The sequence below is a fragment of the Lissotriton helveticus genome, chromosome 8, assembly GCF_964261635.1.
Source record: "Lissotriton helveticus chromosome 8, aLisHel1.1, whole genome shotgun sequence".
Classification (NCBI taxonomy): domain Eukaryota; kingdom Metazoa; phylum Chordata; class Amphibia; order Caudata; family Salamandridae; genus Lissotriton; species Lissotriton helveticus.
Window position 1 is genome coordinate 1,036,038,431 of NC_136069.1, and position 144,179 is coordinate 1,036,182,609.

General features: G+C 45.4%; 1 protein-coding gene across 1 annotated transcript; it reads left to right on the forward strand.

The window, feature by feature from the left end:
* The first annotated feature begins 15,437 nt into the window (after positions 1 to 15,437).
* LOC144771860 (uncharacterized) lies at positions 15,438 to 100,492 on the forward strand. Its single transcript, XM_078656117.1, has 5 exons — positions 15,438 to 15,585; positions 52,983 to 53,063; positions 72,497 to 72,615; positions 83,431 to 83,623; positions 99,613 to 100,492. The coding sequence occupies exons 1-5, from the start codon at positions 15,493 to 15,495 to the stop codon at positions 100,105 to 100,107; spliced, it is 981 nt and encodes a 326-aa protein (XP_078512243.1). The 5' UTR covers positions 15,438 to 15,492; the 3' UTR covers positions 100,108 to 100,492.
* The last annotated feature ends 43,687 nt before the right edge of the window (positions 100,493 to 144,179 follow it).

Consider the following 144,179-nt stretch of genomic DNA (forward strand, 5'->3'; position numbering starts at 1 on the left):
TCTGTTAATTCCCAATGCAACCTCTCATTTCACCTGTGACAATCTGATTACCATATACCCAATCTCCTAATAACCTCCCCTGAATTACCCCTGACACTGGTTTATGTCACTACCCTGATGTCAAAATAATGTGTGCCACACGCCATTGATTGTAATCTTAACTCTGTTAACGCCAGCTACAAAACATTCTCAGGCACATGCATCAATGTAGGCTTTTGCGATTCCTTAATTGTGAATATTAAGGAATCACAATTAAGGAATTGCAAAAGCCTATGCATGTAGGAATCGCTATAAAATTAGCGATTCTCAAACATTCCTTAATTGCGATTTGCAATTAAGGAATGCCTTCCCATTCATTCCTCTTTAGTGCATTTTTCAAAGTTTTTGCTTATTACCATCAAGTACAAATTGATGGTAATTTGCACTCACTATTAGCAAAATCACAATTTGGGATTCCATCATGCATTGCATTTAAGAAATCACAGTTTACAATTCCTTAAATGCAATCGCAATTTCAGAAATCTCAATAATTTGTGATTTCTTAAATTGCGAGAAGCTGACCCGTTACTGCATTGCAGAAGACCTTTTTGCGGGCGCAAACGGACGATTTTTGCGAATCACACCGTTTGCGCTCGCAAAAATGGTTGATGCATGCGCCTGTCTGTACTTGAAAACTTATCACTACAGATGACCCAGCCTGCTAATACACCACTTTCCCCCGAACCTGTCTGCAAATATCATTGCCAAACTGCCACAGGACAATCATCTTTCAAGTGATAACTGCTCATCTTAACTTCTTTACCTTACCCTCTTTTATCCTTCTTAGAGTTCCTCAGCTTCACTACAACGTTGTTCCCATCAACACCTTTCTCGACATACCTTTGTAATACTCTAAATGCTATTAAGAACAGCCAAGACATCACCAATGAAAACAAAGCTCTCTCTTCCTCATCAAAACATAGAAATGGCAAAAGCCCTACTTACCTCGACAATAATATCACCATTTAAACCTTGCTACCTGCCATTATCTCTCTTGTCCATCCCTCCAATATGAGCCTACCATCTCCAGCAGTCGCCCCATAACCCATAGCTGTTTACCATAACCCCCCCCCCCGCAGCTTCCCACCTACGGTCACAGATGACAATCCCTTCCAAATCATGTTCTTAATAAAGTTTACCACATCACTCGTCCATTCAAACTCACAACCTTGTCATCATTTAATAATGTTAACGTAGATACTTGCAAAAAAAATATTTAACGACAATGATAAATTACCTTACGTATAAACCCGAAAACACATTTAAAATGACATGACATTTAAAAAAAATGCAGTACATATACATTCTTGTTAATATAGATCTTCAACATGCTTTAAACAGCTTGCTAAATAATGGTTTGAATAAAAAGTGCAATGATATGCACAAAATGCTTGAAAGGTTGACCTCAGCTTAACTTGTCTTTTAGAAGAAAGATTGCTTGAAACTCTAAACTGTTTCTGTGAACATAGAAAGGGGTGTTGTGTTTCATTTTGTAAAATAATGAAGATGCTTCACATAAATTACAGCATGTAACTCTGAACTTGACCTCTTCTTTTCACATTATCCTTTCTGATAACATGTAGAAATGTTTTCATTAGTGATATTTTGTTTCAATTAATCTCTGGTAAATGTTATCCTTCACACAGAAAACCATTCATAATTTGACCTCAGCTTTGGTTTACTTGCTGAAGAAAGGAGAAAAAAACACATGTATTACAAAATGCATTGCTCATATCATTAATTTTTTTTTACATTTTGTGTTTCAAACGAATGAATTTCCTGCTAAATAATTTATTTTCTGCATCAGATGTAATGGTTTCACAACAGAGTATTGTTTAGCTAAAATACATTTTGCTTTATTAGATGGTTAAGAAAAGTAGTGAAATCATTGAAAACAAAGACTCGAACTAGAAATGTGCCTTGTGAAGTTAGATTTATTAACAAAAGTTGCAATCATGAAGATAAAGCCTGTGTGGATAACTGAAGACGTGTGAGAACCAGAGAGAAATATGTGCTCTCAGGAGAATACTGAATTCTCCTTGGCTGAAGACGAAAGAACAAGGCAACAGCTCTTGCAACATGGATTTATACTGTCTCATGTGTGCTCCTAGTACGAGGAGAACCCTTTTGCCATTCTGTCAAACCCATACTCTATGCTTTACCTCTTGCTTATTTGCATTTACCAATGCTTATTTACCCTATGCTGATTTAAGATTCTCACGAATCTTTTGAAACTCTCTTTTTGGGAAGGTCTGCAATTATTGAATATTGAGTTTGAGCTTCATGCTCTAATTTCACTCTTGCCTCTCACTTTTGAACTCTTCGTGGGTTCTGAATGACACCATTTTCGTCTCATTCCTAGAATAGGGATTATTTTAAAATGATCTGCTCTAACCATGATTCTCATTATCAATTCTGTGATCTGATTGATATTCGACAAATCAATAAAGCAACTGAATCTACTAAACTTTTAATTAGAAATAAAACCCTTTTAAACTACATACAATTCTCATTAGTGACTAAAATTTGGAATTGCATTTGAGATTTGCTTGTGTTGGTGAAATAGCTCTTTTGATCACAATACGGTGACAAAGATCCATCAACTGAGAGGAGAAATCGATGTAGGAACAGATCCTGATCCTGTTAGTGATAGTAATAAAAGGTTGCACCATATTTATTGACAATTGGCCCAACTCCGCACTATCAATACTTAGCCCTGTGCCAGAAACTCATTCAGTCAGTACACCTTCCATGTCAAACCTACCAATGACCCATCAATCAATACCATCACCCTCAGTGACCTAACATCAACAGCTCCTTTGGCATTGCTGTCCAATGCTGGTTCACTTCTGCACAAGCCCACAATACCTCGACAACTGGCATAAAGACAATGCACCTGCAATGTCATTTTTCACACCAAAATGTAGCACAAACATCCCAAAATAAACATGGGCAGAGACAGTAGCACTCTCAAATCACAAACTGACTGCCTATTCACTATGTTTACACCTGGCATGTAGTCTACATTGAAATTCACCTTCTTGTTTTCAAAGTACCTTCCCCACTACACCAAAAACACCATTAGAGGGAAGAACTACAAAAAGGCAATTCTCCTGCCTGCAATCCTCCATTCCTCAGGCCACCATTCTGCACCGCATTTTCCCAACCAGAAAAGTCCAAAACCAACTCAAATTACTGCATCATAAATATCTGTATGCTCATTCAGCTTCATCACCCAAAGTTGTCATTTATGTTCGACTGAAATGCCTTAAAAAAAGCGAAATAATACTCAAGTTAGCTCTTACATCAGCTGATAGTCATATTTTTTAATGTGGAAGCCTATAACCCAATTTTGCCAAACCCAGAAAACCTGCAAATTGTTGTCCCTACTCACACAACTCTGTGGGCAGAAATCCACTGGCCCGCCAACACCTGTATCATTCTTACTTCCACCTTCTTCTTTGCCAAAACACACTCCACAAGCATTATCATGGTTTCCAACTTCTCTTTTGGGAACATGGCTTCGTAACAGGCTGCACAGTTTTTTCGGGGACTAACGGAACTCCGTCGGCCATCAACTCAGAAAAAATCTCCAGTGTACCTTGGCACTTAGCCTTATTCCCCACTCTCACAAAGGAAAAATCACCCAAGTAATGTGTAACTAAGGGACATATTTACAAACCTGTATCACCACCACCACGTCACTTTTCAGGATGTTGTGGTGGTGATAGAGGCTTCGCCTTATTGACAAGGCAGTGTTAAGCCACTTAACGTGGCTTAACACTGCCTTGTAAATAAGGCACCCGTTCACGCTATACTTAGCGTGAAAGGGAAGGGCAATGGGTGTTGCAGTGGGTATTCTGCTGCAACACCCATTGATTTTGATTCTGCCCATATTTACAAAGGTGTTATAAATATGGGGCAGCACCAAAACTAAGACCAGGGAAAACCTGGTCTTACCCTGGCGCAACAAGGAGAAATGTTTAATTTCTCCTTGTTTTTGCACTTTCCATATCTGCTGCATTGTGCAGCACACATGGAAACAGCAAAACGCCAATGATTGTTTATGTGCAGGAGTTGTACCTCCCTGCACATAGATAATCAATTTTTTAAAAATGAAGATTTGCAGCTTCTATGTGTGCTACATTGAGCAGCACACATAGAAGTTATAAAACGCCATTTAAAGATTGTTTATGTGCAGGAAGGAGCACCTTCTTGCACATAAACAATCTTCCCCTGCAATGCAGGCACCCTTGCACTATGGTGCAAGGGTGTTTGCATTGGCACTAGGCAGCTAAATGTAGCACCAGCTCAGCGCGAAACGCACAGCTGCACCATAATCTTGTAAATATGGTGCAGCCCTGCATTTCTAAAGTAACAGAGCTTCTCGTTAGCCTTCTTGACTTAATGACACGCTTTGCCAATTTACTAGTAAATTTTCCCACTAATTCCAATTCCTGTGTGAAAAGCCATTGCATAAAGGTGCTAAACTTCTCAAACAAAAAGCAAGCCCATAGGTAGTGCCTTGTCTATATTTACGATTTATATTTACTACCCACCAAATTGGATCTCTCAACATTTCAGAAATAACTGAATGGATCGGCAAAACACGGAACGCAGACTTAATGTCACACTTTACCTTGAAGGTACCTGTGCCCAATGTCCTCACCATCTCCAGTGAGTGCAACATCAACTGAAGCATAATGTACAGTCAATAAAATTGTTAACGGATGCCCATTCAGTCCAAGCCAAAAGTTGAATTAACAAAGCTGGGCCCTTTATAGTTTAGTTTTACACTGCAGCTGTCGCCAGACAATTATGTGGGCATTACTAGAGAGAGGCTTTGTCTTCGCACATATATTTGGAGCTAGAAGTATATGTTTTGATTGGGCAGAAGTTGTATGCTTCCACAAAAAAAATGTCTTCCAGCCAACACAGCTATGATCATTTTGGTTATTTATCCAGCTGCCTGAGCTTGAACTTTCAGGGGCACACACATGACATTGTAATGCGATTAAAGTGTGTTAGATGACTAGATAATTTAGGTTTTTATTTTCTGGCAGCATCACAGATGGGAGGAGGGCAGTCAATAATCTACATGGATTATTTGGTGTGGCTTGACAGTGCAACCTTTAAGCCTATAACAATATTATTTCGCAGTTCTTTGCTTCCACACAAATGCACACTCATTCCCATGCTGTTTACTTGCAATGCTTCACATTACCATACAATAATCTTCTGAAACTAGACCTATTGATGTTGTCAATGCTTGTTCATTCTTGGACATTATGCCTTTTAGGTGATACAATCAGAAGCTTCAAAGACCAATCTGCAAATGGCTCCTGTATTCTCCCACTCTTACCACAGTGTCCAGTTTGCTTTGTAGCACATCAGAGTGCTCCCTACTAAACACAAATTCTATGCCCAATGCCTAACCATGGGGCCCTCAGAACTTAGCTCAAATCCCTCCGGGAAACTACCCTCTCACTTTTTGCAAGTTCCACTAAAGGATTACTCCACAATCAAAATTGTAATCTGTCCACGTTAACTTGTGTAAGAGCCTTTCCTCATCTGTCCTGAACCTCCTCAAGCTGTACATCCAGGAACTTGCACAATCTCCCCTTTTGGCCCATGCTCCACACCTGAGTTTGAAAAAAAGTATACAAGAGAGTGCCTTGTTCCACATTTAGAGCATTAATGCTTAAACTTACAGACATCTGTTACAAAAACCCTTGTAAAAGGCTCAGTATGGGCCTCACTGCTCAATCTGTGTCCTTCCAGCCCCCCAACCCTCCTCTGGTGGGACAACCCTGCAAGGAGCAATAAATCAAAGGGATGCCATGCATATTGAAGGCTCAGGGCTCGTAGGCGCCATCCATTGTAACCACAAATCAGCATCTAGCATGCCCTACTTATCATCAACATCCTTGACCAGCCTGACCCTGAATTCATCATACCACACCTAAAGAAAGCCTCTAAAAGTCATCTAGCCTTCATCATCACATCCATGTATTTAAAAATTGCTATGCTGTGACCTGGGTATTTCTCCCAAAATGCACTATCGTATATGAGAAATGCTGCTGTCCAATTCTCAATGTTAGAGTTCTCCTTTCTCATTCTCCCAGTGTATCCATTGCCACCTTATTTTTACCTTCACTTTCCATGAGAACCTCATCTGTCACAATGTCTTCATCTACAAATATTTACCTTTCCCCAGCTTCCCATCCACTGTATCCTCACAACCCCAATCAAAGTGCCTGCATTCAATGTCAGGGCCCACAAACTTGGTACTGTCCTTTCCACCTCCTTTCTGAGGTACCATTTTCTTCTGCTCTTGTGCCTGTAAAATGATAAACTGTGTGCCTTTGTTACCCAATGTGGACCTGTCTCAACAAAACATATGCTCAGCCCACCACTGCCACACTATTTGCTTCATATTTCCTGTGGGTTCATTAATAATGTTTCCTTCTTCAATGTCCAACAATTCATCATAGTAATCCAGCTGTGTCTCATCAACCTTTTCTAATGCACTTCTCACAGCCGCCGCACTTTATGTACTAACATGTATCAAATAAAGGGAACCCAGTCGCTTTTTATTTCTACTGCTTCTTTTATTTGGGGCAGATACCACCCAACTTTTTTAAAATTCGTGGGTGTTGTGATTTATTTATTTATAACCACATTTACAAGTTACTTCACTTGGATCAACCAGTGTAATAGTCCGAGGTTTTTTTTTGTCAAACACCAGAGGCTAGTGTTTATGTACAATTTTTACAATAAACGTTCAAACAAACAATGAGACGACAAAACTATATATTACTATACATATTTACATATATTTACATATAATATACAACAAATTGTTATTGGACCCTACTAACAATTTTTACCACCAGGCCGTTACTATGTAACTTCAATGTAATTGGGGACTGGTTGCGCCAGGGCATGCCTTTTTCATGCACATTTATGTGTGAATTCACAACATTCAACTAGTGGCCCTTAGCGCATTAAATGTTCCAGAGCAAATCAGGTACAAACAAGCCAACGCGTTTCCAAGCCTGTGTCTTGCTTGCCAGGCTTTTCTTCACAAACAATGAGACGACAAAACTATATATTACTATACATGTTTACATATATTTACATATAATATACAACAAATTGTTATTGGACCCTACTAACAATATTTACCACCAGGCCGTTACTATGTAACTTCAATGTAATTGGGGACTGGTTGCGCCAGGGCATGCCTTTTTCATGCACATTTATGTGTGAATTCACAACATTCAACTAGTGGCCCTTAGCGCATTAAATGTTCCAGAGCAAATCAGGTACAAACAAGCCGATGCGTTTCCAAGCCTGTGTCTTGCTCGCCAGGCTTTTCTTCAGGGCTTTTGTTAGGTGGGTACCTAAACAAATCGGGGGAAATCTTATTTAAAATGGGACCTTACATTTGCATCAGTATTGTACTTTAAACCGTTTGCGTTGTGTATTACCTTTATGGGCTGTGGGTTGAATCTATCGTGGTGGCACTTTATGTACTAGACATCTCCCGGTCCCCAACTACCACATACGAAAAATAACAAACCAAAGTTGGAAGCCATGTGATCTTTGCAGAAGGGGCAGAAGGGGCGGCTCTGGGCCCATTATCTAGCCATTCAAACTAAACTTAAAAAGTCTGAGTTAGACCTGCGTGTGCTTCTCCTCATGCCTACTCCCTCTTTACTCTGTAACCCACCTGTTGCTATGACCTTGCACTCACACTCATCCTCCACTCATATCCACCTACGTACTCTCCCTTACACCCCTCCTGGATCTCACTTCCTACCTACCCTACACCTATACTCTCTCTTTCCCTTGTACCTTTAGCCTCTAAAACAGCTCTTCTTACTCTCCCATAAATCCCCTGGCATTTCCTCTATTGCCCCTTCTACACAAATGCTTGCCTTGGATGCATCATAACATCAATAACTGGGTGTGTTAGTAACCCTTACGCTAATTGTGTGCCTTGCTCAGTGCCTGCATCAGCCTTTGTCTGCATTCCCTAAACGTTAGCTTCATCTGACTCTGCACAAGAAGTTGCATGACAAAATATTGTTTACCAACAATTCTGGACTCAAGAATATTGTATATAAATAGTGATGTATAAAATGCTTGAATCTCAGCCAATGGTAATCACTCAGGCCGTATCCCTGTCGATTGTTATTTTGCACACCCATGGCATCTCAGTTTGGACCCAGCCATATGCAGATTATGTTTACCCCTGCTCCAAAGGGAACAGTCTAGTCTGACCTGCCAGGCCAGGTCATCCATGACTGGAACACACGCAACAAAGGAGCGGTTTTGCCATAGTTAGGGCTCATCAGCCAGGTATTGGTTGGTTCCTGTGACACAGTGTGCACAGGACCCATTTTTGGGTTTACCTGTCACACTTAGAGAGACACACTAAAGTATACAAGAAAGTGATAGATGGAATGCTTGAATAATCTCAGCAACTAGTAATCACTAGGGGCAACATCCCGGTCCATTGTTATTTTGCACTCCAAGCCACTTCAATATGGACCCAGCCAAATACAAATTAGTCTTGACCGTGCTTCAAAGGGAACAAAACATCCCGAACTGCCACGCCAGATCCTCCCTCATCCAGAGGATTAGAAACTAGAGCCAGTTTCGACCTAGTTAGGGCTCATCATGCATGAATAGCTTGGTTCCAATGACACAAGGCCTGATTCACAATGGTAACCTTATACATTTGTGTAAGTTTACGACCACAGAGACTACACTGTTGGAGCTGAGAACTCTGCACATTAAAAGATAGACATGTCCCATCTTTCTATGTGTGGAGTTTTTTTTGTTTTTTTTTTTAAACTAAGAAAAAATAAAAACAACCCAAAGTATAGAACACTTGCAAAAGTGTTGGATTTTGAAGAAGTCAGATTGACAAAAAAAAATGTGTTTGTTTTTTTAAGGCGTTTTATGTAGCACGAACTTGACCCGAAGGTATCGGGTATCAGAATGCCTTACATAGCACCAGTTGGGTTACATGAGGACACATTATTTTTTTTTTTGTTAGACACAAGGATATTTAGTGATTTGCCCAGAATCACAGGATGTTCAGCGTCATTGCCGAGACTCAAACCCGGTTCCCCAGATTCGAGGTCGACCACCCTAGCCATCCCAGCTGTTAGGCCAACTCCTCTTCAATTCTCCATTCACACTCCAATGTAAGCAAAAGCAGGGTAAGTGGTGGTCTTTGGATGGGGTAGGTTTTCCATCCCCATTTCAATCTCACCTACCATGGGAAACGTGTTGGACTTTGGAGGAGTAAGGGTTACTATTCCCACTCCATTCTACACAAAAGTAGATAAAGTGCTAGACTTTGGAAGAGAAACCTCTACTATTCACACTTCAATCCAAGCAACAGTTGGGAAACCATCGGACATTGGGGGGTTACATTTACTATTTTCACTCTAATCTAAGCAACAGTAGCCGAAGCTTTCCACTACAGGGGAGTTAGATATACTAGTCCAATTACTTTTTTATTTTTATTTCATTTACAAAATATAATACAAATATATAAAAAAATGTATTAAAAACTATATGCTTTATAGATATATAAAATTAAAGTTAATGTAAAAAAACAAATTTCATAATACAAAAAAACTACAATACATAGACCAAATTCAGAAAATCTAAAACAAAAGCATTTCCCTACCTCCTGCCAAAAAAACTACAAGCATACTAAAAAAATAATATAAATGATAAGTAAAATATTATTCTTCGTAACTTAGTTTAAAAATTACTATTTAATACTACTATTTAAAAATGTATTTAAACAACAAATAAGTAAATTAAGAATTGATCAATTCAATAATTGTCATAATTAATTATCGACCAACCTTGAATGAATATTATAAAATTCTAAATAAAAACAATAATACATATTTCAATAACTTCCCACCATAATCTCCTACAAACCCCAAATTCCACTACTTAACTACAAAATACTAATTAGACTGTACAAAATGTAAATAGAAAAATCAAAAATCACAAGCTGTTCTGAAAAAATAAAAATAACAATTAATTCAATAAATAAATAAGTAATTAACATAATGAGCATTTATTTATGTCCATCCATTTGAATATTTTTATTTGGCATAGTTAACCATAAATAATAGCACTTTTATAAACAATTAAAATATGATTTATCCCAGCGCTTTCACCATAAGACAATATAACACACAGTAAAAACTTCTAAAATATACAATAGGAGACACCTATAAGAACTCTTAGTTCTTCACCAAAGCAGCAAGGAGTTTCTTATACATTAGCTATACATTTGTACAGAATCTCACATTGTCCACAGATTATAGGTGAGATTGAATTTCTACCATGTATTCGTTTCAACCTATGCCATTTCCTTCAATGACTCCTGCATTGCAATTAAAAATCTTCCTATTGCACGTGCCACATTTAAAAATCTCATATTTGTAAATAAGCTAAGTGCTTGGTCCCTACTGAAACTTTTATAGACAATAAAAATCGGTTTTACTTTTTTTCTGTTCTTTTAAAAACCATACAACAAAATATGTTGACTACTACATTTTACGTGTAGGCCACAGGAGCACAGACCTTGGTCATTCGTCATAAGTGATTTTAACTTCCTATTGATGTTGCATGGGTTCAGGTCGACTCTGAATTTCAATATTGCATTTCTGAGCTTTGGGTTAGGCATAGCTTCTATATAGGGGAAGATATGATCATTGACCCATCCATTTATCAGAAACCGGGTCGAAGATTTGCTCTTCAAGTAATATAAATCTTCTTCTCGGGCCTTCCCATTAACAATGGCCCGTAACTCCCACTTAGGGATCTGCTGCCCTGATTTCCATTGGTCTCGCTCTAGGGTATGTTTAACACATAACTTATCTAGTTTATTCCTTGCTTGGACCGCCCAGATAAGTTCACTGGTCTCTAATTATGTAACACAACACAAAATTACTACAAATAAAAAACTATAATTTATTTTTAACATATCTTCCGAACCTAATCCCCTATAAACCCACCAACCCACTACTAATTACAAAGTATTACTGAATATTTGCCTCCCACTGGCTCGAGAGGTGTGCTGCACTCGGCCACATCTGAATGCTTCAACAACGGTGGGCATATCACTGCTACAGGCACCTCAGTCACAGACTCAATAGCAACAAGTGAAAGTGCCTCCCTCCATAAAGCCTTCCTCTAGTCTCCACTACAACAACAGTAGCGAATCCTTTGGTACCAAGTTGTTGCACTTTCTCGTGCGGAGGGAAACAAGCAAGTACCACTGCTGCCACTGTGTTATCTGATCTCCTCGCTGGTCAGGCCATGCGTGGGACCAATGCCTGATTGAGCACTCTGGGATTAATAAATCCTCTCATTCTGCATCACGGAACACCACAGATGCTTACAGCACTTGAAGCCATCTTTAACCAACCAAATGTATAAAATTACCCACCTACACTATCATTGACAGGCCTACAAAATTGACACCCCACCAACAGGTCTGGCTCCTAAAATATACCTACAGGAAGATAATCCAAATAACTCCACCCTGTCCCTAAATGTTGCATAAAGCCCCACCTCCCCCGAGGAAAAATCAATCATACCCCTGCATTTTTCAGGCATCCATCACCCTCCCGGAAATCCGGTGATGGGCCTTCTGAAGTAGTCTCCTTCCTTCAAACCCCCATTGTGTCCTGATGTGTGTTAGTGGTATTCTTCATGCAGATTTGTGAACCATAAAGTGCTATCGGATGGACTGATGCTCGCAGCTGAGCCTGATCAAAAATGTAATACATTTAATAAATGTGACACACAAGAAAGACAGAGAATGTTTACGACTCAAGCCATGGAGGTTTATTAAAGTTAATGATTTAGAGAAAGCAAAAATTCAGATTCGTATTGATTAATAACTAAAATATAAATGCCTCAAATAATATGTAGTTCAAATCTAAATCTATGTTTTATAGATGGAAGGATTAACCAGTATGGAGTTGCCTAAAAAGGAAAGGACAAGGGAAAGTCAGTTCTCTCACTAAGAGAGTACTCTAAATCATCTACTCTGATCGGCTCCAAGCTTCCTAGACACCAGGCCTGAACTTGAATGTATGTTGCACTAACATGCAGTTCTAACATTTCACTAACCTACAAACAGTTCTCATGAAACTGTGCAATCAAGTTAAAGAAGGATAATAAAATAATGTGCATGTTAGGTTCTCAGGACTCCTCACAATTTAGTCTTCTCTCTGTGTTCTTCAAACTTTCACTTTTTCTAAAAGGATAAGATACACATGCTAATCTGTACTCTGCAGGTGTCTTCTTGAATGTGCTATATATTAAAATATTCCATGTTTATCACAAAGAAAAGAAAACATTTTTTTCACATGGAAAGAAGAATAAAAGAACGTCGCGCTTGTTAATTCGAACTCCAGCTTCAATTAGAAATAAAATGTTCACGCATCACAAAGCGAGATGGTAACCAATGTTAGCTATTTTAAAAGGCAGGCCTACATTTGCTATATTAAATCTAAATGTGATTAAAATGCTTTCTATTTTTCAATTAGCAATTGTGTGCCAATGCATTAATGTCATGTTAATGTAAAACATGTAATTCAAAACAAAGTTCACCATTCGCAAAGTTCAATGCTCCCCTAAGATGGTTGCCCAGTGCTCCCGCTAAACTCAGCACTTGTGCCTGGATGACAGCAGCCTTTGTTTTGCTTACCACTGGTGTAAGTGCTTTTCTTTGTGGAAATTTGGACCCATGAAGTGCTATCTTATTAATCAAAATCCACAATCTGGGCTAATCATCAAATCAATACATTTTAATAACGTGAAGCACATTAGGCTCCAAAAGGAAGACTGAGAGTGTTTACGTTTTCAAATCGTAAGGGTTTATTAAAAGATTAAATTTACGGATTCAAAGTTATCGAATTAGTATCAATCAATAATCACTACATTAATGCATTTAGTAATTATGAAGTTCAAATTAACTAAAGTCATATAAGCAAGAGGACAGAGTAGTATAAAGTTGTCTCAAAGGAAATGGTTAAGTAAATCAGTTCTCCCGTAAATAGAGCACCTTACTCTGCTATGAGCTGTCTCATAGTCCACAAAAGCATCTCTAAAGTTCTGTTCTGCACTAGCTCAAATCACACAATTCTTACCTTTTCTACCCTTAAACATGGTTCCCATAAAACGTTCCAATGGGGGCCCCAGGGGGAGCGTAGCAGAAGCAGTCTCCCCCTGGGGTTTTCGCCCGTATGGAACGGGCCGCGAGGATAGAGCGCTCGTGCTAAGAACGTTCTGGAGCTGCGCATTAGGCGCGAGTACCGGGTGAGGAGGCAGTCAGGAGGGTGGGAGAGGTTGTTTTTTGGTGGCAAAATCCCACCCGCCCACCCCAAAAAAAAAAAAATTATAAATGTCATGCCACTATTAGACAGGCGACTCTGGGAGACGGGTTTGAAAGGCCAATTGGGGGGGGGAGGTAAGTCTGGAGCGGGCTTGTTATCCATCCTTTTGGACTGCTAAAGGAAAGGTAATAAAGCAAGGTTTTGGAAAAAGTTACAAATATATATATATATATATTGATGGTTTTGGTCAGAAAGTTCAACATTTAAGTAATGAATTGTAAGGTTTTGGCCCATTTTTACCAAATTTGTGTATACAGAATGAAAGAAAGAGTATTGCTAATTTTAGAGAGTTTACCTGATCTAAATAAAGTGGCCTTTTTTGCTATACTGATAATGTGTTGGTCTGTTCATTTTGGGCGATCAGGTTAAGGTGCACAGATACAATTTAGGCTAATTTGTTTCTTAGGATCCAACACAATGAAGCTTCTCTCGGCGTCCTTCGAACTTCTAGTTATCTGTAAACAATGAGATATATTGGACCAGCCTGTACTCTGAAGGTTTACTGTTGCAACCAGGCGTGGCCTGTGCAGGTAAAAGCGATGGAGCAGGGTGAAGGGGAGAGTCGACAGTCGACGACATAGGAAACTTCAATTTAAAAAAAAGTAAAACACCTACCTTGCGCTCGCCGCATAATCGACTATGTGATGAGGCGACTATGTGATGAGGCGAGCGCAAGGTAAATGGTTCTCTTTTTTTATTTAAGTTTCCCTTGTCGTCGACTGTCGACTCCCCCACCCCACTGCTCTTACCTGCACGGGCCACGCCTATTTACAACTCATCACAACATTTTGCGATTATAACGTTAAGGAAAACATTTCACATAAGAAAGTAAGCACAGTCACAACACACATCCCGTTTGTCAATTGTGAGTTCAGCTACTCCTAGAAATAAAAATGTGAAATCGCAAAATTTGGCTCCCAAACGTTTGCCTTGCTTAAATGCAGGCCTACATTAACTACTGTCAATATTGACAAGAATAATATATAATTTATAGCATGTGTGTGTATACACGTTAATGTCGATATAATGCAAAAACATTTAATATGGAAAATAGCCCCATCACTGCTAAGCACCTCTGCATCCTTATGCACATCGTCTATGTCCCTTGCAGCACTGAACTAAACATGTCTGTCAGTCTGTGTTTATTGATGCCTGTATGTTTCTGGACCAGTATGCATGTGTATCTCTCTGCGGAATGCCTCACTGTAGCCAGCACTGTACAAAAGTCAAACCTGTTGGCTTTGTAAATATTGATAAAGCATTTCATGTGTGCAGATCTATGAGCAGCAGCTATTACTATACTCAGCTCCACAATTCACATTTCATCTACCACAGTAGGATGAAGAGCAGCCCTTGCACTGTAAAATTGGACCCTGCCACTGGCAGGTTTCACAGAAGTGTCTACCACGTAAGCAGTATCCGCTGACTTATCCTGTCTCTTGTTGTACATAAAAAAGAGTCTAATGGGACAGAAAAGTGTGTTGGTCCCACCTTTTGCCACTTCTGCAACAGTCGCACCATTGACAACCCACTGAAAGCACAATGCAGTAAGTTACAGTTCTCGACAATATTCTTATGTCAGTTAAGCACTGGAGCCGGAGTGAAAAGGTGTATTTTAAACAGAAAATATTTTGCATTTCTTGTCATTTGTCTTGTATTTTTCAAGTGAAAAAATGGGTTTAACTGAAATATCATTATACTGCTATTTTTTCCTCATTCAAGAGTTTCTACAGTCAGAACTGAGGTGATTTTTTTCTGAAAATGTCGATGAGGCGAGGTCCCCTCTTGAAAAAGCACCGCTAACTCCTACTTACTGCCTGTCACACGGTGTAGCAAAGCCACGGTCTATTCTTCGGTCTCAACAGCAATGGCGCCATGACAACCGCCACATGACCAGCTCCAAACACAACCGAGTCTCCAAGGCGCCGCTTCCCGTGGCAGGCTCCCAGTCCGTGAGGAGAGCACAGATTGCCTGTGCTCGCGCCGTGCACCGCTCACCATGCACCGCGCCTTCCAACCCATCCTGCCGTGCGGCAACAAGTACCTGCAGCAGAAGTGGGACAAAACCTACTATGACGAGCACCAGAGGAAGGTGAGGGGGGTTTGCGGCCCTGCTGTGCTTCACACGATACGTCAATGACTAGTTGCATGTGTATGTGTTAATGGCGGCATGTGACGTCCAGGTGTGGCGCTAAACTAAATAAACACACAAATGAAGTAGTATATTGGTGTCTCAGCACATGTGCAGTATTCCAAAGCAAATGGCATTGTGAACATAACTACCATCCAATTGCAGCGTGGTAGTTTAGAGTTTTACGTTTACGTTGGTGCTGTATTACGCAGATTTTGCACGGTCCACACTAGCCAGTTACTTACCTTTACCGATTCTTGTAGGAGAGGGGTGCGGGTTTGCCCTTAGAGGGCCTTCAGTAGGGGGAGGCCGCAGAGTTGTGGTCCGAGTGAGGGAAGTGTGTTTATGCAATGAAGTCACTTAAGCAGCTACCCTAAGTTGTCACCACAAGAGGTCATGAGGGTATCAATTCACAAAAAATGACCTTAAAATACTTTGCTCCTAGGGGAGCAACCCAATGGCAAACTGATATTTTGCCTGAAAGTTTGAAAAACCCAAGCACCGGGAAAGTGATTTTATTTCCTTCAGATGGACCCTTTAGGGAGGAGGTTCTCGTGGCCTACCCCCCAAACTCATCTGGAAGTGAAGATGCAAGTTTTTTGATATCTGTGCTGGCAGTATTGCAAGGGGGAGGGTTTTCTACCTCCCTGATTAACCTAAGTCATATGAGTCTGACAACTGTTGTTTTACTGCAGCTTTTCTTCATCTTTCTGTTTTTGTGGCCCCCACTGAATCGCTACTGAAAACGGTACACCCGTCTAAGCAGTAACTATGATCTGAACCTCAGAACAATACGCACAAATAAAGAAACAAGAATGCATCAAAGTACACAAATTATGGCCTACCCAGGAGTTAATAAAAAAAGCAGCATTCAGGTACCGAACATCTATGCGATTTATAATGTCTGATAAATAATCACATTTCAAATGAGTTTTCAGATAAAATAGTTGAAAGAGAATTATGATGCATTATGAAAACACTGGCAATTCACTAGTCATGTCGGCATAAGTAGTAAGCCTGTTAAACATATAAACGACTTTCAGGGTGGAATATCAATTTTTTTGACCCGGAAAACCTGGTGAGATCTTGAAACAAATCAGTCTTTTGACTGATCTCAATAAAATGTGACAGTGGTAGGTGAGGTGATACCACAATCGCTACCCCCTCCACCCCCACAGTGACATCACACAAAGTGATATCAAGTGACATCATTAAATCAGAAGGTGTTTGTAATGTAGAAGGTAGTTTCTCGATTACCAGTGAATTAAAATCATGTTTGTTATTCATTGAATCCAAGTGTTCAATTTAACTGCTGTCAATTTTACATTTTTAAAAGGTTTTAAGAGGCACAGGGGAATATACATTGATTGGCAGGAAGGAATTGGCTGTTAGAAGGATGCGAGAGATAGCAGAAGAGGCTGGTACATCCGGCGAGCCACTAATTGACATCAATGTCTTATAATGAAGATGAAGCACAAACCATTGAGAACGAGGTTGAGACATGTTCTCATCAGAACCTGTTCTTATCCTCTGTGGTGTACTGCTGAGCTCAACCTGCCTTTCCTATTTAAGTAATATTGATTTTCAATCCTGATGGGCCTTCGCGTACACTTCTGCCCATCGATTCAATCTAATGCTGTTGACACATTTATATATGTGACTTAGCTTACAGGTGCCCAGGATGAGGATTGTACCACCAGAAAGAATTTGTCATAACTGGGGAGCAGGGTGGCTTCTTGAGGACTTAAGTTTAACAGAAGAAAATTAGATCTTATGTATTGGGTTGTGAATTCATTCTCTTGTGCGAAGACCTGACCCAGGTTCTTATTACTGTGAAGAACTTTTTTATGGCGGTGCATCCTAATGTTAAAATCTGTTAAATTTCTTTAAAAAAAAATCTGTGGGTTTGGTTACCCTAGTGACGTCAGTCTCAAGAGAAAATTAAGACTCATTTGTTGGTTGAGTTCACCTTTTTCTATATGGGCCAGCAACATCACCTTCTGTCTTTTGCCCATGTGGTTCACCAGAGACCCGTCTGCTTGTGCCATTGATGTAGTCTAATTTTAACAGTGACCAAGCCGTTCACCAGGACCTGCCTGCAGTTTAGGCCGGTGGACTTCAGAGTTCACAATGTGGCTTCCCATCTGGAAGTTGCTTTGAGGACCTATGACTCTATCCCAGCCCCTTTTAGTTTTGTCTACAGGTTTCTAGGACAAGCCAATGTTCATGTTTAATGCCCAGGTGGCCCCACAAGTGTGCTTCTTCTAATTTTTAAGGCTGCCTCGATTGGTGCTGTTCGTCAGATAGGTGCATCACTTGAACGCTCTCCTCCCATTACAGGTTGTGCAGCGCTATGAGCAGTGAGTTAGTTTAGGTAAAGATGTTAACAATGGCTGCTTTAGCAAAAAGCAGTGTTTATGTCCAATTTCTTAATATTACCAATTGCAGGGACTTCTTGACCCTGGCTAGCAGACTAGATGCCTGTGTGCTCCTCAGTAGCCAAACATTTGCTCATGTGGACAAGTCTTTCACAATTCATAGAGGTCCTTTATCATTTCTCTCACTTTCCTTTATACACAAAATAATAAGTAATAGAACATTTTTTGCTTTTTTTGCAAGTGCATCAAAGTTGTTGGAAAAGATCATTGCGTTAAGTGCTTGCTGCTAAGATCTCTTTGTGCCCTACAGATAATAAAGACGATCTCCGCGCTACTGACTCCGGTTTTCATCTTTTTAGTGACAACAAAATGTGTGCCATTCGGTTGGGCAATAGGTCCACCTGTTTTTTACAGCACTACGGAGAAGCAACAATCCGCAGTAAAGTGGTGCATAAAAACTGTTAGCTTCTGAAGAGCTTTTTGTGTGTAAGAAATGTTTTCTACTGCACTTTCTGTCACCGTGCATCAAAGTATGCTGTTCTCTACTCCTTTAAAGGCCCTCCCTCTGGTATTTCAGTCATTTTAACCTTGACTGTTCCCACTGCTGTGCCAAAGAGTGCCTTAAAAAGTCTTTTGGAGCACATGAATTGAAAGGTGTCAGTGCCACATGTAATACATTTTCATGGGCGGTAGCCCAGAAGCTAGTAAGGGAACTTGACTGTCTCTAGTCCATAATTCAACAAGCTCTACTCTCGGAAAGAGGCAGTCCCCATCCCATACAGTCCCTTCTGTCTGGCTAAAACACATTCGCAACGACAATGTCTCTTGCATAGGCGAGACCTATTGGCTTTACTAATGCTTGTTTTAATTAAACTTTATTGTCCGCTTGTATTAAGGCGAGAGCATCGGCCATTTTTACTTCACTTTCAATTGTGCCGTTTTAGAGGTGCATTATTGGAAGTGACTCTCTGGTCTTTGCCAGTTGGGATATTCCATCTATTCACGCCCTATTTTAGACTGGAAGCGGAGATAAGGGCGCTAAAGGCAAGCCTGGCTGCATCCCTCTATGCAACAGTTCAAACAAATATACAGATAAATCTCTGGTCAGCTACATCATTATTGTGGTCCTGGGGGATCTTCTGACTCTACAGAACACTCTGACGTCTCCGTGCCATGAAGCATTCCCTACCGTGGAGGTACTAGTCAATCCTGAGATTTATCAACCTTTATTGAAAGTGCAGAACAATTTTCTCAGTTGCGAAAAGTTGGGCAAACCAGCACCATCTTTGTCGCTGAAGGTGAAGGTGATATGCGTTCCTGTGATTCTTGGTTCCTCTAGAGTCATACATATGGATGTATGACATTACAACGCATGCTTTTACATCGCATGCTTTTACATCGCAGTTTTTACAACGCATACCATTACAACGCATAGCGCTTTGGGGTGCTGGATAGTGAATAGTTTAATTTACTATTCCAACTCCAGTCCCCGTGGATAGTGTTGGATAGTAAATTAAATCTATTCCCTATCCTAGAGCGCCCCCCAGCGCAATGCGTTGTAATGGTTTGCGTTGTAAAAGTTGCGCCGTAAAGGCACTGCGTGGTAAAAGTTGCGTTGTAAAGGATGTTTCCCCATACATATATCTGATGATTCCATTCAGGGACATGGCCTGATGGGATAGGAGTTGTGGGAAATAAGGAAGCCCCATGGTGTCCCTCTACACAAAAGGATTATCTCCAGGTTGGTTCCCTGAAACAGTAGCGGATCCATGCTTATGCGCTCATGGTTTTGGTATTTAATTTCCATTGTATAAAGACTGTCACCTTCCAGAATAATGAGCCCCCTTATGTTGATTATTGTTGATTATTGCTGTTTATGTAAAGCATTTTCTGACTCCATTAATATAATAGATGTAGTCAATGAAAAAGAGAACTAAAAACACAGCAGAGATGAAAAAGAACTTGGAGGAGTGAGACAAAGAGACAGGAAGAGGAGCATAGTGAAAGAAAGAGGCATAAAGTTGAAACAAAGCCAGTCAGCCTTGATACTTGGCAACCCCAGCATTTGTCAGTGTCTCAGCAAGGCCCTAAGGAAAACTTTGGGCACCAAATATATAGCTTCATGTACAACAACCTTTTGTGAACGTAAACTCTGTGATTCGCTTCTTCCTATTTTTGCTTCGGAAAGGAGTGTATCAATGGTTTACGACCTCAATCAATCATTAAGCAGGATTTGCATAGTGTGGCTCAGGGGCGGCCTTACGCATGTGCAAGCTGTGCACCTGTACAGGGCCACCAAATCCCAGGGGCCACCACGCCAATATATATCCTTAATATAATAATCCTCTGAGGATGGATACAGTGGCGGCCCCTGGCAGGGATTTGGTGGCCTCTGGCTCTGTTCCACTTCAAAACACCCTGACCCCCCCTCTTCACTGGCCTCCGCGCTCCGCACCGCCCGGACCCCCTCTTCCGGGGCCCCCTACCTATGCTCTCTGCCCAGGGCCACCATGAACCTAGAGCCGCCCCTGTGGCTGCTTTCCCCAAGAGAGTCTGGAGGCGCTGTTGGACTTGCAAATTATTAATAAATTAGTGTCCCACAAGTTGGTGCGGTAACTGCTTTGAAAAGGCGGAGGTACAAGGGTTGCTTAACAAAAAGTTTGCTGTTTTGGAATGCAGCCATAGGGATGGTGATTTGCTTTCCCTTGCAGATCACAATCTCGTTGATTGCAGCCAAGTCACGGGGGTCACAAATTGTAACTTGCCTAATGAATATTAATTACGCAGGTTGTTCTGTATTTGGTAACCAACCTATTAATACATAAGTCAGTTCGCAAAATACTATTTCAGTCGAAAAAAGCTGGTATGCAATTTGTGACCACTTTTTGCAAATGGAACAATAGAACACCAGGCCCTTACTCTACGATGACTGCAGTGGTTAATTTGTAAAAATATAAGTGCCAGGGCTCTCGTCAGGAGGCAGTTTGCACCAGCCCGTTTCTTCTGTAACACCATCTAAAACAGAGCCAACCACTAACCAGGAAGTGGGGAGAGGATGTAGCATAATTGCCAGAGCTGCCAACTTTGGAGCTGGGGAACCAGGTTCAAGCCTCGGCATCAGCTCAACATCCTGTGATTCAGGACAAATCACTTAATCGCCCACCAAAAATTAGTGTGTCCTTGAGTGGTGCTCATAAAACTATAGCACAGGTGTTGATTAAGTTCGATGCTGAGCACCAGAAACCACTGGCTCAAATTAAGCACTGACTGACTGAACTTCAAGGTTGTTATTGGCATACCTTTGTCACCAGCTCCTGCGATAAAGCTACAACATTTAGCGCTATACTGTTTGGGTGACTCTGAAGGAGGCTCTGCAACAAATTTAAAAGAGGCCCTTTATTCCACCACTAGTGTTTTGGAAGACTGCAAAAATAAAATGGACCCAGTATATTGTAGCTGCTAATCACGTTGCCAATAGAATAGTTTTGGTAGAGTTACTGCTGTTTACAATGTCCCCAAAAACACCCTGGGGTGACATTTGTTACTCCACTGTGGAAGGACTTCTTTTGTCTCCCAGAATTAGTCATCTTTCTAATTATAGCCTCTGTGTCCCGCAGAGTCTGCATTGTGCTTACATTGCCATTGGAATATAGTGCCCTAAATTACAGCTCTGTTAGAGAAAGGAATGGTCTTTAACAATCAATACAGAGCTATTTCCTAGGCATTATTGCAGAGGGGTCAGTCGAAAGAGAATCTGAAAGAGCAGCAGAGGAAACAGGGACTGGGACAGGGTCCGTCTTTCAAAACGAGTGTGGAAACACTGAACATTGTAGGTAATAATCATAAATTCAAAATGGGTCATGCAGAGAAATGTATATCTGCGAGTTAATTATATCCTGCTCATTCCTATCTCTCAAGTCAAGCAAGCTTTATTCGACTATTGTCATAAAAGCATATAGTACACATAAAATACGTCCATAAAAATGTAATAAATATTATTAAAATTTACAAATTCATAAAAGTCATTCGTACTATAGTCAGAAAGGGTAAGGTTAAACATGTTACATAGGCAAAAGCTTTTATCACCCCATAGTTAACATTAAACTGCCAACAGTCTGCTTCTAATTGTCCACGCCCAACCAAAAAATTTGGCCACAGCTGTGTATACAGGCGGGTTGGTACATGTACGAAGTAATCTTACAGCAACCAGCCCACTCCTAGTGCCCAATAATCTACACACTGGACGTAACCAGATCCGTCGGGTGTTGCATACACAGGACATTCAAACAATAGGTGGCTAATAGTTTCCATAGTAGCCGAACAGACTGGACAGGCAGCCTTGCCCCCACTAGTCCACTTATTGGTAAACGCCCTTACTGGTAAACTCCCAATTCTCAGTTGGAAGTAGAGCTTCCGGTCTAGGGGTTTCATGATGACGTCCCAGAAGGCTTCAAAACTTGACCCATCTTTGTAGTCCAACAACATGCCAGTCAAAGAAAGGGGAGCAATGTTCCTATACATTTTTGAAGCCACGGACTTCAAGTACAGGTCCTTGAGAACCTTCTTGGGGGGAAACCTAGCATTCCCTGCATCTTCCCACAATTCGCCAAGGCCTAAATCTCTTAATACACCCCGAATGTTTCCTAACCACTTGATTTTGTGGGAAGTGTCGCTTCTTATTATATCCAGCAGTCCCCTGGTATATATTTCCAGTTCGGGCGTAGTCCAGATCCGCCTCCAGTATAAAACTGGGCACAAGGACGAAATGAGAGCTATTGGGCACAGACCCAGATCGTAAAATAGGGGGCTCATAGAAGTGCTCTGGGGTAGTTTGATTAAATTCCTGAGGAAGCGGTTTTCAGAAGCTGTCATCCCCCTTAAATTTTCAACCCCCCATATTTCCACTCCATATAAAGCGGATCTCACAACTTTACCATTATATACCGATAATACAGGGGCTATCGGCTTAGTGAGGGACCTTGAGTGGTCTAAGCTCAGAGCTCCTGCAAGCTGGCGATCTTTTAGAGTGGCCAGCTCAACCTGCTGTTTCCACGATAAATCATGCTGAATACAGACTCCCAGATAGCTAAAAGCTTGAACCTTCTCAAGCGGTAATTTGTTCATGCATACAGTACCCTAAAAAGATTTTGACGCGTTAAAAGACATAAACTTAGATTTTAAAACATTCACATCCAAACCTCGAGCGGTGCAAAACTTTTCAAAAATCGACAATGCACTTTGCAACCCGCTCGGGGTTTTAGCTACTATCAGACAATTGTCATCAAACATTGAAATGGGGACTTTGGCTCCTGCAAGGGTAGGCGCATCAACATTGGAGTCAATCAATATTTTAGCCGCGTCGTTGATGTACATAGAAAAAAAAGTTGGAGCCAAAACGCAGCCTTGACGCACTCCGGTTTCTACAGGGAACTGGGCAGTAACATTACCAGGACTGCCCCACCTAATCTGAGCAAAATTTTGCTCATGAAGTATTTTGATTAATGAAAAGAGGGGCCCGGGCATGCCCAGGTCATTAAGAACATTCCAAAGGGTTAAACGAGGGACCAAGTCGAATGCCGCTCTAAGATCGATAAAGGCAGCATATAGGCTACCACGTCCAATGACCACAGTCTTCTGGTCGACTGTGCTGATGGACGTTCTGAAGCCTGCCTGCAAATGGGATAAGATGTTCTGATCCCGCTCCCACGCCAATACTTTATTGAGGATCAGCCTGCCAAAGATTTTTGGGACGATGTCAATCATGCTGATTGGGCGATAGTTACCGGGTAGGGATATATCCCCTTTTTTAAATACAGGTATGATTTCGGCCCCATTCCAAGGCTGTGGTATAGGAGCTCCCTTAGCAACCATATTAGCCAGAAGGAGTATATAAATACCCCAAGAATCTTTATCCTGCAGGAATAAATTCGCAGGTATGCCATCAATACCTGGCGCTCTTCCAGGGACGACTGAATCTAGGGCACAATGCACATCTCCTAGGGTGAACGGATCTTCCGAAAAAGGTATAAACGGTACCTCCATGGTTAGGTTTGTAACCTCACCCTTTGCATATTGCGGCTTAAAATAGGCTACCCATTCAACTTGTGGGACCCAGTTCTGGGGCTTATCCGGGTTACCCTCACTACCCCATTTAAAAACATTCCAAAACCTGCGGGAATCTTTTTGAGATCCTGCCTCTTTTAAATCTTGCCATCTCTGCTCATCCCAAGCACGTTTGGCTTCGGAGACAGCACTTTTATACGCGGCCCTAGCAAGACGAATATTCCTGCTTAATCCGCCTTTAATGGCTCTTCCCAGGTCCAGGCGGGCCTGTCTACAACCCCCTGAATACCAACGTGGTGGCTGGGAGATGCGGGATCCGCTTGATTTACAAGGCCTAACAAATAAGCTTCTAAGGTCTCCAAAAAAAGACTTGTGAATCCTTGTGCCCTTTTCTAATGCGGGAGCCATTAAACCCTCTTTGGATAAAACACCCAGTTCACTTGTTGCCTGAGCTAGCTTGCTTGATATAAAATGAATATTCTCTTGAATATTCGAAACCTTGGACCAACGGATGTGGTGCATATCATTCGAGATGGCAATGTCGGTGGGAGAGTTAATACCCAACTCCCCCCCCCATCATTGACTAGCTCTTCCCAGTAGGTGAGCATCATACATAGGGGGTTGTGATCACTCTCAACCCTTTCAACAATTGTCATATCCTTGAGGTGTCTCCATAGGCCCAGACTGACCAGGATATAGTCAATTCTACTCCGACATTGCCCACTCTTAAACGTGTAAGCCCCTGACTTCTCTCCAACAGTCCTGCCATTAGCCGATCTTAGGCCTTTATTTAGACATATTGAGTTAAGTTTCGTCACTATTTCTGTCCACCTTTTAACTGGCTCAAGGTCAAGTTTGGGGACACCCCATTCCCTATCTTCTTCATCCGCTATGTTCCAGCTATCACATGAAAGGGGTTCAAATGTTACATTAAAATCTCCCCTAGGATTATGTTAGAATGAAAAGAATAAGATTCTATCAGGTCTTCCAGGAGTGTTAATACTTCGGATTTCTTCCCCCCAGTACTTCGTGAATACAGATTATAGATATAGATAGGCTCTTTATTTGTAAACTCTAACCTTAGAATCTGTAGGTCCCTGTGGTTGGTGGGTAGGGGCTTGATTGTGACATCGAGGTACTGCCTAACCCATATAGTCAGGCCACCAGATGGGCGGCCTCTCCCTCCCTTGTCAGCTGGTATACTATAATTCAGATACCCTGGGAAATGCAATGCTTCCAATAGCCAAGTTTCCTGAAATAGACATATTTCGTACTGGTTGATAAATGTTGCCCATTCCAGAGAGTCTGCTTTGGATTTCAGGCCGGCTATGTTCCATGACAAGATGGATCCTGATTTGCCAAGATCAAGTGCAGCGGCATCGGTTTGGATAATATCTGGAGTACTCGGAGGCACAATAAAAGGAAAGATATTGCCCTGGAGAGTAGTTGTTCCCAGTGCAGGCTTTTCAACATTGCTTACTTCTCTACATACTACTTTTACATCTTCTACCAGTAGTCAATCATTACAATCTAGTGTAGAGCTTGCCCTATGATTACCCAGAACACACTTTTTATTTTTGGTCAACCACTTCTGGGGGGGGGGTTGGTCTCAGTTGAATCATAGAGTGATCCGGGGAACAAGTTCTAAATTCTAGGTTAATTAGATCTCCAGCCAACTTAGGATTTTTGAAAGTTAATTCAATGCAATCATATCTGTCCCCCTGGAAAGTAAGCCTCTCAGCTCTGAGGATATCCTCCCTGATAACAGACCTACAGCCTCTGACATACCTAATCCAATGGATCGCTTTATTAGTTAAAGAATCAGTGGATTCGTAGTCACCGCCGAGACTCAACTTGGGGGTATTAATCAGGTACACCACTGATGGTTTACTTAGGTGGAAATTACACTGGGAAGCACACTTACTCGATTGTACTAATCTATTTGCTTGTTGAGTACTTGTGGTTTTCTATTCAACAAGTCTTGCTATGACAGTAGAAACACCACCCATATTCCCTGCTGGTGTACGTGCTGAGGTTGCGGACACTGCACCATGTCCTTTACAATCATGATGGATAAGAGGTGCTCCCCTCCCTGTCCTAACCACCACACTAAACGGGATACTTGTGATTGAAGAAACACCCCTGGTGGTGGGGGGGGTCGAGACAGACTTAATGCAATCCTCTACCTGCGGTCTATTTGGGCAAATAGGTTTTGTCGCTACAGATCTATTTGGGCATTAGCCTACATCCACCCTCATGTTATTTACCACATCGGTCAATCGTTCTATTTTGGCATACAAACCTTCTACCAAGTCACACAAGTGCTTTACAACTTCGGACAGCGGATTGACATTTGACTCCATTTGTCGTAAAACCTTGACATTTCTAGGCACATGGGGTACGGCTTCACTTTGGGGAGGAACTGGCACAGATACTTCAGGACCGGTTTCAGAATGACAATTTCTATTTGGGCCAAAATGGAAAACCTATTACTACAAGGCAAAGCGACTATATCATTAGAGCTATGAGTGGTTTCTGGAGAGGGCTGTATTTGGTCTAAGCAAAGCCCCCCCCCCCTCAGGAATCACAGGTTTTGCCGCACTCCCTGCACTAGGTTTGCTCCAAAACATTTCTGGAATATTCGCTACGCCCCGCTTTTGTCCCTTTCCTTCGTTAATAAGCATATTACTCCCACCCTCTGGGTCCCCATCCTTAAGGTTGGGAGCAGTAGTAAATAGGTCTTCACAGTCTTGCACCAAACCGGCAATACGATCCAGGAGTCCGGGGATTGTAGTTTCCAGGTCCCCCTCCACACAGCGTCCGCTGGAGATTGAAGCTGCGGCGGCGGGAGGGAGACAAGCAGGCAGCGGCTATGGCGGTCAGTGAGGGCAGAGTACAATGGCCCACAAGGTATGCCCCCAGAAAAGAAATGTCGCCCGCTCCACCGGGGCTGGACTGCTTCTTATGCGCCTCCTGGCGCGAGAAATGCGGGTGGCGGCGGCTTCCACCGCGGAGGAGTCTGGGGATTGTAGTTTCCAGGTCCCCGTCCACACAGCGGCCGCTGGAGATTGAAGCTGCGGCGGCGGGAGGGAGACAAGCAGGCAGCGGCTATGGCGGTCAGGGAGGGCAGAGTACAGTGGCCCACAAGGTATGCCCCCAGAAAAGAAATGTCGCCCTATCTCTCTTTTTCCTTTCTCCATCACATTGCTAAGTGCAGAGACCCAAGATACTATAAGATCAGCCCTTCTGTCACTCACAAATGAAATAAACACGTCCCACATAGTGTCACAGCAAGTACAACCTACTTCCAATCAAGCACTCCCCCATGGTGTGCCAAGCTACCCGTCCAATAGTGCACTTCAGCACCCCATAATAGGGTAAGAGGCGCCATATAAATCCAAATTACAGTACAATAGGACACAATACGTAGAGCAGCAAAACATAGCCAGAATAAAAAAAATAATACCACATTTCACCTCCTTTATGTCAAAGCCCCTCTGTTCCTTCAAAGAGTTTATTTTTTGCACCCACTAGTGTTTGATCACTGAAGCTGTGTTACTGCAAAGCAATACTATTGTGCCATTTCCAGAGTGCACCAGGGGCTATGCACAGTGCACACTTTCCCTGTTTGCACACCTTTCAAAAGGTGTGCAGGGCCTAAACAGGAAAAGTGTGCCCTAGTACGCTGAATGTGGTGCCCTCCGCGCAGCAATGAACACGCGTTGCCTTCAGGGCAGCTGTGAACATGCGCTGCCCCCAAGTGAAATACAGAGTAGCTATTTCAAAGCTGCTCCATGTTTCACAGTGCTGGCAGCAATCCTCCTGCACTTTCAAGAAGGGAGAGAGATTACATTGCAGGCAGGTGCAGTGAGTGACTACACCTGCTTGCAAGGGGATGTCTCAGGGGCCATCAGACCCCTTCCCACCCAGAGGGCTGCCATCTGGGGATGCACAGAGTGTGCCACCTTTTTGTGGCACACTTTCAGGGTGCCTCCTGACAGCTTCTTTACCCTTTTGCCGGTACCCATAATACGGTGTGGCCGCACATGCAAAGAGATTGCCTCACTTGCATGGGGGGCTATATGTGCGCCAGCACTATCAGTACTACAGAAAGTGCCACATACACATCCGCGGCCCCTTTTGTGATACCAAGATGCATTGAGGGTGCACAAAGTGGGCACAAATGCCTGTTGCTCCCCCAGAATACTTTGTGTAATACGGCCTCAGATTGCTCTGTAAGCATAAAGTCTGACCTCATTGCAGGACTGGTGTGGCTCTACGTGATATGGGGAAACTCGCCAGGGTACTGAAGGACAATGAGTTGCCTTCTGGACTAGGTTGGCTGAGAGAACCTATAACCGTTCAGTTTAAAAGCAGTTCTAATGTTGTGCACACAGTTTTTAGCTATTTGTTATAATATCTAGTATGCTCACTAGCCTTGAATTGATTAGGATTTTTTATGTATGCTCAACATACAGACTTTATTCCTCATGTTGATTTTGTGAAAACATTTTAATCACAGTGATGCTTTCATTTATCTTTGCCATTCTTTCAGGTAGAAACAATTGTTACTATTCAACAGACAACAAAAAGACAATCATCTGTATTAGTCAAAAGACATAAATACAAAACATACATATATGATGTATTGATGTATATATGATATATATATAAGATGCTTAAGACATGGCTATTCTAAGTGACTCTGTTCCACCAGACCTCCTCCCGGGCGCCGAGAGATGCCCTTGGGGATGATTTGTGTGCCTTACAAATGAGTGTAAATAATAATAATAATAATAATAATAATAAATATATATTTATATATTGTATATATATATATATATATATATATATATATATATATATATATATATATATATATATATATATATATATATATATATATATATACAAATATAAATATATATATATATATATATATACATATATATATAAATAAACTAATGGCGGTTGCCAGTAGGTAGTTATAGTTAGGACCCAATTTCTATAGGAAAAGTATTTTTTGACATTGGTCTCGTTTGACCAATCTTCATGAAGTTTTCAAGTAAAAGTGTCAAAGAAGGTTCTGGTTGTTATGGAAAGTTTGGTGGTGATCCGTGCAGTGGGGACTGAGAAATAGGGGCACGAAAAAAGGGTGTGTTTGTATTGTTTATTCCCATAGGAACGCGTTGTCGAATCTACAGTCCGAACCGCAGGACGAAATTACACCAAATTTGGCAGAAAGGTAGATGTTGTTACGCATATTGTACTTTTTGTCATTTGGTGCAAATCCGTCCAGTAGTTTTTGAGAAATTTAGGCTGAAAATTATAGATATATCTCTGGCCGTTGATATTTCGCAACGGTTTAGCGATTAATCGTGGATTCACGCGCCAACAGGAATGCTCTGATTGGCTGGACGCAACATGAACAGAAAGTTGCAGCCACCATTTTATCGTCCGGGAACAGTTCCCAGGGCTGAAAATTTGTGTGAAAGCCCACATGAGGTGTCAGGGTGGAGATACTCTGACCCCATGTTTCAGAAATGGGCATGTTAGTGACACAAGTTATGTGTCCAAATGTCTTTTTTTTATTGCGCATGATATTAACGACAACGCCGTGATCGCCAGCGCAGCCTCCCATGTACTGTCGCAGGGACATCGCAAAAATCGCGATGCCATCGCAAATATTGGTGAAAATATATTACAAAAATGTATATATTTTGTTGACACTCACCAGTCACAGTCACGCACTAATGTATGCACTCACAAATTGACTCCGACACTTATTAACCCATTCAAATACCTACTCACGTATACATTCAGTCACATATCCACTCAGATACTCATGCACCTACTCACATACCCATTCAGGGATTAATGCACACACTTACAGACTCACTCGGAGAGTTATGCGCCTACTTAGAGACCCACTCGTAGACTCATGCATACAGTCTCATACCCACTTAAAGACCCTCACACCCACTCACCTACCCACCTGGGCCCTCATGCACCCACTCACAGACCCAATCAGATACTCATGCATCCACTTATTGACTCTCTCCCAGAGTCATGCACCCATGTACAGACCCACTTAGAGACTCATGCACCCACTAACGACCCACTCACACACTTACGTATGTCCTCACAGACCCACTGAGCCACTCATATACTGACTCACTCATACACCCAATCACACACCAATACAGTCACTCACACACTCAGGCACAGACCCTCAGATACTTATGGGCTCAGTCACTCACTCACTCAAATACAGAGAAACTCACACACCCAGTCCCAAACTCACTCAGATATACAAACATCCACTCACTCACCTAGTCAAGACTTATGCATCCACTCACAAAGCCACCCAGACACTCGCCCTCCCAGTCACAGATCCACTCTGATGCTCATGCAGGCACCCATTCACTCACCAATTCAGAGAGTTATGCTCTCACTCACAGACCCATTGAGACACCCATACCCTCACTCATAGACATAAAATTATTCTGTAAAACAACAGTGATGCCCGGCACCTGATGAACCAGTTACTTAGTTAGGAGAGCAGAGGATTCTGGGGCCGCTCCATTTCTTGAAGTGAATTCACACATTACATCATTGAGCTCTATGCAATTATTTAGTTCTAAATCGTATTATTTGCTACGAGTCCCAAGACTTGTTTGTTTAAGGCACACCCTATTAATTTAATTTAATTAATTCCCAAGGCAACATGCCATAGAAACATTAAATGTAAGCAAACAAATTTCATGTAAACATTAAAACATTGTTGAAACAAATAAAAACTATCATCGCAGTTTATTTTCTTTTTTTAAAACCTTTTATTGATGTTTTTGCAAATTTCATAGTTACACAGACTGGGAAGGTTGTAAGTAGGATTACAAAAATATGTACTAAGACACAATTACACATATCATCCTCTAAAAGACACCTCAGAAAAAAATATTTAGATAACCTAACACACTAAATTCATATGATATACAATTTAGTACCTAGACAAAGTGCAAGTGCAATAAGAAACAAGCTGATCTGTCTCCATCTAATTTTCCTCATTATTCCCCTCCAGTGTGCCATCATTGGTCGTGATTAAGGATCCCTCCCTATTAATATTCCAATGTTATTCATGAGAACAAAGCCATTCAGCGAGGCGGCACCAAATCCTACTGCCCTTCTGCTTAGCTTTTTTTCCCTTGTGTTTATACAACGCCCTTTTCAAGTTGAATATAGAGAAAAATCTCCCTTGCTATTGTTGAAAAGATGGTGCCTGCAGGTCTAACCATGCTGAGGCAACACAGATCCGAAACACGGCCATTGCAATAAACATCAGGGCCTCACCTTCCTTCAATTCCAAATCCGGATATACCCCCAGTATCATCACTCGAGGAGTCCAATCCATGCTAGTATTATATATATTTAATCAAAATGTGTAGATCTGCAATCTCAGAGTATCTAAAACTGGGCATGTGCTAACCATGTGAACTAAATCCGCCACATGAGACAGACACAGAAGACAATGTTGATTTGTGTATCATCTTTAAATATGATGATATTACTAATCCAACATCAATATATTTCATCCTAGACAAAACATTTGAGCAAATCCTACTGGTTTATAAAACAAGACGCAATATTACTTCACATTGTTCCAAAAATTACACAAAACCTAAAAGGAGATACCTCCAATGGGCAAATACAGTTCTCACCATTAAGCTTTCTCTTTCTATGAATGCTTGGGTTTTTCAAAGTGGGTTAATTCTTATCATAAGTTAAGATTTAAATATGCTTCATTCTGTCTGGGATATTATTAAAGCAGAGAAAGACATCATCACTATGCCCAAGCCATGGAAGGGAATTGGTTATTTATTTTTATAATTTAAATATTACCAATCTCTCTTTTCACTGATCTCACTAGATAACGCTTTCTTATTGCTTCTTTCCAAATCAGCCAATATGGGCCCATCATTTGAAAAAATATCTGCCCAGCTGCAACATGTTTTTACAAAATTTGTCAGTTGGGGAGTTAATAAACTTTTTCCTCCTACAAATGATTTCCTGCAAATTAAGGAGGTTTTATTATGATCTTTGCAAACGCTCAAAGAGTAGACAAACCTTAAACTCCGCTATTAGGCAACCAAGCTATCTGATCTAATTCTAGTCGTATTGCTTAGATCATAGCACCAAAAGGAAGTGGAATCAATTTCTTTAGACAGCAGCCTTCTGCATCTAACCATTTCACATTAGGATTCATTCCCAGCATTTCAGCACCGCACAATGCCTGTTATGATAACTTCCCTCAAAAAACTTTCTTTAGTGTTTCTACCAATAATCCACCATTCCAAGGTCCAAACAAAGTAAAGCATTTACTGTAGATAACAGTTTAGATTGTAGGAATGTAAAATAAACATCTCATTTTTACTTAACAAAGAAAAGAAGCCCTCCAAGATATGTATAACACATTACCTGCAAAGTATCATCAAACTGCTAAGCAGGCATACTGGGCTTTACGGGAAAAAATAATATACTTTGTTTTAGCTACATTAATTGTAAGGCTGTGATTAGTACAGTAATCTTTGTGTGCAAGTAATTTGCGTATGGGCTTAAAATCCATAACTACTAGGCCATTGACATACAGTAAACACGAAATGTGGACATAGCATCTTTTGTGTGAAAATAATGTGTTTCAGGTATTGTTTGGGGAAGATCTAAAATAAACCAAACACCTTTGGAGCTAAGACATATCCTTGTTTCAACATAAAACCCTGATGTTAATTTACCAGGTCCATCAGTCGACAACAACTGAAATATTTACATGCATGGACTGCAAGATTGCAGGGTGAGATCTTCCAACTCTGTATAATTTAGACAAAAGCATATTGCTACTGACCAAGTAGAATTCTGCTTGGAAGTCCACAAAGCAGCAGCCCTGGGTCAAATGTACGAAAGATTAAATGGCAAATTAATGATCCACTGTAGAAGAATTATCCCGAAGTCCTCCCTGTTCATAAGAGATGATCCCTTGATCATTTGCCCAATATTCTAAAGACTTGAGTACCACATTTGCAAATATTTTAGCATTAGTTTATAATAATGAGATCACTCAGTAGTTGGAGAGATTTTTATGATCACATTTCTTGTAAATGAGCTGAATAAAAGCCCCACTCCATGAGTCTGGAATTCCTCTCTTATGTAGCACCCAGCAAAAAAGGGGCCATAAGGTCACAGCCCACAACAGAGGATTGGCACCAGATATCACAGCTGGGAGATTATCTGGCCCTACAGCACAAGATAGTTTAATGTATGAGATTATCACTGCAATATTTTCAGCGGTGAACACCCTAAATATCGATTCAGAAATATCGACTGCCCAGAATATCGAATTAAAAATATAGAGCGGACAGAATATCGAATTACCAAAATATAGTTGGTTAGAATATCGAAATTAAGGTAAGAAATATCGATCTCTATAATATCGAATTTAAAATATCGGGGTTTTTTTTGGTCTCGGCTAGCGTAGGTTGCGCACATACGCAGTCTCGCTGGCGAGATTTAATGAAATAGAAGATGTTCACTGGTGAGGTTAAGCCCCGCCCCTCTTCTCCATTGGCTGGCCTCCTAAACGGTGGCCAGCCATTGGAGAAGAGGTCCTAGTGACGTTCTTCTTTCTCAGTAAGCTCCGTCCTTTTCAGACAGGGCTCCTTGACTTACTGCTGGTGTAAAAGGTTTCTTATCTTCTTTATGGGTCCAGATGGCCCCATAAAGAAGATAAGGAACCTTTTATGCCAGCAGGAAGTCAGGAGCTTGTTCCGAGCACTTGTTGTTCTCACACGCTAGAAACTCAACTCTGTCTGCTCCATGGCCTTCTGAGATCCCATACTTTGTACGCAAACATACAAATGCTCCTCGTAATGGTAATAGTTTTTTGGCAGTAACATAAAACCTATTCATGGTAGAATACAAATAAAAGTGTAGTCTTTCCGAGCCCTACCGAGGACTTCGCTTGGGAAAATCACTCAATGCGGTGGCACAATGTAACTGGGGCTTTCAGCTGTGTTTTTTGAGAAGTAGAACAGGACGAGGATAGGTGGCCTAACGGCCAAAGCTGCCGATTTTGGAACTCGGAATCCAAGTTCGAGTACCGGCATCAATCACCATACTGTGATTCAAATCACGAAATCTGCCTGTGCCTTTAAATATGAATCAGACCTTCTGTAATAGAATCTGGCGTTCATGTAAAACGCTATCATTACCGTGGTCCAAGTTTGTGCTTTATTAAAAACACACAAACTGTAAAAAAATAAAAATCTAGATTATAGAAATGGTCTCACTTCAAACTGAATTCAGATCTGAAAAATCTCTCACCTCTTTCTACAACAGCGTCCGGCTAAAAGTGTATCTGGTCCTCGGCAAAGCCGTTGCTGAGCCCCTGTCCCCCGTCCTTCTTGCTTTATTGGCCGTGGCAGGTGGCCCATGAGCCCAGCTGGACACCTCTGTTGACTTTGTCAAAGCAGAGCGGCCAGCGCGTTGATTGCATCACTGCACAATGTACAGAGAAGCTATCAGAAATTACAAAAAAGAGATAAAGAGTGCACAAGCTGTGTATTATACACAAAAAATCACGGAATCCAACTCCAATTCAAAGGAGATCTATCAGATTGTGAAAACCCTCACCAAACTCCTTCAATCCCTGTCAATTAGCAACAATTCACAAGCTCGCTTTGACGATCTAGCAGATTTCTTTTTTCATAAAATTGATCTCATTTATTCATCCTTCTCTTCGGCCAGTGATTTAAACGGCCCAATGAACACCCCGACGACTTCTGTACAGAGCACTATGTGTAGTCAATCACCTTCGCTAGATGAGTTTCCCCTATTACAATCAGAATCACTTGCTACTCTAATGACGCAAGTGAAATCGGGATCCCCTAGTGACCCTGCCCCCCCACGCATATTGGTCACCGTTACCCGGACCATCCTTCCCACCCTACTAGAAGTACTGAACGCCTCAATTGCCAATAGCACAGTACCACCTGCGTGGAAACAGGCTATGGTGCCGGCACTTGCAAAGAAAGCCAATATGGATATTAACAACTTAGGCAATTACCGCCCCATTTCCCTGCTCCCGTGGGCTAGCAAAATTGTCGAGAAGTATATAAATGGCCTCATAACAAACTTCCTTGAGAGTAATCGCCTGCTTGCCCCGTCGCAGACGGGCTTTCGCCCCAAACATGGAACAGAGACTGCCTTGTTGGAAGTCATGGAGGAAACCAGGAAAATGTTGGATCGAGGAGGATCGGTGGCAGTCATCCTCCTCGATCTAAGCGCTGCTTTTGACACTGTAAATCACAAAATCTTACTGCAGCGTCTATATGACACTGGAATATCAGGTAGGGCGCTGGAATCGCTCAAGTCATTTCTCAGTGGCAGAACCTTCCAGGTATATGAAGGAAATAGCATTTCCTCCAGTAAACCCCTTGGCTGTGGAGTGGTATTAAGATCGTTACCTATGCGGACGATACTCAGCTGATGGTCTCTCTGGCACAGGAAAATGACTATTCTGCCAAGGTGGACCTGGTAGGTTGTCTGGAGAAGGTAAAAAGCTGGATGACTCTGTCTTGTCTCAAACTCAATGGGGACAAGACAGAGCTCATACTACTGGGTAGTACAGCCCCAGCATCAATCAGTTCCATTTGGCCTTCCAATTTAGGCCCGCCACCTGTACCTAAAATCGCCATCAAGAGTCTGGGTATCTGGCTTGGCCCCTGACATTTGACTACCAGGCCACTAGACTAGCCTCGACCTGCTTCAGCTTACTCAGAACTCTCAAGAAAAATCTTCCCCTTCTACCTTTTATAGCCAGACAAATGGTGATACAAGGTTTGATCCAATCATGTTTGGATTTTGGAAATGCCCTCTACTTAGGAGCTCCGGACTTTACTCTGCGAAAATTGCAGATAATTCAAAATTGCGCTGCTCGCACGCTACTGCAAATTCCACGTAGGATGTCTGCCAAACCTGGCCTGAAGAAACTGCACTGGCTTCCCGTTAAGGACAGAATTAGTTTTAAGTCCCTATGCATTGCCCATCAGGCTTTCTGGGAGACGGGTCCAGCAATTAACATCCCTCTAATCACCCCATACCATCCCAGAAGACAATTACGTTCAGCCAATGCTTTCTTGGCTGTGGTGCCCAAGGTCAGAAGAACCAGAGCTGGGGGTCGTTCCTTCTCCTTCAATGTTGCTAAGTTATGGAACGCTCTCCCTCTTCATCTAAGGTCCAATCCGGAACTGACATCTTTTCGGAAACAACTAAAAACATTCCTATTTAATAAATAAAGTTTTCCCCATTTCTATGTCCCCCTAGTTAACACTCTCAGTCTTAGCGCTTGGACGCCTCAGGGCAACTATGTGTGCTCTATAAAAATCATTTTCATTTCATTTCAATGTCACTTGTGGAGTTTCGTCATTTCCTTGGGGGGCGGGTGGGCTGGTAGGACAAAACTCGAATGACGTGAACCTGGGATCAGAGTTAGGCATCAGAAGGGTCCCAAGTGGTCAGAGAGGTGTCAGCCACCACGCCTTTCTGCTTAGTCGGCTGCTGGACTCTGCAGCCACGTACCCTCCATGCCAGACCCTCCAACCCGTTTAATTTACTTCTTGCTGGGCTTTCAAGACGCTGACCACTCACACCACCACGGCCTGGTTCCTGTTGGTCTCTTGTTGGAAGCTCTAGTCACCAGAGCGAGGCATTCCAGAAGATTCCAGAGGCACAGGTAAACTTATTCAAATGTTTCTATGGATATAGATGCTTGCCCTATCATAACGCACATTTACTGCCTGTCTTTTAAAGTAGTCAATTTCGTAAACAGAAGGATGCTTGAGACCCAACCGTAAATAAAAATGAGATACAAAAAGTATGCAAAACATTAAACAGTAATTTAAGGGAGTTTATATATAAGACCCTTGCGCCACCAGTGCGTGTGGCTCTGTGTGTGTGGCTTGCAGTGTGTATGTGTGTGTGTGTGGCTCGCAGTGTGTGTGTGTGTGTGTGTGTGTGTGTATCTCGCAGTGTGTGTGGCTCTGTGTGTGTGTGGGTCTCTCTGTGTGTGTGGCTCTGTGTGTGTGTGTGGTTCGCAGTGTGTGTGGCTCTCTGTGTGTGTGGCTCTCTGTGTGTGTGGCTGTGTGGCTGTGTGTGTGTGTGTGTGGCTCTGTGTGTGTGTGGCTCTGTGTGTGTGTGGCTCTGTGTGTGTGGCTCTGTGTGTATGTGGCTCTCTGTGTGTGTGGCTCTGTGTGTGTGGCTCTGTGTGTGTGTGGCTCTGTGTGTGTGTGGCTCTGTGTGTGTGTGGCGCTCTGTGTGTGTGGTTCTGTGTGTGTGTGTGGCTCGCAGTGTGTGTGGCTCTCTCTGTATGTGGCTCTGTGTGTGTGTGGCTCGCAGTGTGTGTGTGGCTCTGTGTGTGTGTGTGGCTCTGTGTGTGTGTGTCACTCTGTGTGTGTGGCTCTGTGCGTGTGGGGCTCTGTGTGTGTGTGTGACTCTGTGTCTGTGTGTGTGTGGCTCTGTGCGTGTGGGGGGGCTCTGTGTGTGGAGGGTCTCTGTGTGTGTGGGGGGCCCTGTGTGTGTGTGGGGGTCTATGTGTGTGTGTGGGGCTCTGTGTGTGTGTGTGGGGGGGTCTGTGTATTTGTGTGTGGCATTTGCGAGAGATTAAGCTATTGGCATTGTAAATGACAATGCCATTTATTTATCTGTTTTCAAAACCAACACATAAATACAAATGTTGTCATTTACAATGCCAATAGCTCTAACTTTTGCAAAGGCGGAACCGTCGCATTGCAAATGATTGTTTAGTGTTATGAATGCTAGTATATGTGTTAAAAAGATATATTATATTTGTAATGTATGTTTAATTTTTTTTAAATAATGAATGTTCTGTTATTTAATTTTTGCGTAATTTAATTCCGTAGCGGGTTGTGGGTTTATAGGGGAATAGGGTCGGAAGTAATTTAATTATAGTAAATTAAATATTAGTTTTAATGAATTAATAATTATTTTAAATTTAATTTTACGTTTTAGTTCGGTAGCGGGTTGTGGGTTTATAGGGGAATAGGGTGGGAAGTAATTTAATTGTAATTAAGTAAATATGTATTTTTATTTGTATGTATTGATAATTAATTGTTACTTAATTATTAATTGGTAATTATCTTTTATTAATTGTTAATTAAGTTTTAATTAATTGATTAATTGATAATTATGTTAACTGTTTTAATTGATTATTTGGAGTGGGTTGTGGGTTATGGGGGAATAGGGTGGAAAGTAATTTAATTGTAATTAAGTAAATATGTATTTATACTTATATGTGTTGATAATTAATTAATTGGTAATTAATTATTAATTGGTAATTAATTTGTATTATTTGGTAATTGTTTAATTGATAATGATGTTAATTGTTTGAATTTATTATTTGGAGTGGGTTGTGGGTTATAGGGGAATAGGGTGAGATGTAATGTAATTGTAATTAAATATTTATTAAAAATATTGTTGTGTATTGAAAAATAATTTATTGTTAATTATTAATTGGTAAAAATGTTTTATCGTATTACATTTTTGGTATTGAAAATTAATTGGTTGTTAATTAATTATTAATAGGTAATTACTTTTTAATAAATAACATTTATTGGTATTTATAATTAATTAATTATTACATATTTTGTAATTGGTAATTATTTTAATTAATTTTAAATTGGTATTGATAATTAATGTATTCTTATTTAAATATTAAATCATTACTTTTCCTACTGTTGCACTCTCTGGAGTGGGAATAGTAATTTTTACCCTCCCGCTATCCAACGCTTTCCCTACTGTTGCACTCTCTGGAGTGGTAATAGTAATTTTTACCCTCCCACTAACCAACGCTTCCCCTACTGTTGCATTTTCTGGAGTGGGAATAGTAATTTTTGCCCTCCCGCTATCCAATGCTTCCCCTACTAGTGCACTCTCTGGAGTTGGAATAGTAATTTTTACCCCTACGCTATCCAACGCTTTCCCTACTGAAGCACTCACTGGAGTGGGAATAGTACTTTTTACCCTTCCGCTATCCAATGCTTTCCCTACTGTTGCACTCACTGGAGTGGGAACAGTAATTTTTACCCCTACGCTATCCAACGTAGATACTCACTGGAGTGGGAATAGTAATTTTTACCCCTTCGCTAGCCAATGCTTTCCTTACTGTTGCACTCAATATTAATTAACATAAAAATGATTACTTTAATTATTTTAATTATTATATATTATTAATTTTGATATTTAGATAGTATGTTTATTTATATATATATATGTCAATATATTTTTGATAATGTTCTAAATATTTTTATAATATTATTAAGTAAATATATATTTAAAAAGATTACATTACATTTATTATTTTTACATTTTAAGCTTTTTTACATTATTTTAACTATGTTTTATTTAATTGTGTTTATTATTTAATTACATTCATAGTATTTTTACATTTAAAAAATGCAATATTTTTGTTAACTATATTTTAACTTTCTATATTTTGGAATCAATATTTTAGTACTTACCTGTTTGTAGATAGGCATTCAATATTTTGTTCCTCGATATTTTGGAGTGGATATTTTGGGCAGTCGATATTCGGTCCCTCAATATTTAGTCACTGAACCATTTTCAGCATTTAACGTTTCCAGTATAAAAGGGTGGGAGGTATATTAAGCCAAACTATTTTAAAACCCATTTACAGCACTCCTCTTTCAGAGGATAGAAGTAGGGCTTACATATTTTTCCTCTGGGCCAGTATACTCCAAATTACTAGGAGCAAGTTTTAATTTCATTATGTACTATTTGCCAAAAGTGTTTAGAATTATATTGGTTAATTGCTATAAGCATCTCATCCCAAATTTTAATGGAAATCACTTTTCTCTCTGGATATTCAATCTGAGATAATCATTTTTGATTTTTTAAGCTCATTAAGGAGCTGTGAATTCTTTGCTATATTTTATGTCCCTTACAATTGACCAGCTTCCTTACCTCGTAACAATTAAACAAATCTATTGCATTTTAGGTTGGAAAAAATTGTCAATCAAACCCCTTAAAAAAAAATCTTAGGCAAGCCAACACTTTTGATGCCAAGTTGCTATAAAGAATTAAGGGATGGTTGGTCTTATTAGTTGGAAATTTCTATGCTGTATTTTCAAGGGATGTAATATTGTTTTCTTTAGAGATACACATTTATGTCTCTAGAGGATGAGAGGTACCAATAAGAAGAGTCTGATCCCTTATGACTCCTTGCATTGTGAAGTGGTTGTTTACTTTAAAATAGATAAAATGGATAATCTTAAAGTCCATACATGGCCAGAAATGTTCCTCTGATACAAATGTACAGTCATCATCATCAACTTTATTCAGCTGTAATACCAGCCATAAAAGTACACATCAATCACAATACATTAGTATACCAAAAGAAAACAATAAAAGAGAAAAAAGGTTAAAAGTGTCATATGCAAGAACGACAACTATTTCTTAATAATTAAAATAATATAACAAAATATCAGTGATTCATTGCTCCATGTCAATAATGCTTCCTTGTTAGCAGAGAACAGTTAATAAAGTTAATCACTACAATTTACTAAACATAGGCTTGGCTGGATGATCTTTAATAATGAGATTAATAAAATGATGCTGCGCCAAGAGGGTTTCCAGTTTTTTTAACCCTTTGACAGGATATCAAATAAACTACAATTGCATCTGGAATCTCAAGATCATCTGTCTGTTCATACAATTCTTTAACAAATCAACCTGGGGAAATTTTTCAATTAAAATCACTGGGCATGGATATTTCATCCTAAATATACTTAGATATTCGTCAAAGTCAAGAAGACATAATCAAATGGCACATCATTTGGCTGGGTGTAGATGCTTATAAGAAGATCCATTCTCACTACCCCCCCTAACCCCTCCATGATGCACCTTTCATGTGACAGGCTAAGATCCACTTGCACTTCGAAGTAAGAAATCCCACATCATGTTGCCAAACCCCCTAAGCGATGTCCACCCCCATGTAATCAACATTCTTGTATGAACAGTAAATCCACCAAGCAGGTTCTTAGAATCTAGGGAATCTGCCCACGTACGTGACCTGCTCCAAGGCTCAGGAGTGTCTCTAGAGGAGGGAGAATTAAAGGGTGCATATTGTCATCTCTGCTTCCCCTGCCATTTTTCGGAATTAGAACTCATGCTCAACTATAGCTTTATTGATTAACTAATAGTTCTGATGTCAAAATTAACCAAAGTAGTTTGTCTTATGAATGTTTGTTTTTATTTACAGTGCATTCTGGTGAGCAGAGGTGGACCAAACATATAGGGGAACTAGGTGGTTCCTTAAGCCACAAACTTAAGTCCCAAATTTAATGGAAGAAATCAAATGCAAACAAACTTAAAATGAAAAAGAAATGTGATGGCATCATATGCAAGGTTTGCATACAGTGCCAGTTACTGGCAGCTAGCCTAGGACCACCCTGAGAACGGTTTACACAAGAGGCTTTCGTTTAAGAGGATCAGAGGTTCACACCAGGTCATAGTCACAGATAAAGGGATGGCGGGCTCATATTTCCAAAGTTCTGAAGATTATTATTGCATTACTTACAAAGGACTTATGAGATCTAATTAAAGCAAGTTACAATACTCAAACCATTTGAAGAAAACAATCCTACATATATCTTCCATATTGGAAAAGGTTTGATATTATCATTTCGTTGCATGCATATATTCATGTGCTCTATTCTTTGAAATCTACTACCCAACAACTGCTTTTAGGAAATTTTGAAAACTCTGTTTTTTTCGATTAGATGTGTGGTGTCTTGTGTTGCTGTTGATCCTAATTGGCTTACAGACAGAATGCCCTTCTGGGCAACAGTTTGCGCCTTGCAAGTCTAATTACCATAACAAATATAATATAGCTTATAACACATAACATATAGAGGTCGATTCCGATTCGGGAAAAACTGCTCCGAATAGCCGTTCGGAGCGTTTTTCCCGTACGAATCGTACCCTGCAACGTCCCCCGTATGTACAACGAAGTACGATTCGTACCAGGAGCTGGACTCCGTGCGAATCGTACAGAGACAGTACCAATCAAATCCCCATACGAATCTCCCTCGGAACCCGCTGTACGCGACATCGGTATGGTTCGCGGCTGGTTTTTCCGAGCCAGTAAGTACGATTCGTGTCGGGTACGCACTGTACGACTCTTTTTCGATGGGAGCTGAAAACAGCCGTAAAAGCAGAGTTCGCCTCGAAACAGGTACGGAACGCCCCCCCCCGGTACGGTGCATACACCCCATGATCGCAGGGGTACGGTGCGTACCCCTGCGATCATGGGGTGTACGCACCCTACCCCGTGATCATGGGGTGTACGGACCATACCCCATGTTCGCTGGGTGTACGGTGCGTACACCCTGCGATCGCAGGGGTACGGTGCGGTGTATGCGATTGTGTGCTTTACTGTACGAATCGACCTTACCTGACGTGGACCGTACGAATCGCGTCCTCATACCCCGGTTCGGATCGTACTCGTCGGGTCGTACGGCATGTTTACGATTCGCAAGGGGGCTCCGGATACGAATCGTACGGACGTTTTTTTTCCAGGATCGGAATCGACCCCATACTGTTCTTGGGAGAAATTGCCTAATAAAAATATAGGTTACTAGCCAGAATAAAAACTAGGAGAAGATTTAAATATCCACACACTGGGGTGCACAAGAGGCATCTCATGCTGTATTTTTTGCCCACGAACAGTACACTAAAACTGATAGGAAAGATGAACTAAGCGCTAAATACTGGACACACTGATTTTCTAAATTGTAACACTTAAAAAATCTATTAGAATCTCGTGGGTGGCCTGCCGCCCCCACCTCTGCTGACCCCCTTGGTAGCTTGGCACAGGCAGTCAGGCTTATCTCAGAGCCAATGTGTAAAGCATTTGTACACACACACACATTAACACAGTGAAAACACTACAAAAACAGTCCACAGCATGTTTAGAAAAATAGCCAATATTTATCTAAATAATACAAGAGCAAAACGACAAAAATCCAACATACACAAGTCAAAATATCACTTAAAAATAATTAAGCAAGTTTAGTCCATAGAACTCAATGGATGCATTTGTTTTAGCACAAAGTACCTTAGATACGTCAAAAATCAAAGACGGTGCAAGGCACAGGGGAGGTGAGGCGCCGGAAAAGCAAAGCGATGCGTTGGTTCCTTACCCCTCAGGGGAGGTGATGCATAGAATTCGGGAACCTCTGCCTCGGTTCCTTACTGTGGCACAGTTTGGATGAAGAGTCAGCATTGAGGGACACTGCGTCAAAAATTGAGATACGCTGTGTCTGTGTAGCAGCCGTACACCAGGCTCTGCGTTGATTTCTCAGCATGAAGCAGGTGCTGCGTCGGAGTCAGAGCGGGTGATGACGGCATTTAATGCAACGGGACTTGGAAGCCATTAGGAACAATCTGGCAATGAAGCCGGTAGCCATTGAAAGGGCGCGGCGTAAGTTGAATAGGGCCATGAGACTTTTTTGTGCCGATAAAGGGATCAAAGTGATTGCTCACGCAGGCCTGCGTCTGGAGGATCCACTTCTTTTTCGGGACGACGGAGTGCACCTTTCATACATGGAAAACGCGTATTATTTGATAGAAATGCAGGATGTTATCAGTCTGTTGTGGAATTAGTCTATCTGGTGTCGGCGTGACAGAGAACGAAAGGTGCACTGGTTTGGGTGGGGCAGGTAACCGCTCTCCGGGGGTTCCCTGGGTGGCGGTACTTGGGAGGGGTGGGGAGTCCATGACGGGCAGAATCACCCTTCTGGGGAGGGGGATACAGGTGCAGGATGGGGGTGTGGCAGGCAGGAGTGCCATGACTGTATATATTGGAGGAGGTTGAATGAGAAGAGTGGAAGCGAATGATAAGTGAAGAGGTCGTGCGTGAATTGGGGGAGTTGAGTAAGTGGAGGATGAGTGTGGATGATGTGTGGAAGGTTTGAGTTGGGGGATTGTTAACTGTTTAATGGTGTTATTTTGAATTGGTTGTCAACCCTGTCCTAATAAATGACCTTTTACGCTAAAGCAACAGCGTGGAGTGGTTATTGCGCGAAATGAGGGAGACCGGGAGTTAAAGCTAAACACTGGACTATGCTTACAGGATAGCAGCAGGAAGAGCAGAGTGTGAAAGCCGACACTAGACTCAGTGCCGGCAAGATCGGAAAAGAATAGTGAACGACCACACAGGTCTAAAACCCCTCAACTTACCCTTTCCCACTCCTCAGCTTTAGTGTGTTCACATGAACTGTTGGAGGCCTTCGAGCTTCCAATTGCAAGTTACCGTAACAATTTCCTCTGCGTCATTTTGTGTGTCATGCCCATCTTCCATATCATCTTCCTCCAGGTTGTTCACATAAGGCTTCTGTGTTGTGTCAGCTCTCACTGGTTTGGCCATGTACCTTATTAAGAACATTTTGACCATAGATATTTGTTCAGCATCTTGCAGTGCTGTCAGCATGGTCTCCATATATGTTCCAGTGAATAGTGATGACTCAAATTTTAGTCTGAACTTTACATTTGGATGGTGATCACTTTCCAGTACACAGCCATTCACTCGACTGTACAAGGGGCAAGCGTTCTGATGTTGGGTTATCTTGTCATTTCTCTTCTACTAACAACATTCAGCATTGCTGGCAGAGGTGGGAGACAGAATGCAGAGGTGCCAGTCAGTAGTTTGGTGATGTATGAGGAATGTACAATACCCCTAGAATGACCAAAAGAGGGGCACGTGCTACTTTTTGTCAGACTCCAATTTGGATTGCATTTTTTATTGTTTTCATAAAATGCCATCCTTACCATTCATTTGTAACCACAAGGAAATGGTCCAACAATATCTAATGCTTAGCAATGATGTATTCTTGCATCTCCCTTCTGTGCAGTGTAAGACATATTTCAGTCTTTAGCTCTTTAAAAATTTCTCTAGTTTCAGATTCACTGTTGCAGCCGAAGTGGTGATGGTCACTTCAAGATGCAGAGAGAATATATCCAGTATGGCAAGTACCTGTTGGCCATCAGGAATACTCTAAAGCTCAGCACTGATATTTACAATGGGTTGCATTTGTCAGAGAGGATGGTCATCAGTCTTTTCTCTTACTGATGGCCTGGCACATGAGAAATTCATCTGCTCTTATATCGTTGTATCCATGCCCAGAAACCATTTTTACTTTGGCTTTGATAACCCACTGCCGTGCTAATGAGCTAGGTGGCTAACACACGTCACCGGGGCACAGGGCATAACTATCGATGACATGTAGATTCATTTTTCTAATATGGCAAGTTTGTGATAACTGAACACAAGGCACAAAACATTTCTTCCAGTTTGATCATTTTTGGTTCAGCCCTTAGAATTATTGGCTTTATATGCTCCACGAACCTCTCATCCTTCTACTCTGTAGAGGTACCTTGGATGCGTGACAGAAAATCCAACATAATCAAATCAGATTTCCTTCCTTGGGAATTGGGGGTATGTTGGTGTAGGACCTGGCTAGCATATGTCACAGGCATTAACTCATTGTATCAAAAAGTGCAGTGATTAACTGGTTGCAGTGGTAGAACCCATGTAATGCTCAAAACAGCCACCCATAGCTAACTCAGACAACCACCCCTTACCAAAGTGTTCCATGGTGATGTAAGCCAGGATGGCTTCTATGGCAGCATGAAATTCTTTTCAGTGTTGACGCCTCTAGGTTCACTTGTTACCAAGGCTCTGTGAAGGTTGCCTGGCTTGTGAGAAACCTCCCACAACAGGCCTGCATGTCTAGAGAGCCACCTCTCATGATGCATTCTTACATAGTTCATACTGCTCTTAAGCCATTTGTTCTGCTGTCTTTTGGTTAAATGCAAAAAGAACAATTGATGGACAGAATGCAGAACAATGTCATACATTCACCCCAGTACAGAGATCTGGGCCTAAATCCATTGTTTTTTTGCTCACCATGCCATTCCAGTTAGGACCCACCCATATGCAAACCAGTCTTGACCCTGTGCCTAATGGAAACAGTCCAGCCTGAACTGCCAGGCCAGGTCCTCCCTGGACTGGAAACAAGCATCCTAGGACTGGTTTTGGGCTTTCAGCCCTCATCAGCCAGGATAGCTAGACTCCAGTGGCATGGCGAGCACTGTACCCACATCTGAGCATACCCGTCCCGTCCCACTCGGGGTGACAAATGCAAAAAGAACAATTGATGGACAGAAAACAGAACAATGTCATCCATTCAGCACTGTAACAGAGATCTGGGCCTAAATCCATCGTTTTTTTGCTCACCATTTCCCTTGCTCACTTTGCCACTGGATTCAAGCTTGCCTGGCTGAGGACGGCTTATTAGCCAGAAACCGGTCGCAGGATGCTTATTTCCGGTCCAGGGAAGACATGGCTTGGCAGTTCGGGCTGGACTGTTCCCAAGAGGCACAGGGTCAGACTGATTTGCATATGGCCGTGACTTAACTGGGGTGGTGAAGGGAGCTAAAGCATGATGATGGATTAAAACCCAGATCAGTTGACTGGGGGTGAGTGCTTGCAATGTTCAGCACTCCGTCCATCATCCCCTTTGGTTTTGCTTTGTTCGCACTAAGTTGGCAGGGTGTGCCCAGACGTGGGTCGCTTGCTCACTTTGCGACTGGATTCAAGCTAGCCTGGCTGAGGACGGCTGATTAGCCAGAAACCGGTCCTTGGATGCTTGTTTCTGGTCCAGGAAAGACTTGGCTTGGCAGTTCGGGCTGGACTGTTCCCATGAGGCACAGGGTCAGACTGATTTGCATATGGCCGTGACTTAACTGGAGGGGTGGAGGGAGCTAAAGCATGATGATGGATTAAAACCCAGATCAGTTGACTGGGGGTGATTGCTTGCAATGTTCAACACTCCGTCCATCATCCCCTTTGGTTTTGCTTTGTTCGCACTAAGTTGGCAGGGTATGCCCAGACGTGGGTCCCTTGCTCACTTTGCGACTGGATTCAAGCTAGCCTGGCTGAGGACAGCTGATTAGCCAGAAACCGGTCCCAGGATGCTTGTTTCCGGTCCAGGGAAGACATGGCTTGGCAGTTCGGGCTGGACGGTTCCCATGAGGCATAGGGTCAGACTGATTTGCATATGGCCGTGACTGAACTGGGGTGGTGGAGTGAGCTAAAGAATGATGATGGATTAAAACCCAGATCAGTTGACTGGGGTGAGTGCTTGCAATGTTCAACACTCCGTCCATCATCCCCTTTGGTTTTGCTTTGTTTGCATTAAGTTGGCAGGGTATGCCCAGACGTGGGTCCCTTGCTCACTTTGTCACTGGATTCAAGTTAACCTGGCTAAGGACGGCTGATTAGCCAGAAACCGGCCCCAGGATGCCTTTTTCCAGTCCAGGGAAGACATGGCTTGGCAGTTCTGGCTGGACTGTTCCCATGAGGTACAGGGTCAGACTGATTTGCATATGGCCGTGACTGAACTGGGGTGGTGGAGTGAGCTAAAGAATGATGATGGATTAAAACCCAGATCAGTTAACTGGGGGTGAGTGCTTGCAATGATCAACACTCTGTCCATCATCCCCTTTGGTTTTTCTTTGTTCGCACTAAGTTGGCAGGGTAAGCCCAGACGTGGGTCCCTTGCTCACTTTGCAACTGGATTCAAGATAGCCTGGGTGAGGACGGCCGATTAGCGAGAAACCGGTCCCAGGATGCTTGTTTCAGGTCCAGGGAAGACATGGCTTGGCAGCTCCGGTTGGACTGTTCCCATGAGGCATATAGTCAGACTGATTTGCATATGGCTGTGATTGAACTGGGGTGGTGGAGTGAGCTAAAGAAGGATGATGGATTAAAACCCAGATCAGTTGACTGGGGGTGAGTGCTTGCAATGTTCAACACTCCGTCCATCATCCCCTTTGGTTTTGCTTTGTTCGCACTAAGATGGCAGGGTATGCCCAGACGTGGGTCCCTTGCTCACTTTGCAACTGGATTCAAGCTAGCCTGGCTGAGGATGGCTGATTAGCCAGAAACCGGTCCCAGGATGCTTGTTTCCGGTCCAGGGAAGACATGGCTTGGCAGTTCGGGCTGGACTGTTCCCATGAGGCACAGGGTTAGACTAATTTGCATATGTCTGTGACTTAACTGGGGTGGTGGAGTGAGCTAAAGCATGATGATGGATTAAAACCCAGATCAGTTGACTGAGGGTGAGTGCTTGCAATGTTCAACACTCCGTCCATCATCCCCTTTGGTTTTGCTTTGTTCGCATTAAGTTGGCAGGGTATGCCCAGACGTGGGTCCCTTGCTCACTTTGTCACTGGATTCAAGTTAATCTGGCTAAGGACGGCTGATTAGCCAGAAACTGGCCCCAGGATGCCTTTTTCCGGTCCAGGGAAGACATGGCTTGGCAGTTCGGGTTGGACTGTTCCCATGAGGCACAGGGTCAGACTGATTTGCATATGGCCGTGACTGAACTGGGGTGGTGGAGTGAGCTAAAGAATGATGATGGATTAAAACCCAGATCAGTTGACTGGGGGTGAGTGCTTGCAATGTTCAACACTCTGTCCATCATCCCCTTTGGTTTTTCTTTGTTCGCACTAAGTTGGCAGGGTAAGCCCAGACGTGGGTCCCTTGCTCACTTTGTCACTGGATTCAAGTTAACCTGGCTAAGGACGGCTGATTAGCCAGAAACCGGTCCCAGGATGCTTGTTTTCGGTCCAGGGAAGACATGGCTTGGCAGCTCCGGTTGGACTGTTCCCATGAGGCATATAGTCAGACTGATTTGCATATGGCCGTGACTGAACTGGGGTGGTGGAGTGAGCTAAAGAAGGATGATGGATTAAAACCCAGATCAATTGACTGGGGGTGAGTGCTTGCAATGTTCAACACTCCGTCCATCATCCCCTTTGGTTGTCTTTCAGTTAAAGGCAAACCAAAATGGGGATGGCTCCCTCTAAGACTAAGAGAAGTTGGATCCTATATTGCAAAAAAGGTACAAATACTAACCCCTAGCTGAACTTTAGGTAATAATCCAGATACTGATTAATGATTAGATTGTAACATTGTACAAATCACAAAGAAGACTTTAGCATACTTGCTTCAAAAACAACGTGTTGTACTTAGTAGTTAATAACCAATTAGTATATTTATATGTATATGCACTAAAAACTTGTCCTCAGACAATAAAAAATTCTGAGGCAGGGTCAGGTTAGTTTGTATATTTTGTGAATTGCAGTGATTTTACTCTTTTATGGGTGGGTGTTTGCATTGTATTGCCCCCGCCCCCTAACTCCTCCTCCATAATTGTCCCCTAACCCCATTTATTTTGGAGTTAATATTATTCCCCATTTTTCTAGTGCTCGTCATGGTTCTCAATCACTTATTACAAAATCATATACCAGTGTGTGTGGAGATCACAGTGTGTGTTGAGGCAGAAGTAGGCAAAGGTAGAAGAGTCAGAGGTGAAAATCTCCTCACATAGGTTTGTGAGTTGCATTTAGAGTACGAAATGTAGTATTGCTGGAGCACTACTTTATGTACTCCAAAATGCAGTGTCTGAATCAAGCCCGCTGTCTCTAGTCATTCCTGAATCCCTCTTCTTGCGGTGAGTACTCTGGAATATATATATATATAGTATGAGTAGTAAAGGGGAGGGTGGTCAATGCAACATAGAACTGGTTTTGATGGCTTCAGATCAATTAGTCTTGCATTATTCTATCTCCTGAGCTATGGCCAGGTTATTCTTATTAGCACTAGCTAATTTGTTTTTATTTATTTTCTGAGTTTTCTATAGCATTAACATGGCCTAGGGGCATTAAAAGTAATCACCAAAACTGATCTATTAATAGCAGTAAAAATAAGCAAATTCAAGGACCAAATAATACATGGTCTAAACCACCATACCCTATCAGTGGAATGGGGCAATGGAAATTAGAGTAATGAAAGGCAGAGAGTTCTCAGTCGCAACCAAAGAGCCTTTGAAATTGCAGGACTATAAGCTCCATTTTAGGTCGAGCCTGGGCGGCGCATGCGCTGCTCTGTGAGGCATGCTGGATTCAGGTATGCACTTGAAGCTCTGCCCATTTTTCCGCCCATCTTTTCAATTGTCTCCTGTTACTTTCCTTTCGAAATAGTTGCTTTTGATTCATGAATAGGCTTAGTAGTCCCTCATTAGTACCGCCTTGTCTGTGTTTGTAACTTCCCATGAGTACTGGATTTTTTACTTGTGTTGTTACACAGTCTGTTTTATCTACAGTCTATGAGCACTATGGGGCATATTATCAAGAACAGGCGATAAAATCATCGCCGCTTTATCGGCAGAAAACTGCCGCTAAAGCGGCGATAATGGGCTTGACAATAGGCCCTTGTGAATTCCCATAGCAGCCCAGGTTCTGGTGTTAACCTGGGCTGCTATGGGAATTCACAAGGACTTATTTTACACGCCTGGCTCCATAACTTTAAACTGCTGAGTTAGCTGTTAGCTGCGGCACCTCTCTCTTCCTAGTTTACCATATCTGCACTCCCCTGAAATGATTCACCGGCGCACAGATTACTGATGTAGCTTCTCCCTGTCTTCCAAGGGCCTTCCTTCACCCTACGATGTCCACGCAGGTCCACCTTCCGTAGCTTGGCAGCCTTGACCCCTTGGGGCTCCTTTCCCCCATGGCTCCTCTTTCGACGCCTTTTTGGTTGCACCCCTCTTCATGGCATGGCTCTCCTTATCCAGACAGTGCTTCAAAACTGTCCCCTCCCTTGTCTGCACCCCCTGCGACCGGGACACCACCTACTATGGTGTCTGTGACTCCTCAGCTGGCGCCTCTCTAGCCCGCTTTACAGTTGCAGTTTAATTGTTAGGAATTATATCAACTATATCCTTGCTTGTGCAGCCGGTAAGATGTGAACGCGTTCCAAACTGCCGGCAGCATGTCACTCTTCCCCATCAACGAACAAATAAAGTTTTTTTTTAAATGACCTATACAGTTCATTTTGTTATTTCTAACATTACAGATGTACTGTACAAAGCTGGGTTATGCCTTTCTTCCGTAGTTGTTTGGCTGTCTCGCTCTTCTATAGTAAATTTATAAAAATAAAATAATGACGCAGCAGCAATATATCTTACAGTAGTTTTCACCATATTTTCTATATTTGCACATGTATAAAATACTAAATGTTATTGAACACTTTTATTATACGGTGTTTTCTGTCATTGCAAGCATACGAAGTGCAGTTAGTCTTTCTGCACTTTATTTTCTGCAGTTAGTCTTTCTGCTCTTCCTACACCTGAAGTAATTTGTATAACCGCAAATGGCAGTAGAACTTTTCCAGGTTGTAAATAATGCTTATAATAGTATGTACAATTTTGTTTTCAGACCCATTGTCTATTTTCTTTGAGATTGTAAACCACTTTTTATTGTGTTTTGAGTTCTGAATTTACTGTTATTTTCTACTTTAAAACTCCTTTAAGTAGCATTTCCAATGCAATAGGTCTTGCATTTGCAAGAGTTTGAGCTAATGGCATTGTAAATGACAATGCCTTTTATTTATCTGTGTTAAAAACCAACACATAACAAACACATAAATGAAAGGCATTGTCATTTACAAAGCCAATTGCTCATAATCTCGCAAATGTGAGACCTATTGCATTGCAGATGCTTGTTTAAAAATTGCAAGGCAGAAAGTCATGCGTATAGCTGGTGGTAGTGAATTGCAGATTCTTGTTGCGCTGCCAGAGAATGCAAGAGGTTCAAGGAGGAAGGCTTCGCAGATCCCTGTAGATTACCAGGAATTTTCAGTTTTTCATCCAAATAGGAGGATGTGGAGGTGCATAGGTCTGTGTGAGTGATGTAAGCAAACTTAAATTGTGCTTTCTTCAAAGGTGAGCCACTATAGAGTGAAAAGGACCGGAATGATGTAGTCAACTTTCCTGTACCCAGTAAGAAAGCAAGCAGTTGCATGTTGCATAGCTCTAAGGGGAAGAAAGATGGACTTTTGGGATGCCTTGTAGAAGGTGATTCTCATAGTACAGTCTGCAGAGATTGAGTGCCTATACAACTGACATTAGATCTTGATCAGAAATGAAATGCTTGACACTCCTGAGCAGTCTGAGGTGGTAGCACGTGATCTTGGCCATGGCGGAGATTCTACTTTGTAGGTAAAGCTGGTGGTCAAGGATGACTCCCAAAAATGTAGCTTTATCCACAATAACCAGTTTACAATCCAGAGGAGAACGAGTTGCAGCACATTTGGACAGGTATATTTTTTTCAGGGAGATTGTCAGGAACTCTATTTTCATGCAGTAGAGTTTTGGGTGATAACCGGGCATTCATTTTTTAATTTTTCTTAGGCATTGGAGATCCGGGAGATGTCATTCAGGGAGAAAGTCTTAAGATAATTCTGGGTGTATACAGCTTGCTGATATCACTGGATCCACTTCCCTTCCCTAATATGTCATACACGAAGTAACACATATTATTTCTGTTGAGAGGTGTTACAAAGAGATTATGGGAAGGCTGGGGTATAAAAACATTTGAATGACTTTCAATAAAATTAGAGTTTAACATTCCCTAAAGTTTCTCATATGTAAAAGTATGCCTAGAATTCCAATACTCATCAGCCTCTCAAATAGTAGGCTTGTCGTTGTAGCGCATATTTACCAACATTTACTTCAATGACTACTAAAACATATAATTGATGTAAATCACTGCAGCTGTGAGGAATGTTAGACTTACCGTGCCAAACTACAAATGGATGACCGTTTTTAAGTAGTTGCTGAAAAAGTTGGTTATTGCCATAATATGACTTGCTACGTGCATTGTTCACAAAATGAGAAACATTTTATGTTCTGCTCGTTACAGGTCCAGACTGCTAAACCAATGGTGGATGCAAGTTCTCCACGAACCTATGGTCATCTGAATCTAAAGCTTAAGAAGTTGAAGGTATAAGCAGCGGGTTCATTTTATTGGAAATCCTATTAGTTTTAACAAACTTTATTTTTCTTCTTTCCTGATACTACCATGTACATGGTTATTAGATGATATAAATGTATTGCTTGCAGAATAAGATCGTTACAGTATAGTTAGTTCTAGAGGTTTACAAGCATTGGTCTTGCTGAGGTTGTGTATTTTAACCAGGGCTGTTGCAGTTTCTGGAAGCAGTGAAGCATGAGCCGAGGCGTCACACAAATCAATAGCCCTATGCAGATTGTGGTATTGGGCCTTTGAGATGCCCAAATATAGCAATTATTCACAGACCGTAGGCTGACTGGGGTTCCATGACTAGTTCCCAGGTGAACACTGGGCCAAAGGAGGGCTGCGCTGCACCCATCAGTCGCAGGGCGAGCCCCCCCCCCTTTAAAACAATTGGCATGTACTTTTGCATCCTTTACTCTATTTAAGGATCTATCCGAGTCTGCCTTTACCATCATTGTGATAATATAGGGAAACAAAAATCTTCTGTGATTCCACCTTTACCCACACAGGCAACTGTTCTGAATGGATTTTTGCAGTGGTGAGTGGGGGTGATTAGTAAAGAGATCAAGTTGGCAGAGTGACACTTGGCACTTTCCTTGTCTCTGACACATTGTTTTTGCCTGAGTTGCAGACTGTCGATGTGGGGTTGGTCCAGTGTATGTCAGAGGTAATACCAGGTACCTCAGGCATTGCCACTAGTAGACTTAGCGTACCCACTGGAGTGCCCGCTGGGCACCTGAAGAGGACAGAATTCCAAATTTGAAAGCACTCCAGTGGTATTAAAACAAGAGGCCTAGCAAGTAAGAAGAAGAGAGTTGGGGGGTGGGGCAGGTCAAAGAGACAGAGCCCTGGCCCATCAATTCAATTGCCAACCCAACTGGTATGCCCGGGCCTAAAATAAAGGGGGAGGGTTGGGATTAGGGCCTGAGTCAATGGAGGATCTGTGCAATCGAGGTATGATTTCTATGACAAACTAATTAAATCTTATTTTTGACCACCTTGAGAATATCGAGAAAGAGCTGGCAAAAAGGAGCCATGCCCCTGAGGTGCACCACCCCCACTCCCACACCCCTGACTGCCCCTCAAATGACTCCTCTATTGCCTTACTCTTTGCCAGTGTCTGAAAACTCCAGTATGTCAAGCAAATGTCTGCAAGATCAAGGAAGGGACTTCTGGGAGCAATGGTGTGAGGAAGGAAATCAGCCCTCAGGGAACACCAGAGGACAGAGAAGAACTTGAATCATCATCATCATCATCATCAAAAACTGTATTTCGACAAGAATGTCATAAAAGCGTACATCATTGAGATAGTTAAAAAGTAAACACTAGACTTCAGTTGCATTTAAGAAATAAGGTTATAACACATATCCTAGATGAATAATAGCACAAATACATAAAAATACGTTATATATGGTTTTCCCCCCAGGAGTTTAAAAATCCGGCATCAGTCCAGCCCTGCAAAGTAACTTAGTTGAACAAGTTCATACATTATTCACCAAGGACCTTCTGATGATCCACATTGCTGATAAAAATTTAGATACAGCAAAGACCATTACAGGTGAGAGGTCCGTTTTAAGTATTCTATATACTTGGAAGCAGTGCCTAATCCCCATATTTTTACATAGCGGAATAATCCACCTCCCTCTCGGTTTTGAGTATGCGGGACGAAAAAACAGAACATGCACTTCATTTTCCAGGTCAGAGGTGCAACCTGGACAGTTCTTAGGGGAAGAGGGATACCAATTGCACGTGAAAGTTCTGATGGGTAGTGAGCCATGCCGCCATTGTAGGTACAACTTCCTTGCAATGATGGGGCTAACATCATCTAAGACATGTTCAAATTGATAAAAATCCTTAGTCATTAAAAACATACCAGTAAGTGAGCCGGAATGGGAATTTGGCATAAGAGTGATCAGTTTGCTTTCACGATACATATTAACCAACTGGTTGCGCGAAATTCCACAACACGCATGCTCTGGATCGGACCACATTGATGCAAGACCTAGTTTCTCCAGTCTCTCTTTCACATACTTAAGCCAGGAAAATTTGCTCACATTCACAAGCCTCAATACATCGGCTAACTCTTGCCTATAATTCATGAGCTCCGGAGTGACCCAGAGTCTCCGCCAAAAAGTTAATGGCTTAAGGCCAAGCTCCTCATCGATGGGTCTAAGGCCCAAATCTAGCCTTAAGGGCATTAGAGTTGTACTCCGGGACAGCGCAACCAGATGTCTTAAAAACTTGTTCTCCGCAACAGAGATCGCTGAGCAGCCCTTATGTCCCCAAAGTTCACCACCATAAGTTACTGCCCCCCCGGGCCCGGAGTTTATATATCTCCAAGGGTGGGCCAAATGGTTTGATCGGGGATTTTGTCAGGAGTTTGAGTATGCCCCCCACTATCTGAGTCAGCTTTAGTTGCGATTTTAATTGATGTTGGCCTCAGGTAATGGATTCATTCAATGTAAGCCCCAGATAGAAAAAGGTATGAACCCTTTCCAAGCGGACTCCGGCTATTGAGGGGTTTGGGTGTGTTGCTACCGGGGGATTAAAGATCATAAATTTCGTTTTCGAGGTGTATATTTCCAACCCCCGATCCCCACAGAAGGATACAAACCCATCCAAAACTCGCTGGATGCCCATAGGTGTCTTTGAGAGCAATAAAGTATCGTCGGCAAACATAATCGCTGGAATCCGACGTCCTGCGAGTTTTGGAGCGTCACTATCTACTACCACATCCAGGTGTGAGATTACCCCACTGACATAGAGGCAAAACAGGGCGCCAGAACGCACCCCTGTCTTACCCCCCTGCCAACGGGGAATCTGCCTGACAAAGCACCATCTTTCCCACACCTCACCTGCGCGAAATTCTCGGTGTGGAGTCGGATTATCATATTTAATAGCAGGGGCGATATGCCCAGGTCCCTAAGCATAGTCCACAGTTTCCCGCGCGGCACAAGATCAAAGGCCGCGCGGATATCCACAAAAACTGTGTAAAGTGAGCCACCCTCTATCATTACTGTCTTCCAAAAGAGCAGGGTTAATCAAAAGATCTGGTCCGTGGTGGAGACATTCTCTCTAAACCCTGCCTGCAATGGACTTAAGATGGAATGCTCCTGTATACATAGCAACAAGCGATCTAGGATCAGCCTTGAAAAAAGCTTTTGGGGTACATCAATAAGGCTAATTGGCCTGTAGTTGGCTGGGAGTAAAGGTGAGCCCTTCTAGAAGATAGGGACTATCTCTGCTCCCAGCCAAGTACTAAGGACCGCCATGCCACCCCAAATGGCATTGTAGACAACCGTTAAATATGGGGCCCAGACCCTGGGCTCATGCTTCAGGAGATCACCCGGCAATTTATCTAAACCTGCTGCCTTGCCAGAAGGGAGGTTGAGAATAGCAGTACAGATCTCACCCTCAGTAAACTCGGGGTCTATAATTTCCGTGATGGAACTGGGGGCCGCTCCCTCCATATCCAGGTCACAGGAATGGGGTTCCCCCTGATACAAGGTAAGGAAGTGTTCTTCCCACACCTCTGCAGCAATATTGGGCACTATAGCCGAAACGGATTCAGCCGACCCGGTATTTACAATTTGCCAAAACTTCCGGGGATCTCTTATTTTGAGAGCAGGTGTTAAATTGGCCCAGTTCTCATTGCCCCACTCTATCTTAGCGTGATGGATTTGGTGCCTATATGCTGCCCTCCTTTCTTTTATTAGTGCCCTATTGTCTTTTTGTTTCAAAGCCTTAAGGAGGTCTGCTTTCGCCTTTCTACAAGCCGAGTTAAACCAGGTAAGTTTAGAACCCACTCTTCTCCTCATTAGCCCAGGAGGAATTAAAATTTCAGCTAGGCTATTAATTAGAACCTTATACAGAAGTCCAAGTTGTGTGTACACTACAGGGGAGGGGTGTTTTGTACTCATGGCGCCAGAAGCTTCCAGCACTGGTATCACAATCTAAGGGGCTTTTTTGAGCCTACAGGGCATAGACAAGCTAACTTTTTTCCTCAACTCCCGGCTAATTGCATGCCTTATGTTTTAGTGCTGAAAAACTTTCCGGTTGTAGCCCTGCATATGAGAGAAAGTTATTCTGCACTAAAAAATCAAAGTAACCTGTTGGTTAAGGGACAAATCCAGCTGGCCCATTGACTTTCGTTGGATTCGGCCTGGCAAGAAGGAAGTTTCTGGTTACTGCCTCATTATCAACTTTAAGGGGTTTATCTTGATGTTGGGCGGAACTGCTTCCTTCCGACACTGACTTCGTCCTGGGACCGACCGACCGACACCCGGTCAGCAGTCCCGACTGACTCATTTTGATACAACCAAACACTGTTGGGTCGCAAGCTCCCTTTCCTGAATGGGAGCTCGTGTTTCAGCCATAAACCGGCCATAACACAAGCTCTCATTGAGGAAAGGGCATCTGTACACCGGTGGCAGGCACCACAGGGTGCCTGCCACAAGGTGTGGGGATCAACAGGGAGGCCGTGCACCAAAGGGGACCTGCTGAGGGCCCCCAAACATGCTTTCTGACATGGTTTCCATGTTAGAAAGGCCAGCATGGAAACCAGGTTGGAAACCGTGCATCGGAATCCCAAGGGCGGAAAGGCCCGCCCTTGAGATTACTTGCCGGCCTCCAAATGGTGGACAGGCTCTCCGAGCCCTTCGGATGCCAGCTGGAATGACTAACTGGTTTTACTTACCCACCGCCTCCATCATAACGAGGATGTTTGAAAGAAAACCGAGCAGCCTATTACAATGTGTTCCTGTGGTCTGAGCCTTATAGGGGCCGCATCGTAATCAGCCCCTAAATCACTGAATCATTGTTAAAGTTTTTCTATTCTCAATGTTGGGGCCCAGGTTCCATTCAGGTTTTACCATTGGGCTATTTTTTCTGGTCAATGTTGCTTCCTTCCAGACCAGCGCAAGAAAGTTCTTGTCAGCCGGAGGATGTGAGTCAAGAGTATAATGTTGAAGTGCAGAACTTTTATGAACCACTTGGCCCCTTAGAAGAGCTGGACTGACTTCCTGACAGCCCGGTTGTATGATGTTACAACGCGATCTTTTAGATCGCGGTACATCACAATGCTTCTTTTACAACGCAAGTCGTTACCACGACTTGCGCTGTAGGGTGCTGGACTTAGGAATAGTAAGATTTACTATTCCAACTCCAGCCTACGTACAGTAGGGAAGGTGTTGGAATAGTAAATCTACTATTCCTTAGTCTAGAGCGCCCTCCAGCGGACTTGCGTTGTAAAAGACGCGTGGTAATGGCAGAGCGGTGTTTTGACCGCGTTGTCATGGATGTTCCCCTGACAGCCCAGAAGGGGCTATGCCGTCTGGATCTCAACTGAGTATGATGGGGCTGGGGGATCATGTGCCTGAGAGGCAGGAGGGGCCCTTGGAGAACAGTCTCTGTACGATCCCAGGGGCCGCTATGCCTAACCTTGGTAGCTCCAGATGTTCTGGGGCAGAAAGGCAGGGTTAAAGTTCCTGTGTTTGAAAATTTCTGGTCTCCATAATAAGCAAATAAATCCTGATTGGATCTCTGAAATAGGTCAAGCAGATATTGTATTACTGTTGAAACATGGTCGCTTGACGATTGTGGTGTAGATGGTTTCTATTCCTTCTGCAGCACAGCCCCCTCATCTAGCTCTTGGCAGGAAAAGGAGGGGGCTTGGTATATTAATTTCTGTTAGGCTTTTAGGCATCTCATCTAGAATTATCAGTCTTTTATGCCATTTTCAGATTATTTTATTACAGGTCCCATACTAATTTGATTTGATTCTGAATAATTTGTACAGCAATGTATTTGATTCAGGAGTGATGGATGTAATTGAGGGTGTGGAGACTGCCCTGGAAACCTTAATAGAGAACTACAATACGGAGATGCTTAAAGCATGGGTGGGCGATTTTAACATTAAGCTGTGTAGCAATATTGAACCTTCACCCTGTGGAGCTAAAGACAATCATTGGGGGGAGACTCCCCTCATTTCCGTCACTCGCCAATTGTGGAGTATTTGAATGTGATCATGGTCTCCAGGAACCTGTTTTTTTGCCAAAGAATTCAGCGCAGACGGATCTACTCGGCTCCCCACTTATATGGGAACCATTGAGGGAAGCAAGATGTACTTTTTTATTCTATCTCTGGATCAAATCGTTTTGGGTTATGAGCTCAGTGCTTTCTGTATGAGTGAACAAAACCTCCTGGCATTGGCCCCTGATTTGCACCTGGGGAGTAATGCAGGGAGTCAGGAGAACTTAAAGCTAACCAACTCATGTAATGAGGGCCTAAGAATAAAATGGGAGACGCTAAATAAGGGGTCCTTCGTACCTAACCTGGTAAAGCAGAATCTGCATTTTATTTCAGTATTGAAGCTGGCGTAGGAAACCCCGCCCCCCCCAGGTCTATTATGTATGCTTTTATTGCTCTTTGTGCTGAAGTTGATAAAGGTTTGAGGTGTAATAGAGTTGCTAAACCATTGCCCCCTTTATGTTGGTTTAACCATGCATGCACTTTGGCACATAAAAGTTGAAAACTCCACACTCCAGGAAAGAAATGAATGCACTGCAGTCCTATAAAGTCACTCTGGAGGCTAGGAGATCTGATCTGAGATTGTCTGCCTGGGAAGAATTGGGAAAGGCTGTCAGATTGAGGGACAGTGCTGCCTGCTGGAGGCTGGTTGCCAACCTTTCTTTAAGAGTTAGGAAAAACAGACTCTAGACACAGTTATATTAGCAGAAGCATGGGTTGAACATTTTAGTATCACCTTTGATCCTGTCAATGTAGCCATTGTCAGAGACATCAGTGAAGTTGTAGCCCATAACTCAGCAATCTATGATGCCCTGAGCAATTCTATTGAAATAAAGTATGTCATCGCTGCTATTACTCATAGCCCTACGGGAAAGGCTCTTGGTCCAGAAGGGATTTATTTAAAGAAAATGTATCGCTTTGGACCCCCATCTTAACCAATGTTTTCAAGCTGTCAATAAAAGGGGACCTTATTCCTTCTTCGAGTGAAGCCATAGTTGTGCCTATTTTGAAAAAGGGAAACCGGAACTCACTGGCCTGCTATCACCGGATTTCTCTGTTTAAAGATTTTAGAAAGGATCTTTACATCCAAATTGGAAGTCTGGCTGCAGGAAAACCAATGTCTATAAAGAGTTCAGAATGGTTTCCGCCAGGGGTTGACACCGTTGAGCAGTGCCTTAACCTAGAGTTGATCATTGGTAAATATGCTAAATATGCTAAGGCGAGCAGAGGTTTAATTAACCTTACGTTTATGGACCTCTCCTCTGTCTTCGATATGGTCAATAGGGTGAAGCTCTGGGATAGCATGGCCAAGATGGTAATTGACCAGGGCTTAATAGGGCTAATACAAAGGATCACGGGAATACTATTATACGGGTCAGGTATGGCAAAGATGGGGAACACTCCCAGAATATTCGGTCACAGTTATGAGTTAACAAAGGGTGGGTGATGGCTTCATTCTTCTTCCTCATATATATTAATGATTCAGAATCACGCCTGGCAAAGTAAGGAAAGATCTGCCCGAAAATCAAATCTAGAGTTCTTCCAGTTTTATTGTATTCAGATGATGCAGTTTTAATGATGAGGACTGCTAATGGATTGCAGTTTCTTTTAGATTAATTATATAGTTATATGGGGGATCTAGACCTTAAAACAAATGCACAAAAATCATTTGCAATGAGCATTGCCTCAAGAAAACTGGGTCATTTTATCTATAGGGTGACAGATATTTTAAAAGTAAAGATTTTACGTATTTGGGTCTCCCCTTCGACCAAAATATATCCTGGAAAAATGTGCATTATACCAGGGCTGCCTAAAGTCAAAGAGCTGGGGTGTCGGTCTTTTCTTTTGCCAGAAGGTTAAGCCAATAACCGATTAGAGAAATGATCATGATTTATAAGAGCAAATGTTTCTCTGTGGCGACTTTTGGAGCAGGAGTTTGAGGATCTAAAGGTACCGGGCCATGACAGCAGGTAGAAAATAAGTTTCTGTGCAGATTGCTGGCAGTTCTTAATCTACTCCTATTTGTATGCACCTTTCAGAGACTGGTTTGACTCCTTTGGCTGATAAGATTAAGTTGAGCCCCTATTATTATGGCTCAGGGTCTGGGGATACACAGAAGCGTAACTATTGAGAGATGTAATGGAAGGCTGTCTTGCCTTGGACAATGCCTATGCTATACCATGGCACAGTTATATAAGGAAGGAGTTTTCAGAGCTGGGCATGCCAGAACTTATGGGTAACCCGGCAAACATAGACCCAAAGGATATTACTAAAGTGAAGGAGGCTTTCCAGATAAAACTGAGTAGCTTCAACAAGGCGAAAATTGTTAAGCAATCTGCAAGTGCTAATTACAATCTAATCAAGTCATGATCCGGGTGCGAGTTTTATCTTTCCGGTTCCATAATGGAAACGCTAGGTTTTAGCTAACAAGGTTTTGATTTAATTCAGTGCACTTTTTAGTTGCTTTTCCCATGAATGTAGCTTGGAGTTCAATGCTGCAGAGGTGTCCTTGCAATAATGATGCCCAACAAAGCACAATGCAATTAATTGTATTTTGCGCCTATATTCTCAGGCAAGAAAACGTGTTTTGCATTCCATTTTTCACTCTTTAACATTAGAACTCATAAGCAGGTGTTTGCTCTTCTGCAAAAGTTGGAGAACTTGGAGATTTGTGTGGCTGTGGGAAATGTTGTGTGTCTTGCCTTGAGGATTAGAATTAGGTATGGCTTAGTGTAATGATTCCTCCCACTCTATGTATTGGGGCTTTTAGGTCTGCAGATTTTATTGTAGACTCCCTCTAGGGTCATAGGCTGTGTTTTAAGGTCTTTCATCCGTGTTTTAAACTTGCTGATGACTCACATGATGTATAAATATTTTTTTAATGATAGTTTCTTTATGCTGAGCTTTTTATGATGTGCAATTAGTTCATGATGATGCTCTTTTTATGAAACGTTTTTATCATTGTGCTTTCATGGCGTAATGATTGCCAAATAAAGCTTGATGATTGATTGATTGATTGATTGAAGCAAATCCTCTCATGATAAATAGTACTAACACTACCAAGGTGGTCAGTCAGAGAGAAGGTAGACAAGGAGAAAGTAAATACTTAGGGGGTCATTAGGATGGCGGGCGGACTTTGTCCGCCCGCCACCCTAACGGAGAACGGGACCGCCCGCCATAAGGGCGGGGGTTTCGTAGGGGGAATTAGGGTGTGCCCACCACAGTGGCGGGCACATCCTACATGTTTAGTATTGTGGGCCCGCCACAATGCTAAACATTACTGAACGCATTTGCATATGCAAATGTGGGGGGGGTACCATAGGTACCCCCCCTGTGATCCCCCACCTCTGCCATCACCTGGGGGCCCCGCAGGGGGCCCCCACAGCACACACCGCCTGCCTTTCCGTGGCGGCATTGCCGCCGCGGAAAGGCCCCCTACACCCACCATTGTAATATGGCTGGCGGTGTCCATTGGACACCGCCACCATATTCTTCCCTTTCCGCCGCGGTCGCAAGGTGACCGCGGCGGTAAAGCGGCGGACGGTCTTTCCGTCCGCCGCGCTCCCCCCGCCATCCTAATACGGCGGGGGAAATCCGGGCATAGGTGTCGGGCGGATTGCCTCCGCCAGGCCGGCAGTGGCTACCGCCAGCCTGGCGGAGGCAATCCGCTCGACATCATAATGGGCCCCTTAGATTTAAGATGGTTGTAGTGTGGCTGGATTAGACTGGTAGTCTAATGCATCTAGGGATTTTGATGAGAGGAGAGATCATCTCAGAAAGAGTTTTCTGCCAAAGGATGATTGCATGCTGAACCTGGTGGGTCACCTACCAGTACCAAAAGCCATCTCTGACAGAGTGTTCTGGCTAAGAGGTACCGATTTGGGGTGTTGAGGTCAAGATCAAAGACCTCCTTATTTCAAACAGGCATTCAAGACACTGGAAAAGTGCCTTAAATTGTGTGGCCCGTAAGGGCATTTGCTTGTTGGTGGTTGGCTGTGTTTTATTTGTTCAGTCTAGCTGGAGAGGTGTCAATGAGATAGGAAGGGGTGCAAGTAAGATATAAGACAGAACCCCCACTAGACTGAACACTGTTGATGCTGACTATCGGTAGGCTGACACGCAGGCAATGCAATGTCATAGATCACTATGTAAAATACAGAGTTTGGAAAAAAAAGGTGATGTGAGTAAGGACGTAAAGAAGTCCAGTTTATGAACACACTAGTGAATAGTGTGTGGGGCAAAGCGTAGCCGTGGCTCGGGCTTGTCTTGAGACATTGACTACCTTAATTGGGCAATCTACCTGGTTTCCTACCCTTGTGGATTGCTCAGCTACTCCTCACTGGAGACAGCCAAAGTAATCCTGCCTAGCATGGCCTGTTCTGAGGAGGCACTTTGTGGAGGGTTATTCTTCAAATGCCCTGGTGGTCCAGGGGAGCGGGTCCATAAGACTGCATGAGACACACCTGCATTTGAAGAATACCTTCTTAGAGAGTTCTTTTCCAATCTATGGTTAGTAACAAAGGTAACGTCTAGAAACTCGGGTTAGCATTCTCTGGATAGATGCCTCAGCCTACCTGGTGCATCTGTATGGATGAAGCAGCCGCAACAAAAGCACAGGTATGCAGAACTTTACAAGTTTGAGGTGGCTTTGTCCTAGCCTAAGAAAAACTCACTCCTATGTTCAGGGCATAACTCAGCAGCGTGTTAAGATGTAGCTCTCTCACATGCCCTAGTGGGTCTACAAATGATGTGTCCTGGGCATGGAAGTTGTGAAGTAGCCAACTGTATTGCAGTCTCAGGTAGCAAAGTGCCTCCACACATAGGAAAAGGAAAACGCTGTTCTGATGGGAAAACTGTGTATAAATGGATGGATTTCTGTGGGCAGCACCTATCCTCCTCCTGACATTCAGGGTCAACACACACAAAAAAGTATCCTTCCGCTACTGATAACCCCAATGGTAGTTGTACTAAAGTGAATGCAATTTTATTTTTCTGTGCACTCTTTGCAATCACAATCAAGCTAGCACTTCAATTCAATAAATGGCTAATTGACTCCATTTACAGTAAGCCTCTTCTCTGGGCGTAGCTATTGTAGCCCAAAAATATAAAAAATCAGTTTCCAGTAAGGACCCAGAGTAAGGAGTAAACTACGTAGTTGAGGATCTGTACTCCCTCACGAAATGCAGGGTGGGTAAATAAGGTATGGATCTCCCCCGTTCCAGGGGTCACCCTTGGGATGCATTATATTTGCAGTTTTTGGGTGCCTTAAGATTCGATGACAAAACCATAAAATGCAGTGTAACACAAGGTGTACACTGTGTTCCATGGTATTATAAATTGATTGATGGTATTATAAATTTGCCCGGGCAAAATTTCAATTATGCTGGTGTAATTCATGTAGTTTCAGGATTTTTTTGTTGCGCTTGTTATGTGAACTTCCCATAATTCCTCCATTCTGCCATATCTCGTAATTTTCCCAAGTTCGCAGTAAAATGATAGCAGTGGAGCGCAGGAACAATGCGAATGGCCTGACGCTAGTGGCTGTTATTTGTGCCACTTGTGTTTTTGATACTATTTTTTTACTGTGAAATGCACTCACAGGTCTAAAATAGACATGAGGACACATTTTGCCCTTAAGTATAGAGCTAAATGCCTGATTGCATTTTATATAATGACGCTTAATTTCATGTACATTTTGCATAATTATGCAAAAGCAAATTACACAGATTTCACACACCGCTAGAGGCCAACTTGTGTGTTTTTTCTCTCTACTGCAGGCACTGTGCCCAGCTCCAGCTTCATCTGTCTGCCCACTTACTCCAGTATCTTTCAACTCTCTTTTTTTTCAGTTCAAATAGTTTTATTGAAAGAAATGCATGGTAAGGGTACAGAATATGGACAAGTACTGTAGGGAAAATAAAAAATAAAAAGGGGTAAAAGGGGAAGAGGAATCATACGATGACAGATTAATAAAAAGATACAGGAGCAATACAATGGAAAATAAACAATGCATAGTATAAAAACGAATCATGGAGAAGCAGGAATACAAAATACAGTAAATATGCAATAGAAGAAAATGCAAATATAACAATGCAGTAAATGGATTAAGTGAACATGAAGAAATGGGAAGGGTATCAAGGGGGTTTAGGAACTTCCTGCTGGGCAGGTCGAGGACGAAAGGAACGGGTTGTACAATTGTCTAAATAAGAGGTAATAGGAAGCCATAACTCAGCACGTTTAGTAGCCATCTGTGGAGGGAAAACAAAAGCAGTATCTAATCTATGGTTATGACACACGTTATACCACCATGCCTTAAATGTAATACTTGACGTAGATTTCCAATTAACCGTGATCTGTTGAAATGCAACTGCTATTAATAAATCAACAATTCGAACACGAAGATCAGTATGGTCCCAACAAGGAGAGAGGCTACCTAGAAAAATATGAGTGTATGAAAATGGAATGGTGGTCGAAAATATCACATTGAGTTGAGCCCATACTTGTAACCAGAAGGCATGAACATTCTTGCAAAGGAACAACATGTGAAACAGGGTAGCATTCGGGGAAGCACATGACCAACACGTATCTGGTGTAGTGGGAAAACGTTTATGAAGGGTGGAGGGAGTATGGAGTAGACGGTTATAGATAAAAAAAAAGGGATTGCGTGAGGGAGGCAGCTCTGGAGGATTTGCGAAGCTTCAACCAAATCTTATCCCAAATGGAAATGGGCCAAGAGAAGGAGAGGTCAGTCTCCCACTGTTCCTCTACCTTGGTTTTGAGTCTAGGGAGAGTGCGTGTACGAAGATGTTTATATAGGAGTGCAGCTTTTGGAGAGGTAAGTAAAGTAGAATGAAGGTGGGTTAGAGGATCAGGAGAGGATGTAGGATGACGTGAAGGGGGAAGGGTATCGTATGTGGCCATGACTGATGCTTTAAGTAGAAGATATTGGGGAAGAGAAGAGAGAGGTAAGTGAAAAAGGTGACGGAGAGTATGAAAAGATAAGAAGACAGAGTTGGAAAACAATTGTGAGACCCAAAGCAGCCCCTTAGTTCGCCAAGATTTCCAAAGAATGGGCCTACCTCGAATCAAAAGGTACTTATTATGCCAGATAGTGGAGGAGAGGAAGTCGGCGAGACAGACAGGAGGCGGGGGTTTGGAGGCTAGGAGGAGTTTAAGGGTATACTTATGTATAGGAGTGAGAATGGAGGCAGGTTTACGTGAAAAAGAGATACATTCGGCAAAAGAGAAAGGCGAGAGGAACAGGCGCTCTACCTTGGTCCACAAAGGGCAGGGAGAGTCAGGATCCTGTAACCAGAAAGAGGATTGACGTAGCAGAAAAGCCTTGTGATAGGAAGAAAAATCCGGAAAGTTAACTCCTCCCTCAGAAACAGGACAAGTGAGTCGAGCCAAAGACATCCTGGGTTTACGCTTACTCCAAAGAAAGGAAGATAAAATGGAATTAACTTGTTTTAAGAATTTAGCTGGAATCGCAACAGGAATATTAGAAAGGGTATAAAGAATAACAGGGGAAAGCATCATTTTGATCGTATCTAGGCGACCCCACCAGGATAAGTAAAGAGGGTGCCACCTAGCAGTGAGATCAGAGAGCTTCTGGATACACTTGGTTAAACAAAGGGATCGAAGGGGTAATATGCAAACCTAAATATTTAATATGAGAAGGACTCCAGGTAAAGTTTGAGGTACTAAAGTCATTCTTAAACGTGAATTTTGTCAAAGGTAAAATCTCGCATTTATCATTATTAAGTTTATAACCAGAGATTGATGAGTAAAGTTGAACTTCCGCTAAAAAAGCGGGAATAGAAACAATAGGGTTAGAGATGAATAGTAAAATGTCGTCTGCATAAGCAGCCAATTTGATGGAAAGGTCAGTAGTGTGGAAGCCATGAATATTGGGGTTTTGGCGGAGTTTAGATTAAAAAGGTTCTAAGGCCAGGTTGAAAAGAAAGGGCGAAAGAGGACAGCCTTGACGAACACCTCTTCCAAGATCAAAATAAGGAGAGACTTGGCCGTTAGCGAAAACTGCAGCACGTGGATGAGAGTACAGTAGCGAAACCAGGGACAAAAATTTAGGGCCAAAACCAAACCAATTAAGGGTGTGAAAGAGGTAAGGCCATTCTACTCTATCGAACGCTTTTTCCGCGTCCAAGGCAATGGCCGCAAGAGGAGAGTGTAGGTGTGAGGATTTCGACAGAATGTTGAATAAAAGTCTGGTATTATCGGTTATATAACGGCCTTTAAAAAAACCCGATTGTTCATCACCGAGGAGATCAGGGAGCAGATGATCTAGTCTAAGAGCTAGTAGTTTTGCAAAAATTTTGTAGTCTATATTTACGAGGGAAATGGGTCTATAATTTTTACAGTATTGGACGTCCTTTCCTGGTTTGGGAATTAGGCAAATGTGGGCGTCGGAAAAGGTGCCAGAGGATGCACCTAAATCAGTAAAAGAATGGATCAGGGAGTGGAGTTTCGGAATAAGAAGCTTCGAAAAATGAAGATAAAACTCAACAGTGAACCCATCAGGGCCAGGCGCTTTGTTCAGTTTTAAATGATTAAGGGCATTAAGCAGTTCTTGTTGCGAGGCATCAGATTCCAAGGAGGAAAGGTCAAGAGGGAAAGAAGAAGGGGTTTGAATAGTAGAGAAAAAATGAGCGAGACTCTGAGGGGAAGAAGGTGTGTCTGAGGTGTATAAGGACTCATAAAAGTGTGAGAAAGTAGCAAGAATGTCAGCATCTCTGTGATGTAATTGAGCATCAGCATCATATATTGATTCAATGGTTATTTTGTTTTGTTTAACTTTCAAATAATTTGCAAGAATCTTTCCAGCTTTATTCCGACCACCATAAAATTTGGCACTAGATTTAAGCAAATATAAAGAAGCATCTTCAGTAGATTTCTCGTTAAACTTAAGTTTGGCAGCAACCAACGATGTCAGACTATCTGAAGAGTGCGAGGTGAAATAGGCGTGTTCCAATCTCTTAATTTCCTGAAGAAGGGTGTTGGTAAGGTGACGAGCAGATCTACGTTTTTTAGCAACATAGGTAATAATGAAATCACGGGCAGCTGCCTTAAAGGCATCCCAGAGAGTATGTTGCGAAATAGGTGGGACATCATTAAAAAGGAAAAATTCATCAAAGAAGGTACAAAAAGAAGTAGAAAAATGGGGATCTAGAAGGAGAGCGTTATTGAAACGCCATCTTTTGGGACCCTCAGTCTTGGGTAAAACATCAAGACGAACTAAGACAGGGGCATGATCCGAAAGTAAAATTGGGCCAATTTCTGCCGCCTGTAAAGTTTGAGAGAGGGCATGTGAGACAAAAATATAATCAAGCCGTGATTGAGAGAGATGGTGGGGGGAGTAAAATGTAAACTCTTGCAAAGTTGGGTTACATAAACGCCAAGAATCAACAAGTTTATGTTGCGAAATAGCATGGGTAAACAGTTTGTGAGGTCTGGTGGGAATGTAAGTAGCATCGGATTTCCTATCCAAAAAAGGGTCGAAAGGGTGATTACAGTCTCCCGCAAGGATGAAGTTATCATCCATGAATTGAGTGATACGGGGAGAAAGGTCAGCCCAAAAAAGTGGTTCACCCGTCGTGGGCCCATAAACATTAAGGAGAGAGATTGGAACACCTCTAAGTGATAGTCTGACATGAGTCCATCTACCATTAGTATCAGATTCTTGAGACACAACCAACAAAGGAAGTGATTTACGACATAAAATGGCAACACCATTACGTTTCCCATCACCCTGTGAAAAAAATACATCGCCCACCCACCCTCTCTTAAGTTTACTAGATTCTGTATCTGAAAGGTGAGTTTCTTGAAGAAACGCAATGTCAGTATTTAATTTGGCCAAGTGAGATAAAATACGTTGTCGCTTAACAGGTGAATTAATACCCTTAACATTCCATGAAACTAAATTCAAAGACATAGGTTACAAATAAAATGCATAAAGTAGGTGAGTAGTGCTTCTATGAAAGAATGAGAAGTATAAAAAGAAGAAGTTGTAGATAAAGGAAGGAGTGATCGAAAGGAGAAATAGATGAATATAAGTAAAAGGAGAAAGAAGGGAGAAATGTACAAGAAGAATGAAATCAGAAATAGGAGAGGTCCAGGAACGGGAGGAGTAGGAGATAAGAAAGGGGTGTTGACGAATGGAGAAATAAGGAAGGAATAGAAAAGAAAGACAGTAGTAAAAGAGTAAAGGTAACCGGAAGAGAAAAGAATATCATCGCAAGGTAGTACAGGAAGTACGCGGAGAAAGGAATGAGAAATGAAGAGGGACAGGAAACAAAAAAGGTACAAAAAACATGAAAAAAACATACCTACTAAGTGAAAATACGAGAAGAAGACGAGGGGGGAAGGAGCCAGGTAGGGAAGGCAACACAACTGAGGACAGCCGGGCAAGGAACCGGGGAGAAGTCATCACGGATCAATGGGTTCCTGTGGAAACAAATACAGGGTAGAGTTGAGAGAGCAATACAAAACAATACAAAACGCAGTGGCAAAAATGACGATGAGGAAACGAACTTAATAGGAAACGTCAGGATATGAAAAAGAAGGGTATAAACAAGCAAACATGAAACATCAAAAAAGGAGGAAGCTAGAACAATGGAGCACATGGATAGTGCACAAAGCAACTAATAACGGCAATTAATCAGCCGAAAACAGGAGGCCAACAACAACATAGCAATGAAGAGCGCGAGGTTCCAAACAAGCGTGCAGTGGGAACAGTCAGCCAGGAGCCGAAGATGAAGGACCAGAGGTATCCATAGTAGAAGTACGATGGGCATTGATGAAACTCTGCAAGCGTAGGGGATCCTCATAGGTGGTGGTCTTGTTGTTATAAGTGACCTTGAACAGACATGGATGGTACAAACCATATCGAGCGCCCATGGCGCGAAGATCCTCTCTCATGCTGAGGAAAGCTTTCCTACGGTTGGCAGTAGCTTTGGCATAATCCTGAGCGAAGAATAATGGAGAATCCAACCAAGTCAAGTTAGGAAGAGCTTTAGCCGCTGCTAGAACTTTCAAAAGATCAGTGTACTCCAGGAAATACAGGATAACGCCTCTGGGCCTTTGTGACATGGAGAGGGACGTTGGTAAACGACCCAGACGATGCGCACGCTGGATATTGAGAGATGTATCTTGTGGGAGATGGAGTAGTTTGGGAAGAAAGTTTTTAAAGAAGGCAATCGGGTCAGACCCTTCAAGATTTTCCGCAAGCCCGTAAATACGAAGATTATTGCGTCTGCCTCTATTTTCCAATTCCTCCACCTGCTTTTGAAGTGCTCCTACTTGTGAAGACAAGTGTGTAACTTTGGCTTGTGATTCTTGAAAAGACGCCACAGAGTGTTCCACTGAAGATACTCTCGTTTCAATTTGGGACCAATTGTCTGTGAGAACTTGAAGCTTGGCGTTGGTCTCCTCCATGAAAGGGCGAAGTGTTCCAATTTCCTCAAGAAAAGGGCGGGAAGAGCGTATTTCCTCCAAGAGCAGCTCCATGGAAACAGGAGATGGAGACTTAGGCGGAGAAAGAGGTGTTTTTTTTACCCGCTTGGCAGTGGTCTTCCCCACTGCGATAGGAGACGGTGATTCCATTAGTTCCTCTGAACCTGAGGGTGAAAGAGAGTCTTCTAATTGGGAGAGGGCAGAGAAGACTTTCGAATTTTTAATAAAAGTCACCTTTGTGGAAGCCTTGGAGGAAGAAGAGCGAGACATAAGTTGTTGTTTGCCCATATGGAGGGAGAAAGAATGAGTGACAGTTGGTAATGGCGAAGAAAAAGAAAAGGAAAAAAAAAAAAAAAAAAACTGCTGGAAACAACTCCAGTGAGGAGGAGCTACTCAAGAAGGGCAAAAGGCAAAATGGTGGGAACGTGCAGCCAAGTTCGTCACAGACAAGATCCTCAAAATGCGCTGATATTCCAAAGGTGAAGGTAAGTCATCAAGACCTCTTAGGAGGGGAAATCACCAATCATCGGTAAGTTGAAAGGAGAGATGTATAAGGCTTCTGCTACATTAAGGCAAATCCCATGTAATTATGTGCACTAAGGAGGATAGTACGTAATCTACCATCCCTGCAGGCAGCCACATAAGAAAACATGGATAGATGTCATTCCATATATTAACCATAAGAAATGGGATACATTGAAAGTCAAATTGGGCAGCAGGAGGAGGAACAGCCCCTCAGTTGAGCAAAAAGACAGCAGAGCCCACAAAATGGCGGCCGCGCTACGAGAGGAATTAGATTTACCTCATGTGCAATTCACCACAGATAGGAGGCAGCATATCTGGATACTGGAGAGTCGCGCAGTCAATCCGGAAGGGAGACAACCTTCATGCGAGGTCCGGGCAGAAAACGACCTCGGTCTCCTTTAAAAATGCGCTCCGTGTCAAAACGCGCAAAATGGCGCCTGCGCACTCCGGAGCAGCCGCGAAGGTAGAGCGACAATTATCCTCGCCACCGTTGCTCAGAAACGTCCGCAGAAGCACCACCGCGTAGCTGAGGTATTCCGAAAGCGGTGTGAGTCGTTAGAACAGGAACATGACGGGATGAGAGGTAAGGCTCCCGGCACCTCGGCGGAGCTTCACTCAGGCGCCGCCATCACCCACGGCGCCAAGCCACGCCCCCGTATCTTTCAACTCTCAATTGAGGCACATTTGCCCTCATCCACCCATGAGTCAGGTTGGAGACTCCTCCACAGACATCACTGGGAGTACATACGCAATACCACTTCAATTTGGCCTCATTGTACGCTGCCCAACTCACACTAGATCAGTCTTCCTCCCAGGGATGATGGCAAGAAACTCCTGCTCAATCGCTGGATTATCCAGGCAGCACACATTCTTAACAGGGGTGTGGCTTCAGGTGGTGTGTTTGGGGTGATACACCCCCCTAAAGAATGTATTCTGTAGTAACTAGTTGGGTGCAAGTGGTTTCAGTCGGGTATTGTGAGGTGTAAGTCGGATTTCACCTGGGATTTTTACATGCCCACTGATTAAAATGCCCACTCTCTCATCCGTCTTGAAGGCCTTCAAAAATGTTAATTAGCTTACAAAAGGTTGTTTTTTAAGTATCTCTAACAATCCACACTTCTTTTTTTTTTCCATTGCCTCTTACGCACTCCTTATGTCCTGCTTCTCATTTAATGTATTTTAACAAGATATGCCAGAGAGATTGTTGGGAAAGCTGAAGTTCACACCCCTCCAATTTCACTAACCAAGCTGATTCTTAATAGAAATATTTTTAGCTTTGCAAATGCCTTTCTTAATTGAGAAATAAACAGATATTCAATATATGTGAATGAAACCAGCAAAAAATGTAAAAGGTATGTGTTTTTATATACCAACAGTTGGAGGAGGAACGCCTATCAATCATTGAAAGAGACAATCGTTTGCTAATGGAGAAGATGTCCTGTATCATGAGAACAAAAGGAGGAGTTGATAACAGAAACAATTATGAATTGAAAAGGTAATGCATGCTCGGCTTAATCCCTTAAGAACATGAAACATCTAAATTAACTAGGCCTGGATGCATTCATTTTATGGTGCCATTCAGCAGAGTCAAAGGAGTAGCAGATATGCATGTGCATGCTCTTTGATCCCCACAAGCATGACAGGAAGTAAGTAGTATGACATGACCATCGACTCTAATGGTGTGTCATTGAATACTTATTCAGCATGTCACTTATGAGAAATCTGCATTTTCAGCATGGTCACTCTGGATTTTTTACCTTTTGCTGGAAATTGCTAAATCTGTGTTGTCTTTTATGAATTTTACCTCTACTAACCAGTAGTAACATGTCTGTTCTCCCTACGTTAAACATGTTCAAATAGGCATATTCCTAATGGGCATTTTTAACTTGGATATAAATCCCTTGTTTACGGTACAAAGTGCACCCAGGGCCTGGAAGTTAAATGTGAAAGTAGTCTACAGCACCTGTTGTACTATCCAGTACAGTGGCAGTACAGACATGGCTTCAAGCCTAACACTGTAGCTTGACTGTAACAGTACAAAACATGCACTACAACCTGTCAAATAAACACTTTTTGACAGGTAAATGCCTCCCTTTTGATTATGAATGTCACCCTATATAAATATTGTAGCCTAGAAGGCGGCATGCATTTTATCTACAAGTAGGGCATGTAGAAATGTAATGTTAGCATGTTCTTACAGTACCAAGCACCAGGGCCACTGCAAATATACAATTGTGAGGCAGCTGCGTTTTTCCCATAATTCTGAATTTGCCACATTTGCTACATGATCTATACTATGCATGAGCTGCAGATTAAAAAAAAAAGATTCTAGCTCAAATGGCTCAGAAGTTACTAATACAACACTACACATGTTGCAGTGCAGTAGAAGGCCCTTTGCAAAGGTTGATTGGTCCTCTTTCAGTTGCTTATTGCTCTATTTGTGTGCTAAACTGGTACTAATGAGGTAAAACCTATGTCCAGACATTGTTTACAAGTGTAAAAATCATAAAATAAGTAAGTAATACTATCATAAAATGTGCCACATTACGCCACATAATTTTCCTTTTCTTGATGCATAATTTTGATAACCCTGCTCCATAATTTGGACCACCCTTGCTGCATAATTCCAATGGCCCTCGCCAGGACCCCGAGCACTTTTCACTGTAGCAGGCCTACCTTCCCTATGTAGAAAACCACAGTACAGATTAAAATACTAATACCTTATTTTAGAAATGGGACCAAAACAACTATTTTTAATAGTTATAACTAATCCAATTCAATTGTGAAGTAAGATTTTTAACAGATATTAGGGGAACGTAACTTTTAGAAACTTACCTTTTCAGTGCCTGACATTCCTAGAGGCTGTTTGCATGAGATCTCTAGCTTCTCCCAACTAGTAATTAGTCTTGAATAGGTGTGAAATGCATCTCAGAAGCAAACAATAGGCTGGCCTGAATGTGCAGAGATGACTTCTTTGAAACCCTTTGAATTTGCATGGTGGGGGCTGTGGGTATCCTTTTTGACACTACAGTATCAAATTCTGCTTGACAGGTATACTGAGTTCATATATAACTCTTGAAGCACATTTGAAAGGGGAGAGAACAGTATGACAAGATGATTCATGTGGTTGCTTAAGGAATCTGCTTTTTTCCTACCAGATTTCTGGCCCTGGTTTTTTACATATACCCTTGGGCACCCTTGAAAAGGGAGAGAACAGGATACAAGATAGTTCTTCTGCATTCACTGTCTGGTTACTGAAGTACTCTACTTTTGCCCTACAGGCGAGGATTGTCATAGTACACTCCCCACACACCCCCAGCCCTCAGTGTCCAAGTTTAGTTTGGCTGAAGACTTTTGCTATCTTGAAAATGCCAAAAGTGGCTAGTGTTAGCCCTGCAAGGTTTTACCCTATTGGTTAGGGCATACAGAGGAGTCACTCCGAACCACAAGCTATCCCAAGGCATAAATACATGTGGCACCTCCAGACACCCACTCCAGAACACGTTCTAGGCCTGCAGAAGATCAGAAAAGGGCTGGACCCGCTGTCTGTGACAAGACGGGATCCCTGAATATGATATAATATGGCTGACCTCCTGTTAAAGCTTCAAGGATGGAAAACAAGCTACATGAAGCCTTTCCTTGGGTGTACCTGCTGACCCGTGGCAACAGAATCTAGACTAAACCCTGCTGTTGGCCTTTGCCTGACAACCGTGAGTCTCTTCAATACCTTTCCTAAGGTCCTGAGAAGTTTAGCCTTTTGGTGGATTGGGACTTGAACGACTAAGCGAAAAGGTAACACTATTGACCAGGATAAATTCAGTTGGTGTATCTGACCTGTGCTTCATTGATGTCCTCCTCAAAATATGCATAAGTCTCGGTCCAATGGGACCATAAACTAACATTGGTGCTCTGTAATTTTTGCCACTATATCTACTTAAAACTTTAAAAATACATATCGCTGGTTCCTCTTATTGGAATTTTGTCATTTTGGTGTCATTTTGGTAATTAAAATATACTCTATTTTTTCCAATTTTGTTTGGGATATTTTTTGTTTTGAATTTTTACTTTACTACTGTTTTGGGTGCTCCATACTTTACTCATTGTCTCTAAGTTAAGTCTTGCTCCTCTGTGCCATAACCACCAGTGGACTGAACTCAGGTTATATAGTGACTTTGAGGGTTCACCCTAACAAGAGTTGTGATTATTTCATGAGGTGTGTAGTCACCCACTCTAAATAATAGGCAAAAATCTACAGTGATTAATTACCGAAGCAACAAGTTTTATCTCCTTTGGGTCAAGTGACTGTGGGGCATATTATCAAGTCTGAGCGATAAAATTATCGCCGCTTTATCTGCAGGAAACTGCCGCTAAAGTGGCGATAAGGAGCTTGATAATATGCCTTAGAGAATTCCCATGGAAGCCCAGGTTAGATGTCTAAACTGGGTTTCTATGGGAATTCTATAGAGCATATTATCAAGCCCCTTATCGCCACTTTAGCGGCAGTTTCCTGCAGGTAAAGCGGCGTTAATTTTATCACCCAGTCTTGATAATATGCCCCTTTGTTCACCCAACACTGAACACTTTCACTGATTTTATTGAATATGCATGCTTCATATAAATACATAGGATCTGAGAATTTTTTTATATGAAAATGATTGTGTTTTTACACCTTCTTTGTTGACTTGTGGGCCTCATAATACACTTTTAGTATTGCATAAATCATAAATTATAATCTCAACTGATATATAACAGGACTACGTTGCATGCTGATGTTATATGCCCTTGTTCTCTTGGGTCTGCAGGTGGCACCTGTTGTTTATACAAATTATTTTACCAGAACACAAGGCAAAAAATGGCTCCCAGTTAGAAGAAGACAGGTTCTTATTTGGTAGAAACACATTATTTAGATACAGTTTCTATACATAAGGTTTCAGATAAGCAGCATCAGCATCAAATTATCTTACCCCATTCCACATGCTATGTGGGGGATTAGATTCATTTTCAGAAGAAAGTTCCTTAATGTGCAATCGGGAACTTGCATACCACTAAAGATGTGTTGTTTTCAAGCAAACATAAACAAGAAACTAAAGGGCTGATGCACTAAAGGTCCATTTGCAAAAAATCATTGCAAATTCTGCTCTGACATTTTGCAAATTTACTTTGGTCTTGCAAGCCAACCAATGTACCATTAGGTTGGTTCGCAAAATCACCATTTGCAAGGCGTCACAGAACCACCTGCCTAATGACTATCAATTAGGCCAGTCACAATTTCGACAAGGGTCAGTAGACCACCACATCTGTGTTTGCATTTCCAAACAGGGAACTTTTCTTTTTTTTTTTTAAACAACGAAAGATCCTTAATGGTCCTAAGGGGGCCCTCTTTCCTTTGCAAATCAATTGCCACCTCCTTGGAGGAGTTGGCAACTGGTCAGTGGTTTGCGACACGAATTGTGGTTGCAAACCATTGGCACATATCATACTGAATCACAAGGTGGAAGGAATGCTTTTTTCACATAATTTAAAAATTACGATTTGGTATGGGTCACAAAACCAGATTTATAAATCAGAAAAACATTTCCATCTCGTAAAATGGATTTTGCACATTACTGTTTTTACTGATCTGACCATCCAACCAATCCAGGTTAGGAGTTGGTTCGGATGTTCGGATCTGGGAGCGGTGTCAATTGTGAGAACCCATACAGAAGGCCACAGAGCAAGCAGGAGCTACTGCGCCCAACCATTGAGGTACAGTCTTTTACTGCCGATGGCCTGGGATCTGACCTACTATGAATCCTGTGCAGCTGGGCTAAGTGCCCTTTCAGCACTTGACTGTCAGTGGTAGCGCAGGTTGAGCAGTTAAAGACTTCTTGTGGGGAACCAACACAAGGAGGTGAACATAGGCTCACTACTCAAAATATGTTCAATAGCAACAATAAATGCTTGTCTAGTCAAATTCTTTCTTTTATGACAAAAGTAGTATTTGTATATGATCACAAAGTAAAACATGGCATACACAAACCATACACACAGCCCCTGAGGTCAGGGCTGTAGTGTGTAGTGGAAGTCCCCTGAATCCCACTTCCTTCGCACTAGTGATAGTGGTTATTCCCCAATCACTATAGGCAACATTGAGTTTAGGACCCATTAAGTCTGAGTCTCAGGAATCCCACTCCAACTCTGTTAGAAAAGTCAAAAGTATTACAGCACTGAAGCACTATTTGACAGACAAGGGCCCCTGGCCCTTCACTCAATCTCATCCGCACCAGCAGGGATTGTCCGACCATATTCTCTGAGAGCGTCTCTTTAGTGAGTACATGGGCTACCACAAGGTGAGCATTACACATGGCTCTGCAGGGGCTGTGGGCTGGTGACCTGGGGCTTCCCCACAGATGGGGGGATGGGGAGATTTCGAAGGCTTGTAACATCTATCCTCAGTCGGGCTTCTGGCCAGCACTGGGCACCATGGTGACCTCTCCTCGCGATGATGGCATCCACCAGGCTATGCTCCTTGGCTTCCTCCATTGGCCCCCTTTGACATATTTGGTCACCAAACCTGCTCCGCAGTCAGACGACGGCCTGATCGGCATAGCATAAGGTTCCTCTTCATGGTGGCCCTCTCTACCATATGGGGCTACCGACTTACACATTGAACACAGACGACACCCTGATCGACACAGGAAAATTAACAGCAGCCTCCTCTGGATTATGGGGTCGGCACATTATGTCCTGCACACAGGCAACAGCCTGATCGGCACAGCAAACGTCATGGATAACTTCAAGGCGGCCCTCTCTGGCATACATGGATGCTGACTTGAACCGGCACACAGGCACTGACCTAATCCGTGCAGCACCCATCTCCTCACACCTCGCTGCAGGGGTCCACTCATCAGGATCTCCTCCCCTCCCTAGACCTCACTTTCTCCAGTGCTTTCCTCTTCCTCACAATACATGCTGGCAAGCAGGCAGACAGTGGTGCTTCCAGCCCCACGGGCAGGTGGTCTTAGATTTCCCTAGATGATGTCCCCTCACCCAACTAAGAGACTGGCAGGCCTTAATACCCAGTCCTGGTCACAGGCAGAAGTCTTTCAGAGCTTCTCCCCACACAGCGTGTCTGGCTGCTTGATGGGTGTCAGTTTTGGGGGCCTCAAATTCCTCGTTTTATAGTACATTTCCAGACACCAAATGTTATTTAGGTTATGAGCCTTTGAGGTTTGTGCTGGTGGTATGCTTCCACTTAAAGTGCCCTCTCCTCTGCCCCGCCCTTCTTCAATTAAGCAGTCTGTCACAGCAGGAGAGACTACAGATCTGACTGCCCAACAACACAGGCAATGGGAGTGACTAGAGGTTCACACCTGGATGTTAGCCAAAGTGATATGTGCATCAAAAGTTTACCCCAGGGCCTCAGCGTTTCTCTTTATAATTCTCTTATCAGACCATCTCCTTCCTGAGATGTTCTGAGACCGCCTTTCAGTGACCTGTGTGTGAATCGAAGAGCATCCTTTGAAGTGTGCAGGAGAGCCTGGCTCTCTTTCCTCCAGTGTGTGTCCCACCAAGCTAAACGGAATGCAGCAATTCACAAATCTGCCTAGGTGGATTCCCCCACCTCCACATGCTCCTCCAATCAGCCTTGGGTCTCCCAAAATGGAATCCAGCATCTTCCATGTATTGTACCATACAAAGGCACACATACTACATGCATACTACATACATGCACTGCACATCGTTAAATACTACCTTGATTTAGGCCAAGGGAGAGTTAAATATACAGAAGCAGATATTCACATGAGTGAGTCTGTAAGCCTCAGTCCAAAAAACACTAATACAAGGCCTGTTCACTTCTACTGATCATTACACGGTATGCTGCCGCCACCACCGCATTAGTGATACTGAACTACTGGCGAAGGCAATAGACTTTCACCATTATGGGGGTAGTTTTTTCGCACCCCTTTTTGTTCAAAACCACCGTAATCCATGAGGCAGGCCTGTGTCATGATGCACATGCATGATCCATGTTCACCCATGACAACAAAAGTCAGCACCAGGGATACAGACATCATTGCAGCAGGGGTATTCAGGACAAGGGTATGTGTCCATACCAACAGGATGACATTGTTTTCGAAACCTGAAGAGGAAACTTAACAAATGTACAGTCTAAGTAGGAAAATCAAATTGAGGCTCCCTGAACAAATTTCAGTAAACTACCTGTGATTACATGCAATATTAGCTTATCTTAAATTACCTGGATACTGCATCTACTGGCATCAGACTCCTCTTGAGCACATCTGCTAAACAGCTGGGGTGTAATAACAAAGCACACTATCTGCATTCTGCAGCTGTGTGTTGATATCAGTTAGTGGTTCTTTAGTTCATCTACGTTTTAGTTAGGTATGTCATCTTTTTGCCCATTTAAACCATTTAGGGGCACCCTTACTATTATTTCACACAAATTGTACAACAAGGGAACTTGCTGCACCACTTTGCATGAAAGCAAGAGGAAGAAAGTCTTCGTATGTATAAAGATATAGAGCATTTCTGCCTAGCACCAACAAAGGCACCCTTGCACCATAGTGCAACAATGCTTGCATTTAGCAGCAGGATTCTTTTTGTTCAGGAAGGGACACCTTCCTAAACAACAACAATCCTTAGAGGCATATTGCTCTTAATAAACATATTTCTCTTTGTTACACGCTATGTCGGATAGGCACTCCATTTTGGCACAAACCTGGGTTTACAGGTCTTTGTAAATCTGGGTTTACGTCAAAATACATGGGTGGATGCATGGAAACACCCACGCTTCACCCATGTAACGCCTACCCAATCCAAAGTAGTGAAAGGCAGAGCTAAGCTCTGCGTTGCATTACTTCAAATGTACTAAAAGACGCAAAGTGACTTTGCGTGGCTTATTAAATGCAAACATTATTTTGTCTCTGGGTTGTGCCACAAAAGTGATGCAAAATCATAGTAGATTTGGCCTTAGTGTCATGTCTGGCAGGCATGTATTTCCTTTTTCAGGGCAAGTGTTATCAAACATTCTGTGGTTTTAGGTCGCGCATTCAAGACCTCTTGAATATACTTTAGTATATACTTATATGTGTATGTACTTTGTCGGCTCTGGAGATCAGCCCTAGGACTTGTCTGCTTCTGCTTAGGGACTTTTATTTTCTGTTCAACTGCCTCTATTTAACTGTTTTGATGGAAAACGACCAGCAGAGGTCAGTAAAATACCAGAATTGCTTTCTGCTAAGTGACTTTCTTTTTTTTCTTTTTTCTGGCAACTGCCTCTATTTAAGTTTCTTGATAGAAAATGACCAGCAGAGGTCAGTAAAATGCCAGAATCACTTTAGCACTCCCTAGATTCCAGTCCATAGAAATTGTCTTCCACGAGCACCCGTGGGCAAAAATATTTTTTTTAAATCTTGTATTTTCAGTGATATGACCACCGAAGGCCCTGATTTTATATTAAAAACAGAGCTTTGGAGTATACCATTTCCTGCTGAAAGGCAATATTTCTCTCCATGTGTTCCCATACCTGGCGTGTTACGCAGTTTGGTGCTTACTTTCCCTCTATGTTATAGAACAATAAATGTTTCAGCACCCAGGCTAATGTGCTGCATAGCTTAATACATATAAGGTCCCAAAGACGAGACCGATTGCATGGCAAATTCTTGTTCTTTCTGCCTTTTCATGGTGGCGTAGCATTACTTGTATTGCTTGCAGAGTCTGACACAAAATTATTTTTAGCTATTGAGAATGCAGTACTAGCTGCTGGAGTACTTTTTATTCTGACCTCGTTGTGACTTGTGTCCTGCATTCTGCAGATGGCAGGTAGCACTAATGCTTAATGCTTAATCGAAAATAGCCTCTGTTTGGCTTTCACATCTTCTTGCCATTCATTACAATGTATCTCTTTGCTCTAATTTAAATCCCTTCATCATTAGCATGTGAGTGTCTGATGGCACATACTCTGCTGTAAGCTGTGAGTATGCAAGTGAGTGTGTGTCCTGCACTTGATGTTTCTAGCTATTTCTATGCAGACCATCCAGGGGAATATCTGCCACCTTGTTGTCCTCTCCATGTTTAGTTTAGTTTAGTTTAATAGTTTATAGAGTGCTCACATCACCCTGGGGCATCGTGGCGCTATCCAGATAGACGTGCAACCTGAAAGAAGAAAGGTACAAAGTAGACTAGCCAGTAGTTAAAACAGATACGCTTTCAACTGCTTCCTAAAAACATGGTAGCTTGTAGTTTTCCGTAGTTCCAGCAGGAGTTGATTCCAGTACTTTGGTGCCAAGAACGAAAAGGCTCTGCCTCCCGTCCGGACCAGCCGAATACGAGGAATCTGAAGCAGATCATGAGCCCTAGATCTGAGGTTCCTGCTTGGAATGTATTTGCGTAATTTATTCCATAAATACAGAGGGCCAGTTTCCTTAACTGCCTTGTACATTAGGCGGTACAAAAGGGGGTGGTGATAGACGGAGCATCTGAACCAATCAAACACTCACACCCAGTCAAAAGATCTGGGTTTGATCCATCACCGTTCTTTAGCCCACTCTGCCACCCCAGTTCAGACATGGCTATATGCAACTCAGTCTGACCCTGTGCCTCATGGGAACAGTCCAGCCCGAACTGCCAAGCCATGCCTTCCCTGGACCGGAAACAAGCTTCAGAGGACCGGTTTCTGGCATTACAGCCGTGTTCAGCCCGGATTGCTTGAATCCAGTGGCAAAGTGAGCAAGGGACTCACGTCTGAGCATACCCTGCCACACTTATGGCGGTCAAAAGCGGTACAAAAGGGGGTGGTGATGGACGGAGCATCTGAACCAATCAAACACTCACACCCAGTCAAAAGATCTGGGTTTGATCCATCACCGTTCTTTAGCCCACTCTGCCACCCCAGTTCAGACATGGCTATATGCAAATCAGTCTGACCCTGTGCCTCAAGCTTGTTTCCGGCACAGGGAAGGCATGGCTTGGCAGTTCGGGCTGGACTGTTCCCATGAGGCACAGGGTCAGACTGATTTGCATATGGCCATGTCTGAACTGGGGTGGCAGAGTGGGCTAAAGAACGGTGATGGATTAAACCCAGATCTTTTGACTGGGTGTGAGTGTTTGATTGGTTCAGATGCTCCGTCCATCACCACCCCCTTGTGTACCGCTTTGTACGTTAGGCAGCAGATCTTAAAAAATGATCTTTTTTTTACTGTCAACCAATGCAGCTCCTTCAAAAGCGGAGCTGAGGATGAACCTGCCGGTTGGTTAACCTAGTTCTCTCCTCCCAGACTGACATCACTTAAAAGGTCAAAGTTCCATTCACAATACACGAGGATGATTTAAATATATTTGGTAAGCACCCAAAAAAAATGTTATGCATCGACACAAAAAAGTTCCCAATGTAGAGTTACCTTAAATAAAATATCCTTTCCACCAAGGACTCCCCACGGTGTTGTGTGCTACCCGTTGAATAATTAATTTTGGTGCTCCTCAATGGGCTTTGAAACGTTATGCAAATTCAATTATATTATGGTACAATATGTGCATATACGTATACACCTGTTAGACCAGGAAGAGCCCAGATGGTTGTAGTATGAGCTCAGTAAGTCGCTGGTTGTCGTGTGTCTGTCATCGACCATCAGGGCCGGACTGGGAACAGCAACCAGCCTTGGCAGATTGGTGCTCAACTGGCCAGGGGAGCAGGGGTGGGGTGGGGAGGTGGGAAGGGGGGCGCTAGCAAGAAGCACCACTTCAGCTTTTGTTACAGGGGGCCAATATTGCAGCACTGCTGCAAAACCAGCCCCCAGTGACTAAACCGGCACCCACAGAAACAAAAACAGCTCTATACACCTCCGGCCCACTGGGGAAATGCCTGGTGCCCGTTACGGCCAGTCCGGCCTGGTGACCATGTGACAGTAAGAGTATACTTTGTTGTTTTTTTCTTTGCGGTTCTTGGCACTTGCACTGCGGGAACTGCAGTAAGATTATGGATGCATTTCACCAAAATCATTTTAACTTATACTAAATGGTGGTATAGGTAATGAGTGTCTTTACTGACCGGGTTGGCCATAATCGGTCTGAAACTGGTGCTATAAGTGGGGGTGTGGTCTAGCATCCTGCTGCATCTTTGTGTAACCAGTGATTGCTTCATCATCAAGGACTGTATAATGTGTTCTCAATTATTCAGTCTATAATCAATCTTCATTCATCTTGACTCTAAAAATTCTGTTGTAGGAAGCTTTTCATAAAAATGCGTTTAAAAATAAATTTCTGACTTAAAATATTTGTGTTTTCAATGCTTATGTTTTCATACAAACAGTTTGAACAAAGAGAAGAGAGAGCAGGAACTGCTTAAAGTCTCCAGAGAGAACCAAAACATACTGGAAAGAATTGAAAAGTGCGAGCCTCAGTATCGAGTTCAGAAGTGGGCCGAAGACTATCAAAAGGCTGAACAGTATATGGACAGCATTGCCAAATATCCCCGCGGATGGTACAACGCACAGAACGACAAGGTAACACCATGATACCCTATTACAGCAGAAAGGATAGCAATGAGCAAGTGGAAACAGAAAAGAGGCAAATGTTGCTAGGACAACCAAAGAACATGTGATGCCCATTTAATTGTATGGGCCTGAACAAGTTCCTCTAGAGGTTTCACTTGTGCAAGCCTTAAATGCACCATTTGTACAGTCATCATAAAAAGGCCCAAGTGTTGAAGTGGAAAAGCAAGTAAGTTGCCAAATTACACAAAACAAAAATGGAAACCAGAGTACATCTGGTCCATACATACATACATACGAGGTCCACTTACTAAATTATACCCACAGTAAACCATGCTAAAGCAGAGGTATTCTAGAATAACAAAGTCAAAGTCAAAAAGTTTTATTTGCATAATTTGTTAAAATTGTTACAAAATTCACATAATAAATAACAGTACAATTTTATTATTAAAATGCTAAAATTATTGTCTCTCGGCCTCTATTTTGTTTGTGGCAGCGTTCGTGAAATCCGAGGGTTAGAATGACCCTTTTTGCCCGCCAACTGGGAGTCCTCCTATTCTGTTAGTTCTAAGAGTTTTCTTGCTTCTGCCAAGAATTTAACTCCACGGCATGCTAGAATTATGAAGGTACTTCCGAGCCAGCTTGTGACTGCGTGTCTGCAAGATCGAATGTTTAACACATTGAAGATGGATTTCAATAACAGTCGTCTCTGGCTTGTCAGGGCCGGACATATACAGAAAAGGTGGACATGGGTTTCGTTTTTATACCCGCAAAGGCGACATTGGGTCGTCTGGTGTAATGGTTTCCACGCCGGTAGTAAATCCTTTGTAACGTGCATTCCCATCCGATAAGCTATAAAAGCCTTTTTGAGATGACCACTAAAGTGGGATGTTAAATATGAGTTTATTTTTGGGGTTGTGAAGGAGTTCATGATGGTCCAGGCATGCCGACGTTTTGACAATAACTCTTTGTCTTCCAAAAAGGATTTCCATTTTGCTGCTGAGTTAACTAATTTTTTTAGACTTGCCTTATCGGTGTCAGATTTCCAGACGGCTTCCAGCTCTAACTTTTCCAGGCAGAGTATCAGATACTTTCCCCAATTGTTCGCAGATTCAGATTCCCCCCGTTTTTTAATTTCCTCCCAGCTTAGCCAGTCCAATGTATCTGGATCTGCAGATCTAAGTTTGCAACAGAATTTCACGAAACCGCTCATGCTCCGGAACTTCTGGTTTTGCAATCCAAATTCTAGCCTGACTTGGGAGGCTGAGGCGGATTTAGGCAGGTTGAAAACCGCTTTGAAAATTTTAATCTGTAGATCATTTAAAAGTTCCACCTCCTTGCCACACCACGTGTTATGTTGTTATGTTATGTTAATTTTGTTTTCTATAGCGCACGGCTACTCCATTGGAGTGTCCCGGCGCTTTTATTGGCAGCTCATAAGAAGAAAAACATAACACAGAAAAATAAAAACATCACAGACACAGGAGGGAACATACTAGAGGGTGAAAAGCCAGGTTTTAAGGCCCCTCCTAAAGGACATCAGATTAGAGGTGCAGCGTAAAGCCAATGGCAGGGCGTTCCAGAGCTGTGGTGCCCTCAGCCTAAAAGAGCACCCTCCAATGCGGGTCCTCTTTACTTGGGGAACCATCGCAAGAAACAGGGATTCCGATCGCAGAGATCGGGCCGGGCGATAAAACGCAAGCCTGCGTTGAAGATATTTAGCTCCCGAGCCAAAAAGTGCCTTATGAGCCAGAGTCAAGGCCTTAAAAACTATCCGCTTCCAGATAGGCAGCCAATGAAGCGACTGCAAAAGGCCGGACACTCTGGCTCACCTATGAAGGCCAAAAATGGCACGTGCAGCAGAATTCTGCACCACCTGCAGCCGCTGTACAAGATACTCCGGTAGGCCCATATAGAGGAGAGGAGGTTGGAGTAGTCCAATCTGGAGCCAATTAAGGCTTGCACCGTAATCCTCCTGTGCTCTTCTGAGAGCAGAGGAAGAAACTTCCGGAGCATCTTGAGGATGCCGAAACATGTGCCCGTAAGACCGAGGATATGAGATCTCAGCATCAGACCATTATCGATCTTAATTCCCAGATTTTTTGCCAGCTGGGACGCATGTGCTGGGGGGAACATATTAGTCGGCCACCATTTCTGTCAATCAGGGTCTGAGGTACAGCCAAAAAACAGTACCTCAGACTTATCTGAGTTACATTTAAGGCTGTTCAGGTGAAACCATTCGAAAACAGCCCCAAGACACTCCCGAATACTCTCTCCGTCGAAATCCTCTTCCTTCCCACTCGTAAAGAGGAGCTGGGTATCATCGGCATATGAGACGATCTGGGCCCCGAAAGACTCCACCAGTGCCGCCAAGGGAGTCATAAAGATGTTAAAAAGAGTCGGGCTCAACACAGAACCCTGCGGGACTCCGACTCCCAAAGGCGTCATCTCGGCAGAGCTAAGAGAGGCCCAGACCGTTTGTCGACGGCCAGCCAAAAATGATCTAAACCAGCTGAACACCGTCGCCCTCAGACCGATGTCGTGAAGTCTGGCGAGGAGCCCTTGTGGGGGACGGTGTCAAAGGCCGCCGACAGATCAAGCATGACAAGCATAGCTTTGCCTCCTGAATCCAGAGCCTCCTTAATGGCTTCAGACACCTCCAAGAGCGCCGTCTCGGTGCTCAGATTGGGGCGGAAGCCAGATTGAGTGGAGTGCAACAGGTCATTGGTTTCCAGAAAAGTGGAGAGCATGATATGAACATGCTTCTCCACGATTTTGGCCAGCGCCGGAAGGAGAGAGATAGGCCTATAATTGGCCAACGCCTCGAGGTCTAGGCCAGGCTTTTTGAGGAGGGGGATCACCATCGCATGCTTCCAAGCAGGCCGTAAAATAAAGTAGGCATGATCTGCGCTGCAATCGCTTTTAAAAGATGGTTATGGTTGGGGCAATCCATGTTTTCCTTTAGGGAGCGATACGCAAAGATTAAAGATTGTGCTTTTGCTTTTAGTGCTGTTTTGTGGTCCTTGTAGTTTGCTCCTCTTGTTATTGTGATTCCCAAGTACTTATAGTACTCTTGTTCTTTCACTGGTGCCCCTTGGGCCTTCCATTTGTACTTTAGATTTTGCCGGTCAACTAGACGGACCACTTTGGTTTTCTCTTTGTTAAGTTCTAGGCTTTCCCGTTCTAAATACAAGGTTAATTTATTAATGGCTCTTTGTAAGCCGAACGGAGTCTTGCTCAATAATACAATATCATCCGCATATTGTAGGTAATGTATTGGATTATTTGCCAATGATGGTGGATGGCTGTCTGCAGATTCGATCGCATTTGTTAGGTCGGAGAGAAAAAGGTTAAAAAGGGTGGGGGGCTAATACGCAGCCTTGCTTTAGGCCTTGGTGTGTTTGGATGCTGCTGGTTGTACTGCCACCATTTCCCAACTTCACTCTTACCCAAGTACAGTGGTGTAGGGCTTTGACGGCTCTTAAAAGTTGGTATGGCATCCCCCAGCTGTCTAATTTGCTCCACAAGCGCTCTCTGTTCACCCGATCGAAAGCGGACTTGATGCCTATGAAACATGCATACAAACGGGTGCCCTTTGCTATTGCTTGGTCCGTTAGGATAGACAGGCAGGTTAGGTTGGTTGTTGTTCCCATTCCTTGCCTGAATCCTGTTTGGAATTTTGGCATAATCTTTATTTCTGATATCCAGGCTTGTAATTTGGATAGGATGCAGGAGCCGTAGAGTTTAGCCTCTACGTCTATTAGTGATATCAGTCTAAAATTTGAGGGGTTACGGTGGTCACCATGCTTAAAAATTGGGTGTATAATGCTTCCTTTCCAGGAGGCTGGTAATTCGGCTCGGTTATATATTTGGTTGAACAGGGGCATTAGGGTCTCTGCCCACAGGTCCGGGTCGTGCTTGAAGATCGCGTTTGGCAGCCCGTTTGGTCCTGCTGCACCCTCAGACTTTAATCTTGAAATTATTGATCTCAATTCGTTTTTGGTGGTTAGGTCAACTAGGTCTGTAGGCCCCTTCGGAGGAAGTTCCTGCTCGGGTTCCCTAAATTCCCTGTTCATCACTCCTTTTAGTTCCTCCATGTTAACCTTCGCTGCCCCTGAATCTTTAACATGACCTATATATTTGTTGCTGTATAGATTTTGCACATGTCTGATCCAGGTTTCTGCTCCAACCCCAGCTTCTTGTTGGAGTTTTGCCCCTTGGTTAAGCTTGTTTATGATACCCCAAAAGACCCGGCTGTTAGGATGTTTTCCCGCAATTAACAGTTTGTTCCATATTGTTTCTTTCTATGAGTACTTTGCGGCCCTGAGTGCCTTCTTGTAGATGTTCCTGGCTCAAAAACAAATGTGCAGAGGGTCAAAAAGGGGAATATTTTTACGACCTGTCAGCTCATGCCCCTTACAACAACTTGAAAAACACAGAAAGAGACGACCAGGTCAAAGGTGGTGTCCTGTCCTGAATAGTGTGTGGCAATCACACGGGCACATGTGTGAAAGAGAGCAAAGAGTCTTACTGGGCCATAGAAATCCCATCAGACCACCCAGATGTTCCTGGCTCTCCTCAGATTAGATTTGTTTTCCACATACACGACTTTTTTGGCTTGCGAGGGCTCGGACCTCTTTGGACACCTTTCTTTTATTCGCTCTTAAGTCCAAGTTGAACCAAGGCTCCTTCTTGTTGTTGGGGTTGCTGTAGTTCCCCAACCTTGCTGGGAACTTTTGCTGCAGGACCTGAATTATTTGCTCCCAGTTGGGTACTAGGTCCTCCTTCTTTTGAATTCCTAGGTTGGCCATATGGGCTTTAACTGAGTCAGTAATGTTGCCCAACCCCTCTCCATGCCATTTTAATTTTCTCAGATTAAACTTTGATGCATGGTGCAGAAGGGGGGTCGTTGTTGGCGCCATAATTGGTGCAATATTCAAAGTTAGTATTTGTGGGAAGTGATCACTTTCTGCTCGATGTTCTATGCCAAATGATTTGATGCTGGAGATTAACTCGTTGATTACTATGGAGTAGTCAATTATTGAGTGGACCCTGCCGCTCAGGTATGTAACAGCTGCTGGCATATCCCCCTTTGTGTTGCCGTTCAGGATTGTCAGTCCATGTTCGATGAATCTGGATGCAAATTTTTTTCCACTACTATTTCCCGTCATCTTCACCTTTGCCTTGTTTTGGTCAATGAGGGCGTTGTTAAAGTCCCCGGAGAGGACCAGAGGGTATTGCGGGTAGGTCCTTTGCATGGCCTTGATAAGTGACAACAACGTTGCGTGTTTTTCTATTTGTGCCGTTTTATCAGGATGGATATAAACGTTAAATATTAACATTTTCCATGGTTCGATCCTCGATGGCGAGGCTTCGGTGATTCTGGTCACTTGGGCCCACTTCAGGCCCACTTCTATCTCCTCTGATACCCAGTTGTATTTGTGGGTTACGTAAGTTTCAACCCGCCACGGGGATGGCCGTGCATGGAGGGGCTTTCTGCATATATTTGATGTTCTTTGAAACCTTGGACAGGGGTTGATTTCAATTTCCAAGACTCCTGGATCAAAATGATGTCTTGTTGTTGGAAGAAGGCACCGGTTTCGTAATCGTGGGCCATTTCTCGAAAGCCATGCACGTTCCACGAGCAAATTGAAACTATTGATTTAGTTATTTGATTCTGGGGGAGCGTTTCATTCCGCTGGGTTATGGAAAAGATTGGATCTGGGTTAGGTAGTTTTATTACACAAGACGTTTGGTATCCAAGACCAATCTGTTCTGTCAGCTTGATGGAAATCGTTTATTTGTACTTTTTGACTTTCAATTGACGGCTCTGGCCCTTGTGTCTGGTCCTAAACTGAGCAATGACTCTAAGAGATGGAGGACATCCGACTTGTATGTACGTGAAATATTTATTAAGCGCACAAATACATCAGAAAGAGGTGTCCTGGCACTATAGGTAACCAAACAACCGAAAGGACCCTCAAAATATAGCAGAACGGGCAGATATTACACCATATTTGGGCTGTCAATCGGACAAGAGCAACAGATTAGGAAAAGGAGTTCAGTGCCCAGAAGAATGTTCACATCAGCAGACCATCTGTAGCATAGTTAGGGAAATAACTAGTTAAACGTATCTCTACCTCTCTTAGACTATCGAATTTTCTTTTTGGTGTCTAGGCCCTACGGGGGAACCTGTAAACAATTATTGTATTCCCTTACACCCATTAAGCAGTGCTCACCTGAATGTAATCACAAATAAACACACAAGTAACTAACTTAAAAGTAAACCAATTGTATAGTATAATTACGTTTAAATGCCTTTTGGTTTTAACATATGCTTTTCAAAATCAGTATGTTATGTGTTATAATATTCCATTCTAAACTATCAGGTCTATAACCTTTATCATTGGCTTTTCACCATAACGAACTCAGACCTACTGTTTTGGTTAATAAGCCTTCATTAGGTAAACCGTAATAAAGTTACAATTATGTACAAAAATACAATTGCAAAAACAATTTAAACACCCTACTAATCGAGTCTAACACGGACTAACATAGTGCATATTGTCTGTCCCAATGGTTTGTTCACAACCACCAAAAACCCTTGCCTACTATGGTAATCTACGATATTTCATGTAACAAATAACAGTTAACAGGATTTAGCACAGTGTAATAACAATACATCCTTAAATGCCTATTGTCTTTAACAAGTAGGTCAGACCTACTGACTGTTCATAATGTACAGATGTCTCCTATGAAATCTGGCATGACTTTTCACAATGAACCGATAAAACCTTCACCCTTTAACATTGGCTTTGGACTTTACCCAACACCCACAAAAGGTCAGGCGAAAGTTGCACTGTCAAGCCAAACTCACAATTCCATGTAGATTAGTGCAGAACTGTGCTCTCAAACACAAAACTGTGCTCTGAAGTATGAAGTTAATGACGGTCCTTCTCACTTCTGTGCTGCTGCCAGTGAAAAACAAACACTGTAAATTATGGAATCATCTAAGACACTTTAATAGCATTAGAATGTCATTAACATGTTGTGTGTGCCCCAGAATGTTCAAGCTCAGACAACTGGATAAATAAACAAGATGACATGCATTGCCATAGTCAATAGGTCTCGCCTAGGCGAAAGCTATAGGCTTTGTCAATGTCTTTTAGCAATGTTGTACAACAGTGTGGCTTTTGTGCAATATGGCTGAAAGGTAAGAGAAAAAGTTCTATGACGCATCTGGCACAGGCCACGTCATAGTGCTTTTTTTCCTCACAGGAGGGGTGGGGAAAGTAACACAATGTGGGAAGGGGGCGGGAGAGATGGGACAAGCAACACAATGCAGGACGGGTATGGGTCAGGCAGCACAACCGAGGAGTGGGCTGGGAGGACAAGGAAAGTAATGAAACGGGAGGAGGTGGGAGGTACGAGGCAAACACCTATGATGGAGCAACAGCATGGGAAGAAGGATGGAGGAGAGAAAACATGCAAACACTTGTACTCTTATGGAGCACAGCCTGTAAAAGAAAAAAGTGCAAGCAGTGGAAGGACACTGGGCAAGGAAGAGTTATTTGGGCCATGTGGTAGGGAGGGACAAACACAACAAGAGGAAATGAAGCCGGTACGGGTAGAGCAAACAGAAGCAAGGGAATGAGAGGGATGTTCAAGTCAGCCCATGGTAAGCCTACTCTTAGTAAACGAAAAGTCTTGCAAACGACAGTGCATGTGTTTCCAGGCAAGATCTAAAAATAACTTGCGAAAGCAAAGCCTTTATGTTTCTTGCTCCACGCATCAGGCTTAAACTTCCATCTGAACGAAAAAAGATTTCCTCATCTGTTCTTCAGAAAAAATGTAAAAATCGAATTTATCATTTGATTTCTGACAGTCTAGTTGGCATTAGGTCCAAGAGACATTTTGTTTGTTACACTTTAGAGAACTGTTGTTTGTTGCCGTTCTACAACCATTTTTTAACATTACATTGAGCATGGCATTTTACAGAAGCAATATCATATTGCTTTTAGTATCTTTTTTTTTTTTTATCTTTGATAACTTTATTGCGGTCATAGACCATAAAAGCACAAATAAAATATATACATACACGGAATAAAATACATAAGTAATTATAAATTACATGGTTAAAAAGTTATTAAACAGAAAGTTATCACGGTAATGGTATCAAAAACGTCCCAGTTGATCACAAATTGTTGCAATTCATTAAAGTGAGCCTTCTGCGCCACATACCATATAAAAAACGGGATACCACAAACACAATAGAGGGGGAGGTATCATATCGTAAAATTCTAACAGCTTGAGCACATTGTCTTAAATCAAGGTTTCTACATAGCGGTGCCAACCAGCATCTCCTTATTGTACTGTAGGCTGGGCAGAAGAATAAGACGTGGACAGTATCCTCTTTGATGTTGTTACAAACTGGGCAAATTCCCTCTTCTCGTCCATTCCATTTGCAAGTAAATGCCCCAATAGGTAGACAACCATGTCTTAATTGTGTGTAAAGTTTTCTTGCAAGGGGAGGCTGTATTAAGTCCAAAAACTCCTCCCTCTTAGACACAAGTTTTACCTGCAAAAACTCTGCAGACAGACTGCCCAGCGTTGTCGAGCTATGCAGAAGGCTTAGGTTATAATGTCTCAGGGAGGCCAATAGCTCCAATCTCTTCACTCTCGAGCAGCTCACCTCCGGGATCTCCCATAATTGGGGCATACCAATTTGATGTACTAGGGCCTTGATGTGGGCTAGCCAGGGGATATTCTTGGTCTTTAGGTGCCCCCAGACTGCAGCAAACTCTATAATCCTCAAGCTCAGGCACTGTCCAAAGCCTTCTCCAATACAGAAGAGGACGGGTGGCTAGCAGTTCTGAAATGGACTCTAGGCCTACGTCGAGTTTCAGGGGTGTGAGCGGGGTGCTCTGGGGAAGGCCTATCAGGTTCTGCGTAAAGGCCTGTTCCACCTTAAGGAGGCTTGGTGTGCTCTTATGGCCCCAGAGTTCTGCACCATACATCACAGCTGGTCTAGCTTGCGCCCCATAGATCTCAAGGGCAGGGGCAACTGGCTTAAACAGGGTTGCTCTGTAGAACTTGCCAATGCCCCCTCCGATCTGCGCCAACCTCAAAGCAGATTTGGATATCTGTGGGCCCCAACCGAAATCTTCAGTCAGGGTAACCCCCAAGTATATAAAGGTTCTCACCCTTTCGAGCGGGACGCCATTTAATACCCGGTTAGGGCGAGTTCGCTTTGGGGGATGGAAGATCATAAACTTCGTCTTTGCTGAGTTTATCTCCAATCCCCTCAGAGCGCAGAAGGATACAAACCCATCCAGGACCCTCTGGATACCTGATGATGTTCGAGACAACAACAGGGTGTCGTCTGCGAACATCAGAGCAGGTACCCGGCCAGTGGCCAACCAAGGAGCATCACTGTCTCTGGCCTTATCCAGTTCACCCACCAGGCCGTTTATATAAAGACTAAAGAGCGTGGGGGCCAGGGCACAGCCCTGGCGTACGCCTCTAGTCACGGGGAAGCAGGCTGATAATTCCCCATTCTTCCCGCATCTCACCTTGGCATAATTCCCTGCGTGGAAGCGCATCAGGACGTCTAGCAGATAGGGCGGGAGGTCTAGTTCTTTCAGTACCCTCCACAGGCTTTCCCTGGGGACAAGGTCGAAAGCAGCCCGCAGGTCGACGAAAACAAGGTAGAGGCTGCCACCCTCTACACTTGCTGTCTTCCAATAAAGGACCTGCAACCTAAAAATTTGGTCCAGGGTCGAAGTTTCAGCTCTAAAGCCGGCCTGTAGGGTAGTCAATATTTTTTGCTCCTCCATCCACCCCAACAATCTGTCCAGAAGGACTCGGCCCATTAGCTTCTGTGAAGTATCCAGGAGACTAATCGGCCGATAATTTGATGGCACAAAGGGGCAGCCCTTCTTGAAGATTGGCACAATCTCCGCTCCTGCCCAGGTGTCCGGTATCTTGGCTCCCCAAAGGACAGCATTGAATAGAACAGCCAAGTACGGGGCCCAGATTTTTGTCTGGGAGCGGAAAAGGTCTCCTGGTAGTCTGTCGAGGCCTGGGGCTTTGTTGGGTAGTTGCCTGGTGATCACCAATTCCACCTCTTTAACTGAGATGCTCTCGGTGTCTCCAGGGCCCTCCCTTTTCCTGGTGTCCCGCTGACCTAACGGATAACCCAAGTCCGAGGCCCCCCGCAGTCGATACTCGTGCGGGGGGTCTGGGGCTCGGGGCATCTGGAGGGCATCATCTGTCACCGATATCTCTGCCCCATTTAGGTGTTCACTAGTATCAGTCTTAAGGCTGGTGTAAAGCGCAGCAAAGTGTGCCTCCCAGACTGACGGAGCAATATTTGGTTGAAGAGGCCCCCCTCCCTCTTTTAGACTAGAGTTTACTATTGCCCAGAATAATTTGGTGTCTTTTGCTAGTAAGGCCCCTCTTAGATCTTCCCACCTGGTTTCTTCCCACTCCCTCTTGCTCCCAGCGAGCTCCTTTTTATATAGCAGTCTGGTTGCCCTAATATTCACTCTGTTATTAGATTTGATTGCCGCAAGTAGCTTATTTTTTAGTTTTTTGCATGCATCATCAAACCAAGGGTGAGATTTCGGGGCTCGCTTTTAGTTCCTTTTACAGGGTAGAACAAGTCCCCCAATACCGTAACTAGCTGGCTGTGTGTCTCCACTGCCTGATGCTTACCGGATAGATCACCCATCTGGGTGATAAGTGGGGTTGCAAGTCGGTACATTTTTGCTAGCCTGGATGGTGAATTTACTAGGTGGGGCCATTTAACCCTTCTTCTATTATTAGCCAACATAAGGGGAGGCATAGACGCCGCAGGTTCGGATACAGGATTAGTTAAACCAAAGGACCCCGTCTTAAAAGTTAGAACCATGGCATTATGGTCGCTATCATGTCTTTGTACGACCCTAAATTCTTTTAGCTTATCCCAATTTTTGGCGTCTACCATGAGGTAGTCAATGATGGATGTTTGCCCTACTCGGTTAAACGTAAATATAGCTGGGGAATCAGGGTCCAATCTCCCATTACATGCCCGCAAAGATGTTTCAAGGGAGAAGGATTTTATTTGGAGAGCTAAAGGGGTCCATGCCCTAACCGGGGTAATATTGAGCTCAGGAATATGCCAAAGTGCGTCAACCTCATCTTGCTCACCTAGCTCCAGACTTCCCAGTGGTTCGAATTGACAGTTAAAGTCTCCCCCAAGAATTATTGAAATAGAGGGGTCTAGCCTCTGGATAAAAGAATTCAGGGCTTTTATTGTTTCCGACTCTTGTCCATTACTGGATGGTCTGGAGTAGATATTTATTAATGCTACTTTGGGTTTGCTTGCGGGTTTTAATAAGACACACTGTATGTCCAGTGAGTTTGTTTGTATTTGGGTCGCCTGGATACCCAGGTGGGTACCTAACCAAATTGACAACCCACCCGATGGGCGGCCTCTGCCTGTGGACACGACCAGGATGTCAAATGTTGCGAAAGACGAGCTACTGCTCTCTTCCAGTGCCCAGGTCTCTTGCATAAGGCATATATCATATGTTGCCATGAAGGCCGCCCACTCTGGGGTTAGTAGCTTATTTTCTAACTCGGCTATATTCCATGAGATCAACTTTAAACATCCTTCTTGTGGAATTTTGGAGCCCTCTCCTTCCCTTACTACATTTTTCTCCCCCAAAAGCTGGTGTAACATGGGGTACGGAGTAATTTCTTCTTCTTCTGAAACCACCTGGGCTGCACCTTCTGAACTAGCAGTATGGGATTGTCCCCCTATACCCCACCTAGACTGTAAACTTCAGTCGCAATCATCCGTCATCCAGGGGTGTGAAGGGCCTCAGATGGTCCATACTTCTGTTAAAATTTGTGTTGGCTCTGGGGGGTACAGTATTCCAGCCGTAGGGATCAGCAGCAGGCATTTGGTATTGTGCATGTAAGAAATGCCCGCTGTTAAATGGGGCTGGAAAATATGTATGGGTATGTGATTGTCCACTTGTATATTTTGGGGCGAACACTAAGGATCTGGGATAGAAGTAGGTCAGAGGGCGGGGGATGATGCTGTTATTACCATTCCCTGCAGGCCAGTTTAATATATAATTGACCGCACACGAATCTCTAAAGTTGACTACGACTACATCTCCCTCAATGTCCTTTCTTCTACTACCCAGCCAAGGAAGTCGGCGAACGTATACTATTTCGCCATTGATGTTACTTGCAATTGGTCTGTATACTCTAAACCAATGCATAATTTTATTCTTCAGCTGGGCAAACCCTTCCCTCTTGTTATCAGCCAATACAGGAACCCCTGTTAAGACAACCACATAAGGCACAGCTTCCGGGGAAAGTTCTACTAATGGACCCCTGTTCGTTAGATCCCCTGTGTGTCTGGTGCCTCTCCTCTCCTCACGAAATTTCCCTGCAGGTACCTTTTCCTGATCCCTCATGATGTTACTCGCGGGAATTACGACTGATTTTTTTGCCTGCTTAGGGGGAGATAGCTTTTGTTGGATGGGACCTGCCACTTTGGGGGGTTTTGATGTGACTATAGTGGGTTGAGATGAGACTTTAGGGGCAGTGGACATAGCTGGTATAACCGGGATCAAGATCGAGGGGGGGACAGCCTCCCTCACCAGGACCTCAGGTAAGTTATCCTTCCTCCCAACACCCAACTCCATAACCTCAAGACGTTTCTCCACATTTTTTAACCTTTCAATGATGGGTAGAATGAGGGATCTAATTAAGTGTTCCATGCTATCTAATGAAACACTAGTATATGCTGATTTCAATGGGGGTATCGGCGGGTAGACTAATGCCGTTGTCCATTCCAATGTGCGGGGATGTTGAATCGACTGTCGGATTTAACAATTTGTCTTCTGCAGATGCTAAAGTCTGAACAGCTGAGGTGCCGGGCTTGAGAGACTTGCCAAAATCAGAGTGGCAAGTCTTCGGTTTTTGCATTGCCCCCCCCTTGCGTCTTCTTTTGCAGGGTGGTGGGCCGTGAACCGTAGGCAAAATTGGCCTTTTATTCTTACTATGTTTAAATTTGTCAGAAGTGCGATTCATACTGACTGAATCCTTTGTTAAACTAGTAGGGCTAGAGGGTGGGGTAGGACTCAAGGTCTGTCCAATAGAGGCACACAGTGTAGGGGTACAGTCTCGTAGCAAAAGTGGAACACTCTCTTGCAGAGTTAGATCTTCAGTTCCGCTGAGATTCCCCCCATTAGAAAAAGGGGCCTTCAGCGTAGGATCTATTATAGTTTTGTTTTTCAAACTTTCTACCGAGCGACGGCGCTCCGCCCTTCGCTCTGCTAGCGTGGTCTCCTTTTCTAAGTCAATGAGGACCTTGGTGAAATAATTTTCAAGAGTACCTTTTAATGGCAGCCCCCCGGCTTATCCACAATAGTTAAATCGGGGCTCATACCTGAAACAGACATTCCGACGGTAGCAATGTTGGAGGATGAATGCAAGAGAATAGGCCCGGCCCGGCCTCAATCGGCCTCCGACGGCCACAGACGGCCCGCCCTTTGCCCGGGCTTAGCCCGGCGCACTCCCGCGCGCTCCAGCGCAGCGTGGATTGTTCTACTAAATAAGCCACGTGGTGGCCGGTGGGCGGGGCCGAGCAGTAGGCGGAGACCAGGTGTGTTCGGTCTCGCAGGGACTCCTGGTTGACTGAGTCCCTGCGGCGTCCAGCCAGCCCACTCCTTCTCCGTAAACACAGGCAGTCACCAACCAAATCCTCACTGGGTCCTCAGACGCAAAGCGGGTGCGGCGAGATGCGACATCTGTCAAGAAGGTACGGGTGAGTTCTGCGGCGTACTCCACAGATACAAGCTCCCCTGGTGCAGGTGTAAAGGAACAGTCAATCCCAGTTCAAACTGTTTGGAGGCAGCTTTTCTGTGCGTGGTGGCCGGTGGGCGGGGCCGAGCAGTAGGCGCAGACCAGGTGTGTTCGGTCTCGCAGGGAGTCCTGGTTGACTGAGTCCCTGCGGCGTCCAGCCAGCCCACTCCTGCTCCGTAAACACAGGCAGTCACCAACCAAATCCTCACTGGGTCCTCAGACGTGAAGCGGCACCCGCAAAGCGGGTGCGGCGAGATGCGACGTCTGTCAAGAAGGTACGGGTGAGTTCTGCGGCGTACTCCACAGATACAAGCTCCCCTGGTGCAGGTGTAAAGGAACAGTCAATCCCAGTTCAAACTGTTTGGAGGCAGCTTCTCTGTGCGTGGTGGCCGGTGGGCGGGCCGAGCAGTAGGCGCAGACCAGGTGTGTTCGGTCCCGCAGGGACTCCTGGTTGACTGAGTCCCTGTGGCGTCCAGCCAGTCCACTCCTTCTCCGTAAACACAGGCAGTTGAAAACCAAATCCTCACTGGGTCCTCAGACGCGAAGCGGCACCCGCGAAGCGGGTGCGGCGAGATGCGACGTCTGTCAAGAAGGTACGGGTGAGTTCTGTGGCGTACTCCACAGATACAAGCTCCCCTGGTGCAGGTGTAAGGAACAGTCTCGATTTCTGTTCATATTGGGTACAGCTCCGGTATTATTAGACCCTGCCAGTCTCTTAGGTCCTTAGCCTGTTGGTTAGCTGTATATGCTATTTTTTAAAGCAATAAACCAGTTACATCCTTATTCCTAATATGGTGACTTTTTGACATCAAGCTAATAGCTAGACCTATTGCTAATAGCAAAGAAAATTATGCTGAACCTTTCCTTATTGTATTTCTGGTCTTTTAAGATGTCATACCTACTAGGCACGCTTTTTCTGGTGATATTCGCATTGACAGGTTTGTACCAAACTGCTGAGCAAATAATGATTTGTCCGCTGCCAGAACGCCATGTTTGTAAATGGCTTCAGAAACACGTTTGCAGCTGACGACGTTGATGGACAGCTGTACCTCTTCACCATCCGTCCTGAATATGATTAATAGCTTTTCTTTAGTCGTGACCACTGGGTGGCACTAGCCGCCTACTTAAAACTAAATGTTGGAAAATCGAGCTGAGTCACAAAGCTGTTGAAACGTCACTAAAAGATTCTGACTCCTCCTCGTTCAATTATGTGATTTGTCCGTCAACGCCTTACTGCCTCTGCTTTTTAGAAAAACAAATCACATTTGGAGGAAGGCTTAGTGATATGCGTATTTATTGTTGCTTAGATAGTACAACAAGCACTCTTTGAGGTGAAGCACATAACTTTCTGCCCAATCAAATCCTGTAAACAGAACCCCAAACACCTAGGCGGAGCCAGAGTCCCTCTTCTGGTGATTCTCGTATCATTGACTGGGTAGCGGCTGCACTGTCAACCCAGACCATAAAAACATACACGAAAAAGCCAGGAATCTGAGAAGCTCCAGAAGTCGTGCTATAGGAAGTGAAACAGAACAATCCCTCTCTCAGCATTTTGCACATTATTGCACTGAGTGCAAACCAACATCTGGTGTGAGGAGAAAAATCCCATGATTGGGAATGAAATGGTGGAAGAGCATTACAGAAAACTCCATCAGTGAGAAAAAAAGTTATACATTTAGAAATCCGCCCCCCAGCCCCCAAAAAATCCCTGAACTGTTTTTGTTTTTTTTTTTTGTTTTTTTTAAGAATCACTAAAAATAACACCGAGGTCCTGGAATTACCAGGATGTTTCCTGCATGTTTCCCCCAAATTCTGGGCTCATTTACCTTCACATTTTTTCACAGGTGAGAAATGTGAGCGGATGTGGGGGGTAATATTACCAGGTTTTATTCCTCACTCTGTTAAAAGTGTATAATTACCAATCCACACAACTCCTAATGACAATGGCTACATAACTGTTATATTAATAGCTAGTAATACTTTATCTAGTAACTCTTAAAGCCTCGTTTACGTATACGTCTGTTAAAGATTGAAATACTGATTAGGCTTGAACAATATGCAAAAGCAAAAACAGCAATGCATTAAAAATATGAAATTGCAAATCTGCTATTTTATTAAGGTTTTTTATTTTTCAGCAAAGGCCAAAGGGAAGCAAGAAAACAGAAGGGGAGCCAGTTAAGGATAGCAAGAAGAAGGACGAAAGCCCAAGAAACGACACAGAGGCGGCAAAGCCAGAGGCAAAAGCTTCCAAAAATGTCAAGCAGCTGTCGAAACCAGAAGGCGCAGAAGGAAAGAGAGAGGAAGTCAAGAAGCAGGTTTTGAAAAAGGACACCCACCCCAAGGCAGAAAAAGTGCAAAGTAAGACGATGAAAAACGAGACGCCAAAGTCCAAAAATGAGAAGCTAACAAAAGAGAGAAATGAAAAAGACACGGATGAAGACCAAGAAGTAGAGTCTGTGAGAAGCCAGTCAGCGAAAGGTGAAAGCGAAACAGAAGAAGGAAATAAGACAGAAGACGAGCTACCAAAAGAAGAGAGTGAGGCTGAAAGAGCAGAAGAAATGCCTCAGACAGACCGTCAGTCACCTGCTGATGAAGCAGAAAGCAACATGGAGGGAGCTGAGCAGGAGTAGACCAGAAGTGGTTGGTCTTCTGAATGCGACCAATTGCTGCTTTTTTTTCTGTCCGAGTATCCATAACTGGCTAGCAGTGAGGGTGAACAACTAACCAACCTTTCTTGACTTGGACAACCCAAAATCATTATGACTTGGATAAATAGTCTACAGACAGCGGATTTCATTCTCCCTTTGGATTAAAAACTGAAAGAAGTTCTGAGATTAGCAAATAGTGTAAACAGGGCAAAGCTCCCTCCGCACCATAGGTTCATGAAACCCTAGGTCCCAAACTGTGTATTCACAATTTTACACTTCAGAACATCATTTTTGTTTTTGATCTATCGTTGACATTTTCTAACATGAGAGGATAGTAGTAGACAAATAAACATAATTGTGAAGAAAGGTCTGCACGTCCTTTTTGTTATTTAGAAAAAAAGAAAACGGACGGTAATATTAGATTTTCCTAGTCTGCTGGTGAAGGAGAGTCCTGATTTTATTAAAGATAAGGGAGGCGAATATTATGTAGGAAAAGAGACTGCACAGTAGAACATACTATTTTGCCTAACCCTCTGTCAATAAAGAGACTTCTGACATCAATAACTTGGTCGGGCGGAAATATTACCCATTACAAGGTTTTTGGGGATTGGCCTGCAGGAATAAGTGTTGCTGCAGCACGCTATCCCCTTGCTTTGAGCAGGTGAAGTGTCAGTATTAAAACTCCATATCCGGTGAATTACCCTGTGTCTTGTAATGCCACTAGGGCTAACAGCTTTTTAGTATATTTAACAATCTGTGACACCTGCAGGGCCTGAGATTTTTAAAGGGGAGCTTCTGATATTAAAGGATGGTACTGAGGAGAATCCATATGAGACGGTGGCTCTTCACCCGCCCCCCTTCCAAGAAACAAAAATCAAATATTTGATTAAATATGAGGCTTTTGAAGCTACTGCATCTTGGGTCTAAAGTCAGAAAGTGCCGTTGACGAAGTGCACATTACCTCCTCGTCCTGTCTTCTTCTGCACTACTGCTGTGTTCCCTGCTGGTCAGGTGAGTGGGGCTGGGGTCCTGCTTGAGCGGTCCCCTTCTGTCCTTTGGTATCGAGTTGGGGGAAGTAGTTTTTGTGTATGTGTTTACTTCATGTTTTACATGGTTTTTGTTTTGTGGGATTTGTAATTTGTTTTTTCCCCCTTCTTCTGCCTCCACGCCTCTTGTCCTGCTTTAGCGGACTTTCGTGGGGTTTCTTTTCGGCTGGGGTCGTTTGATACCTCGTTATACAGGACGCCTGGAGTCCTGCTCTGCCGGTTGGATTCTGATGCTTACCGTCCGCGCGTCCTGCTGTGCGGACATAGCGCGGCCGGGTACGCTTGCTCTGGGGGCCTGAGGCTCCCGGTCGCTTTTCCTTCCCTGGTACCCAGGCCGGGTCCACTTGCTGTGGGGGCCGGAGGCTCCTGGTCGCTTTCTTACCTGCTACCGATTCTGGGCATTCTATTGATGCGGTTGGAGCGCCTTCGGGTCTCCGTTCCTCCTACCACCCACAACGGTCTATGGCTGTCTTTGCGCGTGCGCGCGGCTCTCCACGTGGCATTTATGTTCTTTGGAGTCGGAAGTGGGTTGATTTACATGGTTACCTGGCAACCTCGGGACCTTTTTATGCCGGGCATGTTGTCCTGTTCATTGCCTGTGTTTTTATGCTCGTTCACTCAATGGCTGTGTTGAAACGTGGTTCTCCGGTGATTCCTGCTCCTGATGACTTGGAGGTGGCTTCTGGTTCAGGGGTGGCGATTTCTTCTATGGAGTTTTTACAGCAGATGTTTGATTCTGCTGTGGCTACAGCTTTGCAGGGTCAGGTGCCCGTTCATCATGATAATAAGGCGAGGGTTGATGACGCTGCTGATGCTGGTTCTGTCACTGTTAAGGGCGTTGATGTCCGGGGTCGCTTTGTGCAAGGTGCCGACCTGAGGGAGGTGCTGGGTCACATTCGCAATTACTTGGTGTTTCCTTCTGTTGTACCTCTGGTGGATGATCTGTTTTCACAGTATCGGTGTCCTGAGCCTGATTCTTTGACTATCCATTTTTCTGTTTTATGGAAATTGGATATTGAATGGGATGATTTGTACAAGGGCTCTTTTTCCGCATTTTTGGTGTGTACGCTGTCCTCTGTTGACCTTTGCTGTGGAATTCCCGTCCTCGGTTGGGGTTGATTCCTTGATGGCCAGTTTGTCCTCTCAGGGGACTGTTGTTTCTGGGGATTCCTCTCCTACGGATCCTGTGGTTCGTCGGGTGGATGGTGCGGTTAGGCGCACTTTTCGGCTGCTTCTTTTTCTATCATGGATGCTGCCTATTCCTCTTACGCATTCCACTCCTTGCTTAAGTTTTTTTTTTCAGTCTTTGGCTGGGTTGTTGGCCCGAGGGGTGGATGTATTTGCTGCTTTGTCGAGGATGGAGCAGCGGGTTCATCTGCTTTCTGATGTCTCTTTTGATTCATTGGGGGCGGCGGCCTCTGCGGCTGGGTCTTCGATTGCTGCGAGACGTCTATGGTGGCTCCGCTCCTGGAAGACTGATGTGGCTCTGAAGGGTCTCCTGATGGTGATCCCATTTTTCTGGGGTCTAGTTGTTTGGGTCCCCTTTGGGGGACATGGTGATGATGACGGCGGAAGACCGTAAGCTCCTTGCTCCTGCACGTGCTGGTCGCTTCCGAGCCTTTGGTAACCAGTTTTTTTTTTGTCATTCTCGTGGGGGACGTGCTGGTCAGCCCTTTCGTGGGAGGGGGCGTGGCCGGGGTGGTCCTTCCTTTGTCTAATCCCGGTTCTCCGGTGTTTCTGCCTCCTCCGCTCCCGCTTCGAACTCCTGTCTGTTTCGCTCCTGGAGTGGTTCCGGTTGGGGGTCGCCTCGCTTGCTTCATGGTCTCTTGGCACGAGACTGTGTCAGTTCTGTGGGTGCTACTGGTGGTGTCTGGAGGTGTGCGTCTTGGATTTACCCTGACTCCCCCAGTCTGTTTCTGATCCACTCCTTGACCCAGGGACGCTCTGGGGCGGGTGGCTCTTTTGGAGGGTGTCATGTCCCTTGTTCTGTGGACTGCCTTGATTCCCGTACCCGTGGATCTGTTGGGGTTGGGGGTTTATTCCTTCCTCTTCCTGGTGGTACGACGCACTGAGGTTCTCAGTTCTCCTGGGGCTTTTCTGGCCTCCATGGGCTTGAATGGTGCTTTCTGCATATGCCTGTTCACCCGGATTCTCTGAGGTTTTCTCCGTTTCTGCATCCTGGGTCGTCAATGTCTGTTCCAGGTTTTGCCTTTTGGCCTCTGCTTTTCGCCCAGAATTTTTACTGCGGTTCTGGCTCCTCTTATTGGACATTTACATGGGGAGGGCGTTGGTGTTTTTCCTTTTCTGGACTTTTTTTGCTTTTCTGCTTCTTCTCTTCGGGGCAGAGTTGCTTGTCCGAAGGGTGTGCCTTGTCCTGTCGCATCACGGCTTCTTGGTGAATGTTCCGTAGTCCTCCCTGGTTCCTGCGCGGGACTTGTCTTTCATTGGGGCTCTGGTCATGACTCCGTTGGGTATGGTGTTCCTGCCCCCTGCTCGGATTCTGTCACTGTTGTCTGCTGTGCAGTACATGTTTTCGGGGCCTTCTCATCCTGTGTGCGTGTGGTTACGGGTTCAGGGGCTGCTGCCTGCATCCTTGTTGGCCGTACCATGGGCTCGCCTTCACATGTATCCGGTGATGTCCCTCTATTTGTTGCTTGGGACCCCTGTTCCCTGGATATGTGTGTTTTGATTCCTGTGTCCGCGGATGTTCAAGTGGTCCTGGATGGTTGGTCGGACGAGGGTCTTCTGGTCACGGGCCGCCCGTTTCTGGTTGTTCCCACCCGGGTTCTCGCTACCGTTGCCGGCCAGCTGGGGTGGGGGCTACTCTGGGGGATTCCCCGACTCAAGGGGTTTGGCCTCGGTCTGTTTTGTCTTGTTCTTCCGACTATAAGGGGCTACTGGCCGTCCTTTTGGGTCTGTTGGCCTTCTCTGTTCTTCTTCTGGTTCGCCGTGTGCGAGTCCGGACGGACACTAAGGTGGTGTTGTCCTATGTCGACCATCGAAGGGGGTGCAGGGTTCGTTCCCTCAGTTGCCTCAGCAGTCGGTTTTGTTGTTGAGCGGGGTTGATCCTGGCATCCCTATCTACGATTTCCCTGCCGGGTCCGGTGCACTCTGTGGCGGATTGTATGGGCGGGTGTTTCCTTCCATGGGGTCTTTGTCCCTCACTCGATTGGTGTTCGGGAGGTTACGGAGGATGTTTGGTTCTCCGATTGTGGACCTGTTTGCTTCCCAGTACAATGCCCAGTTCCGCTGCTTTTGCACGGTTATGCTTTGCCGGGATGCCTGGTGGTTGGACGTTCTGTCGTTCCTTTGGCCAGAGGGTCTGTTGTATGCTTTTCCCCCTGTTCCCCTGATTCCGACGTCTTACAGATGATCAGGAGGGAGGGGTCGTTTGTCCTTCTGATTGCTCCAGGTTGGTCTCCTGGCTGGACGTTACCGTTCGTGCCTTATCATCTGTTTGGTCATCTTCTACCTCTGCCTGTGTTCCGGTCCCTGGGTCTGCGGGCCTGGCTCTTGGGAGGGGATCACTGATGCTTGCAGGTTGTTCTTTGCGGTTACTGGCGTCATTCCGCAATCTCGAAGGCCTTCTACTCTTATGTCCTTCACTTCGCATTAGGATGACTTTGCCTCATGGTGTGTGTGTCACAAGCTGTCGTTGGATTCTTTGGTCCCTGCTCGTTTTTCTGGTATTTTTACATGATGGTTTCCTTTTGGGCTTGGCCGTTTCCGCTCTCAGGGATCAATGGGCCGCCGTTCGGGCATTTCATGTCCTGCCTTTGGTTTGGATTCTCCTTGGTGGCTCGTCTTTTTGAGTCGCTTTTCTTTGCAACGTCCCCGTCCTCTCTTATGTTCTCCTTGGGACCTTCCTCTGGTGTTGCGTTCCTTGCAGTCGGCTCCTTTAGAGCCTTTGGGGTCGGTGGGCCTGCAGTTCTTGACACTGTAAGTGGTGTTTCTTGTGGCTATTCCATCTGCCAGGCGTATTGGTGTGCTGGGTGCCTTCCTGCGGTCTGCTCCAATGTGGTCATTGTCTGATCGTGTGGTTTTTCGCCCTCATCCTACGTTTATTCCTGAGGTGGTTTCTTCTTTTCACCGTTCTGCTGATGTGGTTCTTCCGATTCTTTGTCCTGCTCCTTCCTCGGCTGAGGATTGCCATCTCCACCTGTTGGATGTGCATCGTGCGTTTCTGGTTTGTTTATCACACACTTCTTCCTTTTGTAAGGTTGACATTTATTTGTCATTTTTGGTTTGTCTCGTCAGGGCCTGGAGCCCTCCCTGTCCACTGTCAGTCGTTGGATTTAGGAGACCATGCTGTTGGCTTATGGTTCTGTTTCTGACCTTCCCACTCTTCCTGTTCAGGGTCGGTCCACCTGATCTGTTTCTGTATCGTGGGCCGCTTTTTAGGGGGTGTCCGTTGTGGTTGTTTGCCGGGCTGCCACTTGGTCGTCCCCGCATACGTTCATGTCCCATTCTCGCCTTCAGATTGGGGATGGGGGCTCTGTTTCCTTTGCCTCTTCTGTACTGTCGGCTGGGTTCCTTGAGGTGTATGTTTCTGTGGAATTTTTGTGCCTCTTGTGATTGAAATATGTTTCTCTGCATGATTTCTGTGGAGTGTTTTCCTTGCATGAAGCTGATTGCTTTGGTATCGGCTCATTGGTAATTACTGTGGCGAGGAAGACAGGACGAGGAGGTAATGCCCCGGTTACTTACCGGTAATCTTCATTACTCCGAGTCCATATCTTCCTCGCCACAGTATAGTTTCCCTTCCCTCCCGGCCCTGGTGGTGGCTTCATGTCTGCGGCTTGGTTTCTCAGGTCGTGCGGTGTGTTCTGTGTCCCTTTATGGGATTGGCTGAAGCCACTGGGGGCCATCTTGGTGGAGGGAGAGGGAGACTGGAGCGCTTTTTTAGACTTGGAGTTCTACGTGGAGCCGGATGCTCATGGGTAATTACTGTGGCGAGGAAGAAATGGACTCGGAGTAATGAAGATTACCGATAAGTAACCGGGGCATTCCTTCACATAACTGAAAAAAGCAGTGCACATTTACCGATATTAAGAGTCGAAAGAAAGAGTGCACATTTTTTTCAATTACTGGGCCAAATCAGTGCATTTCCCTTTCCATTTCTCAAACATTATTTGAACATTATTTTGCCCATTTTGGTGGCAAAATAATGAACATACTGTCCTATCACCAAAAAACATAGCCCTCATTCTTCCATTAGTGAAATCACACGTTGAATTCTCTCCATACCGCATGACAAAAAAAATAATTCTATTTTATTTGCGGAGCAAAACTTTGAATTTGTATGCATTTGGAAGGAGCGTGTTCAATTGTAAGACCCTAATGTTCCCCCGAGGGCAAATAATGGAACGTTAGCTCGGCTGAATCACCCAGAGAACAAGCATTTGCAATACAATAGTTCTCGCATTTATGAGTGTTTGAGCTATTGGCATTGTGAATGACAATGCCTTTTAGATATGTTTTTTTTTAAATAGATAAATAAAAGGCATTGTCATTTACAATGCCAATAGCTTAGACTCTCGCAAATGTGAGACTTATTGCATTGCAAATGCGTTCGCCACCTGTGCGATAAAGATACAAAAAAATGTTAAAGCGTTATGAGAGAGCATGTCCTGAGCGGGCACCACAAAGCTATTTAAGAAAATAGTGCATGGAGGCTGAAATTAAAGCCTACAGAGTAACAACACGCGTAAAATGGGGTGTCGCCATGGGACGTCACAAAATGAGATAAGTCGGTTCTAAGGAGGGTCTACTAAGACTACTGACCAATGAACAGCCAAAGTTTACAGTGGACAATGACACAAGCCAATGAAAAATATGGGCGGAGAGTGGGCAGAGCTGCAAGTCCCTACCTGAATGCAGCATGCCTCACGGAGCAGCGCATGGGCTGCCTAGGCTCGACCTAAAAAGAATGAGAGAATTTATAGTGTCGCTATTAAAAAGAGCAAAGTGGACTATGCAGAGAATTTTATTCACAAGCTCTCTGTCACCGGTGGCCAATGAAGAGTTAGAATGCAAAAGTGCATGGCTTAAAGTGAGAGGGTAAACGGGGGCTCTAGAAGGGGCGCGGATGTAATGTAATGGAGTGCGTGGCCTAAACATATAAACTTATATTTCTGTTATTCCCATAGTGTGCCACCCAACTGTTATTTTTTTCAACTCTAGGCTTTCTGTTACTGCTTCCAGATTAACACGACTGACCTACACCTAAACCTAGCAAGGACTATTTGCTTTATCAATGGTCATTAGCTGTGTTACAAAAATAAGAAACAACAATTAATTTCTTTATTTTTGATTACTGGAATTAATATTGAAAATGTTTCAATTCTGAAATCGTGAGACTGTGAATTAAATATTACTGAGACCAGTAGACGGGGTAGTGGTCTTCAGGATGTCTCAATCACTCCAGTTATGTTCTGTCTTAGCCATGCACACCCTCTTTCTTTCCACATCTCGACTCTCTGCATATTTCAAACCTCATCTCTTTCCTCTTTAGCACCATCTTTTCATTTTCTCCTACAAGCACTTCATCACACGTTCCACTTCACTAACCCCCAAACACACAAACCACCCACTCACCTGTAATCACTGCATTTTCTCTTAATTTCGCCTTGTCAGTATTTTGAGAAATGTGTACCTCTTGCACACCCATTTCCACAAAATCACAATTGGAACTGGTATACAGGGCCATTGCTCTGTGCCCTCTGCAGAGAGACCAAAGATTGGATGGCCATGTATTCTAAACACCTTACTAACCCACTGACGGGCACTGGTAGAAACGTACACTGCCTTTAGCCTCAACCCCAGCGCTGTCAGTCATGGCTTGTTATAAACACCTCTAGACGAATCATTTCAAAGTACGCACTATATAACGGTAAAGCCAGGCAGAAACCACCACTCTAGTCAGGTTAAGGGAGTTACACTCCTAAAATAACCCCTGCTCACCCCGTTGGTAGCTTGGCACGAGCAGTCAGGCTTATCTTAGAGACAGTGTGTAAAGCAGTCCAATAGAAATACAGTATAAGCACTACAAAAGGACACCACACCAGTTTAGAAAAATATCCAATATTTTTATATACTTAAGATGACCAAAAACGATAAAAATCCACAACACAGTACTTAGAAATCTTCAATTATCTTAATAACCTTCAAAAACAGTTTCTTGAAGTCGATAGCTCCATTCAGAGCTGTCACGGTGTCGTGAACAAACAAGTCCAAACAGTTCTGGCTGACCGCGGCGTCACGGGCCAGCTACGGTGTCAGAAAGACTCGCAAACAGTACCTTTTAGAAATGCAGGGCGTCGACGACCTCTTGTTGAGTTTCTGAAAACACGCCGTTCGCAGGCTTCGATTCCAGAGGTCGCTGCAGGAGTCATCGGGCCCTTGAAGTCACACACGTTGTAGGTCGAACTCCTCTCTGTTGAAGTCAGGAGCGCTGGTGTCGGCAGGCGTCGGGTGCTGCAGGGCAAAGTGCAGCGGTGCGGCGTGCAGTGCCCTCAGATCACGGTGCGAGCAGCAGCATGGTGGCAGCGTCAGATGGGGTCATCGGTGAGACCAGGGTCGCGGTGCGAAGTGAATGCAGTTCTCGTTGTGGAGCTGGCAGGTCACGGTGCAAGCAGCGGCGTCATCGTTGCTGGAGCGCTGTCATCTGGGGTCAATGGCGCCGGTGTCGGTTGGCTAAGGCTGCAGTGCGGGATGAGGGCAGTGCGTTGTGTAACTTTACGAGCAGCACCCTTGAACCACGGTGCAAGCAGCAGCGTCGATTTCGGTGTGGAGCAGCGGCGGCGTCGTGAAGCGAGGCGGTGAGGAGTGCGGTGCCCACAAGTCGCGGTGCGAGCAGCGTCTCGGTGGCTGCGTCAGCAGGCGTCATCGGTGCGACCAAGGTTCGCGGTGCGGCGTTGCGGTGGGCCCTCTGCGTGACCTTCAGGACACAAAGTCGGCAGCGGCGTCGTAGACGGCGTTGGGTTGCTTTTTCCTCTGTTGCAGCACACAAACACACAGTCTCCAGTGCTGAGGGCAGAAGAGCTTGAAGTCCTTGCTGTTCCTGAGACTTCTTGAACAGGGGGAAAGCTCTACCTCAAGTCCTTGGAGAAACTCACAAAAGTAGATTGCAGAAAGTTCAGTCCAGTCCTTTCACTGCCCAAGACAGAAGCAGCCACTGCAGGCCAACACAGCAAAGTGGTAGTTCCTCCTCACAGCTTCTCCAGCTCTTCTTCTTGGCAGTCTTCTTGATCCAAAAGAGTTCTAAGTTCAGGGGTCTGGTCTCCAATATTTATATCCCAAAATACTTTGATCTCTTAGGCAGAGAGTGTCTGTGCCCAGCCAGAACCAGTTCTGCCTTCTCTGGCATGACTTCCTGGCAGGAGGTGGGGACGGCATTGTCAGAGGCAGACCAGGCCCTTTGAGGTGCAAGAAAATCTTCTCCCCCTTCCCTAATTGCAGCCCAGGCCTTTTCAGCCCTTTCCTTACCCACCTAGACTATCTGGAGCCACTCCTGCACCCCAGCCTGCTGTCATCCAAAACCCAGACAGGCCATCCACATTCCAGCAGAGGCACACAGGATGACTGAGCAAGAAAATACCTACTTTCTAAAAGTGGTATTTTCAAACACAGAATGTAAAAATCACCTTCAATAAAAGATGCATCTTTAGATTCTGATTTCAGGCATACTAAACTATATTTTCCTACCTAATTCCCCGAGCCAGTTATGTTTACAAGATGTTATAAACAAACTCCCTATTCTGTCCTCTGGGGAACAGGTAGCCTTGCAATAGCGAAAAACTAAATTAGCCGTAATCCGCTATCAGGACATGTTACACACACCAGGGCATGCCCTACCTTTCACATACACTGCACCCGGTCCACAGGGGTACCTTGGACCTATCTTAGGGGTGGCTGACATTTAAGAAAAGGGAAGGTGGGGGGCTGGCAAGTGGGTGCACTGGCCAAGTCGACATGGCTGTTACAAACTGTGTGCAGACTCTGAAATGGCGGGTCTGAGTTGCCTTTTCAGGGCTACTCATGAGGGTGGCACAATCAGGGCTGCAGGCCCACCAGTAGCATTTGATTCACAGGCCCTAGCACACTCAGTGCGCCTTACTAGGGACTAACAAGTAAATCAAATATCCAATCATGGATACACTGATCCATAACACAATTTACCACAGGAGCACTTGCACTTTACCACTGATCAGCAGTGAGATAAGTGTGCAGAAACACTATGCCAGTAAAACAGAGTCAAAACGGGCAGGTCAGAAAGCAAAAACTCAGGGGAAACACGCCAAAAGATGCCAAGTCTAACAACTACCCAAAAATAAAACCAGAAACATAGCATCCTGGAAATAGCTAACCCTCTTGGGAATGCAAGATTATGTAAAACGTGAAATATAAATCAGAATTAAATCCCTGACATGGATTACCTTAACGCTACCTTAACATTTTTTACATTCATTTTTCAGAATTCGATCAATGTTTTGCCAGTTAATTTATTTATTTGAAAAGTTTTATAAAGCGTGAACATGACCCTGCAGGGTATCGGACCGCTGTACAATGTGGCCTGCTTGTTTGAACTTCTTAGTGCCTGATTCCCACTCGCTGGTTCAAGTTTATTTCCCAGGTAAGTGGGCGTGTTCTGGTGAAGTGATTTGTGTGTCAAGCAGGCTAAGTGTGTTAAGTTGAGGACATGTATAGAAAGCCAAATAAGGGCTGTTTCACTGTCTGTTTTTATTTACTATTGGGTCTGAGACCCAGAGGGACCTAACACACTTAAAGCCAACCCCTCTCTCATTTAAATATACTTTTGCACCTATTTTTGGAATTCACAAAGAATACCAGTAGCATGCCTAAAAGCTGTACCAGGTGCAGGATTGCAGGTGAACCACTGGGAATGTCATGTGACATTTTTTCTGTTCCCCCTTTTTCCCAAATTATATTGGTAATTATGTACATTTATGTAGTAGGAAAATACAGCGTGATACACAGTTTTTCCCATGAAATACTGCTTTCCCTACATCCCGTCCACATTTGAAGGGAATGCAGTCTCCTTCCCACCCCAGATATAAAGTCGTTGAGGGCCTTTACTGGAGTATAACTCCATCCATTTACAGGGTGGAAAAGGGACTGTGAGGACGTTTTTGTGTGGTCCAAGAGCATCCAGGGGTTACTGTGCCTCAGTTGTGTCAGCTGAGGTTGTTTACCTCTATTGTTCCAGGGCCCTGTACTATAGTTACCCCAAATAGTAAACAAAGTGCACCCCATCATCATTTGACTCTCAAGGAAGAGATGGCAGAGCAGTCCAAAGCTCTCTCATGGAGTTGATGTAGGTTGGAAACTTTGAATTCTGTAACACACATAATAACACTCAATAAACCATTGATCAGTCACTGCTTTAATCTCTATTAAGACAAAGTACTTTAGCATACACACAGATGAAGACTAGACATAGAAATACAAGTATATATATGTATATATCTATAAACCAAAGGTTAAAGTAACGTTATACTTTATATATAAATTTCAGTGACAATGTAATGTTTTAAATGTCTAAAACCACTACTGCCAACTCCTCGCCGCAAATTGCCAAAGGCTGTGCTCAGCTTGAGGTTGGCTACTTGCAGTGGGTCTATGCTGGGTCTGGCCGCAAGGGGATTGGCTTTACGTACGGTAACAAAACCCTAGAAATGTAATGAAAAAACAAAGATAAAAGTAACGTTAAATGTCATAGCTAGTTATGAATTTCAGTAACAATGTAACTTTTAAATGTAAAAACAGTGAAATTCACCAGTTAGAGCTAGCTTTGGTAACTATTACTCATGCCCCAAGGTAACTATAACTCCCTCCACCACCCTGCACAGTTTTCTTATCAAAATTTCATTGCAAATGCTGCAGTGATAGTATAAATGATGCAAACACAAGGAGATGATGGACGGAGTGCTGAAACTTTTCAGACACTCACACTCACCCCCAGTTACAGATCTGGGTTGAATCCATCATCATTCTTTAGCTCACAGTCTTGACCCTGTGCCTCATGGGAACAGTCCAGCCCGAACTGCCAAGCCATGTCTTCCCTGGAACGGAAACAAGCATTCTAGGACCAGTTTCGAGCTAACAGCCCTCATTAGCCAGGCTAGCTTGAATCCAGTGGCAAAGTGAGCAAGGGACCCACGTCTGGGCATACCCTGCCAACTTAGGGCAAACAAAACAAACACAAGGAGATGATGGACGGAGCGCTGAAACTTTTCAGACACTCACACACACCCCCAGTCACAGATCTGGGTTGAATCCATCATCGTTCTTTAGCTCACTTCGCCACCCCAGCTATATGCAAATCAATCAATCAATCAATCAAGCATTTATATAGCGCACTACTCACCCGGAGGGTCTCAAGGCGCTAGGGAGAGGGGGTCCGCTACTGCTCGAACAGCCAGGTCTTGAGCTGCTTCCTGAAGGCGAGGTGGTCTTGGGTCAGGCGGAGGTGGGTTGGGAGGGAGTTCCAAGTCTTGGCGGCCAGGTAGGAGAAGGACCTTCCTCCTGTTGTGGCTCTTCGGATGCAGGGGACGGAGGCGAGGGCGTGGCTGGTCGATCGAAGCTGGCGGGTGGGAGTGTAGAATTTGAGGCGGCTGTTGAGGTATCTTGGTCCATGGTTGTGTAGGGCTTTGTGAGCGTGGGTGAGGAGACGGAAGGTGATTCTCTTGTTGACCGGGAGCCAGTGCAGGTCTCTCAGGTGTCCGGAGATGTGGCTGTGCCTGGGGATGTCAAGGATGAGTCTTGCTGAGGCGTTCTGGATCCGCTGGAGCCTCCTCTGGAGCTTGGCGGTGGTTCCGGCGTAGAGGGCGTTGCCGTAGTCCAGACGGCTGGTGACGAGGGCCTGGGTGACCGTCTTCCTGGTCTCGGTGGGGATCCACCGGAAGATCATGCGTAGCATGCGCAGGATATTGAAGCAAGACGAGGAGACCGCGTTGACTTGTCTGGTCATGGAGAGGGAGGAGTCCAAGATGAAGCCCAGGTTGCGTGCGTGGTCTGTCGGTTTGGGTGCGCTGCCCATGGGGGGGGGCCACCAGGAGTCGTCCCAGGCGGAGGGAGAGGAGCCCAGGATGAGAACTTCCGTCTAGTCTGTGTTCAGTTTCAGGCGGCTGGTCGTCATCCACTCGGCTACGTCTTTCATCCCTTCGTGTAGGTTGGCTCTGGCGATGGCGGGGTCGCTGGTGAGGGAGAGGATCAGCTGAGTGTCGTCGGCGTAGGAGATGATGTTGAGGTTGTGTTGGCGTGCGATGGCCACAAGGGGGCTCATGTAGATATTGAAGAGGGTGGGGCTGAGCGAGGAGCCCTGAGGGACGCCGCAGATGACTTCGGTGGCTTCTGATCTGAACGGGGGAAGGTGGACTCTCTGTGTCCTTCCGGCGAGGAAGGAGATGATCCACTCCAGTGCCTTCTCCTGGATTCCGACGATGCTGAGGCGCTGCACTAGGGTGCAGTGGCAGACGGTGTTGAATGCCGCGGAGAGGTCCAAGAGGATGAGGGCCGCTGTTTCTCCGTTGTCGAGCAGGGCTCGGATGTCATCGGTGGCAGCGATGAGGGCGGTCTCGGTGCTGTGGTTGGCCCGGAAGCCAGACTGCGAGAGGTCGAGGGATCCATTCGTCTGGAGGAAGGCGGCCAGCTGCTTGTTGACGTTCTTCTCGATGACTTTGGCCGGAAACGGGAGGAGCGAGATGGGGCGGTAGTTTTTGAGTTCGGTGGGGTCCGCTGACGGTTTCTTAAGTAGAGCGCTGAGTTCGGCGTGCTTCCAGCTCTCAGGGAAGGTAGCGGTGTCGAAGGAGGTGTTGATGATGTCCCGCAGGTGGGGTGCGATGACAGCGTCGGCCTTGTTGAAGACGTGGTGGGGGCAGGGGTCGGTTGGAGATCCAGAGTGGATGGTGTTCATTGTGTGGATGGTGTCTTCGGTGCTGATCGGGGTCCAGGCGCGTAGGGTGGTGGTGGGGAGCGTAGGTGCGGTCGTGGGGAGCGTTGGTTGAGTGCTGAAGCTGTTGTGAATGTCGGCGATCTTGTTGTGGAAGTAGGAGGCGAGGGAGTTGCAGAGGGCTTGAGATGGGGTGATGTCGTTGTTTCCGGCGTTGGGGTTGGAGAGCTCTTTCACAATGTTGAAGAGTTCCTTGCTGTTGTGTGCGTTGTTGTCCAGTCGTTCCTTGAATGCAGTTTTCTTGGTGGCGTGGATCAGTTGGTGGTGTTTGCGGGTGGCGAGCTTGAGGGTGGTCATGTTGTCTGGTGTAGGGTCTTTGCGCCAGGTTCTCTCGAGGGCTCCGCAGTGCTTCTTGGAGCTCTTGAGTTCGTCGGTGAACCAGGGTGCTTTCTTGCTGCTGGGTCTGCTAGGTGGGGTCCTCAGTGGGGCGAGGTCGTCTGCGCAGCTGTTGATCCACTTCGTGAGGTTGTCGGCGGTCTGGCTAGGGTTCACTGAGCTGGTGGGGGGTGCTGGCTCAGGGATGCGGCGAGCTGGTCGGCTGTGATCTTGTTCCAGCTTCGGCGTGCACCCTGTTGCTGGTGGTGGTGGACCGTTGTTCTTTTGAAGCTGAAGTGGATGCAGCTGTGGTCCGTCCAGTGGAGTCCGGTGGCGTGGCTGAAGACGATGTCCTTGCTGGATGAGAAGACGGGGTTGAGTGTGTGTCCGGCGTAGTGGGTGGGGGTGGTCACCAGCTGCTTGAGACCGAGGTTGGCGAGGTTGTCCAGCAGGGTGGTGGTGTTGCGGTCGTTGTTGTTCTCCGGGTGGAAGTTGAGGTCCCCGAGGAGGCTGTAGTCAGCGGAGGGGAGGGCGTGCGGGGTGATGAAGTCGGTGATGTCTTCGCTGAATTGTGTGCGGGGTCCCGGGGGTCTGTAGATGAGGGTGCCTCTGAGGGTGGTCTTCGGGTTGGTGTGGATCTGGAAGTGCAGGTGTTCGGCGGTTGTTAGGGTGTCGTTGGTGTTGGTCTTGATGCGGATGGTGTTCCTGTGGACGATGGCGATGCCTCCTCCAGTTTGGTTGCCGCGGTCCCTCCGGGTGATCTTGTATCCGTCCGGGATGGCGATGGCGATGTCGGGTGCTGAGGAGGCGTTCATCCAGGTTTCCGTGAGGAATGCGATGTCTGGGGATGTGGTGTTTAGGAGGTTCCAGAGTTCGACGGCGTGCCTGTGGACGGAGCGGGTGTTGAGCAGGATGCACTTCAGGTGGTTGCTGCTGGTGCAGGTCCGGATGCAGGTGAACTTGCAGGAGTGGCAGCTGAAGGGTCCGTGGGTTCGTCTCGGGGTGGCTCGGTAGCATCCCGGGATTCGGCCGGTGTTGAGTGCGTTGAGTTCAGTGGTGTTGTAAGTCCGGTGGGGGGGCTGGTGTCTGTGGGGCCCAGGGGTTCGGGCGCTGGGCGCGGTCCAGGCGCGGACGGGCGCAGACGGGCTTACCTTTGGCGCGCCCGCTGCGCGTCAACGCTGCGCGTTTGCCACTCTGGCATATGAGGAGAGTGGGGGGGCGGAGCGAGGGAGGAGCAGCTGGGAGGCGGGAGCGGGGCGGCGAATGGTAAGGGTCCTAGGTGGAAGGGGGCAGGGGAGCAGCGGCGGGGAGGTGGCGGGAAACGCGGCGGGGGCTCAGCAAGGGAAAACAGCAGGCAACAAATAAGAGGACACATAAGAGGACAAAGGCTGGGCACAGAAAGGGCAACAGAGGATACAGCAACAATCAGAGGGGAAACAAACCGCAAATCACAGGAGACAGGTCACGAAACGGGCACCAGGGGGGAAAACAAATAGTCAGCAGGAGAAAGCGGCGCTGCGCTACGGAGGCTGAGACCACACCAGTGGTCAGGAGCACAGCTGCGGGCAGCGGCGGGATCGGGGCAGCCTGGGCACACCCACGGGGAGTGTGCGCGGTGCGTGGTGGTGTGACCGGCCCAGAGGGTCAGAGGTCACCCTGTGCCTCATGGGAACAGTCCAGCCCGAACTGCCAAGCCATGTCTTCCCTGGACCGGAAACAAGCATCCTGGGACTGGTTTCGTTCAGCGCTCCATCCCTCGTTGAAATAAAAATATGTATGAAAACTAGAACTAGGTAGCAGTGCTTTCATCTGTACTTTTTTGCTTCAATGGGCGACATACAAAAGTAATATATTCTTATGTTCTGATAGTCTCTTTTGGTCAAAGGGACATATAGTGTTGGTTGTCCAAAAAATATGATGCCAAGAGCCAATACCTAAGCTGCAGCTTATAATGTTTTTTATTGTATACCTACCATGCATCAATTCATATGATAAAATATAATGAATGAAAAATGTGCATGCTGGAAACCTAAGCAGTTTTAAATGTGCCCAGGATACTGAGTTTAGGAACAGTGTTATTTGTTCATTTAGGGTTACCCATACTATCATGTAATTCAGAGGACATTTTGCAACATGATTTTTTGCATTCTGGCTAACATTTGAAACCAATAATGGACAGATTTCCATTGAGAATAACAAATGTTCTACTGTTCTGTGTTCCCACAGAACAATAATCTGCAACAGGAAATGTCCCAAAATGCAACATGGAGACCTCAAAATTTTGCCTTGCAAATGTAGCCAACTAGCAATGTGGGTAACCGCTTGGGTGCTATCCAGTGAAATTTGCTAAACCCAGACATTTCTGAAAATTTGACAACCTAGGGAGTACAGGGTAGTGTGATTTGCCAGGTTCCCACTATGCTTTCATATTAAGAATGTCATGCAAACAAGAAAACTAGGCTAAAATCATGTATTTTCCTCACATTTCTATGAGGAAATTGTACATTATCAGCAGGATTCAATAAAAGTCTTACCTACCTGCCTTCCCAGACTTCTCCCACAAAATGCTATCTGACTTATGTGGGTGGGCCTCTTACCCACAACAGCAACTAGTCAAAACCTGAACCCTGTGAAGTCAAGGTGGTATCATTGAAATCTTCATATGGTTACAGTTTTGGTCCATTCCTATCATGTTGGTCGGGCCACCCACAGACGAGTGGAAATGATTCAGTCAGGAGAGATGTAGGAATGTATGGAGGTAGGAACTGTGCCATTCAGTGGAATTGCCAGTGTTTTCTATTACATAAATATGAGAAAAATATACTTTTACGAACCATACTGTAATGCTTGATGGGCATTTTCGGTAGGAAAAAGTGTTGGGATTCCCACAACACAGACCCCCTGGGTCTATAGGTTTGAGAAATCACTGGGGTTGCTATAGTTCCCTGGTTGCTGACTGACCTAGAGCCTAAATAGTGGAGCCATTTAGCATGGCAAGTGTGAGGAAAATTGGATTTACCCCTTCTCTGTCCATCCATATTGTAGCATCCTTCCCAGCCCGGAGGCATGCAAATAAATACACCAGACACTGGGCTCTTGAGTGTACATCTTATTACATTCACATACAATCATACTCTGTTCATCAATTACGTCATAATGTTAATACCCACACCTTAAAACCTCCCGGCAAACTACATACTTCTTCTTTTGAATCTCCCAACACTACATCCCCCACTTTGTTATATAAAACGTACAAACAGTTACATTATATCTCTTCGATAAGTCCTCATGGTGCTCGCACTAGTCGGACAGATCGAGTGCCATTAAGTGGTTGAGATGCACTCTGTTCATACACCAATGTTTCTGATGTTTGATCTGGACTGTAAGGCAGGATGGCCTCTGGTGTAAGTGCAGGAGCTGACCATCGCAGAGGTAGGTGCTCAAAGTGTGATGAGTTCCATATGATGGAGTATACAGAATGATGGACTGTCACCATGTGTCGACCATATTAAACAAAACAACAAGAGCAACCCTTATGTCAGTGTGAACAGGGGTATCAAGTGATCCTTGAAACATGCGTTCACATGGAACACATTCTGATGAAAATTATGAATATCACTGATATTTCTGTGTGGACTCAATCCAAAAATACTAATGTAAAATTAATAACGTTTGGAAGGAGCAATAACTCAGCAAGTATGTACACGGTTCAGCCAAACCGAGGCATTGGAATGAACTTAGCTTCCAACACTTCCTTAATTTTATGGTATGATCCTGCATCAGCTTGTATTATTTTTTCCAGCACTTCTTTTACTCCATCACGGCAAGGTTTTTCAAATATTTAATGATTTACTTAGCATCTACTTCTTCTAGGGCATCTATGAAATCATTGAACGCCTCAATCCAGGCAGTCCACCTGGCGTCAATATTCTGCTTCTTCGCCATTTCGATTGGTGGTGGTGGTTTTAGAAACACAGCGGCATTGTACTTCACACTTTTTTCTACTGCTGTTGAGAGTATATGCTCTTTGGATGATGGCAGCTGTTCTTCTGGTCCGATGCCTTCTGTAAGCACAGTCCGTGTGCTTGTACTTGGGTCGTCACAACCGATTGGAGGTTGTAAATCACTATCTTCTTTTTTTACGGTAACTGCCTGTTTCATCTTTTGTAATTGTTTCCACTGCTTTTAGCTTTTTTAGTTTCACTTTATATCGATGATGGCTTTGTCTTATCCGGTTTCTGGTGGGCTTTTCGAATGCGCCTCTCTGCCGGGTCTTCAACTTCGTTGAGGGCAGCTTATGGGCTCGAACTGGGTTTCGATTCCACAAACACCACCTTCAAACTGCTTCTCATCGAATTGGGTGCACATGGCACACGCAAAGAGTTTGCCGTAACGTTGCAAACTGCCAGGGAGAATAATCTTGTTTCTTCAGGGCACAGATCCTGCACTTTTTGTCAATTGTAGCATCCTACCCAGCCCAGGAGAATGTAAATGAATATGCCACATATGGAGCTCTTGATTACACGTCTTTATTCATCCACATACAATCACACTCTGTTCTCTGATTATGTCATAACTGTTAAGAACCACAACTTAACACCTCCCAACAAACTAGGCACTTCCTCTTTTGAATCCGTATAAAAGGTCAAGGGTCCTTTAGCTTTCCAGGGGTATGGGGATGCGGGGGGCAAAAATACTTTAGGGGCGTAAGTAGTGGGGCTGCAACCTGATGTTAGGATGGACCGGTGCAACCCAATTATTAGGTCTCGCCTAGTCAGCGCATGCGCTGTCTCGTCGAGAGATGCTGTATACAGTATAGCGGGGGAAGCTCTGCCCACTTTCCTCCTAGCTTTACCGATCTTTTTCATTGGCCGAAATCTTAAATGTTGCATTGTGATTGGTTTTCGGGAACTTAGTCCCGCCTCCTGGCGACCATGTCGTCATTTTTCTCCTTCCATAGCTATAAGCCCCTTTACTTTAATGCAATAGGTCTGCGTAAATACAAGTCCTATTGCATTTGTAAATGCTTGTTTTCTCCTGGGATTGGCTGATTGCATTCGCACTCTGTTTTGCCTGACTGTCCTGAACACTCACATGCACAATACAGACTTTACCTGGAAGCAGAAACGCGGCTGTGAGAAGGCAGAAGGGTCAATATCAGCAGCAGAAGGGTGGCTCTAATGCTAATGAGCGTCCTGCGGTGCGCTGTACGCAGGGCAGGCAGGAGCCTCAGCTTGAAGCCACGGAGGACGAGGGAAGATAGGTGCAGCTTTACCGAGGGCAGGCAGGAGCCTGAGCTTCCAGACACAGGGGACGGGGAAGGTATTGCAGCCTGTGCAGGGCACCGTAGCGCTCCATGCACCCCTGCCTTTTTAAGCGCTGTATAATGATTACCACACTTGTTTCTTATTTCAACTCTTATTTTCCCGTATTGCACATTTTATTTAAATGTGAGAAGTCCCGAGATGGTAGCGTACAGGCTGTGTTTTTTTTGGGGGGGGGTTCTTCCCACTCTTGTGCAGTATGTAATAATAAAGCCACACACAATAATACCCACAGAGGGCAGGCAGGAGCCTGAGCTTCCAGACACAGGGGACGGGGGAGGTACGTGCAGCCAGTGTAGGGCACCGTAGCGCTCCATGCACCCTTGCCTTTTTAAGCGCTGTATAATTATTAGCACATTTGTGATTTATTTCTACTCTTTTTTTCCCGTATTGCACATTTTATTTAAATGCGTGAAGTCCCGAGATGGTAGCATAGAGGCTGTGGTTTTTTGGGGGGTTCTTCCCACTCTTGTGCAGTATGTAATAATAAGGCCACACACAGTGATACACTTTCCACAGAAAGCAGGCCGACGCTAGCAATACCTCCGCTCCGGCATTTTTTTCCGGTCAGCAGCTTGCTTTGTTGGCTGCACTCAGAGCAGAACGGCCTGGCACACGACCCAGACCCCCCCCCCACCTTGGACCTCCCAACCTATGCCTCAATGGTCCTTTTTAATTGCCCCTTAAGCAGGATATAGTTGATTTGGCCTTTTCTGCCAGGGCTTGTTTTGATTTTGAGTCCGACTAGGGTTAATCCGGCTTCCTCACTTTAAGATTGATTGGGATGTAAGGTAGAATACAGTCAAATCATCGGTGTCTAGCTTAATTAATTACGTTTTACCACAGTCCTTATTTTATAGTAGGAACCGCGCATTCTAAACCAAATCACAGAATACGATTTCTGCGGGGATCGAAACATGACATTCAAGTCATGTTCCAATCAGCTCTGCTAAGTTACTTTTGCAAAGCAACTTTCAAGTGTTCTGTGCGGATATGAATGAATAGGCCGGTTTTAGGAGTGAAAACATCATTTGTTTCTCTGGCACTTAAATGTTCCATAGAACTGTGCATAACGTCGCATAATTCAATAAATATATTTAGGTCCCAACCATAATAGATTACCGACCTCAAGGGGTTGAAAGGCTGAGTGTGCGGGTCGTGTCTCAACAGGCATGTGATTCTCTGGTTGCTTCCATATCTGCGGCTGCCCGAGGCCACCACCGGTGGCCACTCAGGAGGGCGGCCCTCTAGTAACAGAGGGCATCCCCCCACCCTTCTCCTTCCCCGGGAGACAGGAGGAGTCACATCTGGTGCGCCAGGCAGGGCGAGGGGTACTTAAGTCCCCCTCGCCAATTTGCCTGCCTCTTTGTTGCACCGGACGAGCCGTGGTGGCCTCGCTGGGGACAGGCAATCTTTGGCAGGCCAAGGAGCTGAATCTGCTCACGGTGAGTTTGGATTCTACAGCCCCCCCCCCCCTAGGCTCGCTCCCTCCCCTCTGTAGGTCGACGCTGGGCCGGGTGGCCTGCTTAGGTGCGGGCCGCTGGTGGGTGAGTGTTCCACGGTGCCCCAGTGTTGCCTACGGCCTCCCAAACTGGGGCAGACAAATCTCACAACTCCCCCCTCTGCTCGCTGGGCTGGGTGGCCTGCTTAGGTGTGGGCCGCTGTGGGTGGGGGCAAGTTTGCTACTGTACGTAGAGGTCCCCTGGGCTACCCACGACACCCCGGCTTTGGGCAGCGTTGTTTTCCACCGACCTGAGGCCGTTAGCATACGGGGTCCGGTTTAACAACATGGCGGACGATTCAAGTGGAGGGAGGACCTCCTTTGGGGCCTTTTCGCTGCTGCCGAGCACCCGGGCGCAGGGTCAGTCAAATATGCCGGACTGGAACATCCCAGGACTGTCCTGAGGGCCAGATTTCCCCTCCCATCACCCCCATAAGAGCTGCTGAGTGGCATGGCAAGTGCATCGATGCACGCACCCCCGCCCGGCCTGTGAGCGCGGTGGGCAGCGAGGGGGCAGTGGTCCCCGTTCCCCGGCCCAGCGAGCGTGCAGGGCCTCGAAGGGGCAGCGGTCCCCCCCCGTCCGAGTCAGGGCCGGGGGGGTCGCGGAGAGGCTCGTGCGGGGATGGACTAGCGGGCATGTTCTTTTCGATTGTTGTCTGTGGCAAGCTCTTTCCTAAGGGTGGGACGCGCCCCCATGCCGCCCCCGTAGATGAAGTGAGCTTCGGGTAGCTGGACGGACGTAGCATCGCCAGGAGGGAGCGCGCAGGTGGTGGGAACATGGTGTTGATTGGGGCAATGGAGTGACCAGACGGCTAGAGCGTTTGACCTCGCTGCTTGGCAACGGGTTAGAATCGTGGCAGGGATGCTTGACACCATGCGTCCCAGAGCAAATCCCTGCTCCCTCAGGGTGGGAGAGAGTAGCGCTCCTCGTTAACTTGCAACCAGTTAAGCGGACAGTGAGGGTTCAATCGCGCAAGAAATCATTGTCCACATCTCTCTTTTAGGAGCAAAAAAGGCCACTTTATTTTAGGACAGGTGCATCATAATTTTCACGAAACACATTTCATTATTTATTTATTTACAACATCCAACTCTACAATGATCTTACAAAACCTGAATCCCAAAACCCAGAACGAAACTCCTACCTACTACCCCTAACCTACCCACGCTACCCTTCAGGATGGCCAACCCGCTCCAGGCTGCCCACCCCCACTACCAAAAACCCGCCTATAAGTAAAACAAAGGCACCCATCCTAACCGTGGCAAACCAAGAAAAAGGAGCAGCACCTAGGGTACCACGGAGGAAAAAACACCCCCCACCCAAATGGAAAAGAAAAAAGAGGGAGGGTGGGTGGGGCAAAACAAACCTCCCTACTAGCCTCCCGCTACGCAGTTACCCCACTGCCAGCCTGACCCCTTTATAACTGTTCCCTAATTAGTCCACCTGCTTCCTGCTTCTCGCGCGAACCTACCCAGGGAGAGACCGGCTCGCGCCTGGCTCTCCCTGGGTCCCCCCTCGCGCAAGAAATCATTGTCCACATCTCTCTTTTAGGAGCAAAAAAGGCCACTTTATTTTAGGACAGGTGCATCATAATTTTCACGAAACACATTTCATTATTTATTTATTTACAACATCCAACTCTACAATGATCTTACAAAACCTGAATCCCAAAACCCAGAACGAAACTCCTACCTACTACCCCTAACCTACCCACGCTACCCTTCAGGATGGCCAACCCGCTCCAGGCTGCCCACCCCCACTACCAAAAACCCGCCACCCAGGAAAACCTTTAGTGTTTTCCTGCCCCACCAAAAGGACAGGAAGGAGCACACCATAACTGTACCTGAAGAACCTTACTAATCAAATCCCTGAGTTCTAAAAGGTAAAAAGAAATACCCAAAGCCGAGAGATGCACACCGTCCTCACAAAATAAATGATGTTCAGAGACCTGTAAATGATAATGATTCAAACAATATATACCCAAATTATGACAAAAAGGTCGCATTGTCCTGTTCACTTTTCTCCTGGCCTTTTCAAGGGCGGAATGGTTCCTCGCTCCACGCCATTGCAGACGAGGCACAAACTCAGTCCATATCAGCATGGTGCTCACCCATGTGGTTTTGATAATTTCCAGATCTTGCTTCATGAGTTTCAACAAAGTTAACCCAGAGAGAGAAACCAAGTCATTCTCGCCCAGATGGAGCACCAGTAGATCCGGAGGGCCCCCCAAACACTGGGAAACCAAGGCAGCTAAGGCGGGAAAAAGCCCACCCCACCGCATGCCCCCTGTTCCATGCCAGGAGACTTCGTGTTCCGCGCTGTTGAGACCAAGTGATCTCCCACAGAGCTGAGTGGCAGCGGCGAAAGCTGCACGTTTAATAAAAGAGTGCCCCAGTATCCACACCCTCCGTTTGCCTCCGGGGGCCGACGGCCAAGGACCTAGGAGAGAAAGAAATGTTAGACAATCCAAAAATGCACTATTTCCTCACATAATTCTCACAGCACTTGGAACGCCAACGACCAATGCGTCGGATCTGGGACCAGTCCCACCCCAAACGAGCGGCCTCCGTCGCCGCACCAATTCTGAAAGAATGTGTACCAAACAGAACCGGATCCTTCCCCAAGCGCAACAAAACTTTGCGCAAGACAGCCAGCAATTGGGAAGCCACAATGGGACTACCATCCACATGACAAAATATAGACCCCTGGAGAAAATGTGGAGATGATACAAAAACTTCCCATTCCCCAACCGGGCAACATGCAGAAACACCACTCCTGCCAAGGAACACCCACTTACCCCTCCCCAACTGGTCGGTTTTGGATGCCCTCAGCCACAGCCGCACCCTGTCACTCTCCAACACTACCTCACTGCTAGTCATGCCTACCCTACCCCGTAACCCCAACAATTCCGAAGCCCGAAATGCCCCAAAGAACAACCAAATGAAACACAAACGAAATTTGGCACACTCAAAAGCATCATGACAACACAACTCCAACTCTGGTAACAACAACTGAAGCAACTCAAAAGTCACTGGCTGCCGTAGCTGCGGACCACCAGCCCGAAGCCGAGCCAAACCTTTCAACATTTTACGAACCAACACCCCCCCAACCGGATCCCTCCCCCACCAAAGTAGCCCATAAAAAGAAATCCCAGCCAACTTGCCCGAAATGGTAGTGGGCGACAGACCTTTGTCTGCCAAATGCAACACAAACTGTAAGATGCCACGTTCATCAGACCAACCAGCCCCAGCCGGGCCCACCAAATCCTTACCGAACTGCAGAAACTCACTCCAAGCCTTCACATACCCCCGCCTCGTGGAGGCAGCCACCGAATGTTCGACTAATTGGTGAACCCTCAATCCCCCAGGTCCCATACGTACTGTGGGATCGCTGTTGGTTCCAGGTCCGCCCCAGGAGCTAACTTGCGGAACTCGGCCCACTGAAATCGAGACAAAGAGTCAGCGATGCAGTTAGAAGTACCAGGAACATGCCGTGCTTTAAAGACAATATTTAATTGCAGACACCGCAGCATGAATGCGCGCAGGAGTCGCAACACCCGCAAATCACGAGCCTTCTGGTGATTGACAAGATGTACAACTGCCAAATTGTCCACATGAAACAAAACTGATCGATTCCGAAACTCATCCCCCCACAGATACAACGCAACCAGCAGTGGGAAGAGCTCCAGAAATGCTATGCTACGACCTTGGTCCTGCCAGAGCGCCGGCCAGCCGGCCGCGCACCACCGACCGTCCCAAAAAATTCCGAAGCCATGAGCCCCAGAAGCATCAGTGAACAACTGTACTTGCCACACCATGTCCTCATCCGCAAAAAACAAGGACACGCCGTTGAAATCCTGCAGAAAACTAAGCCAGACTGTCAGATCAGCACGGACAGCGGTGGTAATGCGTACCCGATGATGGGGAAGGCTCGCACCGGACATGGACAGACCCAGACGTCTGCAGAACGTCCTGCCCGCCCGAACAACCCGACAAGCAAAATTGAGGTACCCCAACAGCTTCTGGACAATTTTCAAAACTACTTTCCGCTCCCTCAAAACCAGTTGGATGAAGTCAGACATTTCCGTCACTTTAGCTGCAGGCAATCGCGCCATCATAGACAGCGTGTCAATTTCAATCCCCAAGAAAGTCAGGGACGTACATGGGCCCTCAGTCTTGTCCTGCGCTAAAGGAACACCCAATTCCTCCGCCAGGGCCTGAAAGCTGTTCAAGGCCGACTGACACTGCCCGGAGCGACCTTCCCCAATGAAAAGAAAATCATCAAGGTAATGACATACCAGGACGTGACCAGTAACAAAAGTGAATCTCCACTGCAGGAAGGTACTGAAAGTTTCAAACAGGGAGCAGGACACTGAACAGCCCATGGGCAACACACGATCCACATAGAAACAACCATCAAACTGCATTCCCAAAAGACTGAAATCCCAAGGATGGATGGGCAAAAGCCGGAAAGCCGACTGAATGTCGCTCTTCGCCAGCAATGCCCCAACACCTGCCATGCGCACGAGCCGTAAGGCATCGTCCACCGAGGCATAAGTAACACTCGAGTCGGCCGGATCGATGAAGTCATTAATGGAGGAACCCTCGGGCCAGGACAGGTGATGTATAAGACGAAACTCTCCTGCCGCCTTCTTGGGCACCACGCCCAGGGGTGAAACAATCAAGTCAGGCAGAGGACAAGATACAAAAGGACCAGCAATCCTACCAGCCGCCAGCTCGGCATCCAGTTTTTTCCGCACCACATGGGGACTCTCCCTCACAGACTTCAAATTGTCCGACCACCTGCCCACCCTGGGTCCCTGATACCCAATCCGAAAACCAATTTTGAAACCCCAAGACAAAATCTTAGCGGCGTCAAAATCTGGATAATCTACCAGCCAGAGATCGAGAACCGTCTGCCTAATAGGAGTAGGAGCCCTTGTAAACAGACTGTTGTTGCTGTCCCCTACCCCCGGAACCTCGTCCCTGATCGCCCCAACGTTGTCCAGGAAAACAGAGGGTGAGGGGGTGCTTTCCCCCACACTGGGAACACTCATGCTTGTACCTACAGGCTGGCCTGTTACAGGAACCCCGGTTAAAGTGCCAGCAAGTGCCAGTGGCGGCTGCTTGACCTCTGCCCCAAACCCCCGCCCCAGACTGAGCGGGGCGAGCTGAAAAGGGCCGATAATGCACCGGCTGACCGCTAGCCGTGTGGGTCGTAGCAGGCGGATTTGCCGATGCCATCCACTGTAACCATAATTCGGAATCAACCTCACCCCACGAACGCTCGGGGAAAGCGCTCATGCGGGCCCTAAATTCGTCATCATAGGACAACCATGCAAAGCCACCAAAATAACTGTGAGCCTTGCGGACGATATCTGCATATTTAAACATAGCAATTGCCTTCTCAGGATGACGTTGACAATAAACACTGGCATAAATCAGAAAGGCTGAAGTCCAATTCTCTATAGACTTCGGAACACGAGGCCTCCGAGCCAGTTCTAATTCCTCCTCCTTCGACCCCTCTTTTGCCTGAACATCTCTATGGAGAAGTCGAAAAACATCCACAAATGCCCCAGACCATATCAGATTCTTTGTTTTTTCGGACAAATGAGACCCCAAAGGCATCCCCACCCCAGAATAAGGCAACTTTTTCGGTAGGATACTATCCTCCGCCACCTGTGGGGCAACCATTCCACCACTCCCAGCAGTAGAAACCTCTTTGGCAACTTGCCCCGTAGAAACATTCGAAAATACCGGCCGCTCAAGCCTCGGTGCCAGAGCGACTCGCTCAACCACAACGCCATCCCCCGTAGAAACATTCGAAAGTACAGGCCGCTCAAGCCTTGGTGCCAGAGCGACTCGCTCAACCACAACCCCATCTCCCGTACCAATAGATCTCGTACTCTTCACAGGGAGACTCTCCCTAGGTTGCCACACAGACCACCACCCATACTTACCTCTGGGCAACTGCTCCGACTGCAGTGTGACAGCCCCACGCTCCTTCTGCGAAGGTCCAGACCTCACTGCCCCTCGTACACCTGCATGGTCCGCTCGAGACTCCTGCGAAACACGAGAGACAGGGGGTTGCCCCAACCCACCCCCCCCCGGCCCGTGCTGCCAAAAGCCCAACATTAGTGTCTCTCAATTCCCCTTCCTCCAAATCCTCCTCACTAAAATTACCACAGAAAGCTTCATCAGAAAAGAAAACTTGGTCACTGCCACTGGGCATAGCCCCATCACCAATACCCCCATCATAAAACTGCCAATCAATAGGCTGAAAACTGTGCACATTGAAAGCTGTAGAAGAGCTATCCGCTCCAGACAGCCCCCCGTGAAGCCCACCACTGGAAACAGCCGTGTGGACAGTTCCCGGGCCCGTAGAGGCAACCGACAGCCGCCCAGCCGAAGGCGCCGCATGAAAACTGCGGCCGCTCGAGCCAGATGAGGAAGAGGACCCCAGAACAGGCTCCCTGAAAACAAAAACGCCATCACCCCCCGAGGAACTAGTCACCGACGCCAAACCATGGCCACCCACCGCCCCAGGCTCAGGGCCCCCAAAACGGCCACCCGGCCGACCCCTGGGGACCGGGAACAGGGAAGGACCAGGGCCTGCGGGCGCCCCCCTATGCAACAAACCCCTCCCACCCGGAGCCAAAGGAGGGGGGGTGGCAGTTCCCAGGCCAGGTACACCAGCGTCCGTAGACTGTGCAGGCGGGGGTGGCAGCCCACTGTGAGCAGCACCCGCAGGAGGAGTAACAGCAGCAGGGGGCGGGGCTGCAGGGGGGGGGCAGGCCGGCAACGCGTCCGGCAAGGGCCGTACATCAGCCCCACCCTGGGGTGGGGGGCCAAAAGAGAGGTGAGGAGCAGCACCAGGCCCCGGCACAGCGGGGGAGAGCAGGAAACACTGCCCGTGCAACCAGAGGTAAGGCGAGGCCCCGTCCGGCAATGGAGGAACCACGGAGGGGGGGGCAGGGGGCACCGCTGCAGGGGGGGGGGCTCCACACGCCCAGGCACCTCCAGGCTCCGCCCACGCTTGGGTTTTGGGCCCGACGGAGGCTTACCCGACTTCCCCCGCACCAGCCCGCTGGGGCTCGGGGCCTGCCGGCCCACCGAGCGACCCCTCCTCCCCCCGGGCGCCCCACGCATGCCAGCAATAAACAATGGCAAAGCACATACCTGCTGAGGGGCGCCCGGGGCATCCAGTGGGGGCTCCACATCGACGGCGGGCGAAACCAGCCCAGGCCCGTCTGCCGGCATAGCCGCTTCTCCGTCCTCCTCCTCCTCCTCCAGGCCCTGAGATAAACAGGCCTCAACCGCCCTGGAGACGCCCTCAGACGCCCTGCGAGGGGGGCGGGACAACCCGACCCACGCCTCCGCCGGAACACCCGGCCGTAGCAGGTCTTCACGCCCCGCCTCACAAAGGATCCGAACAGCCCTCCGGACCTCCGCCGCTTCCTCCATGACCCCAGGACACAAGGTAAACACGAGCGTCGCAAAACAAACCTCCCTACTAGCCTCCCGCTACGCAGTTACCCCACTGCCAGCCTGACCCCTTTATAACTGTTCCCTAATTAGTCCACCTGCTTCCTGCTTCTCGCGCGAACCTACCCAGGGAGAGACCGGCTCGCGCCTGGCTCTCCCTGGGTCCCCCCTTCCTGGCCGGAGCTCGTAACCTCAAATAACATCCATTAATCAAACACAACTTTATTTCCCGCATCATGAAAGGGGGGGACTCGAAGCGCGGGGGTGATAGAACATTCCATGGCATCGCTGCACCGTGCGCAGTGCACCTGCCGTTGGGTCGGTACGGAAATGGCGGCCTCTGGAAGGGCTCGGCCTCTTCCCCCCCACCCCGTGTCTGTGTGTCCACGAGTGACAAAAGGGCGAACCCCCGCTCCCCCCCGGTAGTGCCGGCAATTGAGTGGGCGCTAGCGCGGGCATCGCTAGACCTGCACCTGGTCTATGGTGGAAGGTTACAGGGACGAGTAAATTAAATGCATTCGAGTCATAAAAATGCATGCTACAACCCCATGTTACTTACAAGGGGAGTCTGCTTTTAATTCCTTGGTACGCTGTAGAAGTGCTTGTTTAATTGGTTAACATTACTCCGTTTACCACATCCTCGACAGGCGATTTCAATAATGTGTTTTATGGTCGACCGTTACGCTTTTCACAGTGTGCGCAATGGCACCGTCTCCTGTGTGATTTGATATTTCTGTTCAATTTTGTCAAACAATTCTCCATTACGAGAGACTTATAGGAAACGTTGCCTATTTGGTGAAACTGCACAAGGGTGTATTAGGAGGATGGGGGCAACCATGGGGGGCGTGTATGTGTGCACTCACCTCTGTCATCTTCTGTGCAGATCCAAGGACGGTGGAAATTCTCGTGTGAACAAAGAGCAACATTGGCGCACATGGTCCAGGTAATTAAGGGAGAATGAAGTACATGGGGAACTGCACGTTACAGTGGTTGCGATCACAACAGGCACAGGAGGTAAAGGGTTGAGCGAAGTGAATGTAAGAAAGGGGTAGAGGACAAGGTCCTAGCTAGTGGGCAATTTGGCGGGTTCATGAAGGAATCCCCTCTGCCTCAGGCCAAAGTTGCCATACTCATGTGCTATTTTTCTTTTCAGCCTCGCCCCGTGCTTGAATATTTGTCGCAGTCTAGCGCACCAACCATCCACTCCCAGGAAGCCGTTCGCGGAGGTAATACACAGGTTGTGAGGGGATAGGCTGTGCAACGAAACATGGGGGGGTTACCAGCAATGTCCTCCGACGAGGGTAAAGGGGTAGAAGGGCCAGCTAGGACAAGTGGGGGTCCCAGAAGGCGGACCTCCACCACTTGCGAGGTCTTTGGCTTACAGTTCCATTTCTTTTCAGGAGAACAGACCCCGAAGCGTCAGCATGAATAGCCAGGGATCCCCCCCGCTTTTTTCGCAGATGTCCCAGGTGGAGGATTTCCTGCCAGGAACCTCCCAAGATGCACAGATGGCGGCCGTTATGGAAATGATCAGGGTTAAAGGCGTGGCATGGGCCAGCGAGTTACTGAGAGCGAATAGTCCAGGGGACTCTGGAATTGTCGTTTCTGCCCCCTGATGGGACAGGAACCCGCGGAAGAGGCAGGGCCCACCAGGTCCAAGAGGGCTCGCAGGCCCACAGTCAGAGACTTCAAGGCAGAACCGGTGCCAGCCAAGGGTCGGAACATTGAACTTAGAAGAGCAGTAGTCGTGCCTGCGGCTGCCTCACCACTCCCATCTGCCGGGCCAGGGATACCCCCAGCCATTGCATCCCGCCATCAAACTTTGCTACACATGAGGACCTTGGTAAGCTCACAGACATGTTAGCGGATTTTTAGGTGGAAGTTAGAACGGGCCTCAGGGCTACCAGCTACCCTGCTGGGGTGGCCGCAGTGATTACTGATGTTGGGGTTGTGGCTTCAGCACCTCCAGTTCATGCTCCAGCAGGGGTTCCCATCACACAGGTGTGGGGCGGAGGGGGCCCAGGGAGGACCAGGTACACACAGCAACCCCGATAGGGTGGAAGCGTTGGGGGGGGGTACAAGGGACACAGGCTGCCAACAGAGGGCAGATACTGCCGCTCCGCCCACGGTAGTGCCGCCCATACCACTTCCGAGTGCTCCGCCTCCCGCAGCGACCAGCACCTCCTTATGTGCAGCGACCCAGGCGGTGCCAGCGGTGCCCGTGCCACTAGTGACCTTGGCCACCCTGTTGTCAGGTCGGTGCTCCCTAGCCTGGGAAGTGCCACTAGCAGCCAAGGAAGGGATATGGCGCAGGGAGTTCATTGATATTTTCTCACTACTAATGCATGGGGCGGAGGGGCTGGACACCAGAATGGGGGGCAAGGAGGAAGACAAGAAAGTGCGCTTTCAGGCATGGCCAGAGAAATCGATTAAGACTTGGGAGTAGGCCTTCGCTATCCTGGCAGCAGTAATAATGGAGCGATTCCCAGAACACAGACCGGGCCTGTTCCAATACGCCAGCACCATAACCAATGAGGCAGAGACCAATGGGGGCATGGGCTGGTACAGGTACGATTGCGAATTTAGAAAAAAGATGGCCATGTGGCCTGAGCTGGGGTGGGACCAGATGGAAGTGCGTCTGTGGATGCAGCACATGGGCATGGGAAGGGTAGAGCCTGCCGATAAGGCAACCACCAACTATAAGAAGGGGAAGACGAGCAAGGGTCAGAACCAAGACAAGAAGGGTCAGTTTAGGCAGTCCTTTCGGGGGGCCGCGGAGGGGGGCAGAGTCAAGGTACGACAAGAAGATTCACTGATACGTGCAGGCTCTATAATGGGGGGACTCGCACCTGGGGTAAGGCCTGTAGATTCTCCCACACCTGCAGCAAGTGTGGTGGTCCCCATCCTGCCACCTCGTGTGACAAGCGGGAGTCAGCCACAGGACCCGCTAGACAGGACAAGTAATAGCTTTGACTGTCCGACGAGGGTTTGGTCCTCCCTCCCCCCCAATCACCTTGGGCCCCCTTTGCTCGCCTCCCTATCCCTACCAAACAAATGCTAGTAATTCCGCCCCCCTCGTGCTCCCTAGACCCACCCTGACCAAAGGTCCGTCTGCCATTGACATCACAAACTTGCTGCCGCTACTGCGGGAATACCCTCATGCTAAAGACAGGGCTGTGTTAGCCGAAGGCTTCCTGGAAGGATTCAGAATTCCATATCAGGGCCCCAGGGTTAGCAGGGACTCGGAGAACCTCAGGTCAACTAGGGACCACCACGAGGTGGTAGGAGCTAAGGTGGGGAAAGAAGTGGCCTTGGGTAGGGTGGCGGGCCCTTTCCAGCATCCCCCTCCCTGATTTTGTTGTCTCGCCCTTGGGCGTAGTCCCCAAGAAGGAACCAGGGACTTTCAGGTTGATCCAGTATCTATCCTACCCGGAGGGCGACTCTGTGAATTCATGGCTGGAAGAGGGCTCTTGCTCTGTCTCGTACTGTTCCCTCGACATGGCCATCGACATCGTTAGGAGGGCAGGGAGGGGAGCTTGGTTAGCCAAAGCCGATATCGAGTCAGCATTCAGACTTCTGCCTGTCCATCCGGAGAGCCAACAACTCTTGGGCTTCAAGTGGCGAGGGGAATTCTTTTTTGACAAATGCATGCCCATGAGCTGTGCGGTATCGTGTGCCTTTTTTGAGGCCTTCAGCTCATTCCTGCGGTGGGTACTCTCGGTGAGGTATAACGTCAAGGCGGTGACCCACTATCTGGATGATTTCCTGTTCATCTGGGGAATTGGTACGCAGGAATGCAGCGAGGGGCTCCAATGCTTCGAGGATTTGGCCCGACACCTGGGTGTGCCGTTAGCACCCGGCAAGACTGAAGGCCCTGCGCAGGTTCTCACGTTTCTGGGCATTGAGTTAGACACGGTTATGGGCGTGTCGAGACTCTCTGCGGAGAAGGTGCAGGACCTGCAACGGGACATCCGGTATCTGCTGGGGAGAGACAAGGCGCCTCTAAGTGTCATCCAGAGCCTGCTGGGCAAGCTTAATTTTGCAGCCAGAGTCATCCCGGTGGGGAAGGTCTTTGCCAGGAGATTGGCTAGAGCCACCGCGAAGGTTGTCAAGCGACACCACCTTGTCAGGTTGTCCCTAGGTCTGAAAAAGGATTTGGCCATGTGGGGGGAGTTCCTGTCTGGCTTCAATGGGACTGTGATCTGGAGGGCCCCCTGGGTGGACAGTCCTGAGATTAGCATGTTCACGGATGCTTCAGGGAGGGAGGGCCTTTGGGCAATCCTGGGCGAACAGTGGTGTGCGCAAGAGTAGTCCAACGCCTGGCGTAAGCGCGGCATTACGTCCAATATCACGGTGCTGGGGCTCTTTCCCATCGTCATCGCTCTCCACCTCTGGCCAGAGTCCCTGTCAGACAGCAAGGTCCTATTCTGGTCTGACAACATGGCGGTGGTACAGGCAGTAAACGGGCAAACAGCCAAATGCCCGTTGGTGCTATGCTTACTGAGGGAGCTCGTCCGAGGGAGCCTGTGCTGCAATATAGAATTTAGGGCCAGGCACATTGAGGGGGTCAAAAATGTGGCAGCTGACGCTCTCTCTCGTTTCCAGTGGGATCGTTTCCGGGCAGCTTTGCCGCAGGCGAGAGCAGAGATTACCCCCTTCCCAACAACCCTCTGGCGAATCTTGGAGTGGAGCAGGAGTTGAGAGCCCTGGGGGAGCGGTGCTTGGCCCCAGGTATGAGGAAACGCTATGGGAGCCACCTGTCTTCATTCAACAAAGTAGTGAAGGACTTGGGTTTAACTGGGTTACCACTGGAAGACAGATTGCAGGTGTTTGTGGTCTGGGCAAAGAGACAAGGCAAATCCCAATCATGGGCCTACGGACACCTGGCTGCAGTTAGCCACGATGCTAGGTTGAGTGGGGGTCAGGACCCAGCGAAGTCTTTTGTTATCAGGGCAGCATTGAGAGGCTGGGCTAGGGATGAGCCCAGGGTCCCGGACGGTAGATGTGTAGTTGAGCTTATATAGCGCACAGCTACCCGCAGTGGGATTCCCGGCGCTTGCTTAGGGAACCCTTCCTGATATTCCTCTGTGAGATAGCAGGGTATCCACAAGGTGAAAGTCAGGCATCCCGCCACGAGGGGCCGTTGTGGAGATTAAGCAAGCTATTGCCCAGAGTCGCAGAGTGTGAACCCGTGAGTCGAGGAGGCACCGGGGCGAGAATTATCGAGTCCGTGGAATTTTTAGCCCAAGACCCGCCAAGGCGGGGAATTGAACCCTGGTCCAGGACCGATCTCAGCTTCCAGGTCTGCCGCCTCTAACCCCTGAGCCACACTTCTCCCATTGATTTCCCCATAATCCAAGCCATGCTAGATGTACTAGAGGTAGTAACTCATTCTCACTTTGAGGCTTCCCTGTTTGCGGCAGCTTTCTGCCTAGCCTTCTTTGGAGTCTTCCGCATCAGCGAGTTGGTGGCATGCTCCAAAACAGACATGTCAGGGGACGCCTTGGGTTTAGCAGACATCAGCCTGGGCCGCAGTTTGACCATCCACCTCAGGAAATCCAAGACAGATCAGGCGGGCAGGGGTGTGGATATTGTGTTGAGTCCTTTGGGGGGAGCCCAAATACTGCCCGGTTTTCATAGTCAGGGAATACCTCGCGCTGCGCCCCCCAACACCCGGGTACCTACTGATCCACGCAGACCATGGGCCACTGACTAAGTACCAGATGGACCGGATCATGGAGGCATGCTTATCCAGGGCTGGCTTACTTAGCTTGGGCAAGAAGTATTCCAGCTACTCTTTTAGAATAGGTGCCGCTACCGCTGCTTTCAAAGCAGGCATGCAGCCTGCAAGTGTTAAGAAAGTGGGACGCTGGGAGTCCCTATGTTACAGGCGTGATATCTGCCCATAGAGGCGTCCATGCAGTTGGTCCAGTTTGCAGTGTCGTGTGCTATACCGTGGCAGATTTTGCAGTGTGTTTGAAGTGTTGTATTATGTGCATAATGAAGATTAATAAAACAACAAGTTTGAAACGTGTCCTTTGTCTTATCAGGGTCCAGAGTGTGGGTCTTGGGGCACTCAGCCATCTTCAGGTTAGCACGGTAGGCATCGATCAGGAACTGGACACGTGGATTCTCAAACACAGAGTTTGTGTGGTTGGGGTTCCCGGGCATGCGCTGGAACAGCCTCATGAACAGACTCGAGCACTCGCTAGCCTCTCTGGGAGCCCCACCCAATTACCTGGTTGTACATCTGGGTGGCAATGACCTCACCAATTCAGGAAGGACGTTTTTACTGCACAGGATGAAAGCTGATCTGGGGGAGGTCTGCAAGCGCATGGGGCAATGTGAGGTTTGGTGGTCAGAGATTGTGCCACGTAGGGTGTGGCATGGGGCTAAATCCTGCGAGGCGGTAGAGCAGTCAAGGAGACGCGTCAACAGCTCCATGCGCAAATTCACGGAGCCGTAGGGACTGGGTTTCATCAGGATCGAATGATTCAGGATAAGATCAAGGGGTACTATGAGGTTGACGAGTTCACCTCTCACCTGCAGGAATGGACCTATTCCTCTTAGACCTCTTAGGTCGACATGTTTCAGCAATCACAACACTCTATGTCATTGCTTTCATCAGGACCAAAAAATAAATATTAGCTACTGCAAATTATGTGATAGTGCAACAAAAAAAAATAATCGGATCGGAATGATTCAGGATAAGATCAAGGGGTACTATGAGGTTGACGGGTTCACCTCTCGCCTGTAGGAATGAACCTATTCCTCTTAGACCTACGGGAAGCCTTGAAGTTAAAGAGTTGCACGTAAGATACAGAAGCTAGGGTAGTGGGGGCCCGGGCGGCGAGGGCTGCCGCCGCCAGGGCTGTGGCAGAGTTACAGGGCGATCTGGAAGCTGATAGGTACAGAAGTGTACCTCAGTGCGGCACATAGGGGTGCCAGAGCCTAACACCAGGGGCCTCATAGGAGGTTCCTGGAACCTGTGTCGGCGCCCCAGTAGTCCTTCGGGCGGTTGCAGACCTGTGCAACCGGGGGCTTGCCTAGCTACACTCTGCCCCGAAAGGGGCGTGAGTACAATAGACCACGGGTCATCCAGGAGGGTTACACAAACCAAAACTTCTTGAGGGTCAAAAAAGGGGGGGTTTTATGACCAAGCTCTGATATGCCCCAAACTCATGTAATCAAAAACAAAAAATATCAGAGGGTCAACACTGAATGTGAACGCCTAAAAAAACCAAAGAAAATCACAGACCCATATCAGGTGTATGTTCTAGATAAGGTCACCCCTAAAAACCAACCCTCAGTGTGATTTTGTAAGGATGCCCATCAGTCACCACACGGAACCGCCCTTCATCATTTGGGTTTCCTGTCAAGACCACCATTTAAGGATGCCACATGCCGTTCACAGGGAAGGTATAGATGGTAAAACCCTAAGCCTGATCTGGCAGATCTTCCGTGGTCTTATTTATCATATGAGAGAATACTAGAGAAAATTAAAGGGGACTGATGTTGCAGTGCGGAAAAGAACAAAAGTGTAAATAAAAAGGATGTGAATATAAAATTGGATGAGGAGGTGCTGGCAATGTCTTTATTCTGATGCTACCCACTCTACCAAGATTAAAAAAGCAGTTAAAGACAAGACAATATTATTGTACTGTCTAAGAGTAATCCAAGGTCGACATGTTTCAGCAATCACAACACTCTATGTCATTGCTTTCATCAGGACCAAAAAATTAATATTAGCTACTGCAAATTATGTGATAGTGCAACAAAAAAAAAAAATCGGATCGGAATGATTCAGGATAAGATCAAGGGGTACTATGAGGTTGACGGGTTCACCTCTCGCCTGTAGGAATGAACCTATTCCTCTTAGACCTACGGGAAGCCTTGCAGTTGAAGGGTTGCACGTAAGATACAGAAGCTAGGGTAGTGGGGGCCCGGGCGGCGAGGGCTGCCGCCGCCAGGGTTGTGGCAGAGTTACAGGGCGATCTGGAAGCTGATAGGTACAGAAGTGTACCTCAGTGCGGCACATAGGGGTGCCAGAGCCTAACACCAGGGGCCTCATAGGAGGTTCCTGGAACCTGTGTCGGCGCCCCAGTAGTCCTTCGGGCGGTTGCAGACCTGTGCAACCGGGGGCTTGCCTAGCTACACTCCGCCCCGAAAGGGGCGTGAGTACAATAGACCACGGGTCAGGTGATCCAGGAGGGTTACCAGAAGGGGCAGGCGGGCAGGTGGCGAGAATGGGGACTGCCCTTGGATCGCCTGTAAGCTAACCCACAATGATTACATAACGTTGTATGTAATAAACCTGCAGCAGCTTTTCCCAAGTTAACACTGGTGTGTAGTGTGTTATTTGCGGTATGCATGATATGAGGGGTGGGGGCCGGTTGCCATGATGTTACTATGCGGCTGCCCGAGGCCACCACCGGTGGCCACACAGGAGGGTAGCCCTCTAGTAACAGAGGGCTTCCCCAGCCCCCCCTTCTCTTTCCCCGGGAGACAGGAGGAGTCTCCAAGGGGTCGTGGGGGCGTGACATCACGTCCGGTGTACCAGGCAGGGCTAGGGGTACTTAAGTCCCCCTCGCCATTTTGCCTGCCTCTTTGTTGCACCGGACGCGCCGTGGTGGCCTCGCTGGGGACACGCAATCTCCCACCCTACCGCTCACCCTGCGTGTCAGCATGGGATATATGGCAAGAACTTTTTAATGTTTGTATTTCTCGTTGCAGGCGGAGTTACAGGGCGATCTGGAAGCAGATAGGTACAGAAGTGTACATCAGTGCGGCACATAGGGGTGCCAGAGCCTAACACCAGGGGCCTCATGGGAGGTTCCTGGAACCTGTGTCGGCGCCCCAGTAGTCCTTCGGGCGGTTGCGGGACTGTGCAACCGGGGGCTTGCCTAGCTACACTCCGCCCGAATGGGGCGTGAGTATAAAAGACCAAGGGTCAGGTGATCCAGGAGGGTTACCAGAAGGGGTAGAACATAGGTGGTTCGCCAATGTGCTGCCTGGCTCATCAGGTGGGCAGGTGGCGAGAATGCGGCCTGCCCTTGGATCGCCCGAAAGCTAACCCACAATGATTACCTAATGTAATAAACCTGCAGCAGCTTTTCCCAAGTTAACACTGGTGTGTAGTGTGTTATTTGCGGGATGCATTATATGAGGGGTGGGGGCCGGATGCCATGATGTTACTATGAGTGTAAGTCGCTGAGCCATCGTACTGCCTTCTGGCTTCGAGTGCACGCTGCCGTGATGCAGTTTCAGCACACTGTGTGTACACTGCTGTTGCCGCCCTCTGATTGGCTGCTTTACTACCTTGAGTTTGTCACATTCCACAGTTCAGAAGCAACTATTGGCAAAATGCGACATTGTTGCCAATTGTCAGGTGCGGTTCTAGGTTTTCATTTTCTGGGGGTACTAGTAGTTAGCTTACTACTGATAGTTTCAACTACGAATAAAAGGTTGAAAGTTTGAGAGCGGAGCTCCCTCCGCATCGAAAGCTGGTGATAACGGCATTTAGTAACAAGGACAAGCAATTTAATTTCCAAAAACTTACACAGACTTCTTTGTAGGATCCACTTTTTTACAAATGTAATTAAAATGTATCAACAATTTAATGTATTTGTCTTCAACGCTCTCCTAAGAGCCCAAATGCCATGTTCACTTGTCTGTTGCCAAATCTATTGCCTAACCTGTGATTGCTGTTACACCGTCCATAGCTAGGCTACTTTTCAGTAATGTGCGACAATCTGCTGCATGGCGAAATACTTATAAGGTCCCAAAGGCAATGCAAATGCTTGTTTTTTAAAAATTATCTCTAGCATCCTGTAGGCTTTCTGCCTCCCCACAAGAGCATATTGCCTCCCCACAAGAGCATATTGGGGTGTAAATCTCCAGTTGTTCCCCCAGGGGTGTACAAAGACTGGTGGACCCACTATGGGGGTGGGGGGGGCACGAGCATGGCCCAATGCCAGGTTTTAATTAAAAAAACATTCCCTGGTTCTAGTGGGCTTTCTGCCCTCCTGGGGAGCAGATTGGTGCGCATTCAGATAATCTGGGCCCCCAAGCACAGAAAAAAAGTGAAAGCAGCCGGCGCCTAATCAGCATGCTCTGTGCGATGCCCAGCACACTGAAAAAATAATAATCTTGGGATGTGAGGGAAAATCTTTTCTCACATCCCGAGATTATTTTTAGAAAATGGAAAACCTTCTGGTGCAAGCACCCAAAGAAATGTCTGCTTCTGTGTGTAGGAAAAGACTCACATCATCCCCATTTTAGAGGTAATGCAGTGTTGTAAGCGTGTTGTCCATGATATTAAAGAGATGAACATGCCTACCATATTTCAACACAATTGAAATATTAACCTATGTCTTTTTTTCTCAACGTGCCATTCTGTAGAGTCATCATCACAGTTCCTAGATCTCCAGTCCCTAGACCTTGTCTTCATCATATCATTCTGAAAGCTCATGTCTCTTGTTTCACCTGGTTCATGAGGAAGAATTACATACACTTCAGCTCCTTTTTTTCCCCAATGATACATGATTCTGATGGTCACTACCGGCTTGGATTTCTTTAACGATCCCACTTTACTTTCTGTTTGATAATAGACATTCAGCATCATTTTTAAAGTATTCATGGTGTCACAGAGAAAGTGCCAATCTCAACAGTATTGACCCCTGAATCAGACCTTTCACGTAATCATAATAGTTTTTTGTCTCTAATGTACTCTTATTTTCTTTCTAATGTTCCCGACCACGATTCAAGAATAATCCGTTTTTGTCCAGTCCCTTTAGGGAAATAAAAGAACAAATAGTCAAGGTTGTTGCACTAAAACCATTTGACCCACAAGATTGTAGCATAATTGTGGTAGATGCTAGTGCATAAGGTCTAGAAGCCATCTTGTTGCAGAGAAGACACGGACAAGAGCGGGTAGTGGCGTTTACCAGGGCACAAGTCGTTAAAAAAGAAGTGGGGGGACGCTGTCACCGGAAGTGACGTCACAACAGGAAGTGATGTCACGAAAGGTGCCGAGCTCCTCGTCCCAGAGAGGCCAAAGAGTGAAGTCCAGCTGTTTGGTTGGGGGACCGCGTCCCCCGGTAAAATAAGTGGGGGGACACCGTCCACCCGCGTGGTACCCCTGACTCGAGCCCTGGCGTTTACTTTGCGAACCCTGAAGGGAGCAAAAGCAACATACTCAGTCATAGAAAGGGAAGAACTAGCATGCTGGTGGGGGGTCAACTGTTTTAAAACTTATGTGTGGGGCACATATTTTAAAGTAAGAAGTGATCACAGACCGCTAATAGATAGGTTCACAACCAACGGAGCAGGCAAGGCAACGCCAAGGATTGAGAAGTGGCTGTACAGATTGCAAGGTTATGACTTTGCATTGAATTATGGTCCTGGGAATCACAATATTAATGCTGACTGTCTGTCCTGCTTACAATTACAGTGTATGGATGAGGGGGACAAAATGGGCGATGGATGCGTAGTAGCTAGTGTATCGGAATCGTGTGATGGTGCCATAAGTAGGGTGACCAACCGTCCGTAAATTTCAGAGACCGTCTGTAATTTGGACCTCACGTCCATTGTGCGTGAAAATCCCTTTTATGAACGCCTTTTTTCCGCAATTCTGGGCCTTGCAGGGAGCAGAGCTATTCCCCTGCTTGAGGCCTCAGCTCACTGATGGGGCAGCCTCAAACTCATCTTTGGAGCACAAGAAAAGGCCCACCCCGCCCATTGTGATTCTGTATGTGGCTGTTTGCCACCTGCAGAATGACAATGGTCCAGTCTGGGCTGTTAAAGCATGTGGTGGCCTCCTCCTGCCATGGTCTGGGGCAGGGAATTCTGTTAGGGTTAGATACAAGAAATGTACAAAACGAATGCACAAAAACACCCATGCTGCTATATGGCAATTTATGAAATGAAGCTGGCAAAAGAAGTTAAAAAGAAGAGGGTATAGTTCTTACACAGTCTCATCAGTTCAGAGCTGATGCATTTTTATAGCCATAGTTGCTTTTTTAAATGTATTTTATGCAACTAACACCCAGCATTGACAAAGCCAATAGTCATGGCTTGTTGTAGGTCTAATGTTACTGGATGCAATGATAGAAACAGAAAAATACCAGTTGGGCAGCACATTATGCTCAGCATATATTTTTAGCTTAGGTGTTTTAAGCCATGCCCTTAGTTACATCAGACTTGTCCCTTGGAGAGACCCCCATTTTTTTCAACCCACTTAAAGCCCTGGATACAACACTAAGTCACAGACACCTCACGCCCTGTGCATCATGCATGACTCATGACTTCCAAGTTTTCAGATTGCCTATCTGCAGAGGCATAGTGAACCCAACCCGCGCTAGGGGTGAAGCTCTTTATCGGCCTCTTTTGTCTGCAACTCTGTAGACAAAGGCTCAGCTCATAAACAATGTGAAAAGGTGGGTGAGTGAATAAGAGAAGGAATGGGTAAATGGCTGGATGTATTAGTGAAAGCATGAATGGATGAGAGAAAGGATGGATGCATGAGTGGAAGGATGGATAAGGGTAAATAGATGGATGTATGGGTGGATAGATGAGTGAAAGGGTGGATGATGGGCAAGTGAATGGGCGGATGGATGAGAGAAACAATGGATTGATGAATTGATAAGTAAAAGGGTGAATGAATTGATGGATGGATAAATGAAAGGGTGGATGTAAGGATGGACGAGTGAGTGAAAGAGAGGGTAGATGGGCGAAAGGATGGATAGATGAGTGAAAGGATGGATAGATGAGTGAAAGGGTGGATGGATGAGAGAAAGGATAGATGATTGATAGGGTCAATAGATTGATTCATGAGTGGATGAATAAATGGATGAGTGGGTGGATGGATGAAGGGTGGATAGAATGATGGGTGGCTAAGTGAAAGGGAAATGGAGAGAGAAGGGAGGATGGATGGATGGATAGATGAGTGAAAGCATGGATGAATGATTGGCAGAATGGATTGGCGACTGAGTACATGGATGAGTGAAAAGAAGAATGTAAAGATGGCTGAGTGGAAGAGTGCATATATGAGTGAAAAGGAGGGTGAAAAGCTGGAAGGATGGATGGATGGATGCGTGAAAAGATGGATGGATGGATGAGTAAAAAGTTGAATTGGTGGATGACTGAGTGACTGGGTGGATGGAGAAGTAAGTAAAAGGATGGCTGGGTGGGTGAAAGGTTGGATGGATTAGTGAATGGATGGGTGGAAGAGTGGATGGATGAGTGAAAGGATGGCTTGAGTGAAAGGGTAAATGGTTGGATGGATGAATACATGGATGGATGGGTAGAGGAGTAGATGGGTGAGTGAAAGGATGGATTGGGTGAAAGGGTGGATGGATGGTGGATGGATGAGTGAAAGGGTGGATGTCACGATGGATGAGAAAAAAGATTGATGGAAGGATAGATGATGGATAGGTTTGCAAATGGTTGAAAAGGTTTGGATAATGATGGGCACACAGATGGAAGGACAGAATGAATGGTGAAATGGTGGGTATCTGGGGTTTGATGGAAGGATGTATGGCTAGATCCTTGGACAAGAAAGCTCTTGTGGGAGGGTTGTAATGACTTTGTTTGCTTTCTTGGTGCCATAAGAGCTTTAGTTCAAAGTGGGGGGTGTTTACATTTTCTGGCTACTCCCTTGTCTATGTTTTGGCCGGGTGCCCTGACAAATAGTTTGGGGGCAGTTCAAGTTACCTGCGGGACTGCTCCTGGACCTTTGGCGCTTGTCTCCCCCCGCCGCCGCAGCCTACCACCATCTCGGCGCAGCCGCAGAGAGGGGGGGACTTCATCTCCCAGCAGCCCCTGCGGCAGGAAGCTGCCAATGCCCATTCCGCGCCGGAGGCCCTCAAAACGAGAGCAGCATCACGGCAGAGCGGGTGCTCTGACAAATAGTTTGGGGGCAGTTCAAGTTACCTGCAGGACCGCTCCTGGACCTTTGCCGCTTGTCTCCCCCCACCGCCGCAGCCTACCACCATCTCGGCGCGGCCGCAGAGAGGGGGGGACGTCATCTCCCAGCAGCCCCTGCAGCAGGAAGCCACCAACGCCCATTCGGCGCCGGAGGCCCTCAAAACGAGAGCAGTATCACGCACCGCGGGACGTGCGTGGGCGGCGCCGGGTTAAGCCCGGGACAAGGGTGGGACCATCTTAGGCCGTCAGAGGCAAGAGGAGGCTGGGCTGGGCCCCCCCTCTAATAAGGTCTGGAACATTGCTATACTGACATTAATGCCTTGATCATTTTTATATGTACTATATTTTACCTTATTTATGCTTGATTTAATTCCATGTTAAATAATTCAATTGCAGTATAGTTGGCTGGTGACAAAGAGTAATTTGCGGGCGAGTTTTGGCAGACATATACTTGGCAATGGCAAGACGTGGCGTTAAACCACAACTTGAAAAGGCTTGCATCACCATAGACACGTATTTGGTTAAGGTTGTAACTGCTCTTAATGAAGAAATCGATCGCAGCGAAAGGCAACTTTCTATGGGATCGAATATCTTGATAGCTGACCAGGCTAATATAAGTAGAATACCCAGCCTTACTGATGTAGTTGACACAGACATGGTTATGCTGGAAGAAATTAATAATAATGGCACCAATAATTCTTGTATTTCCAACTCACCCAGACTGTCTATTATGAATATTAGCCCCTGCCCCTCACTCCCCCCCCCCCAGGTTAAACAAAAGTGCAAGAATAAGAAAACACTAGGACTGGGTAATTCAAAGGGGAAAAGAGACAAAAGAACTAATGTAGCGGGGGACATGGTTACCACACGTACAAGGGCTAAGTTAAAACCTAGATACCACCTGGCAATTATAGCTCAGAAACAATTTTTGATAAAATGATTGAACTGAGTAGGCCCTTACACGAGAAAGTGTGCAACCTGGCTAGAGAGTTCCATAAATTAGGTAGTAAAATAGAGAAATTAATTGCGAGGCCCCACCAGGAAGGAGGACCTAGCATAGAGGTAAATAATGGAAATAAAGATAAAATTAGCAAAATTATTGGAGCCACAGCTGCGATCAATACTAGCCCCACTATGGTACCAAACTTGAGCAAAGCTCCAGTGAATAACCAGAATGTAGGTAATCAGATAAAGAATAACCGCCCTATTGTTGACCAGTGCAAAAAACACAGTTGATGGACAGAATGTAGAACAATGTCATACATTCACCCCAGTACAAGGATATGGGCCTAAATCCATCGTTTTTTTGCACTCCACACCACCCTGGGTTAGACACTGGCTATATGCAAATCAGCTCTGACCCTGTGCCTCATGGGAACAGTCCAGTCCGAACTACCAAGCCATGTCTTTCCCAGACCGGAATCAAGCATCCAAGGACCGGTTTCTGGCTATCAGCCTTCATCAGCCTGGATAGCTTGACTCCA

What these genes read in the sequence shown, in the direction of transcription:
- LOC144771860 (XM_078656117.1), top strand. Translation starts at nt 15,493, where the DNA reads ATGCACCGCGCCTTCCAACCCATCCTGCCGTGCGGCAACAAGTACCTG. An exon ending in TAAAGCTTAAGAAGTTGAAG is followed by an intron (nt 53,064 to 72,496) that starts GTATAAGCAGCG and finishes ATATACCAACAG; the next exon opens with TTGGAGGAGGAACGCCTATC. An exon ending in AACAATTATGAATTGAAAAG is followed by an intron (nt 72,616 to 83,430) that starts GTAATGCATGCT and finishes TCATACAAACAG; the next exon opens with TTTGAACAAAGAGAAGAGAG.